The sequence below is a fragment of the Cupressus sempervirens genome, chromosome 9 (assembly GCF_028749045.1).
Source record: "Cupressus sempervirens isolate cs-2001-9-10 chromosome 9, ASM2874904v1, whole genome shotgun sequence".
NCBI classification, from domain to species: domain Eukaryota; kingdom Viridiplantae; phylum Streptophyta; class Pinopsida; order Cupressales; family Cupressaceae; genus Cupressus; species Cupressus sempervirens.
Genome location: NC_143126.1, coordinates 766,892,350 through 767,036,528, shown reverse-complemented (window position 1 = coordinate 767,036,528; position 144,179 = coordinate 766,892,350). Strand labels below are relative to the sequence as shown.

The following is a 144,179-nucleotide window of genomic DNA, read 5'->3' as shown; positions in this document are numbered from 1 at the left end:
AGAATCAAGAAATTGCTTGATCCTACATATTTTGTCAGAGGCATTAATTCCTCTAAAATTCCAAGAGTTAATCTTCTTTGCTGAAAAGTAGAACATTTTGTTCTCCTTGTCACACACTTGGTAACAACAAACCTATCATCCAAAGTAGTTTGAATACCTGTTTTTATTTCAATTTTAGTCTTGGAACCTTTAGGTCTACCTCAGGATTTGGGTGTTTTAGGGACCTACTGACATGAGAAGGAGACTAGGCAATTGAAAGGATTTGATGGTGATCAAAGAGGCTTGAAGAAGAAAATTTCTTAGATTCAATAGAAGAATGAGCATTATTAAGCTCAATTTCACTAGAAATAACATCCAAGCATTGGAAATATGAATTAATTATCACATTTTGAAACTACTGATAAATACAATCATCTAGCCCCAAAGAATCCTCACTAATGAAAGAGGCAGCTGTTGACTTATCTCCTTGTGAAATGTCATGGGCGACTTCCACAATCTTTGTAATTTGACAAGTATTCAAGTTTTTTAGTTGATTATTTCAAAAATGGAACTCTTTTAGCAAGCCATCAAGTGTATTGGGTTGTTGGTGATCATATACAAGTCCTTCTTCCACTACTATTTCAAAAATAATAGAAGATAAAATCTCTAAGAGAATTTGATAACTAGTCTGATGAGCCTCCCAATCTATGAATTGAGAGTTAATGAGAAAGCCCCACAAAAAATGAAAGGATGGAAGAGAACCCAAGTTTATAGACTTCTACCTTGGGGGCTTTGAGAGCGGCAAGGAAGAAGAAAATGAAGATGAAAGTTGAGGTTCACAACCTTTCATGCCAATAAGACAATTATGAATGATCAACATGATTGAATTTAGTATTAAGGAGAAAATTAGATTTGACAACCAACTAGAATTCAAAAGCTAAGGATCTCCCACAGAAGTGTCAAGATGTAGGACAACATTATGATTAGTGGGAAAATCTAAAGCTCATTTAAGAGCACATAAAGTTGGGTTAGAGTTGTGATCTGGACATACTTCTCTAGAGCCTTGTACCAAATCTTGGTATTGGAAATTAAAATTGCCCAATCTATATTGAAATTTTTGCATTCTTCCCTCATCTTGGATCTTGATGGATTGATTCCATAAACCCCATTGAGAATTGATGGCAAACTGAGCTAGAAAAGTTGTCCACATATCCAATAAAAGGAGAACTCTAACATCCAAATGTGGACAATCAAAAGGGATAAGATCATGCTTTAGGAAAATCTCTATTTTATTACCAAAAAAATCTTTAATTTGTGGGTCTCTATATTCAAGTGGTAGAAAAGGAAATGAAACCCAACAGGGGAAGAAATGAATATTAGTAGGTTGGGGCTTAAAATTTGGGACCCAAATCATGGTGAAAATTCCTAACCCTTTGACAAAACCAACCTTTTTTCTTGTGGATGGAATCCCTGAACTCTTTAGATTTAAAAATGGAAACAAAATATTGGGAATCCATATCAATGCAAAAGATATCTTTTAACCCTACCCATTAAGAGAGAGCCCAATCCTTAATGGCAAAGAATGATAGAGAGGAGAAAGAAAACTTACCAATGAGTGCAGATTGATGAAGAAGACCAATTGAATGCAACAACAAATGACATGGAAGTGCGATTGTCAACCAATCTATAACATGGTCATTTGACACCTATGAAGGTGCACCTTGAATCTATTTCCTTTGCCAAACTTGATGAGTTTTTTTTGTTTTGAAAGGGGCCCTAGGTGGGATAGGAATCATAGCTTCAGGTGCAAGATCAATGGCCACTTACTTATATTTAGATCCATTAGATGCAATGCTCAACTCTAGAAGTTGTAGTTAGATTCTTTGGAGGAAAAGAAACTGGGTGTCTAGGATGGGTACCCTCACAAATATCAGAGATAGGCTACTTGTGTGAACATCATCAATTTCCCTTCAATCCATACTTCCTATATCTATGAGATCAGAAAGCACCCATATTCCTCTTGTTGGCTCCTGATTTAACAATTTTGGAAATAACCAAGAAACAAGACCAATACATCTAAGGTTAGCAAATTCCTATAATGGATGCACTTAACTACAGTCTTGGGCCAACTATAAGGATAAATCCTTCTTCTTCTTCAGGGTTTGTAAGACCTAGGTGGGTGAACCTTAGATTCCTTATATGGTACCAGTGTAAAGGCATACTACTAAATCTGGAAAACAGATAAAATCCCTTATTCTTCTATGTTTATTCAAGCATTCATGGGTGAAATAGCTAATGAAAAAGCACATGAACTTGATAAACCAAGTGAGGGAAAACTCTTTTAGCTCTTAAATATATAGGGAAAGATATTCATTTAAAGATTTGATATCTTAGCATAACCCAGGTATGCAACAATAGAGAATATGTATCCTTCAAGCTGACCAATCCCTTATCCATTAGGCATCAACTGAACCTTAACATACAGATGGATACTTGAAGTATACTCATATATTTAGACATATGATCTATCTATTTGACTTGCAAATAGACATCAATCTTCATGACAACTCTTATACTTATGGTGAAATCCTCCTGGTGTAACCTGCAACCCTGTCAATGTAAACAAGCAGTTACATGGATCTTTGTTCCAATAGCAAATTTTTCCTAACATACAACCTTAAGGGATTACGACTGGGTTCAAGCTCTTCGTTCACAAACACAAAACATTACAGATAACGGAAGAAGGAGATGAGAATCAGAATGAAACTAAGAAGGTTAAACTCTTGCATTAATTTCCTTGAAAGCAATACATCATCTTTATGCCAAAATTCAGTAAATACAAAATGAATGACTATATAATATGAAATGCCTCACAAGAAATACACTACTACTGCTCATAATAGAAGAACACTTAGAAAACTGGTATCACAGTAATGGGGAAGGATTTTAAACAAACTAGAACCACAAAGTAGTTACACTGTAATGAAAAGTATCCAAAAACTAGATCCCCTGCAAACAGCCAAGAGGGAAGATATATAGGAGAGAAGATATTTTAGGAATTGCCATCTGAAACTGACATCTGTCCCCTAGAAATGATCTTCAATCTGAAGTTGTTGAAAACTGAACTTCCAACAACTGCCTTCAACTAAAACCATCAATGATGCCAAAATATCTGATATATCCCCTTTTAATCTACAAAATATCTCATGGAGAAAATATCAAGAATTCATCACAAATTGTACTGAAGCTTCAAAATCTGATCTTTGCTTGTCACTTCTACTTTTGCCAGGAAATTCACTTGTGTTGTTGCCAAAAAACATAATTTGCAACCATCTGCATTTAAAACCATCAGAACATCCTCAAAGTTGCTGGAGAAGTCATACATAAATTATGTCTATATCTAATTGCAATTTCATTTACGACATTAAATTTGCATTTTTCACTAAGAAGCCCCCAAAATTAGAAAACCTCTTGTAACCACTTCCTATTAATACCTGCACAAAATCCGATAGAAAAATGGAAAATTCACTCTATTCCAGTTCCATCAGTATATTACACTATACATTTTGGACAAAAATCGCCCCCTTGAGACCATTTCAAAAATCTGGCTACCGGACTGAACAAAGCATTAAAAATTGAAAAATAAGAAAGTTCATATAGTTGAACTATATAAAACTTCAAAATTCAAATCTTTCAACATGTCAATGCATTTGAAATCATTGGATTTTGATGATTTTTATAATCATTTTATTCACAATCCCCTACCGAGTGTCAATTTCTCATTTGTCGACTATACCCGAGTGGGCCCCACATGCATCTTCCTCATTTGAAATACATATTGAAATAGTTGAAAATTACAATTTTTATGCACCTACGATATTACGATGAAATCATAACATCGTAGCATTTGAAATTTACTCTTCTGACCACACGACACAGAATGTGTTTGAAATATTTGAAATTTGACATTTGAAAACATTTCTCACATTAATATATGATTAATATATTAATTCTCTAAACTCCCCTAAGTCAGATGTCATAACATCGCAAGCCATCAAACCAAGCCCCCTGATCCTCTGATGATCTCGTAGCATCGCCAACCTTTGGTCTTCACGTCTTGATCACATGATAAAAATATCAGAAGACATCAAAATTTATGCCCTGGTCCTATGACAATTATAGGATCAGAGCCCTTCACCTTTTGATCTATGACTTTATGACTTCATCAAACCATCACGTAACAACTAGGCTAGTCCCCCCAATCAAATGATTGGTCAAAACTTCATTGACCATGTGGTAGGTTGGGCCCCTCCACACAAGCAGCGGCTTCATAAGCAACGTAAAACTTAAAACTAACTTCCTACATCGTCAAAGCTCGTGAATGGACCCACCTGACTAGCTGGATGTGACCAAGGCCATATTTGGACCAAATGCATATGATTTACAAGGTACTATGTGGCATTCTCCAAGTGCCCATCGTATGGTCAAAAGAGTTGGGATAAAGGCTTACAATCTCACAAGGATCGTGATACCGAGACATGGAAAATGGAAGCCTATGATGCTACGACCATCATAGGATCATACGGATCAAAATAAGGATGTAAGATGTTATGACGAGAAATTTTTAAAATTAATGTAGTTAAAATTAATGCGATCACATTGTCATATAGGTAAGAAATAAGGTAGAAGATTGTGATATGAATATCAAGATTTAACTGTGTGATTTTGAGTCAAACTTGATGACCCATGTTTCATGATTAGTGATTCAACATGAATCTATCTCTCATGAGAATAAATGGAATACTTAGAACTCATTGGATCTAGGTGATGCTCATAGGGGTGAAGCACCAGGACTTCCCGGGAGGTCACCCATCCCAGTACTACTCCAGCCTGAGCGCACTTAACTATGGAGTTTCCTCCATAGTTAAACCCAAATCTTGCAACCCCATTTGCAAAACCTTCACCAAGTGTTGTGCCTTATGAACCATTCATTAGAAAGCCCCTTAAGCTAATCAATTGATAAGTAGGAGATAATTTCCACAGCTAGTCAAATTGTGATATGAATATTAGGATTTAACTGTGTGATTTTGAGTCAAACTCGATGACCCATGTTTCATGAGTAGTGATTCAACATGAATCCATCTCTCATGAGAACAAATGGAACACTTAGCACTCATTGGATCTAGGTGATGCTCATAGGGGTGAAGCACCGGGACTTCCTAGGAGGTCACCCATCCCAGTACTACTCCAGCTTGAGTGCGCTTAACTACAGAGTTTCCTCCACAGTTAAACCCAAAGCTTGCAACCCCAAAGGTAGAAGATGTTATGACTACTATGCTCATTATGTGATCAAAGAGAGAAAGTATTATAAAGACAACTTCCTCTATGTGCGTGGGAATTTAAAATATTATGAAAACCAAATCTCAATCAATGTGGGATAACACTTGTTGCATTTTCTTTGCACTACCCTTGCTGTGTTTTCTTTGCATGCATGGACTGTGGGTTTTATTGAATTCTCTAGTGGAGCTTCCCCATTTGTAGTGGCCCTCTGTTCTGACAAGGTGAGTTTTCTTCACATTATGCCACTCTGCCAAAACGTAGACTACCCCTCCTCATTTTGGCGTGATCCTTTCTGCTAAAGTTGTCACCTTCTAATACGTAGGCCTCCAGGCTATTGATGCTAAGCATTACTTCAAAAAAATTGGACTACCTTTCTAAAACATGGAGACCTTGTTCATCTAATGTGTGAGCTTCCTATTCATGTGCAGAATGCTCTTGGAGAAGTTGTGGGCCAGATTATGTTGCGCCTTTGAGCACTTATAGCCTCCTGTTCACAAAAACATGGATATTCTTCTACTGATGTTGCATGAGGCCTCTTGCAATATGAAATTTCAAATTTCTCAAACCCACATGGCACTCCTTCTGAACATGAGGGCATTATGCCAAAATGTGGGTGCTTGGTTCCTCCTTTTACATTATAAAACTTAATGCCCCTTCCTCTATGTTGTCCTTTGCTCTTAAATTAGCTTCCCTATTTTATTGTGGGTTGCACACTTCATAATGCCACTAAGGGAGCCCTGGCCTCATTTACATGGTGGATGTGGACTACTACAAAATGTGGGTTGCCTCTGCCATGACTTTGCTTGTAAATGTTGATGTTGTAGTGGTCTCCATTTGCTGCCTTAAATTGTTGTGATTCCACATTGGAATTAATTATCCAGTGCCATAAGCTGCCCCTACCACTTCATCTCCCACTGTGGAGCTCTATATCTTAATGTTGTGTGGAGCTTCCCCTGCTGCTCACATGATTAGTAAATCACAAAGCATCCCCACGTGGTGCTACAATTTTTTATGTTCTTCAAATTGGTTATCATGGCCTTGTTCAAACTTTTCCATTCTTCAATCATTGTAGAATGTTATCCCTTGCATAGGGATTCATGTCTTCTCAAACTATCATTGTACCTTCCTCTTTACTCTTAATGTGGGTGGATTGCAAATTTTGCCCTTTTCTAAACAATCTTTCATGTTGCATTATTTATAATGGGATTTTTTTCTGTGACTATTGTGAAGCTCCATCTTTTTTAGCCTCCTACCTTGCCGCAGATCTACACTCCATTTCATGATTATATTTCATTCACAATTTGTTGTGATGGTCTACTCCATGCCTTAAAAACTCTTACTCATAATGAGATGCATCCTATCATTCAAAATCCAATAAAATTTACCAAGGACATCTCGCCTTCCTTAAGTCATATTCTCCTTCATGATGTCATATCCCTTTTTCCTATTTAAAATCAAATGATGATGTGGAGTATTGAACTTTAATAAACCAACCATATTCAAGTTTCACCCATTTTGAAAACTACATCATTTAGTACACCCTTCACCTAGTGGACTTCCTCATCATTCACAAAGTGTCCAATTCTACACATTTATCGAACTCAAATGATGACAATGCACCCGATGAAACTTTGTAACAATTACAATTAATACCATGTCTCCTTTCAAAGACTTCAATTTGCACAGAACCTCAATCAGTTATGATGGAATCCATTGATCCATCGACATTCTCAAACTGACTGGAATCCAATTTGACTGCTGAATCATCATTAAAAACTTATTTTATCACTATTCTTTAAACTTTGATTCACTGACAGGAAGGCCTAATAACTGGCTTTAAAAACTGACACAAACACCTGGCTAAGCTCTGAAACTCTGGATATCTGCTCTCTCTAATACATTCAACAAGCCTACCAAATCTCATCATGATTACATAAGAGTCAAAAGATATTGACCTCCAAATTTGCTTACTTAATTTCACCTGCAAATAAACATGTCAGAAAACTAGAAAATGTGTTTGGTTTTGGCTTTGAAAACTAGGCAAACAAGTGCTTGAGGTTCTGGAAACTGGGGCAATTGTTCTTTGTTATGAGGAGAATATAATTCTATGATTTAGGCTCATGAAAAATAATGGGGAAAGTTTGGTGAGCATCTGAATTTAGCTATCTGAATTTGTAGGACTGGAGACATTGATAAGATAACGATTTTTACAAATGGAATGACCCTGGTAAAGTGTGCAGACAGATTCATCAAGACTTGAAAACTGGCATACTTGTAGTATTTTTAGAGTAGAATGTAGGAAAAAAAAACCATTTGGATCGGGCAATCATGGACTCAAAGATATGGCATCCTGAACAAGGCTCCCAATCAATCTGCATTTTTGATTACTAGTGAAACTTTAAAAAATTGCAAATAGAATCGCATTTTAAAACTGATCAAACAGATTTGTTATAAGCTCAAATCTGGAGCATATAAAATCTCTAACCCATAGAATATGATGTAATAGGAATTTTCTCATTTGGTTCAACTGGTCAAAAGTCATAACTTGTCAAACAAGGCTAGTTGGAAATATGAACAATATGCACATGTATGAAAACAGTAAATCGCCAACTTTGAGGGTTTGAAACCTAGTCAAACGGATTCAAAATGACTTGAAAATTGGAACATAGGTTTTATATTATGCATAATAAACATTCTCAAAGTGGCCAATCATGAATCTTAACCGGGTAAAAGATATTCAAAAGCAAACTGGGCCCTCTGTTGTTGTTTGACACTTACGCAAAAATTGCAGAACTGAAGACTGCTCAAAATGGGACTTTGCAGAATGGATCGGAATGTTAGTTTGCCATCATAGAACACATGAAAATTCTGAATGAAGGGTGTTATAAACATTAAACACCACTTAAGCATTAATACACTAGTCAGGTACACCAGCAAGAAAAAGTGTGCATAGCGGCTTAAAGTAACTCAAAATTTGGAATGGGCACTCAAGACAAGAATGCAATTTTGAGTGCCATCACCTCTAATCTAGTAGATAAGGGGGATGAGAAAGATGGTTTGAATTATTAGCTTCCCCCAAAAACAATTTTGAAGATTTTGAAAATGCAGAGGACAAAGTAAAGCTTGATCTGATGATTCCCCAGTTTCAAATGTAGAAAAACCTAGTGCAGGCCTAGTTTTATTTGTAGTCCCCTACGAAGAGGTCAAGTTAATGTTTAAATGGACTAACCTAGAATCTAGTAGGTTCCTTGACTATGAACCTAGATTTTGGTGAACATGAAATAGAGGGTTTACAAAGAAGGGTTTGGCCAATTGGACAATTGCTTTTCCTCAAAATATCAACTTCACACCGTTAAAGTCAAAATGGCCACTATTCTTTTCATGAAAAGGGCATCATTGAAAACCAAGATCAGGGCAAGACTTTGTGGTAGGTTGCACAATGGGTGTAGAAGAAAAAATGCCAGTAAGACCTTGATGCCCTAGAGGGTACTTTTGTGGCTGAACACCATCATTGTTATTTCTAGAACCCGTAAAAACTACATTTGGAAGAAGGCATAGGTGTACACCAACTCCAAATGTTCATATGTGTTATTGTTAAGAAGGGGAAAATAATCTTAAACAATGACAAAACCAATGGCAATGAAAATGGTAAGGAAAAAGGTAAACCTTGGAACAAAAATAAGTATGTTGTTAATGATGGGGTAGTGGATGTAGTGGATGTTCCCAAAACCAAGGAAGTTATCTTCAACCTAGCTTCCAATAAGCCTAAATTGACATGAACACCTAAGTCTAAGTGTACTATTACTCCTTTGGTTAATTCGTATGAGGAGATCTTTAAAAAAATACTTGATAAAAAACTCATTATTCTGTCAAAAAACTCTAGTCCTTATGATCTTGCTATTAAGCCTCCTTGGTGGAGAGAAGATCACTTTTGCAACTATCATAGGAACAGAGGTCATGACACTAATCATTGTGTTAAGCTTAAGGATGTTATACAAGATCTTATTAATGAAGGAAGGGTTGGTATTGTTGGGCTAGTTAAAAACTGCGATCATAAGTGTTTCAAGGAGCCTCTCCCTAATTATAAGCAAGGGGAGACATCAAATGCAAACAAGAAAAATGATGACACTAAGATTAATTACACATATACCAATGCTACCAACATTATACACATGCTCAAACCCATTGATGAGATTGTTTACATGATGGGACCTAAGTATGATGAGGAGCCTGACTATGAAACAGATGAAGAAAGGCCTAAGGTTATCTTAAGAGTCACCGGTCCCACCTCTTACTGTTATGTTGAAAGAATAAATTTCATTACTAGGAGTCAACCCAAAATTATTCTCAAAGTTACAAATACTTCCATGCAAACTCATGCTAAACAAGTAAGGCCTTCCTCCTCTAAGAAAAAAACTACCATTGTAAGTCCACTTATAACCATGTGAACTAATTACAACATACCCCTATAAAAATTGCTATCTTTGAGTCGCTAGAGTTATTCCCTTTGCACAAGGAGATCTTAGAAAAATCATTATGAATAGCTAGTTTCCCTACTAACATTTATGCAGCTAAGTTCCAAGCTATGGTCAACCACATCTCCACTCCACATTACCTAATATTTTCCAAAGAAGATGACAAAGCTCTTAGCCATCCACACAAACTTGTACTCCATATTGAAGTTCAAATCTATCATACCTGAGTCAGGTGTGTGTTAATAGACAATTGTACGAGGTTAAATATCATTTCTTTCAATGTGTTCAACAATTGGGTCTCTCCAAAATTGGCATTGAACCTCGAAGAAAGATCACTATAAAATTTTATGATAAAGTTGAGCATTCTTCTAAAGGTCTAATTGTGCTACCTATTTGAGTGGGCTCTATAGAGAAAGATGTGTTCTTCCAAGTTCTTGATATTCCACTTGCATATAACATCTTGTGATATTGCTATCAAGATTTAACTGTGTAATTTTCTAGTCAAACTCATTGACTTATGTTCTATGAGTAGTGTTTCACACATGAATCCATATCCCATGAGAATAAATGGAGCACTTAGTTCTCATTGGGTCTAGGTAATTCTCACAAAGGTGAAGCACCAGGACTTCTTGGGAGATCACCCATCCTAGTACTACTCCAGCTTAAGCACACTTAACTACAAAGTTTCCTCCATGGTTAAACTCACCCTGCTTCCAACCCTATTTTTAAGGAAGACCTTGGATACATATATCTCCTACTTATCATATAACATCTTGTTATTAAGACCTTGAATACATGAGATGAAAGTTGTCCCATCTACCTATCATCAATGTATCAAGTTCCCCTTCAATGGCAGTAAAGTTTCTATTCTTGGGGATAAATCTATGTCAACAAACACACTTACTATTGTTGAGCCCTTAGTTCCAAATAATTAAGTTTCTAAAGAAGTTAAAACCACACTTTATAATTGTGAGAAGAGGCTCAAAATGATAAACATTGCTATGGAGGAATATAAACATGACTCCATTGTTGTGCTTCCAATTTCCCTCATTCTTTTAGGAATCTATTTGAAAATATCAAGCCTTCATCTTCTGCTATGAAAATATATGGCACTATTGTTCAAGCTTTAGATCCCTTAAAATATGAAAAGGAAGATCAAGTTGTTAGAGACTAGATTTATATGGAGGAAGAGACATCTGATAGTCATGCTCATTACTCCTATTTCTCCTAAGCGATATGGAAAAGGCTAAGAGTTCCTTACAAATATGGGATATTTAGGTTATGAATCTTTGATTGATAGTAAATATTCTCTCACCAAACACATGAGTCACACAAAGGGACATAAAAGCAAAGATACTACTAGTTTGGATTATGATGTTAATAAAAAACTGCTTATCTATAATGAAGAATCCCCCACTACTAGTGACTTAGAAGTTGAGATTCAACCTATTACTACCACCACTCTTGAAAATGAGGATTTTGTACCTTCTACTTCCATTCTTTGGACTAAGGATGAACAATGATCATAGTATTGAAGCTTCCACTTCTAGATAGCTTGAGTCTGATGATTCTAATGTAGAGGATCCAAATAGAGACAAAATAAGAAGGAACATCTCTCACCTTATAGCATATGACAAAAGTACTAATTATAATGAATATAAGTGGGATTTTCTTTCAATTACATCTCATGAGTTGTGGATAGATGTCATACATGCATATGCTAATCAAATTTACATAGTTGACAAGTTGTTTGTAGGATTTGATGAGTTAGATTCTCAACTTGTTCTAGTGAACTACATTGGTTCTCCTAGGCCTTACCCCAATCTGGATAACTTTAAAGCATTCCCTATAGATTTTAATTCTCTTGTCACATCCTTCATATCAATAACCTAGAATCCCCCACCTTTCTATCACTTATGTACCTTGATCTCATTGATTGGTCTATACAAAGATAATCACTAGAGCTACTATCCTTTCAAAATGACTATGAGACTGCTTAATACCTTAACTCTATTGAGCCTGTAGTTTCTTCCACTAGCGAACCCACTATCAACATGAATAAAATAGATATCAAGTACATTGGTTATTAAATCAAAATAATAATGAAAAAAAAGTGCCTTGATGGCGAAAACCACCTTGTGGTAGTGTCAGAGCCTAAAAATAAAAAAAATTAAGACGCATCCAAGGGTGAAAACCTCTTTGAGGAGCTTGAGGATGAGGTACTCAGTAGTTTTTCTAGCTACTTTCAAGATAGATCATCGGTGTTGATTGAGCCCACATATCCTATCAATTTTGGTGTAGAGGAGTCTCTAGAAATTATACATCTAGCTCAATATTTGTCAAATAAGGAAAAGGAACAATTCATTCAATTCTTTTGTGAGAAGAAAATTAAATTTTCTTTGACATATGTAAACATGCCTAGCCTTGATAATAACCTTATCATGCATCATCTTTCTATAGCTCCTAGTGTCAAACCAATCAAGAAAAAAATGAGAAAAATGCATCTGCATGTTGCCCTTTTGGTGAAGACAAAATTTAAAAAGCTCCTAAATGCTCGATTCATAAGAGATATAAACTACATAGATTGGATCTCAAATGTTGTACCTATTTCAAACTGTGAAAAATCCATTTGAGTGCGCATTGATTTTTTTATCTAAATAAAGCTTGCTCTAAGGATGATTTTCCACTCTCTAATATTGATATGATAGTGCACATGATTGTGGGCTATTGAATCTACTCCTTAATGGATGGGTTCTCAAAATATAATCAAATAAAAATAGCTCCTAAAGATAGAGAAAATGCCACTTTCACTTGTGCATGGGGTACCTTTTGTTGGAATGATGTGTCATTCAAGTTTTAAAATGATAATGCTACCTATTAAAGGGCTATGACAACCATTTTCCATGATATGATGAATAAAAACATGGAGAACTATGTAGATGACACATTGTACAAATCTAAGAGAAGAAAAACTCACTTGGATGACTTGAGTTTGATATTGGACCATACAAAACAATTTCAACTTAGGCTCAATCGTAAGAAATGTACCTTTGGTGTCAATTATGGTAAATTACTAAGCTACATTGTATCTACTAAGGGCATTGAATTTGATCCTTAAAAAGTACAAGAAATCATGGAAATTTCACCTCCTCATAATATTATTCAATTAAGAAGTATTCAAGGACATCTTTAATCTATAAGGATGCTTCTTTCTCAGCTAGTTGATATATTACAACCCTTCAATAAGATCTTGCATAAAGGGTCTACATGTGTGTGGAATGAAGAAAATGACAAAAGCCTTAATCAAATCAAGGATTATTTAGCCAAGCCTCCTATTATTATGCCTACTATTCCAAGATAGCCTTTAATTTGAATATCTCATCTATAGCTACTTCCCTAGGGGTGTTACTAGCACACCATGATGAGAATGTAAAGAATTGATCCATCTATTATATCAGTAGAACTCTAGTTTCTTATGAGATCAATTACAATAATATTAAGAAGGCTTGCCTTTTTGTATGTTCACATCCCAAAATCTCTGACACTATATCCTAGCTCATCCTATGCACTTGGTTTCCAAAATTGATAATCTCAAGTACCTCCTAAGTAAGGGTGCATTCACCAATTGACTTGTTGAATGGATGATGATTCTTTTTGCATTCAACATTCAATATGTTGAACATAAAACCATAAAAGGACAAGCTAACCAACTTGTTGATTTTCCCGTTCAAGACAATATTGTTATGCAAATAGATTTCCTAGATTCATCTATCATGTATATCACCAAAAAAGACTTGGAAAATGTTCTTTGAGGGATCCATACCCAGAATGGTTCTAGTGCTAGTATTTTTTTCATTACACCTCATGTCTAAACTATTCCTAAGTCCTACAAGATATTGCTCCCTTGCACAAATAACATAGCAAAATATGAGACTCTCACAAATAGTATCAAGCTCACTATTGAATGGAGAATTATTGAGCTACACATCTATGGAGACTCACAACTTGTCATAAACTAAATTAACAATGACTAAAAAGCTAAGGATGACAAGTTATTTCCCTACAAGAAGTTCATTGATGCCTTAAGGAATTACTTCACCTTTGTTACCTTTTAACAAATTCCTTAGACTAAAAATATGGTTGTTGATTCTATGGCTACCTTGTCATCCATCTTACAGTTGCAATTTCATGAATCTTAGTTGGAATTATTGGTGGAAGAGCTATGTTACCTTTCTTATGATTCCCTTGATAACTAAGTCATTTACACTATTGTTGGTAATGAATTCTCTCTTTATGCCACTATCTATTCTTACCTAGGTGACCAAGTCATTTCCAAAAATCTAACATGTAATGAAAAATGCCATCTCATTTGCAATGCCTCTCACTATACCCTCATCTATGGTGACTTGTATAGGAAAGGTCTAGACAAAACACTTTCTAGGTTCTTAGAGAAATCCACAATGATATATGTGGGTCTCACTTTAATGCCATTGCACTTGCTCAAAAACTACTTAAGGATGGTTACTATTGGCCTGCTATGAAAGCTAATGGCATGCATTATGATAAATCCTACAAAAATGGTTAACTTCATGGTAACCTAATTCATGCCCATGGACATGATTTGATTCCCTCTATTACACATTATTTGTTTCAACAGTGGGCCTTTGACTTGGTTGGCAAAATACATCCTAGTTCTTCCAATGGAAACAAGTTTATCATTACAACTACTAAGTATTTCACTAAATGGGTTGAAGTTGTACCTCTCTCCACTACTACAGAGAAACATGTTGTTTTGTTCATACTGAACCACATCATTTTTCGCTATGGCATTCCCTCTTATATCATCATTGATAATGGGAAACAATTCAAGAATAAGGACCTTAGACAACTTTGCAAAAAAATCAAGATTAAACAACATTGGTCCTCTATTTATATCCCTAAGGGAATGGTCAAGTTGAAGCTTCAAATGGGAATATCTCAAAATCTTGCGTAGAACTGTACATAAGTTTGGGAGAGATTCGGATCTATAGATTAATCATGCGTTATGGGCTTATATGAATAGCATACACACACCTACTAGGGCTACACCTTTTGCTCTAGTTTATGGTTCTAAGGCAAATTTACCATTAGCAGTTGAGATTCATTCCTTGTGAGTCTCCTTTATAGGGCTAATTATTAACGAGGGTTATAGAGCTATGAGGATACAAGAGCTTTAAGTCCTAGATGAACACCACAAGGTTGCTTTTGATCAAATGAGAGCATATCAAAAATAGATGTCTACTAGCTACAAAAAGAAAGTTCATTCTAGGGAGTTTGAAGTTGGCAATCTTGTCCTTAGAGAGAATCTAAAGAATCAACAAAATAGAGAACAAAAGGGCAAGTTTGAACCTAATTGGCTAGGTCCTTATATAGTCACCACTGCATTTGGCTCAGGTGCTTATCAAATTTCTACACCTAACAGAGAATGACTCCCTGAGCCCATCAATATATTGCATTTGAATAAGTTTTATGCTTAGTTCTCTTGCTACTCAATACTTTTGCATACTTTATATTCCTGAAAAATCCAGAAAAATCATTAGTCTTGAAAAAAATCCTGCTAAGTAGTAAAAACCTAGAAATAGGCACTACTTGAGATCCTTGAATCTATTTTTAACAATATTTGACTTTGTGCTCATGAACTTTTCACTCATATTGATTTGCCTTGCCTAGTTTGGAACTAACTCTTGTCTACATCTAGGGAGCATAGACTGTTTACACTATCTAGGTCTCTTAGTTGCATTAGGTTTCTTTGACAACTCACAAATAGTATTTTTCAACACTTTCCCCTTGACATGAAATGTGTCTCAACACTTATAAGATGTTTTTTCCTCTAATTTCTATTTGCAAGTATACATTGTTAGATCTTAGGTGTATTGAGCATCTTTCTTGACCCACTAGACATTTAGGATCTTAAAACTTACATATTTTCATAATTGCATGCTTATGGTCATCTCAACATTTTGTGTCTCAATGTGAGCATAATCTTGCTACATTAAACCTAGGGAATCTAACTGCAGTGTCATCTTGACCTTTACATCTTTGATGCATAGGTTGGGTTCCCACATTCCTATCTAGTATAGATCATATTCATATCCTCATAGTTTTTATGGTGATAATTCTATGATCTTTCGATGTTCCTAATAAGGATCAATTATAAAAACTAGGACCTACTTATATAACCTTTGCAATTGCACCTTGTACTAGCTTACATTCTAGGGTAATTCTAGCTTAACTTTGCATTAGAGTGTCCAGAGAGTCTTCTTTATCTTCCCTGGATGTGTCAATCAATTGTGTTCATCTTCTTGATTCTTCTTGATCAAGTCTTCATCTTCTTTTGATCTTTTGATCTCATCTTCTTTTCCTTTCTTGTCATCAAAAGGGTTGATCTTATTATCACATCTATCTACCCTCTTGGGCCCTTTATATACCCTTTGATCTAATTTTTGAATTCTCAAATTTGTGCAAAAATTATACCCTTACCTAATTTTGATGTCTTCGATCCATTTTTGGGATTGAAATCAAAATACAAGTTCATCTTGTTAGTCAAAATTGCATTTTCAATTTCTCCCTTCTTCTATGGAGTTAGCCGATTTTCTTAGGCTTAATCTTTGAATCTGAGGCTTTCTTCATTTCTTCATTCCTTCATCATTTCTACTTTCTTCCTCTCTTCTATTTTCATTTCATTTCACCTTTCTTTCTAGTAAAACTGAGTCAAATAGAGGCATATCTTCATTGCTTTGTGGTCATTATTTGGCCTTAATATTTTATCAATCATCATGGACTTTGGCTTGATCAAATCTATCTCATTTATGTATCTCCTTTACCTCATTTTGATTTTGATCCTAAGGGGCCATGAATACTCCATCATTGCTTTCCATCAATGCAAATTGATTTTTTTTATAACTAGTTTTCAAGAGCATATTCTTGACCTTTTCCATTTTCTCTTGATCTATTTATCTCTAGAGCTTATTCCTGACCTTTCTATTTTATATAGGTCTATTTCTCTTCTATTATTTAGTTTTGCAACTAACTAAGTATACATTTAGGATCTGCTATCTCTTTCTATTTTGTTTTTCAGAGTCATATTTCTTTACCAAATTGTCATCTTCATTCTTTGACTTAACGTGCTCCCAAATCAATCACACATTAGTCAAAGAGGGGAAAATGTAATCACCCACAAATGGTCATCTAGACTACAAGCCCCCTTTCTAACATTTTTTCTTAATTTATCCATCACTTAGTCTTGATCAAATCATTACTTTGTTATTTATTTGATTATAACCTACGGTTTGGCCACTTTATCCTAAGTCTTATATTTAGTTGAAAGAACTTTCCCTCTATTAATTAAATAAAATCATCAAATTCCCACTTATCCTAAGTGTGCACATTAAAAGGCATTTTCTTATTTTAAAAATAAAAGAAATGGCTTTTTGTCTCACATGAGGTACATGGAAATTTTAATCTCCTCCACACATCTTTTGCCTCTTAAAAACTATTGTTGGTCTTTCTTAGGTGAGATTCTTGTGCACATGGATCACTCAAGGCTCATTCTCCACCATTGATTAAGTCTTTAATCTCCATCACCCATTTTTCTTTAAAAGGAGGCTCTCTCCTCACTCTCTCATCTTTTGGTCACTTATGCTAATGTTATGCTACACAATTTATTAGTGATTTTGGAGCTTTTGGAGCACTCATATTGCTTTCACTTTGCACCCACTTTCTATTCATTTGGCTTACTTGCATTATAACTTGATGTTTCTTATCTTAGTTTTATTTATGCTCTAGATTAGATCACATAGCTTAACTAGGAAGCTTTTTGATACTCTCATTCTTCTTAGTTTATCTTGAATTTACATTTCATCTCATCTTTGATTCTTAGATACTAGCATACTTGCTCTTGTCTTTGAATCTCCTATTCTATGGTACACCTTGCAAGGGTTGCATACTACGTTCATTTGAGACCCACACTCTCATAACTCTTGCACCTCATAGATATGGATCTCTAAGCCGCCATTCAAGGTTCCTAATCTATTAGATCCTTGGGATAGAATGTCATAGAGAAGTGTACTAATTTTTGGTATACACCCAAAAACTCACATGTTAAGAACTATTCCGATGTGCTTAGCTTCTTGAATGTTAGATCTTCCAAGTAAAAGTATGTCATCTGCAAAAAGGGAATGGGTTGTTGAAGTGGAAGTTCCAATAATATAAACCTAAGACCAAGAACCTTTATCATGATACAATTTGATAGTTATACTCAAAGCTTCAACTATGGCAATAAATAGAAAGGGTGAGAGATGGTCCCCTTGATGAACTCCTTGGGTGGAGGCAAATAAACCAACTGGAGAACCATTGACTAAAACTAAGGATCTAACTCCTGATATATATACACAAAGTCACTTACACAATTTAGTAGAGAAAGCAAACAACTCAAGAACTTTAAGGAAAAAATACCACTTCAACCTATCATATGCCTTCATCATGTCAAGTTTAATAACAAGGGTTGAAATCTAATGTGACTTAATTGAATGAAGAGCCTCGTGTGCTACAAGATGTCCCTCCATTATTTCCCTATGAGGAACAAATCCCCCTTGTTCAACTGGAATGAGATTTGGGATTAAATGTCACAGTCTAAAATAAATAACTTTTGTGATGATTTTGTAAATAGTATTGCAAAGGGAAATAAGACAAAAAATGGAAAAAGACTAAGGATCATATTTTTGGGGGATGATAGCAATAGTAATAACATTTTATTTTTTAGCATAGAAGAACTTATATGGGATTCCTCAATAACATTCAAAAGTTCTAAGTAAATAAAATCCCAATTCTTCTTGAAAAACATGACAGTAAGGTCATCTAGACTAGGGGCCTTATCCAACTGCATAGACTAATTATTACACCTTATTTTGGTGCAAGTGCTTGTTGAAGTAAAATTTTTCCACAATTGGAAATAATTGCATGAACTTACTCTATGCCTTTTCCATAATTAAAATGGAATGATTTATATATATTTATCTAATAAGTTATTTAGTTGGAGGATGGTCGTCAAGATTCAAGATTGGATGTCGACAAAATAATCTGAACCAAAAAGATGAAAAATGATGACATCAATTCAAAGTGATTCCAACCCCATATCTTCTACCTTATGAGCACCAACCTGGAACAACAATAAATGAGTTTTAAAGGATGTGGTGACTGACATGTCATTACGTTTCATATGCTTGTGTTTATCCATCTATGACATTGGTTTTAATGGCGGTGCTATTTATTTCTTAGAGCCTGAGATTCTACTAAATCTAGATATGATTTCCCTTTGCATCTTCAGTTTCACATCCATCCCATGTGCATTGTTTTTTATCTTTGAACTTTTTTTTAACTATGTTAAAGGATCCATTAAGCAAAAGAAGTTGTCAACAATAGGTGTTGACAACTTTCACAACCCTTTATTCCATCAATTTTAGTGTGTTCATGATGTTGTTGAGAAAAAAATATTTCAAATGTAAGCCTTTGAGAAATGCTACATCTATGCCATATAAATTGGTTTAAAGGAAAAATAGTTATTTAGTTCAATCACAACAAAGATTAATGCTTATCCTTTTAATGGCTAATAAATTAATTACGAGTCACATTTTGTGAGAAGCAGTCAAAGGAGGAAACAAGGTAAGAAGTAAGCTTTGGAGAGGTAGGCAATGTGGCCTAACAAGGCACCTATTCCATTCAATGGAGTAAACAACAATTACCAAACATGCCAAACACTTTCCAAACTCTTGTTCTCATCTTTTACTTCTCCCCGTTCACCAATAGATATTTTACAAAGAAAAGAAATCCAGACCAAGAAAGGAGCCTAATCCAATTTATTGCTCTAGCATGTAGTCCCTCCTCTACTAGTTTTTCAATTCCCCCACTATAATTCAATTGATTCATACCATAAAAAATTCTCACTCAAACAAGCAACCCTTCTAGGCTTCCTATATGTTAAATAGGAAGCTATTAAAATACTCTCTACCAATTTTTCAATTTCCCCCCCTCTAATTCAATTGACTCATACCCTAAAAAAATTCTCACTCAAATGAGCAACCCTTTTAGGCTTCCTATCTGTTAAATGGGAAGTTACTTACATATTAAATGGAAAGTTACTTGTGTAGTTGTTTTCTAGGAAGAAGCAATTGAGTGGATGAATCACTTTGATAATGACATGGAAATCTTGCAGAGTGCAAAAGAAATTTTAAGTAATCTAAAGTTTGAGAGTAGATTTAGTGGAATTGTGTCATTCATCTGAAGTTTGAAAATTATAATTTCTTCATTCAATCTTTTTGTAGTTATTTCATTTAATCACTTTAGATCACTGACTTAAAACACGAGTGGACAAGCATTGCAGTGTTCCATTTTTAGCTCAATATTAAAGTTATTTGTTCTAATTTTTAAAATTTTCAAAAATAGTTATGTAAAAGTATACTATTTTTCTTTTATGCTTTTCTTCTATTTTTTGATAACATTTTTCATATATATATTTTTCATCTTTTTTAAATAGTATTTTTACTTCTCATTTTACATTTTTTTTTGTTCAAATATAAATTCCTAATACTGTGTGTGTGTGTGTGTGTGTGTGTGTGTACAATTTTAATATTTTGCTTATTTTGTGGTTGTAAATGTTTTATTTTACTATAACGTGAGTTATTTCATTTTATTTTTCATTACAAGTAATTTATTTTATTGAAGAGGTGATTAGATGAAAATATTAATTAGCATTGATGAGTGTTGACAAGAACCCATCCTTCATGATTAATGGAATGATTCAGAAGGTCTCAAGATTAAGTTTCCCATTACACATTATTACAATGAGACATTCTCTTTTAATTCATCTAACCTATATAGTCATAACATATTTAATTTATTCATATTATTAAATTATTTTTTATTTTTATTTTATATAAATATCTATATTTAACATTTGGTTTAGTAATTTCTTGTATATCTATATAAGTAGCAATAAAAAGGAGGAGAAGAAGAAGAAGGGGAAAATAAAGAAAAAGAAGCACAAGGAAAATAAGGAGAACGAGAAGCAATAAAAGAAAGAGAAGACAATAAAAAGGACAAAATGAAGGAGAAGCAAAAAAAGATAAATAATAGGAGGAAAAGTGTTGATAACAATTATTGAATTGTATATTGCCATTGATGCTACACAAATGTTATACCCTAACCGAGCACTACTAGTTGGAACCAAGCTCAAAAGACTCTTGTATCAGCCAAGCAGAAGACAAGTTCAGTGATCTAGTTGAAGCTAAGCTAGGTCATTCACCAAAGGAGTTCAAATATGATTGAGTTAGAAGTTTAGTATAAATCGAATCAAGTCAGTTACCAAGGAACTCAATGGTAACCAAGTGACTCAATTTTAGTTCAAGCTTACCTACATTAAAATAATTATATTTATTTATTTTTCTTATTCAAGCTAACTCAATGGATGTTAATTATTTATTTATAAGGATATTCAAGTTGACTTGACATTGTATTTCATATATATGAAAGGTCAAGTTGTGGATTGAATAGTATGCAAAGTGTGAAAGAAGATAATATGCGAATTAAAAAGGATATCTGATTAAGGTCAGAATATCTAAGGAGTTGCAAAAAATATTTTGATTAGGAAGGATCTAGAAGTTAGGCCAGAATAGTGATCTGAATCTGCAATTTAGTTTCTTTGTCAATCAGATCAATCATTCTCACTCTCTAACAATTATAGCAGTGAAGAAATCTCTTAACAGAGTTGATTTAACAGTCATTTTGTAAATCCTCTAACTAGGTGACATTTCTAGATTGAAGTGTCTTAATACCTCTAACAAGGCCACTCCTAATAGGGTGATTTAAATCCTTTAACAAGGTCACACCTAACAATGTGTTTTGTAACCTTTAACATGGTTGGCTTCTAACAGGGCTCACTTCATAAGAGTAAAAAGTTGTAACTAGTTGCATTGGTGGTTTTCCCAAATTGGGTTTCCACATTAAATATTGGTGTCTCATGTGTTCATGTTATTTTCTTATTGCTTTATGTTTCTATAACTAAGTTACTAAAGGTTGATATACATTAATATATCAGATTGCTTAGTTAGCTGAGTTACAATGATTATCTAGTTCTAACTAAGCTGTGAGTTTCAAGCAAGTTTTTTAATTGACATCTAAGGGATTTGGAATTTTTTTAGTGGCAATTGATTCACCCCTCCCCTCTTAGTTGCTCCTCTTATATTTCCAACAATTGGTATCAAATTTTTTGGTGCTTGTAGAAAAGGTTTCAAGGACCTAAGCTAAAGATCAAGATGTTTTATAGAAGAGATATTCCTAAGTTGAACAAAGATAACTTCAAAGCATGATAAGATCTCATTAAGCTGCATTTGGGAACCATTGGAGACATATGCCTAAAATTCATAAACACAAAATATGTATCACCTCTTGATCCTTTGACTATGGATCAAATGGTAGAAATGAAGAATCACAACACAATTATGATTGGCATTGCCTCTGCTATCAATTATGTTGAATTTGATGAAGTCAAAGATTATCGTACTACTCATGAAATGTGGAACAAGTTGCAAAAGATCTATGGAGGAGATGACAATGTGAGGAGAGCCAAAGAAAAAAGTTAAAGAGGTCAATTTGATTTGATGAAGATGAGAGAAGATGAAAACATTGCAAAATATAGTGAAAGAATTAAAGCAAGTGTGAGTGCAACTAGAGCCTCAAGAGGAAAAATAGAAGATGAAATTGTAGTCAGCGATGTATTAAGAACTCTTCTTCCTATTTATGCAATTAGAGTTTAGTTGTTCAAGAGATGAAATGTGATCCAAAAAATGATATAACTTTGGATGCACTAGTGGGAAGGTTAACAACATTTGAGTCGGATAACTTTGATAAATATCATCCTAGATCTCACAACACGGAATTAGCTTTCAAAGCCAAACTAACCCTTGGTAGAAAGGGAGGAAACTCAAAAGGAAAATAGTCTGATAGTGAAGAAGAAGATGAAGAATCTGATGATGATCTTGAAGGTATTGAAGCCTTACTTGCAAGAAAGTTACCAAAAGGCAAAGGTAAATATAAAGGCAAAATTCCATTGATTTGTTTCACTTGTGAAGAAGTTGGTCACATTGTTGCAAGATGTCCAAATAAGGAAAGTAAAGATGACAAAAAATTCAACAAGTTCAAAGCCAGGAAAGATTTCAAAAGATACAAAGACTACAAAGACAAAGGTAAGAAATCTTGTTATATTGTTAAATATACTGATAGTGATAATGAAGATGAAATGGTATATGTTGCTATTAAAGATGAATCTGATGATGAGGATAATGAAAAAGATGGAACTTATTTCTCATGTAAGTAGGAATGACACATGGGTAATAGATAGTGGTTGTTCTCATAACATGACTGGTGATAAAATAAAGTTTGAACATGGAGCACTATGATGGTGGAAGTGTCAAATTTGGAAACAATGAACCATGTTATGTGAAGGGAAAAGGTTGCATTGCATTGACTGATGGAACTAGTTGTGATAATGCCTACTAGGTTGAATGACTGAGACACAATCTTCTAAGTGTGGCACAACTAAACAACATTGGATTCAAGGTAGAATTCATGAATGGGAAGGATAGGCTTCTGGATGGTAAAGGAAACCTGGTTGGAACTAGCAATTAGACAAAAGGTAATCTATTCTATATTGATCTCTCTAATTGTTCATGCTTCTTGGCACATGTAGAGAAAAGTTGGTTATCGACATAAGAGAATGTGTCATGTAAACTTTGATAGTTTGGTTACTATAAGAAAAAATAGAACAATAAGAGGTATTTCAAATATGAAGAAACCTAAAATGGCCATATGTAAACAATGTCAAATTGGAAAGACGTGTAAAATTAGCTTCAAAAGTAAGAATTGCAATATTGAAGAAGTCTTGGAACTAGTTCGTATAGATCTATGTGGACCAATAGGTACAAAGAGCTACATTGGAGACAAATTTTTCATTTTGTTTGTTGATGATTATTCTAGGATGATCATAGTAATGTACTTAAAGGATAAATCTAAAGATTTTTAAAAATTCAAGTGGTATTTGATTAAAGTTGAGAAAGAAATATGTACAAAGTTAAAATGCTTAAGATCAGATAGAGGAGGAGAATTGATCTCTAATGAATTCAATGAATTATGTAATGAAAGAGAAATCAAAAGATAGGTATCTGCACCTGGTACACCTTAGCAGAATGGCATAACAGAAAGGAGAAACAAATCCATCATGCACTGTGCAAGAACACTGATGATAGAGAAAAGTGTTGCAACCAAATATTGGAAGGAAGCAATCAACACAACAATTGATACCTTAAACCGAGTTCAACTAAAGAAAAGTATAGATCAAACACCTTATCAATTATGGTATGGCTATAAACCTAATGTCTATTATTTCAAAGTATTTGGAAGCAAATTTTATATCCTGAAAGAGTCAAGGAAAGGAAATTTTGATGTGAAAAGTGATGAAGGCATTTTTTTAAGATACTCCAATAAGAGAAAGGCATAAAAATGTTTGAATCTTGCCACTCACAAGGTTATAGAAAGTGCACATGTAAAAACTGACGAGTTTGCAGAAAAGAATGAAGATAAAAGAAACAAAGAACTTGAAGATTACAAAAACTTTGTTTACTTTGAACTTGATACATTACCCAATATTCAACAAATTACCCCACCCGAGTCACCTGAGTCTAGAGTGTCGATTGAGTTGTAGTTAGTGCAACTCGAGTTGGAAACAATTTGAACCGAGTGTTAGACATAGGAACTTGAGTCACAATTTGTGGGAACCAAGTCTCAAATAGACCAAAATTTGGAAATTCATAGAACCTTTAAGCATGGTGAACCAAGTGAATCCAGTCTAGAATCTAGAAGTAAGCTACCTATACTTGCTAGATATGTTTTTGATAAGATAAACAGGTTTTAAAGGGACCCTAAAACACAAAAGTAGCTACAAACTAGGGCTGATAATAAGCAAAAAAGCCCAGCCAAAAAAAATGAGTCTAAAGGTTGATAATAAGCACAAGGCCTAGCCAACAACAAAGGCCAACAAAAAGGCTAGAACAAATTGTCTTTAACGAAACTAAGCAAAAGCCAAAACAAAAAGCCACTAGAGTAAAAAAAAAACACTAAAGATAGAACCAAAGGGCTACTCTTCATTCTTCTTCTCGAAATCCTACATGGTTTGGGTAGCCTGATACATCTTCTGATGATCCTCGGCCTTCTGCTCGTGGACTTTCTCCATTTCCTTGTCCAAACTAGTGAAGGTGATGTCAGTAGCCATATCATCATCAGACCTGGCTCTTTCTCTATCCTTTCCATCCTCACCTACTAGTAGGCCTCTATCTTTGATCACACCGGTTAAAGAGAGCATATTGTCATTGATTGAATTGAGGAGAGAGATCATCTGACTAGCCAAATTGTGATTGTACTTTTCAAGATTCTTAATTTTCCTCTCAACCAGATTGGCTCTATCGCTCTAATCCTCCTGGTTCTCATTTTCAGTCTTCCTGTTGTTGCCCTCCAACTGACACACCTTCTCTCTGACCTCTTCCATCTTATGGTATAGCCACTTGATTGATCTAAAATTATCAATCATGCTATTACGAGCATTGTTCAGAAGGATCATTCCCATCTCCCTTGATTTATTAGAGATGGCCACAATAGTTGGATCAATGAGCTCTTCAAGTTGGGGCTCTTCCTAATTATCCACTAGAATTTGAGGATTCGTAGCTTCTCTATAAATTCCCAATCTTGTAGTCCTAACATTGAAATTCCTCCAAGCTTTTCTCCTATTTTCGACAAGCACTTCCCCCTCTTTAGCACCAGCATTATCCTTTTCCTTCTACTCGGAGTGAGATTGAGGATGGGGATGAATAGGGGAAAGGGGGAGAATTGAAACATCCAGTTCCTGATTTGAAACCCTCTCTTTATCCGCATTATCCCTCTTCTATTTTTTCCCAGCATAGTCCTCTTTAATCTCCTCTTCCATCTCCTTGTCTTCATCCTCAGAATCCATGTCCTCTTATCCTCATTATAATCCATATCCTCTTTGCTAGAGGTTTGGTCATGGTCCCTAGGGCTCTTTCTCCTAGGGGTTAAATCAGAGGACTGCTTCTTAACATGACCCTTAATTTTCTTTCCAGAAGAAACATTCCCCTCCTCTTCCGAGCTTATGTTCTAAATTTCATTAAAGTCAGAAGAGTAGCTGGAGTTGCCATTGTCCTCATTTGCATCTAGCAAAGGATTGTTGCTAATCGTCTGAGCTTTGAAGTACTTGTGGATTAGTAGCAACAATCCCTCATGTAGAGCAGGGTTGACAATGGGTTTCTTCTTAAAGCTAGTGATAGCCTTACTCATGGAATTAAGTAAGTAGTAAGGGAAAGAAATTTTCTTGTCATGGTGGAAATGATTAAGAAGAACAAAATGATGGGTTCTTACTCAATCAAACCTAGGGTCCAAAGTAATATATTCAATGATAGCACGCAACACATACCTCTAGAGCTTCTTGATGGATTTCGTCACATAAAATGTCTCACTCTTAATCAGTTCATTCATTTCTTTGGTGCTTTTCACAAAATCCTTCACAACATTGGTAGAGAGTTTTTTTATCCCTGTAAAACTTGAAACCCTCCATAGGAATCTCTATGACCATAGCGAAAACCTCCTTAGTGATAAAAAAAGAGACACCATTCACTTTCACCTTGTCGTCTTTCCATGAATTCACCATACTGTTGGTGACCTTAGGATTGAAACCATGAAGTTTGGCAATGTAACTAGCAAACCCTCCCTTTTTCAACTTTTTCCAAACTTTTCCCCTTTTCCTCCATTTCTCTAGATCCCCCACCGGCTCCTTTCTGCAATGTTCTCCCACCATCTCTTCAGTATTTGCTCCAACAATTCTCATAAATTTTGGGCTCTACAAATCCTTCTCAGACAAAATTTTGGTACTATTTCTTTGATATGCACCAAGATAATTTACCTTACTAAAGCACAAGTAGTAAATGATATTTTCGACCCACAAAAAATATCGAAAAGAAAATGAAAGCCTCAACTGCTTGCGTAAACCAAAAAGGCCTTTATGACTTGTACTCAAATCCCATATTCCTTTAATATTCATTATTACCATTAGATCTCCACTGTACACCCCTGGATTTTTTCTAGGTCAATAAGGGTCTTGGCTTCCACCAGAATATCTATTCTCGATTTCCATGTAATCAACTTGTTAGATCCCACACCTTTATTGGAAAACCAATCTACTACTGGATTTGCTTCTCTAAACACATGTGTGATGTGGACAGTCTCAAATTTAGCAAGGGTGTCACGTGTCTCTTCAATTAGATTGGAAATCGACCAAGAAGGATGAGATTTTCCATTAATACAATTAATCATGTTATTGGAATCCCCTTCTAACCAAAGCTTAGTTATTCTGACTTCAAAAGCCAAATTAACCACATGGCACGCTGCTCTAGCTTCTGCAAAATGATTAGTTTGGATTCCCAATGGAAGAGAAAAAGCCACGACTCCCTCACCAAAATTATTTCTTATTATTCCACCACTTCTTGAGGGACTTGGATTTCCTTTTGAGGCACTGTCGAAATTGGCTTTGTGTCATCCCTCTGGGGGAAGAAGCCATCTAGCTTCCTATCTTTTTAGCTTCTTATCTTTTTCCTCATCTATCTTACTAACACCAACTTCAAAATTTCCCCCCTTCTTGACTTGATAGTTTTCCTTAATGTTTTTATTAATCTCCCTCCCAAGAACAATAGTTGGCTCCTCTCTATTCCTAAAAATTCTATTGTTCCTTTCCTTCTAGATGCTCTAGCAAAAGTGAGGCAAAATCCAGGAGCTTAATTCCTGCAAAATAGAAGATTTAAACAAACTTTTCCATTGACTGAAGAAATCCAAAAGATTATCCAGCATGCACCAGCTAATCTCAAAATCTTGGGTTAGGAACTCCCAAACCTCCCTAGAGTAAACACAATGAATGAAAAGATGGTTTCCTGACTCGAACTAGTTTTTACAAAGAGGACATCTATTAGGCATTACATGTCCTCTCTTTTTAAGATTATCTTGATTAAGGATTTTATTCTGAAGGGCCAGCCAATAAAAGATGTTGATCTTGGGAATGAGGCTAGGAAGCCATGCATTCGCCCAAGGGGGTTTCTCCCTCATACACCAAAGAGAGTTATAGCCTGAAGCAATAGAATAACTACCATTACAATTATCCCCCCAAATCATTTCATCTCTCTTATTATTGAGAACCATAGAGTTTAATATAATCATTATCGGATTCAGATCTTTAGATATGAGGGAAAGATCTGAAATGTCCCTTTTTTGATTTTATATGATATTTCAAGCCTCTAATCAGATCTTTAAGATCAAACAACCAATCTTTCAAAGATCCACCAATTTCTCAATAAACCCCAAATCGGGTATGCCGGAAATAGTGCCAAAAACTTCACAGCTTCACATATTATTAGTAAATCTGAAAGTGGACATTTTTATAGAAATTTCAGCAGCATAAAAGCCTAAAAAATGACATTTTCACATCTGTATAACATTTACACAACAGCTCCCAAATGGAGGATAAAAATAATGCTCATCGGGCTCCCGAAAACAACATAGAATAGCTCGAAAACACCACAAAAACACTAATAATGTATCACAGAAGTATAATCATGATCAAATACATATATTCAGCTCTATTTTAACATCTAAAAGTCTGAAATATAGCATCAAACCAAACTGATATGAAATACTCAACAGGAAACACCAAACTCTTACAAAAAAACACACCCGAAAAACCACAAATCTGCACTGTTCAGCACAAAGGAAAACTCTGCATGAGCATGCACATGGAATGGCTTCAAACTCCCATCCTTAGCCTTCATAGAAACCTAAAAACTCCCGTTCTTGGGTCTCCTTCTCCACAGGTTTGGCAGCCTCTAAAGAATAACAAAGAAATGAGCAAAAATCAAGTTCTGGAAATGAGCCCAAAATGCCTCCAAACCCCTTAAAAGAGGGCATAACCCTAACTCACGTCCAAGAGGGGTTAATAATTTTCATTTATTAGTCCATTAGCTTCCAAATATTGTCCCCTTTTTTCAAAACTTCACCTTTTTGGGCCTGCCTGCCTTAGTAAAGATTATTATTTTTAATTATTTGAAAAGGGGACATGACAAGTCCTCCCCTTCCAAATATTGCTTATCCTCAAGAAATGGTTGAACAATAAACCAATCAATCCACCTAGATCCCAAATGTAATCATGAACTATACTACTGCTAATTAAAATAGGCTCCTGCAATATCCTCTACAATATGACCAAGAGGAATCCATAATCAAACTGATAATTACAACTAAACCAAACTCCAAAATCACCATTGCCACAGTAAGAAACCCACGAGACACAAACTCTTAGAACATCAGAACCCAAGTAAAGTGGACAAATCAAACTGCCAACACAATAAATACCATCAACATATCCCACTGGCCTATATGGAATGTACAATCCAACTCTGCAACAATGGTGAACACTCTCAAATGAAACTATACCAAGTATGGAGAATCCACACACTGTACAACTCCTACAATCAACACAACTCTGCAAATCAGTGGCCACTGTCTCATAACCATAACTCCCATGCACTGATGATGGTGAAAAGACATTACAAGATAAAGAGCAAGAAATGGAACCCAAACCAAATTTGCCATGAACAAGTGATATAGCCCACTGTGACTGACCACCAGCTAAGTCAAGAGATGTCATAGCCAAAGGAGTAGAATCAATAACAACAACTGCTAAAGCATCACTCCCAAACTCCTGCTCTAAGTCATGTATTATCAAGCTATCAACTGTAGAACCTATTGCCATGTCATGCCCATCACAACTCTCATCTCGAGGCATCAAACCATCCCATAACTGATGAAAAACACTAGGAAACAAAGTACATCTCTGTATCATCATCTCATTAACATGGTCATCAAAGGTAAATTCATGAGCATACCTCACAATGTAATGTCGATAGAATGCGCCAATCTCAGTCAGTGGCTTAGACTACAATCTAGATGTAACTAACTGCAATCGATCACTAATCAAGTTGGAACCGACTACTACCTCTGAAGACATCGCCAAGGGAGTAGTATTACTAGCAGGAACCATGCCAACTGTCGGCTCACTAACATCACACATGGTCTTTGATACAACATCCCTAGTCTTCGTGCCATTAGTACTAGAGGTCACCACCATGTCAGGCATACCACAACAATCTGCTGCAGCACCCAACTCAACTGATCCTGACTCTAGTGAGGATGAACCTGATATGCCAATGTTAGTATCAAGGATGGATGCATTACCATCTCCACTATCTTTGACAATCTCGACCATGGACATCCTCAGATCACCAGACACCCTAGCTTGTGACTGTACAAAATCTGGTAAAGATTGTAGTTGCTCTAACTCCATGGTCACCTTAGCCAAATGAAATTATGACTCCTTAAAAGCCAACTGTGTACTCTCAAGAATCTCAGAAGTCACCTCAAGTTGCTGAGTAAGCTCACTCACCTCATCTTCCTTAGCCAATAATGCGTCATATGCTGTACTCCCCCACTCCATAAGATAATCTCTGTCGGCTACCAACTGCATATAATTTTGTCTCAAAATTCGAATAGCCTTCCATAAAGAGTGGATCTCTGTCAAGGAAAGATAACTGCCTTTCTACTCATCACTAGTAGGAGAACCCCATCCATAAACTGCTAACAACTGACGAGCAGCATCGAAATGCTGGCAAGTGATGGCAATATCTTAGTCACTAACTCTCAACTGATTAGACACATAATGGCACTGGCTTGACTATCTCCTACAAACCTCCTCTGATGCACTGTCTAAAGGAGTATCCTCAAAGTTACTAGTCTCTAGAGTATTACCATCCATATCCTGTGAATCAACTCTAAAGCTCATATCAACATATGGAGTATCAAAAACTGTAGCACTGTTGTCCAACTCCTCTGTACCCAAGGAAACTAAGTCTTCAAAACTACCCACTGCATCCTCCTAGATATCATCAATGCCAATATGATCCTGGGACTCATCTGTACACACTGCCAAATATGAAAGATCATCAACACATTCCAGCAAGTATGGTCGAATGGATATATGGACAAAGCCCAACACCAGTGTATAAAAACTAATACCAACATCGAACAAGCTACTAGCACAAGAAAAGACAACACCGTGCAATCTGCTAATCAAATCCATGATAGCACCCAAACAAATACTGCTACCAAAAAGTGTTAAAGATCTCCAGTCAACTGAATCCCAAATGCCAATATAACAATCTCGAGTCCATATCTGTAAACTAGAATCAGCTGGTAACTCAAGCAAAATCCTCACTTGAGTAATATGACCAATACCAACTAACTCCACATACCTGTCATGATGAGATAATGAAGTCACAATAGTTTCTTTATTCACTTTCAGCTGGCTGAACAAATCATGTGAAGTACTACCAGCCTCAACCTCATGTGACGAAGCATCTAACTGTGCCTGGTACTCTTTCTCAACAAAGTCATGAATGCTCAATGTTTGCTCATCTCTACCAGGTATCTCACCATCATGCACAACAACATCCTCATAATCATCATCTGAACCCACTACGTTGTAGTCACTACCTATTGTAACTATACCATCCTGAATACCTGTGATATCACCCTTTAACGACCTGTATACAATTGTCTTAATTTGATTATCAAGTTGACCATTACTATCAATTTGCATAATATCCTTTCTCACTACCTCCTGTGGCAGAGTAGAATTTGAGACCTCTGCCTAGCTATAAGCTAGTTTCTCAAACTCCTCATGTAAGTTCTTGGTAATTGTATCACCTGCCCTGTGAGAAAATCTGCCAAATAGAAATCTGGTCAACTTATCCACCTTATCTGGGTCGGACAACATGTCATTCATCATACGGTGGTGCTCAATCAACTATTCAGACATGTCATGGCTTATTTTCCTAAGTTTATCTTGAATGTCTAAATAACCATCCTTTCTACTGTTCTGACTCTGGATATCAATTGTCCAAGATCATGTCCTCTGAGACTCTGTACTATACCTGTCCATTTTGGATAAAGTAGAGTGTAACCCCAATAGGTTATAACTTCTTCAAACACCAAGAAGTAACATGAAATTGATAAGAAGTATCATGCAACCATAGATTTTGACATGTGGCTGATTAGAAGCAACATGCAACCACCAAATTCACCAAGAACTAACATGCAAATGATTAGAAGTAGCATGCAACCATAGATTTTGACATGCAACTGATTAGAAGCAACATGAAACCACCAAATTCACCAAGAACTAACATGCAAATGATTGGAAGTAGCATGCAACCATAAATTTTGACATGCAAGATTTGGGTAGTTGTCAAAACTGACATGCAAACTTCTACAAACCCTTAGGCTGGCAAGATCATAGCTCTGATACCACTGAAATGTCCCTTTTCTGATTTTATATGATATTTCAAGCCTCTAATCAGATCTTTAAGATCAAACAACCAATCTTTCAAAGATCCACCAATTTCTCAATAAACCCCAAATCGGGTATGCCGGAAATAGTGCCAAAAACTTCACAGCTTCACATATTATTAGTAAATCTGAAAGTGGACATTTTTATAGAAATTTCAGCAGAATAACATCCTACAAAATGATATTTCCAGATCTATATAACATTTACACAACAGCTCCCAAATGGAGGATAAAGACAATGCTCATCGGGCTCCCGAAAACAACATAGAATAGCCCGAAAACACCACAAAAACACTAATAATCTATCACAGAAGTATAATCATGATCAAATACATATATTCAGCTCTATTTTAATGTCTAAAAGTCTGAAATACAGAAGCAACCCAAATTGATATGAAATACTCAACAGGAAACACCAAACTCTTACAAAAAAACACACCCGAAAAACCACAAATCTGCACTGTTCAGCACAAAGGCAAACTCTGCATGAGCATAAACATGGAATGGCTTCAAAATCCCATCCTTAACCTTCCTAGAAACTTGCAAACTCCCGTTCTTGGGTCTCCTTCTCCACAGGTTTGGCAGCCTTTGAAGAATGACAAAGAAATGAGCAAAAACCAAGTTCTGAAAATGAGCCCAAAATGCCTCCAAACCCCTGAAAAGAGGGCATAACCCTAACTCACGTCCAAGAGGGGTTAATAATTTTCATTTATTAGTCCATTAGCTTCCAAATATTATCCCCTTTTTCTGAAACTTCACCTTTTTGGGCCTACCTACCTTAGTAAAGATTATTATTTTTAATAATTTGAAAAGGGGACATGACAAGATCTCTCCATCCCTAGGCAATCCTGTAATTACTAACTTTAAACCCAAATTGTCTTGTACATTCATTCACCCAAACTTAATAGGTAGGATTTTTAATGAAGGGACCTTGAAATAGCTGACTATCAGACCAGAACTGAATATCATCTCCATTACCCAGTTTCCAAGAAACCTTGGCCCTTGCTAAGTCCCTAGCCTTCAAGATACCATTCCAGATAACTGACCCTTTTGGAATATCTTCATTGTTTAAAATAAAATGAAGAGAAGGCCTTCTGATATATTTATTAACCAGGATATCCCTCCATTCACCAGTGCTATTGAAGATATGCCATATTTTCTTCACCAATAGAGCCTTATTGAGATGGGTTAACTTTGTTATGCCAAGGTCGCCATACCTCTTTGGAAGACACACATTCTCCCAAGCGACCAGAGGATACCTTTTTCTCCCTTCAAGGCCAGTCCATAGAAAGTCTCTCTAAATTTTTTCCATCTTCTCTGCAAATCTCCCAGGAATTCCATACAAGCTCAATGCATACATAGGCAAGTTTTGTAGAGTTGATTTGACTGACTGACATTTTCCTGCCTGGCTAAGCGAAGCACCTTTCCACCCAACCAACTTTCTACTGAATCTATCCAAAATCCCATTCCAAAAGGAGTCTGGGGGTGAATATCCCAAGGGGAGCCCAAGATAGGTAGATGGAAGCTTTCCCACTTCGTAGCCAAGGATCCTAGCAATTTTTCTTTGTTTGACTTTAGGGGTATTAACAAAGAAAATTGAGCTCTTTTCCCAATTGATCAGCTGACCAAACCCTCTAGTGTATATATCAAGGATCTCCTTTATAGCCTTAGCCTCCCTAACAGAGGCATCCCCCCCCCATTATTGTGTCATCCGCAAATTGTTGGTGGGAGACAGGCTCACATTTTGATGAAGGCTTGATCCCCTTGAGACTTCCATCTTTATTTTTGCGCTCAATAAGCCTACCAATGCATTTAGCCAAAATAATGAAAAGAATAGGTGAAAGGGGGTCTCCCTATCTAAGACCTCTAAAAGGTTTAAAGAAATCTGAGGGAACTCCATTGACCAAAACAACAAGAGAGGAAGTAGAAACAAGCTGAGAGATAATCTTACAGACTTTTTGATCAAATCCAAAGGCTTGAAGGACTAACCCAAGAAAAGACCAATCAACCTGATCATAGGCTTTAGAGAGATTTGGTTTTAGCAACATACCTTCACATTTACTAGCTTCCATAGAATGAATAACTTTGTGAACCATCATAATTGAATCTAAAATCTGTCTTCCAGGGAAAAAGCTAGTTTGTTGATGAGAAATAATCAGAGAGAGCATTTTGAGCATTCTAGAAGTAAGCACCTTCGAGATGATCTTATAAAAAGAGTTGCATAAACTGATAGGTCTAAACTTGTCCAAAGAGTTAGCCCCCAGAGATTTAGGAATGAGGACCAAGAAAGTGGAATTAATCTCCTTGAGAATACTTCTTGCTCCAAAGAACTCCTAAATAGCCTTCACCACATCTTCCATAACCACTTGCCAATACATTTGAAAAAAGAAGGTAGGGAACCCATCCGAAATTGGAGATTTATCAGTAGGCAAGGAAAAAAGAGCTTCTTTAACTTCCAACACATTAGGAATAGCCTGAAACATTTTGTTGTGGTGGGGTTGGATTATCTGAGGGATAGAAGAAATAATATCCTCCTTATCCACCCTTGATAACAAGGGGTCCCAAGAAAGAAGAGGAGAGAAGAAAGACACCGCCTCAACAAAGATGTCATTTTCTTTGGTCAACAAAACTCACCCCCTCTTAATTCTAGAGATTCTATTGTTAGCTCTATGCTTAAGAGTGGAGAGGTGAAAAACCTTCGTGTTTTGATCTCCATCCTTGAGCCAGTTTATCCTTGATCTTTGTCTCCAAAAAATTTCCTCTTTATTGATGATATTGTGCAAGTCTGAAAGAATAGTCAGCTCAACCTCCATATTAATCTCATTGTAGCCTTCCTGCTAGATATTGTCTTGAATTGAGGTAAGTTTATCTGATAGATCCTCCTTATCATGAAAGATGTGACCAAAGTCCATCTTGTTCAAAACTTTAATCATCCTCTTCACATTGCTCAATTTCCTAGTAACTCTAAACATAGCAGTTCCTTCCACCTCAATCCCCCACCATAATTTCAATTTTTCTAGAAGCTTTAGATGGGAAGTCCACATTTTTTCAAACCTAAAAGGGAAGTTCCTTCTTGGTTCAATAGGAACAAGCAAAAGGCAAATAGGAGAGTGATCAAAGCCAACTCTAGGAAGAAGAGATAGCTTACATGAGAAAGATTGCAACCAATCAGGAGATATTAAGGCTTTGTCCAATCTAACTTGAATACACTCCTGACCAACTCTTTTGTTAGACCAAGTAAAAACACCTCCCGAGAGATCCAAATCCAAAAAAGCCAAGCCATTGATAAAACTGGAGAGGTCCTACTTACTCTCCCAATCCGGTGCCAAGCCTCCCATCTTCTCCTCATCCACAAGCGGAGTATTGAAATCTCCCATTATTATGCCCTTCCTTAAATTATTGGACTACACCAGCTCTCCAATTTTAGACCAATAAATCTTTCTTTCTCTTTTATTGTTAGGAGCATAAAGATTCAACAAAAACTAGCTTTCATTAGAATGCATATGATAGACTCTACAAAAGAGAATGTTACCTTCATTATATTTTGGTTCAAATTTAAAATGCTTGTTATTGTATAAAATCAGTAGGCCCCCCCGACACACCCTCTGAGTCAGAAACAACACTACTCATGATGTTGCTAAATTTAATGTTCTTGAAACTTTCCTTTCTCATTTTTGTTTCCTGAACTAAGAAGACATTTGGCCTTTGGTACTTGATCATATTCCTTACAATCTCCTGTTTGTGGCTACCATTGAGTCCACAGATGTTCCAAGATAGGATCTTCATGCTTTGACTAATGAACAAGATTCCTGGATGGTACGCTACATTCCATCCATTACATTTCTGCTCATTTCCTCCTTTCTTAGTTGGTTCTTGCTTTTCCTACCTGACTGATTGGAGATAAGGCCAAGATCAACTTTTACTCTGCTCCTTGTTGTAGCTAGAGAAGCAGGAGAAGCTTCATGATTGTTCTTCTTCTTTCTATATCTGACCACAGACCAGTGAGCTTCATCAACATCCCTGCAATTGTCAAACAAAGCCTCTAGTCTGGCTAGATGTCTCAGTGAGGTGGCTGAGAGTCGCTCAATGATTCTGTTCACAGTCTTTGGGGTTACCCTATTGACCGAGCTTGTGTTAGATTCTTGGGACAAAGGAGGATTAGCAACCGTAGGTTCCTCCTGAGAATCTGGGACAAAGGATAACTCAGGTTCTGAATCGATAGAAATCATGACCTCATGTATCTTTTGAGGCCCTTGGGTCACCCCCTTACCTTCCTCTTTTGATATGACAATAGTTGCCTTCTTGTGAGGGAGGCAATCCATGTCAATAGGTTTTTCCTTTGTATTTTTATCTAAGTCTACACCCACCTCTTGGGGGGCTAAGACCTCGGCTTGAGGATCTGTTACCAAATTAGTATTAGCTTTCCCCAATAACTCCCCTGCTTTCTTGTCTAAACTATCTTTCTTCTTCCATTCCTTTTTGGGAGCATTGGCAGTATTCTTGCCAACTTTGTTTTGGCCCTTCCCCTCCTTACCTTTTCCTTTAAATAATGGGTAGGTGCCGACTTTGTGGCCTACTTTTTTGTAGTGGAAACACGCAAAAGGGACACTTTCATAGTCAATCTATTGGAATCTACTTCCCAAACGAGATTGAAGTTCGATGACTTGGGGCATGTCTTGGCCTTCTGTCATGCCAACACAAATCCTAGCATAAGTAAGCCTCTTCTTAGTTGTTGTGATAGGATCAATGGAAAGGAGTTCTCCAAATGATCATGCAATACTATCGAAAATATCCTTGTGCCAATATTCAAGAGGAAGTTCAGGCAATCTGATCCAGACCAGGGCCTGGAAAAGGAAATCATTGTTCAGATCTAGATTGGAGGTCCATTTCTGTAGGATCAGAGTAGATCTCCCTAGAGACCAGTTTCCTGCACACAAGATTTTAGCATAGTCCTCCAAGCAAGAGAACTCAAATGACATGAACCCTTTGGCCATAACAGTCACCTCAACATGCCCCTTCAACTCCCATTTGTTCCTTGTGAAGACCCTCACTAGGTCAATGTTGGGTCGTGGATCGATGAATTTGTCCACCAGAGTAGACGCCATACTGAGGATATTATGATCTATGATTTCTCTGGGGACTTCTAGAGTGAAAATGCCCTTCTCCTTATAAGATTTATCAATAATTTTAGGAAAGGTCGACTTACTTGTTGGTTTGACCCCGAAAAGATTTGACCACCTACCCCTGGCCCTAAAAGACCCTCTAGCTAGAGGGGGAGGAAGAATCTTCTCGCCTAGATGTGGCTGCACTGCCCATGGGTCGTTGTCCTTGGATGCATCGACATCTTGCCCCCCCTTTTCTTGCTCTGCACCAGCAGGATGGTCCTCGATGCCCGTGTTCTCTAGGTTCTTGCCTAAAGCCCCATTAAAATTACCACTTCTCCCTGCTCTTCTTCTCCCTACTCCGCTCCCCATTTTACAGAGGGTATGTTGAGCTCAATAATGAAGGATCAATGTTACTTGGGCTACATGAGATGAGTAATATACTTGCTAGATATGTTAGAAGGCATCATGCACTTAAGAAAATAATTGGAGATTAGACAAAAGGCACAATGATAAGGAAAAAACAAAAAGGTACATATTTGCTTATTGAATTTAAACCTAGAATCATTTATGATTCATTGAAAAAATGAAAGTTGGATAGAGGAAATGAATGAAGATATTGAGCGAATTAAAAGAAACAATACTTGGACTCTTGTTCCCAGACCCAAGGATAAAAATGTAATTGGTACAAATTGGGTATTCAAAAATAAATTGAATGAAAATGAAAAAGTCTCAAGGAATAAAACAAGGCTAGTCTGCAAGGGATGTGCTCCAAAAGAAGGCATAGACTATGGAGGAACTTTTGCTTATGTTGCTAGACTTGAAGGTGTAAGACCACTACTTGCATATGTTACATTTAAAGGATTAAAAGTGTATCAAATAGATGTAAAATTAGCTTTCTTGAATGGAATTCTAGAAGAAATTTACATTGATCAACCTGAATGTTTCATTGATCCAAATAAAAGAGACATGGTCTATAAGTTACACAAAGCTTTATATGGTTTGAAGCAAGCTCCTAGAGCATGGTCTGAGAGACTTTATGGATATCTGGTAAAGATTGGTTTTCAAAGAAACAATGATAATAATAGTCCATATATTAAAGAGGGACCACAAAACACAATTTTGCTAGCAAAGATATTTGTGGATGACATCCTATTTATAGGTCATGATGACTTATGTAAGTCATTCTTTAAAGAAATGAGGAAAGAATTTGAAATGTCAATGTTTGGAGAAATAATATTATTTGTTGGTTTACAAGTTCATCAAATGAAGGATGACATTTACATTACTTAATCAAAATATATCAAGGAGATATTGAAGATCTTTGGAATGGAAGATTCCAAATAAGTTGGAATGCCTATGTTGGAACACCTATGTCTACTGGACACAAGTTGTCTAAGGATGATGATTCAAAAGAGGTAAATTAGACTACCTATAGATCTATGATTGGAAAAATTTAGTATGTTGTTCACACAAGACCTTATATTGCATTTGTAATTGGTATAGTTGCAAGGTTCTCTACAAATCCCAGAGAAAATCATATGATGGTAATCAAAAGAATTATGAGATATCTAAAAGGTACTAAAGGCTATAGTCTATGGTCCAAGAAAGGAGGGAAATTAGAGTTGAAATCCTTTACTGATGTTGATTGGGTTGGAAGCATTGATGATAGGAAGGGCACCCGTGGAGGAGCATTCTTTCTTAGAAAGAGGTTAGTATCTTGGACAAGTAAGAAGCAAAATTATATCTCTCAGTCTACAACAGAGGCTGAATATGCTGTAGAAACAGTTAATTGTTCCAACATAATGTAGCTTAAGAAACTGTTACTAGGAATGAAGGAAGAAACCAAGGATCCAGTGGTTATCTATTATGTTAACACAAGTGCAATCAACATAGCCAAAAATCCAATGATGCACACCAAGACAAAACACATTGCAATCAAGTGTTATTTTCTAGGAGAATTAGTTCAAGATAAAGATGTTAGATTGGAATATGTTAACACAAAGGAGCAGGTTGCTAACATATTTACCAAACCATTACCTAAGGATGCATTTTTGTATCTAAGAGGAAAGCTAGGGGTCATTCACCTATCTGATGCTCACTAGAGTATAGATTAGTGATGCATCGACTGAGCTTCATTGAAGAACTATCACATTGATGTAGAGAAGTCAGAGCTCATTGCATATGAATTAGGTAATCAGGTACATTGTAAAAGCACTATGTCAATCTTTGGCATTTGATGTCAAAGAGGGAGAGATTGAATCATGTCATATACTTATTTAAGGGAAAGATTGATGTATTCAGAGAAGAATCAGAGAAAGTGATCTGCATACCAGAAAGAGGAACTTGATCTGATGGAGTTTGAAGATAAGATGGCAGAGGGAGAATCTCAGAGGGAGTTCTAATGGATGGATAGAGAATCAGAATGAAACTAAGGATATTATAAAATCTTACAAATCATTTGAATTCTCTAAGTTTTATTTGCATAATGACATGTTGTGTTGCCATCAATGCCAAAGAGCGAGATTGTTGATAATAATTATTCAATTGTATATTGTCATTGATGTTACACAAATGTTATACTCTAACTGAGCATCGCTAGTTGAATTGAGCTCATAAGACTCTTGTATCAACCAAGTAGAAGATACATTCAATGATCCAGTTGAAGCCAAGCTAGGGCAGTCACCAAAGGAGGTTAGTTATGACCCAGTTAAAAATTTAGTGTAAAATGAGTCAGGTTGATTACCAAGGAACTTAGTTGTAACCAAGTGACTCAATTTTAGTTTAAGCCAACCTATATCAGAATATTTTTTTATTTTTTTAATATAAACTAACTTAGTGGATGTTAATTTTTTTATTTGTAAGGATATTCAAGTCGGCTTGACATTGTATTTCATATATGTGAAAAGTCAAGTTGTGGATTGAATAATATGCAAAGTGTGAAAGAAGATAAGATGCGAATTAAGAAGGATATCTGATTAGGGCAAAATATCCAAGGAGCTACAAAGAATATTTTGATTAGGAAGGATCCATAGGCCAAGCCAAAACAATGATCTGAATCTACATTCCAGTTGCTTCACCAATTAGGTCAATAATTGTTTCTAACAATTGTAGCAGTGAATAAATCTCTTAACAAAGTTGACTTAACAATCATTTTGTAAATCCTCTAGCTAGGTGACATTACTAGATTGAAGTGTCTTAAGACCTCTAACAAGATCACTCCTAACAAGGTGATTTAGATCCTTTAACAGGGTCACACCTAGCAGTGTGTTTTGTAACCTTTAACAAGGTTGGCTCCTAACAGGGCTCACTTCAGAAGAGTGAAAAGTTGTAACTAGTTGCATTGGTGGTTTTCCCAAATTGGGTTTCCATGTTAAATCTTAGTGTCTCATGTGTTCATGTTATTTGCTTATTGCTTTATCTTTATGCAACTAAGTTACTAAAGGTTAATACACATTAATATATCAGATTGCTTTGTTAACTGAGTTATAGTGAATATCTAGTTCTAACCGAGCTGTGAGTTTCAGTGAAGTTTTTGTATTGACATCTAAGGGATTTGGAATTGTTTTAGTGGTAACTGATTCACCCCTCCCCTCTCAGTTACTCCTCTTATATTTCCAACAAAAAGAAGGGGAAGGTGAAAACACTTTGGTTTTCGACCCTTCAACCCCCAAACTTTAACCAAGTTATACCAATTTGATTCCAAATTTCCTCTACTCTCAAAAATATTACACAAAGCATATCTTGTTAGGTTATGATTATCCAAAGGACAAAATTTTAGGGTTTTGGTATATATTTAAATGTTGTATTTAAGGTTCAATTAGGAAATATAATAAAATTTAAAAACATCATAATATCAAATGATTTGAGATTATTTGGTCCAAAAATTCAAAAATAAAATGACCAATGTAAGATAAAGTTTGGGGTTAAGAATTACAATTGAGTGTAAGTCACAATTAGAACCTATTCAAATCAATTTAGAATTCCTTAGATATAACTTTGGAGTTCCTTAGTATAAAGATTTGGGTAATATTAGCATTATAATAAGAATTAATATTATAACTAAAGCTAATATATATTATTTTAAGATTTAAATATATTTAATTTTAACTATGGTCATAATCATCACTTAAGAAGATTTAAGATATCCTATATAATATATTATTCACCATATATTGACCTCTTATTTGAAGTGCTAGTTTTAAGGGGCAGGTATGTAACATTTCCTTTGCCTCAGGAAAAATGGATAACTGAAAAATTCAAAATCATGTGGAAAATATAAATCTGGATGCTCGCAAGTCATTCCGCTGGAAGAAGAATTGGAAGCTCATTTGCCAGGGTAAAAGAAGAAGAGCTGTGCAATGGAGGTAACAATGTTACTGTATCTTTAACTTATTGCCTATATAGTGCACTGTAACGAGAGAAGGACAAACGAATAAATGAATAATATATATGCTTATCTGAAAATGAAGAAGGTTACTAGAATTCTCCGCGGAAATGAAACCAATTCTTTGGCGCATACAAATGCAGATAAATGTGCACATTTTAGAGGAACATATCAAAGAAATGAGGAGATGAAGTCTACGAAATGCCAAGAACTATATTTAAGAAAACCTATTTCAAGATCAATCATCTGGTTAAATCTTAATTCCGATGTTAAGGTTGACAGCGAGAAGCAGGCAGGCCGTAGATTTCATCCCTTAAGAATCTTTAGATAACACATTGTTATTTTGCATTTTGAACGCTATATTTTCTTCTTTCATTAAAACAAAAGCCTAATTCCGATGTTGAGAGTGACTGCAAGAAGTAGGCAGGTTGTATATTGCATGTCTCCAGAATCGTTCATCCCACATTGTAAATTCCTTCATTCCCGCAAAGGCATGTCGATGTTATGACTGCCAAGTGAGCATCTTTGTTTCACATTAATATTACTACCAATCATTCTGACGTAGAGTTTCTGATTTATTGCATGTCTCCAGAATCGTTCATCCCACATTGTAAATTCCTTCATTCCCGCAAAGGCATGTCGATGTTATGACTGCCAAGTGAGCATCTTTGTTTTACATTAGTATTACTACCAATCATTCTGACGTTTCATTAGAGTTTCTGATTTTAGCCTTAACCTGCTCATACTGCAGCCCTGAGCACATTTGGAACTCTCGATTCCTCCATTCTATTCCATAATTTGTCATGTGGTACTGTGTCAAAGGCTTTTCTGATGTCTACAAAACAGCAAAAAGTTTTGTTCCCTTGAATATTTCATAATTTTTCAACCCAGAATCTAAGGGTAACACTGTGGTCAATTGTGGAAGGGGAATGTTTTGGCCTAAAACCAGTCTGTCCCTTGGCTCCTTTTCCCTCTATTTCTGCCCAACTACTAATCCTACATTCAAACATGCTTCCAAAAAAGCTTCCGAATGAGGGAGTTGACCATAACAGCACAGTAATTTGTTGGATTGTTTATATCACGACTTTTGTGAAGAGGAATCACAGCGCTGTTTGTCCAATTTGAGGGAAACCTCTTGAGTGACATCATTGAAGATACAGTTGATATAAGGTGCAAGGAACTGAATGCCCCATCAATACAAATGCATGAGTGTGCAGTGAATGAAAATGCAAAAATTGCAATCTATTAATACAAAAGAGTCTTATTTAATTCTGGTCTGGAATTGTCTCTTACTGTTCTCTTGTTTAGGGGATTGGATTAAAAGCATAGTAACACAGGGACGCCCCCCCCCCCCCCACCCCTTTTGCCCCATGTCCCGGAGACGAGGATGCATCAGGGACTTGGGGACTCCGTTCCTCCGTCCCCAGTGGCACCACCAGATTCTGCCACCTCCACCGAGGATGGGAGGTCTTCCCAGTGTTGACTATTTGCTGATTTGGCTATTTATGTTCAATGTTCAATGTTCCGATTCAATGCAATGTTCAAGTATTTATTCTTTTACATCTTTATATCTTATATTGATTTACATCTTTTCATAACTAGCATTTTAAGTATCATATTTATAGTATATACAATCCCTCCCATCCCCTGCCATCGCCCCCCACTGCCCCCTCCACCATCCCCAAGTTAAGGCGCCTTTGTTTCCCCCATCCCGAAAAGTTGTCCCCCTGTTCCGCTGTCCCCCTGTCCCCCCATGGTGGTGTAACTATGATTAAAAGTTTTAGGCCCCTGCAGTATGAAATAGCTACATATAGGTGAGTATCATTTTTATTATTATTCTATTATGCTTTGTCTCTGTCATTTTGGGGGTTTCTTTGCTCTTGTTGAGTGCAATGTGGCAAGTCTTAGCTAGATCTTTGGAATTTTAAAGCTGCATTACATCAGATGATGTACGGGAATTTTTTAACATTAAAGGGTTTCAAATATGTTATGGTCATTGATTGCAAATTGTAATGTTTGAACTAAGTGGTTGTATGAAGGGACTAAGCTTTATTAGCAGCCTATATTTACTTTCATCCATTTTGTTTGTGGCAGTGATGTAGTGCTATCCAGAAGTTTACATAGATAAACTCCTTTGAGCCAGTTGGAGAACACCATTTCTTCTAAAGGATTCCTGCAGATATTATAATTTTTCTCTTTATTTCATGGGAATGTGCTTCCTCTTCATGCTCTCTCTGTAGTGCAGATTTTGGATTGAATGTTTCTATCTCCTTTTCAATGAGGGGATCTGAACTCATGCAAGAGTCTTCAGGTTGATATTTAAGTCTAAACCATCAGGACGACAGCCAGTAGTGATTTGCCACAGAAATCCATATCCTGTAACAATGTCTTTGTATTCAAGTAAATTGTCCATTTGTTCTCTAGGAGCTTTTCGTTCTTCCATATCAAATGGAAGTGCCATTGGTAATGAATTACAATTAGGTGGAGTAGTTTTCCCAAGCCAATTTATGCCAATAAGGCGAGGAATTAGAGATAGGCAATCAAATAAGCTGTTTTCTAGTAAGGCAACAGAGTCCTACACTGCCAACAGGAAGAAACCCTGTGCATTTTCGGTAGGCAAGAGATTTGAGCTTGAAGATGTCATTGAAGCTCAACAATTCAATAGGGAGATTTTAGGTGCAATTTTTGAGGTGGCGGAACAAATGGAACAGATTGAGAAAGATCCAACTGGAGGACAAATTTTGCGAGGTTACTTGATGGCGACTTTGTTTTATGAGCCCTCAACAAGAACTAGACTTTCGTTTGAGTCTGCTATGAAACGGCTTGGTGGAGAAGTTTTGACAACTGAAAATGCTCGAGAATTTTCTTCTGTGGCAAAAGGGGAGACTTTAGAAGGTATTGATTCTGTATATGTGGATTAAATATCAAGTTATATCAGCTTCATACCTTTTTTTTGTGGGATTTGCTTATTTTCCCTTTTTGCAGATACAATAAGAACTGTTGAAGGATACTCAGACATTATAGTTATGCGGCATTTTGAAAGTGGAGCTGCAAGGCAAGCTGCAACTGCTGCCCGAATTCCTATTATTAATGCAGGGGATGGACCTGGTCAGCATCCAACACAGGTATTTTTCTCCCTGTATGCTTGGAAAAGTGTTATGTCTTCCTCGCATTGGAAATGAGGTTCTTCATCCCTTTCTAATTTCAGTCAGATTGATCCTAAGCTCAATTTTTTGCCTTCACACTGGTTTCTAAGGACAATACTTAGTTTCATTATCTGCTGTTTGAAATCATTGATTTCTTCTAACAGTTGCCACTGAGATTAACTATGTTATTGAGGTTAGTGTGAAAGTAAGAAGATCCTTATGGAAAACACTTGTTGCTGATGAAAAATGTAATTTTAATTTGGATATTTGAGATTTTTATTATAGTAATAGATCATTTCTAGGATTTTTCTTATTTGTCATACACAAAATTTTAATTACTGAACTAAATTTAGATGTATTATCTTATAAACACCCATTCTTTCAATAAATTTTTCATGATGATGGATTCTCAATTTTATTATTGAGTGTTGGGTATTCTTGTCTGTGGATGCAGGCATTACTAGATGTATATACAATTCAAAGAGAAATTGGACGTCTAGATGACATAAAGGTTGGTCTTGTTGGGGATCTTGCAAATGGTCGAACTGTTAGATCACTTGCATATTTGCTTGCCAAGTACAACAAAGTGAAGATCTATTTTGTAGCTCCAGATATAGTGAAAATGAAGGTATGTTCTCTAGGTATGTTTTGCAGGATGTTTTCACTAGTTCAAGTTTAATTGAAAACTGCTCAGAGTTTCTAGCTTCTGTGTCACACTATCTCTAAACTGCATGTCCCTAATTGAATTTCTAAGAAATAGTTTTCATTTCATTGTTGGGGTTCGAATTTTTTTTTTCATTAATTCAGAAATTTATGTGCACCATCTTCGAACGGCAAGATTCTCATTTAAATTCTTAGTTTTATGCTTCCTTTCATTTTTCGGGTTTATACTTCATATTTCCTTAATTCAGAGAAATCTATAGATTGAGTACAGTGTTTGTATTTTCTTGAGCTCAGTTGGATGACATCAAGGGCTTCAAAAATGTTACTGTAGATTTGCTTGACATTTTGTAACACTTACAGATACTTGAACATAGATACCCATAATATGAACTTCAATGCCACAGTTTCATAGAGAAGTTTCTTAAGGCCGTAAGCATCGACAGTCAAATCAATACAATTAGATAATAGAACTCGAAATAAACAAGTTTAATATTTCTCAAATAATTCATACACAGTCGAAGCTTTAGCTAATATCTTATCATCTGCAGCCAATTTAACAATATTTACAATAGAAGCTTAAAGCCACCATTGAGACAGTATATAATACTATAGCCTATAAAAAATTCTGCAACATTCACTAAGCCAAATGAGAAATATATTCTTAATGATTTGCACCTTTATAGAGACTGTATTTTTATGTTTTTAGTAGCTGTGAGTGAGATCAGTCATACCTGTGATGATCTGCGGTTTCAGTATGTGATATGAGTTAGTGACTCCTGGTGGAATTGTGTAACATGTGTTATTGGCATCAAGCTTTTATTAAATTCTCTTACTTACTGTGAGTTATCTGGGCATCAGTTATGGTCTGCATTGGCATTAGAAGGTGTCTTCAGTTTCGACTGGAAATGGATCTTGTATTTGTTCAACTCCTATTCTTCTCACCTTTGCCGCTGCTGAATTACATGATGACTTGGCACAATCACCACATGAACTGGAATCACCATGGGTAGCTGATTATATTCATTGCTTGAAGTCGACCATTCTTATTGGGAGGCCATTGTGTGTTTTTGTCTAAGTTTGCAACTGCTGACTTGAGCAATTATGCAGGAGTTCCTTTACATTTTGGTAATGCTTCTTTGGGATAGTGATGTTTCAGTCACGTTCATTGGACTCCTCGTCTACCGTAAATGAATAGGGCTTTCATAGAGTCAATGATATACTATTGAAAGCTGAGATTGAGTGTTAGCTTGGTATGTGAGCAGCAAAGGAGATACTGAGATTGTAGCAGTAAAATATCATTCTGTAACAGTGAGGTTTTTGTATTGTGTATTATCAAAGGTTCTGATTGTGAGTGATAAATTTGTGTTTTATAAATTGTCTCTCCGATCACTAGTTATTGTGAGATGCTCTGGTCTTTTGTTGTATGCAATCAAAGTGTCAATCAATGAAGGAGATATATGTTGATGTCTGTTTTATGACCCACCAAACAGTAGAACAAAATACCGAAATATCCTATCCTCTCTTGAATAAAGTCTCGTGTATGCTAAGATTTCCGGAAGATCATGCGACGACTTCAAGATTCCTTTAATGCTAGGTCTTGATTGTGGATAAGATCGGTGGTTGATGTGATTTGCTGATGATCACAAGGGGCCTTACGTGTTTATTCAGATTCATTTCGAGCCATACTGGATGTGGGCGCTATCTTAAGGTTTTGCAATGAATTACTTTTTGGAGTTTTCACAAAATATGCAGAAATTAAATAGGATAGGGTTCAGGAATTGTATTCTAATCCTAAGGGTAGCAATGACAATAAATAGTACTCTAGTGGACAAATTCCTCAAATTACCAAGCTCCGCTTCGCCAAGTTATACTACAACTAGGCGTGAATTGGTATTCCTCAAATTACCAAGCTCTGCTTCGCCAAGTTATACTGCAACTAGGCGTGAACTGGTGCAATCTTCAAAGGTTATGCCAAAGATTTTCAAACCACCGCATACACCATTATAAAGAACAATGTATACGAATGATAGAAGTTAAGCATATGCATGAAAGGGGTTCAGGCTAACTTTGCACGAGTTAGAATTACTAAAACATTAGAAGTATGAACCAGAGGAATTCATCAATACACCATCATCAGGGTTACCGGAAACACAACCCTCCAAACTCTGATACGCATATTGTCGTCTCTGATACGGATACGTAGACGAAACGGGGCAAATACGAGGGAAAATCGTATCCGCCCGTTTTTGGAAAGATGCTATTTCTATACCCGTGTCGGAAATGGTGAAATTTTTTTTCCAAAAAACTGGAGCCGAATTTCTTATAGAATGTTGTTTTTTCCATGTCGATTTAAAGAAATTTTCTCCAGAATGCCGTAATCGTTGGGAAAAATAAAAAAAATGCCATAATCAATGGGGAAAATAAAAAACTCTGTAGTTATAAATAAATCCCTCCGGCTAGCAATTGATATATCAAACGTTTTTGTTTTGGGTCTGCTAACGTTTTGCATCTACTCCATTTCTCCTGCGCTTGGTCTGCATCCTCCATAATGTTTTGCATCTCGTTTGCTCCATTTCTCTGCGCATGGTCTAAATTGCAATCGTAGAAGCCCTAAAAAGTTCGATTTTGAATCGCAATCGCAGAAGCCCTGAATGTCTTAAGTTCGATTTTTTTAATGTTTGTTGTTTATATTGTTTTTTGTTTGATTCTTTTAATGTTTGTTTATATGTTATAATGTTAATGATTTTCGTTTATACAGTTCAAATGATTTTTTTAAATACAGTTCAAAATAAATTTACAAATTAGATATCGCACAGTCTATTGCATGGTATGTATATATTTATATTTTTATATATATATATAATTGACTTTGACAAATGCGGTTATGCATTGAATTTCTTGCATGATTAAGTTGTGTGAATCTAAGTTTTATTTTACAGCTATGGAGAAAATTGAATAAATAAATATAAAATTTAATAGTTTAATTTTAATAAATTAATATTATTTAGTTTTTAAAATAAAATCAAATTAAAATTAAAATTACAATTATAATTATTAAAATTTAAACTAATATTAAATAGTATTATTAATTATAGTGATAATATTTAATAATTCATAAAGTCTAATAATTGTTTTAGACTGTAGAGTTACTATTAGAATATTAAATTTTTATTTCAATGAAATTAATTAATATTATGAGTATATTTAATTTATTTTTAATTATTAAGTAATTTAGGTATAAGTTTCAAAGTTATATTCTTGTAAAATTAAATTTGAAATAAAAATTATTTCACATATATTTAATTTAATCATTTTATAAATTATTATATTCATTTTAAATTTGTGCTTTATAGCTTAATGTAAATTTGTTTTGATTTCATAATTTTACTAATTTTTTTTTTTTTAGGAAGCTAATCATGGCGTCATCATCAGCAGATGTTAGAGCATCAGAAAATGACAAGTGGATCAAACCAAATGCTAAATATCCATTATGGAAACATGTAACCATCATCGAGAAATTTCAAGGCGGTGGAGGTTTTAAATGGAGGTGTTATGAGTGTCTGCTTGATTATAACGGTTCTTATACCAGGGTTCGTGGACACCTCTGTCACATAAAAGGTACAGGATGTGAAGTGTGCCCTGGTCCAAAGGTTGATAGCCAACTAGGGAAGGGATTGTCACGTGAGAAAATTGCAAAGTACCAAAAAGAAGAGGATGAAGCAGTCAAGTTCTAAAGTCAACACAAAGGTCAAGTCTCAATAGACCTCCTTTGCATCCAACTTTAGGAACATTTGCTGGTGACAAGAGGCGTAATTTAGGACCTCTTGAAAAGGCATTTAATTTGCAAAGTCAAGAGGATACAGATCAGAGTATTGCACGTTGTCTATATGCGAATGGAATTTCATTTAATGTGGTTCGCTCGCCATATTGGCAAGAGATGGTTAGGTCTTTCAATGAAGCTCCAAAAGGATACAAAAGCCTAGGGTATGAGAAGCTTCGTACTACTCTTTTGAATAAAGAAAAAGAGATTATTGATAGACAGTTGCAAGTGATTCGAGATTCATGGAAAATTTTAGGAGTTTCCATCATCTGTGATGGATGGAAGGATGCTAGAAATAGGCCACTAATCAATGTGGTTGCAATGAGCCCAAAGGGGGCAATGTTTTTGAGAGCAATGGAATGCAATGCTGAAGAGAAAGATACACAGTTTATTGCCAACATTCTAACTGAAGCAATTGAATCTATGGGGCCAGAAAGTGTTGATCAAGTGATCATAGATAATGCAAAAGTATACAGGGTAGTTGGGTTGGTCGTGGAGGCAAGATATCCAAAAATTTGGTGGACTTCTTGTGTAGTTCATTCTTTGAATTTGATGTTACAAAAAATTGGCGAAATTCAATGGATACAAAAGATTTATGGAGAAGCCAAAGAGATTCAAATGTTTATTTGTAATCATCACATGTCGTAGGCCATTTATAGACAATTCGCTAAGCTAGAGTTGTTAAGGGTAAATGTCTTGTCTCAAAAATATTCAATTTGTTTTTTATTGAAATGTATTTAAGATTTATATGGTTTTAAAATGTTTTTATTTTTATTTTTTATTGAAGGTGGTTGAGACACGCTTTGCCACACACTACATTGTTCTCAAAAGGCTTGTTGATGTCAAACAAGCTTTGAAAAGTATGGTGATTAGTGACATTTGGGCAGTATGGAGACAATCACAAACAGATAGAGCAAATAATGTCAGGAGGTTAATTGTTGATGAGGATTGGTGGGCTCAAATAGATTATTTATTGTCTTTCACTGAGCCAATTTACACCTTGATCCGTCGGTGTGATACTGATAAGCCAATATTAAGTGACATCTATGATTGCATAGATACAAATGGTGGAGCAAGTTAGAGATATTATTATAGAAAAAGAGCAAGATCCCTCTGAATTTTTTTATAAGCAAATATATGATATAATAAAAAAAAGATGGGATAAAATGACAACTCCATTGCAACTTTTGGCATATGCTTTAAACCCTAAGTACTACCATGTTGATATGTTAGCATTGCCAAATAGGACAGCACCAAATAAGGATGTTGAGGTTGTTGAAGGATATAAAAAAGCTTTCAAGAAAATGTTTACAGATCCTAGAGTTGTTGCAGAGATTCGAGATGAGTTTGGGACATTTGCTTCCTTTGATGGAACTTATGTAGATGTTGATGCAATGGCAGATAAAAAAGAATGGATCGTATAAAGTGGTGGAACTTCCATGGTGCCATGACTACACATTTGCAAAAGCTAGCAATCAAGCTTCTATCACAGGTTTGATTTTATACTGATTATTTTAATAAGAATTATTTCTTATGTCAAATGTTTTTGATTGTTTGTGTCTTTGTAATTGTAACTAATAAATTATAATATAAAACTCTTTTATTGCAGGTTTCTAGTTCTTCTGCATCTGAGAGGAATTGGAGTACATATGGCTTTATCCATTCTGTGAAACGAAATAGGTTGGCAGCCAGCAAAGCAGAGGACCTTGTCTATGTGCACTCTAATCTTCGTCTATTGTCACATTCCTCCACATACTACATCAAAGGACCTAATAGACTTTGGGATGTACAACTTGAGATAAGTGACATTGATGTATCCATAAATGCATTGACACATCTCAACCTCAATGTTGAGAATTCTGACATGGTCAGAGGACCCTTTGCTGAATCGTCAATGCGTTCTGAGAGTCTAGGTGGTGGTCGTACTCAATCCAGCTATCCTAATTCTTTAGAGAATCTTGATGATCTAGATCTTGAGTTTCAAGAGAACAATGATGATATTTTTGATAGCATGTGATTCTACCAAACTATTTCTGTATTTGAATTTCGTTTTAATAATAAAACAGTTTTATTATTAGTATTTTGGAATATGTCACAATTATGAGTTCATATTGCTTTCATCATAATGAAAAACCTTTTAATGACTCTAAAAATTTGTTTTTATATATATAATTATATATATAATGTTGCATTTGCTGTTCCCAAATAAGAGGTCTCAAAAACTAGCCGTACCCGTACCCGTATCCGATACTGTACCCGTGTCCATGCAACTCTGACCATCATATTTTTCATTGTAATCACCACACATTAACTAGGCTAAACTTAATCTAATTGAAGGAATTTAAGAGAATAAGAAAGCACTAAGACACATCAAGTATTGACCAAGCTTCAATGAAAACTTTATTATCTTAGTAGCTCATAGCAACAATCTCATAAAAAATCTCCCCTTACAAACGAGAAATGAGGTCTATATATAGGTCCTCGATTACAACGGACAATCCAGATGATTACAATAATTGATGGCCAAGATCGTGCCACATCAGCCCTAATTAGGGTGAGGGTGAAGAAAAGGAATCTACATTAATGCAATAAGGAATCCACTATTGTAGTGGGTAATAAATGCCCACTATGCATGCTAGTTTAGGGAGGGAGTGAGGTGTAATAAATGACCACGATGCATTAAATGCGTCTATCCTTGATTACCCTGCTTGAAGGTATGAACTCAATCCAACACTGTTTCCAACTCCTCTGTACTGATGCTTGGTGCAGATTCTTGCTTGAATTCTAGAACTGCAATTGCTCTTTTTGCTTTTCCCAAGCTTTCATCCCAATCTGGTAGCAAGTCCTGAGTAGTGTGCATTGTATTCGAGAAGATAGAAAAGTTCTCAAAATCATCTCTTTCATAGACATTTAGTGGAAATAATTCCTCTAACTTAACTTTCAGATTATCAGTTGTCATTTCTTCGTCCACCTATCTTTGCGATAACAAGGATGCAACTACGTTGGATATTCCCTGCTTGATATTGTCAACAATTTTCTTCCATCAAGTGGATTCCTTGTTGAAGCTCTCAAAAATTTCCTTAGCTATGATCACTGCACTGTACCATTGAAGAAAATCATAGACATCCCCCTTGTTGATAACTTGACCATCGATCAATTCTTGCTTTGGGGTCTCCATCAGATTCTAAATGTCGGCAATCACCTCATCTTGGTAAATATGTTCATCCACCCATGATTCCTCCATGTACCAGATCCTGGAGAGTGCAACTAATGCCCTACTATGCACTTGAACTAATTCTTCTGCATGTTTGAAGACTTCCCCCTGAATTCCTTCAACCCAAACCTTTGCACCTTGAGCAATCCGCTTGATCCTGTCAATGTCACCTACCACTTAAGTGGGAACACCTATTGGAGGGACAAATGATGGACCTTCTTCTCTTATTGAATAAGGCAAGTCATTGATGTCTTGACATAAGGCCCTAATTTCTCTTTTCTATTTTTCGTACCCTTCCAACTTCTTTAGCCTATCCTTCAAAGCCTGTGTAGAGTCATTAAATTCTTCTAATATTTACTCTTGGGAGGCTTGACCAAGATTTATTTCCATAACATGGTATTCATTTGGAGCAATCTAATTTTTGCTCTTGTCGACCGTGGGAGTCGCAGTCTACAAGATTTTGGACCCCGATTCTCTTTTGATGAATTTAGTATATCTTCTTGCTTTTCCTTGCTCTTCCGATTGGTTTGCTCAGTCCAAAATTTCTTGTAATTCAATTGTTGGATCAACCTCCTTTAGTTGACTCAATTGAATTCGTTGCCTCAACTATTCTGGAATTGGTATACTTTGGTCCCCTAGAATCACCAATTGCTCTTTCCTTTGGACTGCTCGAGTGTCAATCTCCTCTTCACCTCTTGGACTATCCACCGTTACTTCAGGATCTGTGGCTTCAACATTTGGGAGATGTATTGCTACTACTGGAGCCTCTTCCTCTTGTGGACCATCTACATCGTTCATCATTTCTCACTCTAAGATTGTAGCGAGACTTCCCTCTGTAGCGATATCTTGATCTCTCCCTCTTTCTTGCACGAATTTTTCATAGGCATTTATACTTAGTCTATCATGAATTGGCCTATCCAAATTTTCTACTCGCTCAAATCTCCTTATGCTTGTCCCTACCTCTTGCCTTCAAATGTTTCTATCTCTTTAACACTTGGAGTGCGACTCAGAGAAGAGGGACCATTTCCATGTTTCTACTTCTTATTTTGAGGTTCTTGGATGGCTTCCTCAATCCTAGGATGCTTCTCTTGAGATACCTCTTTCCCTTTTTGATGTACCTACATCCTCTGTTGGAGTTCCTCTTTCCTCAATAGTCCCTTTAGATATTTGTCCTGATCTTTCATCCCTAAGTGGTCTGTGACCAATCAACCTATATGTGAATCCATTAGCTGGTGCAACTAATTTTTCAAGCTTATGCTTGTTGTGACCGGCAGTCACCATCGCCCATGCCTGGGACCCCTGCTTTTCAAACTATGCCAGCTTTTTTTTCATATTTTGTGGAGCACAGGTTAGCGGAACCAAAGGAATGGTCAACTAGTGAAAATCCCCAATGATTTTAAAATTGCGATGTCAACATTCAATGAAGTGTGGAAGATTGTTTGAAAAGGATAAAATCCTCTAGTATGGAAAAAGCCCAACCTCGCAAATTGCGGAGCGCAATTTTAACATAGCGAAGGATACTGTGGAGAGGATAAAATCCTTCATTCCGCAAAAAGCCCGCTCCAGCAAGTTTCGAGCGCAAAATCAGGGATTGTAAACTTTATTTCCCATCCAAACACAGATATGGACAAGAACACAGCTATAGAGAAATATCTAAAGGGACTAGATAACACCTTTGGAGGAAGGGCCTGTGCAGAATGGTTCGGAACAAAGGAGCTGAAGATGGTAATTGTTTTGTGACGATCAGTGTTTGAAGCAAGTCCAACTACGCAGGCTGCAAGAGATGAAAAAAGGGAGTGAATTGTTGATAAGTTTGCCGGATTCTCTTGGAGATTTGTTCTCCTTGACTGATATATCAATTGGTGGCTGTCCAAAACTGAAATCTTTACCATTCTCTTCGATGCGTCTTAATCGGTTGGAGAATTTAACAATATGCACATGCCCAATCAACAAAGTAGATTTTGGAGTCGCAATGACCAACCTGAAGCAGACCAAATTTTGAAAATCGAAGGTTTAAAATATTGCACAAGAATCGAAACATTGAGTCTGAGAACCAACTGGGAGATGCTAGTGATTGAAAGTTTGGAGCAGATGGAGAAATTGAGGATGGTGGTATTGAGAGCAAACAAGGGATCTGTTATTGAGAGTTGCATTCAAACAATACAGAAATAGCCAAATGAAATAATAATATGTACACGGGAGGTCTCTGTTGCGTCCTCACTTATGCACTCCTTGGCACACTCTCTGAATCTCTTTATTGTCGACTCCATCTCTAACAAGGATATTCTAGGCCAATCATTGAACTTCCTCCGGAACCATTCCTCCAATGGCAATAGCATTATGCTCTGCCTTGCTATAAATTATGTTTTTTCCTCACAAACGATAAATTTCTTTAGAACAACCTTATCTAGATTTCAAGACCTCTCAAACAATAAGTTCAATGGAGATAGATGCGGATAGATAGGCATTGGTGGCTGTCTTTACACAGTGTTCCGAATGGCTCAATACAAATGTTGGATTCTAGATCACTACATATTCCCTAGAAGAAGAGGGAGGAAAAGTACAGGTAGAAAGACGTTTGGCTATGATCCAGCTACATATGCTCAGGTTATGGATAGATATGAAGCAAGGGAAAATATTTGAAAGAGTAGCAGTTGAAAAGTTGGATTAAGAGAAAAACGATTTTCCTTCAAATTTTTTTTTTTTTGGATTTACATAAAAATTAAATATTGGTAAAACTAATATTTAATTTGATTTTTTGAATAATAATCCAAAAAAATAAATATTGGAGAAAAGTTGCAAAAAAGTTTGATTTTTCATTAAAACGTGGAAATTAATTAAATATTGATTTTAATTGATATTTAATTAATAAAAATAAAATAAAATCAAAATGGGATAAAGACATACTTAGCTTCATCATGAAGCCAAGAGCATCAAAATAGCAACTATTTTGAAACAAACAGCAAAAAGTGACAAATGGCGCAAAAGATGGAAACCTTGATGGCTAAGTAAAGCAACTGCCTAATTTTAGTCTACAGCTTTAAAGGCATCTTTTTTGAAAAATGATTTATCTAAGAAATCCTCATTCATTCAGGCTCACACAGAAATTTGAATAGCAAATTGAGAATAGGAGTGAGAGTCAAGGAGTTCAAGGAAGCGGATTTTTGGGAAATTTTTTGAAATTGTTGAGGAGTTTTCTGGGAATTCATGACAAAGGATTTTGAATCCTATCAGAAAGGAATTCTTTTTGCAGTGAGTTGTGAAAATTGCATATTTCTCGCGGAAGTATTGAAAAGTGAATCTTGAAAGGAGTATGGAAAGTTTGGCGCAAATCCAAAATCTTTGTCTTATGGACAAGTTGTATCTGTTTGTTTTTAATACTTTCCTTGCATAGTCTTATGTGGACACATTTTCTATTTTGCAGGAAAGGAGAATGGCAGAGCCCAGGGGAACAGGAGAAACGCGAGGACAACTGATAAAGAATGAAAGGAGAGGATTCTATCCTGAATCCAAAATTGTGTCAAAGTGGGCAGAAATCGGAGATACAAGTCTTGGTGGCCTTGATTTGAAAGATTTTAACCGGAGAGTGCTTGGATATAATGACTATCACCCGACACACCTAGCCACAAGAATTGTGAGAAGTGGAATTTTTGCTGCAGCTAGTTTCCTTCCTTCTTTTCAACATCCAGAGTTGATTGTGGAATGTACCAAACACTACAGTCCTAGAGATAGAACCATCAGGGATTCTGAACAAAATGTTTTGGCAGATTTTTCTCCGACATCCATTTCTGAAGCGTTTGGAATTCCTTCTCACCCAAGGATGGTAACAAAGACACGAGATCAAGCACTGAGAATCTACACATCTGGAATCAATTTCTGTGAAGAAATAATCAACAAAAGATGGTTGAAAAAGAATAGATCACATTATTCCAAGATTCCTAAGGAAATAGTATGGCTTGACTTGCAGAGGGAATATAGTGACATGGTCATGATGTTGAGTTGCATATTTGGCATGCCTTATTCTTATAGGTTTGAATCTTGGATGTGGTATTTTGTTGAGCAAGTAATGGAGGAAGGAGACAGAATAGATTGGGCTAGGCTCATAAGTGATAATCTAAATGAACAGTTGATGAATCTAGAGCATACAAGGAAATTTTACATGAGCTCCTATGTTATCTACATGCTAGCACGGAGGACAAATTATGATGGACTACGATGCAAAGGACCGATTGGAAGCGGAAGCCAACACCTCAAAGTCCATGAATGTTACCCGCAGTTGCATTTGTATTCAAAGGATGATTACATGAGAGTTAATGATATTATTTGCCATGCGTATAGTGAGAACACTACAAAAGAGGCCACATATAAGAATTTCAATAGGTGTGATGAAGTTGGTCGAGGAATATGGCGCCTGGTTCATTCAGTTTCCTACCTTTTCATACATTTGAGTTCAAGGATTCTCCACGGAGCCATACAAACTTCCTAGTTATCCAACGGACAAGATGGTCTTGTTAAAGCTTACTCGAAAACTTACAGCCTATGACAAGATTCAGAAAGGGAAGAAGAAGTTGGGATTGCAGTTTCCAATTTCCATAGGAGAAGGGAAACTGAGGTATGCCCATGTCTAAAAGTTGCAGAGAGATCATCAGATGAGCTCCACTTCTTCCGCCTTCCGCTCTATCCAAAAAGGAATGATTTTGATCCTTACAGCAAGATTTCATCAGTAGGAGGATCAAAGTACCAATACAAGGTTCACCTTGAAGACTTTTGGGCAAATGCAACATATGAGAACGAGATTAGAAAAAGGTTGCATTCAAGACTACCATTGAACATTATTAGAACATGCAACATATTCAAGGTTCTTGATCAAATGGAGGAGGACCGAAACGTGATGCGAAAGGGATTCAATCCATAAATGACAGCTCAACCATATGATTGGAAGAAGAAAGAAATTACAGATCTTGAAGCTCTTTCAAAACCAATCTTAGATTTTACAAAGTGGTGGATCGAGCGTAAGCTTGAAAAATTAGTTGCACTAGCTAATGGATCCACATATAGGTTGCTTGGCCATAGACCACTTAGGGATGAAAGATCAGGACAAATATTTGAAGGGACTGTTGAGGAAAGAGGAACTCCATCCGAAGATGTAGGAACCAAGAAAGGGAAGGAGGTGCCTCGAGAAAAGCGTCGGAGGATTGAAGAAGTCATCCAGGAACCTCAAAATAAGAAGCAGAAACATGGAGATGCTCCCTCTTCTCCGAGTCGAACTCCAAGTGTCCAAGAGATAGAAACATTTGAAAGGCAGGATGTAGGGACAAGTATAAGGAGATTTGAGCAAGAAGAGAATTTGGATAGGCCAATTCATGATAGGTTGAGTATAAATGCCTATGAAAAGTCCATGCAAGAAAGAGGGAGAGATCAAGATATTGCTACAGAGGAAATTCTTGCTATGATCTTAGAGTGAGAAATGATTAATGATGGAGATGGTCCACTAGAGGAAGAAACTCCAGGACTAGCAATACATCTTCCAAGTGCCGAAGCCGTAGTTCTTGAGGTTACAATGGATAGTCCAGGAGGTGAAGAGGAGATTGACATTCGAGCGGTCCAAAGGAAAGAACAATTGGTAATTCTGGGGGACCAGAGTATACCCATTTCGAAATGGTTGAGGCAATGAATTCAATTGCGTCAACAAAGGGAGGTTGATCTAGCAATTGAATTACAAGAAATTTTGGACTGATCAAACCGATCAGAAGAACAAGGGAAAGCAAGAAGATATACTAAATTCATCAGAGGAGAATCAGGATCCAGAATCTTGCAGATTGCGACTCCCACAGTTTACAAAGGAAAAAATCAAATTGCTCTAGATGAATATCATGTTACGGAAGTAAATCTTGGTCGGGCCTCCCGAGAGCAAATATTAGAAGAATTTGATGACTCCACACAGGCTTTGAAGGATAGGCTGAAGAAAGTAGAAGAAGGGTATGAAAATCAAAAAAGAGATTTTCGGGCCTTATGTCAATAAATCAATAATTTGCCTCATCCAGTAAGAGAGGAAGGTCCATCATTTGTCCCTCCAACAGGTGTTTCCAGTGAAGTGGTAGGTGATATTGACAGAATCAAGCGGATTGCTCAGGGTGCAAAGATTTGGATCGAAGGAATTTAGGAGGTAGCCTTCAAACATGCAGAAGAATTAGTGCAACTGCACAATGGGGCATTGGCTGCAATCTCTAGGATCCAGTGCATGGAGGAATCATGGGTGGATGAGCATATTTATGAAGAAGAGGTGATTGCTGACATTCAGAATCTGATGGAGACCCCAAAGCAAGAATTGATTGATGGTTGAGTTATCAGCGAGGGGGATGTCTATGATTTTATTTGATGGTACAGTGCAATGATCATAGCTAAGGAAATGTTTGAGAGCTTTACCAAGGAATCCAGTCGATGGAAGAAGATTGTTGATAACATCAAGCAAGGAATATCAAATGTAGTTGCATCCTTGTTATCACAGAGATTGGTGGAAGAAGAAATGACAACTAATAATCTGAAAGTCAAGTTAGAGGAATTCTTTCAACTAAATGTATATGGAAGAGATGATTTTGAGAACTTCTCCATCTTCTCAAATACAATGCACACTACTAAGGACTTACTACCAAATTGGGATGAAAGCTTGGGAAATGCAGAAAGAGCAATTACAGTTCTAGAATTCAAGCAAGAATCTGCACCAAGCATCAGTACAGAGGAGTTGGAAACAGTGTTAGATCGATTTCGATCCTTCAGGTGAAAAAATCAAGGATAGATCATCAAATGCATAGCAGGTGTTCTTAGGGATCATTTATTACACCCCACTCCTTCCTAAATGAGCATGCATAGTGGGCATTTATTAACCACTATAGTAGTGGTTTCCTTGTTGCATTAATGTAGATTCCTTTCTTGTGCCCTAACCTTAATTAGGGCTGATGTGGCACAATCTTGGCCATCAGTTATTGTGATCATCCGAGCCACTCGTTGTAATCGAGGACCTATATAAAGGCCTCATTTCTCATTTGTAAAGGGAGATTTTTTATGAGATTGTTGCTATGAGCTACTGAGATAATAAAGTTTTCATTGGAGTTTGGTGAATACTTGATGTGTCTTAGTGCTTGCTTGTTCTCCTAAATTTCTTCAATTAGATTAAGTTTGGCATAGTCAATGTGTGGTGATTACAATGAAGAATATGAAGGTGTATTGATGAGTTCCTTTGGTTCATACTTTTGACGTTTTAGTGATTCTAACTTGTTGTGTAAAGTTAGCCTGAACCCCTTTCATGCATATGCTCAACTTCTATCCTTCGTATACATTGTTCTTTATGATGGTGTATGCAATGATATGAAAATCTTTGGCATAACCTTTGAAGATTGCACCGGTTCACGCGTAGTTGTAGTATAACTTGGTGAAACGGAATTCGGTAAATTGAGGAATTTGTCCACTAGAGTACTATTTGTTGTTATCACTACCTTTAGGATTAGAATAGAGTTCCTGAACCCTATCTTATTGAATTTCTGCATATTTTGTGAAAACTCCAAAAAAAGCACTTCATTGCAAAACCTTAAGATAGCTCCCACATCCAGTATGGCTTGAAATGAATCTAACTAAACACGTAAGGCCCCTTGTGATCATCAGCAAATCACATCAACCATTGATCTTATCCATAGTTAAGACCTGGCATTAAAGGAACCTTGAAGTCATTGTATGATCTTTTAGCAATCTTAGCATACACAAGACTTTATTCAAGAGAGGATAAGATATTTCGGTATTTTGTTCTACTGTTTGGTGAGTCATAAAACACACATCAACAATGCTCAATCCACCACTTTGTTAAATTTAAGACTGGCTTTGAATGGGCTTCCAAATCTGTAACCTCTTTCCTCTTCCAATCATATGGTTGAGCTATCATTTATGGATTGAATCCCTTTCGCATCACGTTTGGATCCTCCTCCATTTGATAAGGAACCCTGAATATGTTGCATGTTATGATAATGTTCATCGGTAATCTTGAACGTGTCTTCTTTCTAATTTCATTCTCATCTGCCACATTTGCCCAAAAGTCTTCAAGGTGAACTTTGTGTTGGTACTTTGATCTTGCTATTGATGAGATCTTGTTGTAAGGATCATAATCATTCCTTTTCAGATAAAGCGGAAGACAAAAGAAGTGGAGCTCATCTGATGATCTCTCTGCAACCTTTAGACATGGGCATACCTCAGTTTTTCCTTCTATGGAAATTGGGAACTGTAATCCCAACTTCTTCTTCCCTTTCTGAATCTTGTCATAGGCTGTAATTTGTCGAGTAAGCTCTAACAAGACCATCTTGTCCATTGGGTACCTCGGAAGTTTGTATGGTTCCATGGAGAATCCTTGAACTCGGATGTATGAAAATGTGGGAAATTGAATGAACCAGTCGCCATAATCTTCGACCAACTTCATTGCACCCATTGACAATCTCATATGTAGCCTCTTTTGTAGTGTTCTTACTATGCGCATGGCAAATGTATCATTAACCCTCATGTAATTATCCTTTGAATATAAATGCAACTGCGGGTAGCATTTATGAACTTTGAGGATTTGGGTTCCGCTTCCAATTGGTTTTTTGCATTGTAGTCCATCATAATTCATTCTCTGTGCTAGAATGTAGATGACATAAGAGCTCATGTAAAATTACCTTGTATGCTCTAGATTCATCAACTGTTCATTCAGATTGTCACTTATGAGCCCAACCCAATCTATTTTGTTGCCTTCCTCTATCACCTGCTCAATAAAATACCACAGCCAAGATTCAAATCTATAAAAATGAGTGATGAAGGGGATAAAGGATCAGGATTTTTTTTTAACATCATTAGAGCCAAGCACAAAAGAGAACTTATTAGTGATATACTAGTTGGGGATAGAATTTCAAATGATCCCAATGCCTTTTATAGTTTCTACAGTAACTTATTTTCTTGAGAGATGACTCCAGATAGCAGAATAGTGATGGAAGATTGCTTTCAACTTATTCCTCTTAAAATTTCGAAAGAAGAACAGATTAATCTTAGTAAGGACATCTTTGTGGGAGAAATTGAAGCTGCTATTGATTCCTTTCCTAATGGAAAGTCTCTTGGCCTGGATGGCTTCCCGGCTGAGTTTTATAAGATCAACAAGAATTGGATTTGTTCTGAGTTGCTGGGTGTGTATGAAGAAGCATTCAAGAAGGGGTCATTAGGGGGCTCCATTAATAAAGGAGTTATTAAGCTTTTGCCCAAGGCGGGGGATAAGTCTTTGATTAGAAATTGGAGACCCATAACTTTACTTAATTTGTCCTATAAAATTCTTGCCAAAGTGCTTGCTAGAAGAATTGCTTTATTACTCAAAAGTTTGTGTCACAGACACAAATTGGTTTTATACAAGGGAGGTATATCTTGGAGAATCTGATCACTAGTTGGGAGGCTATGAATTGGGCTAAGAATGATGGGCAAGAGGTAGCCATGATTCTGTTAGATTTTGAGAAAGCATATGATAGGATTGAGTGGGAATTTGTAACAGGTATGCTTAAAGCATTTGAATTTCCAGAATACTACTGCAAATGGATTAATGTTCTCTTTAAGGATGCTAGTACTGTTATAGATGTTAATGGGTGCTTGTCAGAACCTATTGTGCTGGAGAGGTTGATTAGGCAAGGCTGCTCGATTGCCCCTTTGTTGTTTGTGATTGCAGCAGATGCTTTGTTTTATATTCTAAGGGCGAAGGAGTTGGGCCCTCCATTAAAAGGCATCTCTTTGCCTAATGGGGAGTCGTTGCTTAATGGTTAGTTTGCAGATGACACTTCTTTGTTCCTAGGGCTTGCTGAGGAGAATTTTGAGAATGCCTTTAAAAGGATCAATTTCTTTTGTATGGCCTCTGGGTCTAAGATTTCACCTTCTAAATCCAATGTGTTGGGTTGGTCTGTTGATCCTCCAGATTGGTTGGCTTGTAAGGGTTGGCAATGGTCTGGACCTAATCAGATTGTTAGGTATTTGGGTATCCCCTTCTCAGTTGAGCCTAATCTTAATAAGATGTGGGATTGGGTCCATGAAAAAATTAATAAAAAGCACCTGAAATGGCAGACCCATTCCTTGTCTTTTGCGGGTAGATTGCAAGTGGTGCAGAAAGTTCTTTCCTCTCATCATATCTTTTTTGCTTCGACCTGGTTGTTTCTTAATTCTCATGTGAGCATGCTAGAAAGAATTTTGCAAGATTTTCTTTGGTCAGATGGTAAAGGGAACAAGAAGAGGCATTGTGTTAAATGGGAATGGTGTTGTCAAGTTAGAAGGCAGGGGGGTTTAGGGTTGAAGGATATTAAAGCCCAAGGTTTGGTTCTTGCATCCAAATGGGTGTTGAAAGCATTGTGGGGAGAGGAACCAGAGAAAATTCTTATTAGGAACAATCTTTTGAAATCTGTCATTAGGAAAGGTAAGAATTGGAAGGATGTTCCTGTGATTGACATTGTTTTAGGGAAATTTAAGATGAGATTGTTTGGATCAAAAGTTTTTCAAACTTTCTGGAAGGCTTGGATTCAGGTGAGGAAGTTCATACAGGGTAGAGAAGCTGCAGGGGGACCTCCTTATTTCTTGGTGAAGGATAGATCCATTTGGTGGGGGCTTTCATATAATAATAAAGCCTTGGCCCTTACTCAGAGCTGTTTTGCCAAAGCTCGGAATTTGAAGGGGATTTCATTGATCCAAGATATCTTGATAGGGGGGAGTTTAGGGGTGTGGGGGGAGATTAAAGGCAGATTTAACATTCTTGATTCATAGAAAAAGACTTTCACTTTGATTAAGAAAGCGATCAAATTTGACAACCCTTGTGATATTATTGATTCAATGGTCTCTCTTGATAACACTAAGTGGGTTGATGGTGTTTTGTTGAAAGACACAACTTCTAAAGGGCTATATCTGTGTATGAAGAGTGATTCTTCTCTCATTGCTAGAGTGATCCAGTGCTAAGGGCAAATTAATCCATTCTCTGATTGGTCTTTTTTCTTTGATTTTTTTTGAAAAGGCAAAGCCGAGCCTAAAAAGCTTTGTTTTAAATGGTTGTTGTTGTTAAAAAAGTTAGCTATGGGTCAAACTCTTTCTTCTATTGGTTTATCCCCAGCGTCTTGCAAATTATGTAATGTGACTGAATTTTTTGAGCATTTATTATTTGATTGTGTGTATGCTCACAAGTTGTGGTCTATTTTTCTTGGTACCTCTAGTGTTTGGAATTGTGCTGGTAGTGTCTCTTGGAGTGAAATTTTGGCCGGATATGTAGAAAAATTTGATTCTAATCTTAAGACCTTTTGGTTTGCTCTTTCTACTGAGATTTTATAGACTCTTTGGAAGGACAGGAACAAAGAAATCTTTCATGAAGAGAGAAGGGTGCTTACTGAGTTTAACTTTAAACTCACCCATTTTCATATCATGTCTCAGGTTGCTTTGGTGCTTCACATTTCTAGGAGCGATTTCATGCTACTTATGAGGGAAGGCAGCTGATTAACTAAGATAATGTGCATGCAGCAAACTGCATTGCTGAATACCAGAGTTTTCTAGCCCCTTCAGAGGCAACAGAGTTGAACAATATAAGTAATGTGTTGCAGTGACTCAATTTAACCAGTCAAGAGGAGGCTATTGCTGAAGTGAATCAGAATCCTTATGAAGTTCCAAGGGCTCAACCAGATCCTGACAGCCAGAATGATGGCTGAAACTAGTTTGTTCTATCAGTTTGTTTTTTGTTTTGGCTAAAATATATAAAGAAAAGTTGTAATTAAAATATGTAAAGGCTAAAGGTGACAGTATGCCGATGTTTTAAGGTTTGTTTTCACCCCCCAAAATTTTTGTAATTGTATATGTAATTGGGGGTGTGATGCGTTCTGTACTTTTTTCTTAGACTCTCGATTATACTTGTAAATGCTTAAACTATCTTAATAGAAAAATCTATAAGAATGAGGCATGCCAAATATGCGACTCAACATCATGATCATGTCACTATATTCCCTATGCAAGTTGAGCCATACTATTTCCTTGGGAATCTTGGAATGATGCAATCTATTCTTTTTCAACCATCTTTTGTGGATTATTTCTTCACAAAAATGGACTCTAGAGGTGTAGATTCTAAGTGCTTGCTTCTGTGTTTTCATGACCATCCTTGGGTGAGAAGGAATCCCAAACGTTTCAGAAATGGATGTGGAAGAAAAATTTGCCAGAATATTTCTTTTAGAATCCCTGATGGTTCTGTCCCTAGGACTGTAGTGTTTGGTACATTCCACAATTAACTCTGGAAAAGGAGAGAAAGCAGCCGCAACAACAATTCCACTTCGCACAATTCTTGTGGCTAGGTGCATTGGATGATGGTCATTGTATCCAAGCATTCTCCGATTAAAATCTTTCAAATCAAGGCCACTGAGGCTTGTATCTCCAATTTCTACCCACTTTGACATAATTTTGGATTCAGGATAGAATCTTCTCCTTTCATTCTTTATCAATTGTTTGCGCGTTTCTCTTGTTCCCTGGGTTCTGCCATTCTTCTTTCTTGCAAAATAGAAAATGTCCACACGTAAGAATATGTAGAGAAAGCATAAAAAGCAGATACAATTTGTCCAAAAGGCAAAGATTTTGGATTTTGGCCAAAATTTCCATATGAATCTCTTGGGATTCACTTTTCAGTATTTCCACAAGAAACATGCAATTTTCCACAACTCACTGAAAAGGTTCCTGTCTGATAAAATTCAAAATTCTCTATCGCGAATTCCTAGAAAACTCCTCAACAATTTCATAAATTTTCCCAAAAATATTCTTTCGGAACTCTTTGAATATCACTTCTATTCTCAATTTGCTCTTCAAATTTTTGTGTGAGAAGGAATGAATGAAAGGGTTTCTTATACAAATCATCCCTAAAAAAAAAATGCCTTTAAAGCTGTAGGCTAAAATTAGGTAGTTGCTTTACTTAGCCACTAAGATTTCCATCATTTTGTGCCACTTGTCACTTTTTCTGTTTGTTTCAAAAAGTTGCCATTATTGATGCTTTTAGCTTTAGGATGAAGCTAAGTCTTCATTTTTCCCATTTTTATTTTTTTAATTTTTTATTAATGAAATATCAATTAAAATCAATATTTAATTAATTTCCATGTTTTAATGAAAAATCAAATTTCTTTCCAACTTTTCTCCAATATTTATTTTTTGGATTATTTTTTTAAAACAACCAAATTAAATATCAATAAAATTAATATTTAATTTTCCATGTAAATCTAAAAAATCTCCCTAAAAGAAAATCGTTTTTGTTTTTTTTTTTTTGAATCCAACTGTTTCATTTATGAAGAATTTTCCATTCTTTTGCTTTTTGATTTCGATTGATTTTCTTTTTTATTTTCTAATTTGGGATTTTTCTCAAATTTCCCAAATATTTCAACTTTTCATGATTTTTCACACTTTTGGGATTTTTCGCGAGATTTTGGATTTTCATCCTCGAGAATTTTTTTGAGTTTTAAACTTTTCCCAAACTTTTATCATTTGGATTCCAAATTTCTTTTTCCTTCCCTTTGGAATTTTTAGGACATCTTGGATTTATCACGTTTTCCAAATTTCACGATTTTTTCACACTTTTTGGAAACTTGGGTGATTTTTGGAATTTTAAAAATTTTTTACTTGACAAGTTGGAAACAATTGGATATTTCACATTAATTATCATGAAAAATCCATTAAGTGCATTGGTATGCGTGCAAGGAAGAAAAGGATGTCTTGGAAAGAGTGTCTTGGATTCCTTTGATTTGGACAAAATCCCTCATGTCAAGAAAAATGTGCTCCGGACAATGAGGAGAGTGCATCTTGAAATGTGCTGAGGATTTTATCCATGAGAAGCAAATTCCTCCACTACTCCAAAAATGCGCTCCAAGAACTTGGGAGAGCGGGGTTTCAAGGCAATCGATAAAAAAAAAAAGGTTTGACCATCCTTGCCATGCGTTGAATTGATCTCCAGACAATGAGGACTACACTACACGCTTGCCATAAAAAAAGCAGAAACATCGGGACTATTTACGACAGATTTATCATTGAGATTTGTCAATGTTGCGAACAGGGGTCCCATACATGGGCGGTGGGTGACATTTGGTCATAACAATATATAGGGCTTATTGATTGACTGATGAGTGTCTTCAATCATAAGTGAGAATTAATTGTCAGTGTTTTAGTGTTTTGAGAACTTAATAAAGGGATCATCATTTTGTGGGCTAGGTTTTTCTCCCTCGAGTAGGAGGGTTCTCCAAGGGTAACTCTGTGTCTAGTTTTCTTATGTTTTCTTGATAAAGGTTCTTATTATTGCATTGATTATATTCTAGTTCAAAGCTGTAACATGGTATTAGAGCGGGTCTAGTAAAGATCCGAATCAAAATACAAAAAGTGGGAATTTAAGAGATGTAAGATATGAAGGTTTAGTGTCTCATTGATGCTTTGGCTTCAACAGGGGTATAACTTTGTTTGGTGGCATAGGGCTGACTAGTTGGTGATTGTATTCCATTTAATTAGGTTTGTGTCTGATCTTCAAGCCAATAGTCAATTCAGAAGTGATTTGAGTACTCATCGCTGCATTTCAAGTGGCTGATCTCTATGAGGGAGAAGTTTGAGGTGCAATCCCTTGTCAATGAGTTCTTTGTGAGAGAGAAGTTTGAGGTGTAATCTCTTGTTGATGAGTTCTTCTTTGTGAGGGAGAAGTTCGAGGTGCAATCTCTTGTTTATGCATTTTTCTCTGCGAAAGAAGTTTGAGGTGAAAGCCCTTGTTCCACCTTTTGGACTAGCCATGGTGGATGTTATGTGAGAGAATCGATGACTTACTGTCATGTCCCCATTTTAATATAAGATTTTAATAATAATTATTAAATAAACAATAATAAATAAAAACTAATAATAATATTAAATTAATGAATAATTAAAATTCAAATAAAGAACAAATATATATTAATAATGAAAATATATTATTATAATGAAATATATATCATTAAAGTAATAATACATTTAATCAATTGATAAAAAAATAAAAAATGTACATATGAAAAAAATAATACATTTAATCAATATGATAATAGAATGAATGTTAATATGCATAGAGTATTATATCTAACTAACCTATTTTAAATAGAATAATATACGTATATAATAATTATTTTTATATTATAATTAAAAATATAAGTATATATTGGTTTGTATATGATTACAATCCAAATATAATCTTCTATTACCAAAGTGACTTGATGAAAAGTCTTTTCATCCACACACATATTATAAGGAAACAATAATATCATGAGGGATCATCAGACATTCTTTGGTTCTTGATTAGAAGGACTGGAATCAGGTCATCAGACTCAATTTGTTCTTTCACACTTTGGGAGTAGATATGGTGAATGTCATGCTGAGACGATAATACAATGTTAAGAAAATCTATGATGATATATTTGTTATTGACATTTTTTTGGTTGCAGCTCCATTGTGCTTGTTAGGTTCAAAGGTGTTACCCATGTTTTAGCCTGAACCTTTTATGCCTTTACTTGTGTTTCTCATAAAGTCCTTTGTCACAGTTTGAACCTTGAACTTGAACTGCAAGGTTCAAGGTTCAGAGGTTCAAATTCGTCTCGCCCATGTTGGCATGTCTTGGTCATGTTTAGCCTTGCGTTGATCCTAACCTTAAACTTGAACCTTGAACTTGAACTCTTGAACCAATTGGTTCGAAGTTTCATAGTTCAAGAGTTTAGCCCATATGTTTATGAAATCCCGACGGGGCTTATGGTATCTATCAGATTTCAATGCTCTCCTTTGAAGTTGAACTTTGAACCATTTGTGGTTCAAGTTCAAAGTTTAGTATGAGAAAGTCTTTCTATTATATTGAGTCAGTCTATGAGAAAGTCTTTCTATTATATTGAGTCAGTCTATGAGCATCTTATCCCAATATTTCTAAAACTGTTGAATTCAAATCTTGAATCATTATCCATGGTTCAAGAGTCTGAAAGTTGTCCTATTGGTGACACGTGATGGCATGGCTGACGGTACAGGGGTTGATAATTCTTTCTCGAAAAGACGGAAAATACACACATGTAATGCCAATTGGTGCAAATGATGCGGAGTAAGATGTGGTATGTGTGAAGTTAGAGGCAACTCAATTCATTACCATTTATGGTAGCTTCTTTTTGCCCAGTTCCCGAAATTCACATATGTAAGAGTTGGCGGATATGAAGGTAAGCCTTTGAAGTTACCCAAATATTGTTTAGATTGCTATGTGCTGATTGAAGTTTGCATGCAGTAGCAAAGGTGGATAAAAGCTGTAAGGCTAGGAAGGATTCTGGTTACACCTTTCCAATTGAACTTTGTCATTATCGGTGTAAGAGCATCTAGGATGCTGTTGGTCTAGAGGCTGAGTTAAAAACAATGATCTTGACATCCTACTCTGCCCAACCTAAATTTGATAGTAAAGGATTTGTACAGTCTCAATTTGAGTTGCACCCCTCCTTTACTCATGTGCCACAGATAGAAGATTCGTAGGCTGATTGTGAAGATGATTATGAAGTGAGAAGGAGATGGTGGTCTAGGTTCACCTTGAAGCAAATCAAAGAGTTCAAGTTGCAAATGGATGTTACTGATATTGAAGAATATGAAAATGAAGAAGTAGTGGATCCATTTTATGCAAAACAGGTTGAGGCTTTTCCCATACCTAAGGCTAGGAAGGGTTCTGGTTACACCTTTCCAATTGAACTTGGTCATTATTGGTGTAAGAGCATCTAGGATGCTGTTGGTCTAGAGGCTGAGTTAAAAACAATGATCTTGACATTCTACTCTGCCCGACCTAAATTTGATAGTAAAGGATTTGTAGAGTCTCAATTTGAGTTGCGCCCCTCCTTTACTCGTGCCACAGATAGAAGATTCCTGGGCTGATTGTGAAGATGAATATGAAGTGAGAAGGAGATGGTGGTCTAGGTTCACCTTGAAGCAAATCAAAGAGTTCAAGTTGCAAATGGATGTTACTGATATTGAAGAATATGAAAACGAAGAAGTGGTGGATCCATTTTATGCAGAACAGGTTGAGGCTTTTCCCATACCTAAGCTAGACTGGGATTTGCCTGAGGAAGATGATTTGCAAACTAGAACTCTTCCTGTTGTTGAGAGAACCAAAAAGTGGCCTGTAGATAAAAATAAGTCAAAGTTGGGGCAAGCTGAATCAGATCTTCAAAAGGGTTCTAATTAGTTGTAGCTCAACATTGCCTGTTTGTAATAAAGTTGTCACATGTTCTTCTGTAGGTGATCTGAATCCTGAACCTGAAATTGAACCTAGTGTTCAGAGTACAGTTCAATTTCCACCTCCAGCTAGGTGGACTTGTTTATGTAGCCAAAGGAGGAATGCACAACAAGCTGCCGCAGTTAACACTAATAAAGAGCCAATTGAGGTTGAAATTGTAGCTGAGTCAACTGCTGAAAGTTCAATTAGAACCATGGATCAAAGAAATCAGCAAACTGTAGATGGAGCTAACACTCTAAGTTCACTAGTTGTTGGAAATTTCGTTGTTTTTCAAAATCCTCCGCCTAAGAGTGGTTCCTCTGTACCAAATTGGTTTGATTCATCAATTAGTAAGAAAAGAAATGCAGTTCTAGTAATTGTTTCCATAGAAGATATGGTCTGCAAAGGCTTAGGTAAAACGCCTAAGAGTAAGTTGCCTAAACTAGAGACTCTGCTAGAGGTGGATGAGAAAACAGGGCATTGGGTAGCAGATGTATACAAGTCTGCAATGGATAAGAATCTTTATGATATTATGCCTCAAGGTTATAATATAGAGAAGACTGTCCTTGGACCCGCATCCAGAGCTACTAACATGAAAATCTTCAATGTCAGCCATGCAAGAGTTGCAAACAAAATTTGGAAAGACTGGAAGAATAAGGAGTTAAAACAGTCTATGTGATTGATGGCTAAATACATTCACATGCTGCAGAGTCCTGATGCCGAAACATTGGTCGATGCCATCTCTGTGGTTGATGTTAAAGAAGTCAAAGTTGGGGCAAGCTGAATCAAATCTTCAAAAGGGTTCTACTAGTTCTAGCTCAACATTGCCTGTTTGCCATGCTACTAAAGTTGTCACATGTTCTTCTGTAGGTGATCCAAATTCTGAACCTGAAATTGAACCTATTGTTCAGAGTACAGTTCAATTTCCACCTCCAGCTAGGTGAACTTTTTTATGTAGCCAAAGGAAGAATGCACAAGCTGCTGCAGTTAACACTGATAAAGAGCCAATTAAGGTTGAAATTGTAGTTGAGTCAACTGCTGAAAGTTCAATTAGAACCATGGATCAAAGAAATCAACAAACTGTAGATGGAGCCAACACTCTGAGTTCACTAGTTGTTGGAAATTCCGTTGTTTTTCAAAATCCTCTGCCTAAGAGTGGTTCCTTTGTACCAAATTGGTTTGATTTATCAATTAGTAAGAAAAGAAGTGCATTTCTAGTGATTGTTTCCATAGAAGATATGGTTTGCAAATGCTTAGGTAAAATGCCTAAGAGTAAGTTGCCTAAAATAAGGACTCTGCTAGTGGTGGATGAGAAAACAGGGCATTGGGTAGCAGATTTGTACAAGTCTGCAACAGATAAGAATCTTTATGATAGTATGCCTCAAGATTATACCATAGAGAAGATTGTCCTTGGACCCGCATCCAGAGCTACTAACATGAAAATCTTCAATGTTGGCCATGCAAGAGTTGCAAACAGAATTTGGAAAGACTGGAAGAATATGAATTTAAAACAGTCCATGTGATTTATGGCTGAATACATTCACATGCTGCAGAGTCCTGATGCCGAAACATTGCCCAATGCCATCTTTGTGGTTGACGTTACCTCTCTAGCTAATCAGAACTTCATCGACTAGGTAAAAAGGGATAGATCAGTCACCCATGCATTTGATGAATGATTTGACTCCATGATCTCTCGCGAAGTTAATTATATCCCTTGTTTCACTGAAACGAAGACGACGGCTGATAAGGTGATCACTAATTTGGAGTTGAAACTAAATGCTTGGGAGGCAGAGAAGGAGAAATGGGATGAATTTATCATCCATATTAGTGAGATTCAGGAGTATGGGGTGGATAAGTTCCTGATTGAAAAACCAAATGTCGACATAGATGCTGACTTTTTGCTTGTATCTAGAGAAAACTTGGAATGGAGGAATGTGGTGATTGAGCAAAGTTTAGATGAATGCTCTGAGCTATTGAAAGAATTGGAATGCCTGAAACAAATTCTGAACAATGACATCAAGTGCATTGATGTCGGTATCATGGAGAATGATGACCGTCCAGATAAGGATTTGAAGGGCATAGGATCAGTTTGCCAGGATAAAATGAAGGCCATGAAAGAGGCCAAGGAGGTCTTAGTTAAAAATTTCATGACTGCAGCCCAGGCGGACTCCATGATGATCATTTGATAACTCAGGATAGGAAACTGGAACATGATCGTAGGATAATAATTATGTGACAGTTGAGGCTGGAGTAGTTGGGTGTACCCCAACAAAAGGAGCTCATTGAGTTCATGATGACGCACAAGGAATGTAAAGAGGTTGGCGGAGGCATCCTTGCGAATTAGGAGTGACAAGTTGATCCCACTAGTACAACTGGCAGTTGGATAGGGATTCAGGGCCGTTGGCCAATAGTTATTTTTTTTTCCTAAGTAGTTGTTTCCAGGATGTTCATTTCAAAATCTAGTAATTGGTAACTCCACATGAAGTTAGTTTTAAAAATTGAATTTGGAAGCCTTGCACGGCTTTATGTACTTGTTTTATTGATGTTTATGGGGTCAACTCTTTGGACATATTTTAGACAGTTTTAAACTCTATCTGAGAATATATCTTTTCGCTGTGCTATTTTGAAGAAATTAATAGACAATGGTGATGAATCTATTAGTTTCTCACATTGTGTTATCATTTATTTGAAATCTTATGGTTTTTAGTGGCTTGGATTGGTTTCATGTGGAATGCAATCTGGGCTGTGATAATTAATTTTCTGTTGATTTGGTGAATGACACATGAGTATATTATGTTCAACAAGTTTGATTAGTTTCTGTGACTGTCCATTTTATAAGTCCTACGACTTATTTGTAGAATTAATCTTTTCATCCAACAACACTTTTACATGTTTATGGAGGAGTGTTTTTTAATGGCTTTGGTTCTTTCTGGTTAAAAGAGCATATTTCTGTTTATTCTTTTAAAATAAAGGAATTTATTGCTCAATTCTTTTAGGATGGAGCTGTGCCTCTAAACATAGAGAGTTGAATTGGAGAACTGAGTTGTTGTGAAATAGTTTTTCTTTCTGTAAAGGTACATATCAGTGAAAGGAAAAACCTTTCACTAACAAGAGGCAACATGCCATATGAATGATTTGTCTTGCTAAGAGGGAGTGTTAATGCTTTTAGTAGCTGTAAGAGAAATCATTCATACTTGTGATGTTTTGTAGTTTTAGTATGTGATATGTTTTTCGTATCTCGTGCTGGTATTGTGTTGTAATGTCCCCAACTCAAAGCAAGACAATTAACAAGAGTTGGTTGTCTTTCCCCTGCATTTTCCAAGAGGAAGAGGATGTGGAGCATCATTGGATAAGAAATGAAGTCCTTGGCTTGTTTTAAATTCTAATTTTAAGTTGAGTGCGTGTCTTTTGATGCAATTTAAGTAAACTTAAGTTATTGTAAGTCGGGCACTTCTTTTTAGGCAACTTAAGTGACGCCTAGCCAAGTGACTTAAGTTATCCTGTCTTTTGTACTTAAGTGACTGAATAAAACATATGACAAGAAGTCATGGGGGCCCCAACTTCAAAAAGTTTAATTGGCACTTTAGGTTTTTATTTTGGAGAGTTGGATTACGAGGTGGAATATCCGGGGTGGAAATTGATTGATACATATGGGCTCTCCCTAGTTAGAAGGGTATGTTTCGGTGGAAGAACTATGATTTGTAAAACCCTAGCACATTGCTAATGTTTAGCGGTGAAATAGAAGCAAACAATAAGATATGTAAATATTGGGCCTCTACTTTACAAATTCAATACAAGAGAATGAGGAGATTTCAAACATAACTCTCAATATAACCCAAGTTAGATTAGAAAAACCCAAAGGTACAAGGGGATGTTAATGCTAAACCCAAATTACATCAAGGAAGTACGCAAACAAGTCCTCTTTCATAAAAATTAAAGGTTGATGAAAGATGTGTAAATGTAAATGTGCAATTGAGCTAATTAATTAAATTTTCATACAATGTATAGTTTGATTAAAGATGTATGAATGTAAATACGCAATTGAGCTAATTGATTAAATGAGAAGAGTAAGATAGATCTAGGTGCAAAATATATGCAATCAACCCAATTAAGATAAAAACAATAGGTTTAGGCGAAAAAAATGAAATGAATGATAAAATACTCACCTCAAAATGTGTAGAGGAATATGCATTTTTGCTTTGAAAATCATGGATCTAGACCTATAATAGAACTTTCGATTGTGAATTCATGATCACAACAGAAAACCCAGAAAATGTTTTTCCTAGGGCCTCAAGAAGACGTTGACCTAGTGATAATGTGTTTGTATGCTTTATGACGAAGTCAATGTTTCCTACGACACAATAGCAAAGTTGGCCCAACTTCTTCAAAGATGTTTTAGGGAGTGTTTCCAAAAATGTGGTCGCAATTCAGCTATCTTGCTCTTGTGGGTAGTAAAAGTTGTTTTTTTGTTTTGGATGGCTGAGGGCTTATTACGAAGTAATTGAAAAATATTTGCTTTTTATTAACAGTGATCAAGAGATCAATTTATACAAGAGACTGAACGATCTTTCCTTAAGAAAAAATTGTAAATATAGAAATTTTCTATTCTAGTAAGAGAAAACTAACAGTTATCTACATTTAACTAAAGAATAGAAACAAAAAACTAAATATTAGAAACATTCTAATATTTATAGAAGATTACAATAGATAACCATTATATACTAAACAAAGATAATAAAAACTATCTATTATTGTAATACCCTCCCTTAATGGTTAATCTATCTAGAGGATGAATCTCTCAAAATGCATAAAAGGCAGATTCTGTCTGTTCAAGGTGCTCCACACTGTTTGCTATGGGCCGCGAACCAGATTGCTTAGATATGGGAGCTAAGCACTTTCGACATTCAACCTTCATGTGCCAAAATTTGTGCAATAGTTGCATTGAATGTTTTTCTTTCGGGAGCCTTCTGGAGAAAAGGATGTCTGCTAAGAAAACTATTGATGGTATTTTGGATGATGCTCCAAAACTTTGCAAATGGGCATTATGTTCCAAAACAAACCACAAAAAGCCATGACTTTTGAGGTGAAAATCGGAAAAATCGAACACAAGTTTTGCTATTGAAGTATAGCATCACTCAAAGTGATATACTCATTACATCGAGTATTTGTGTTCATGATTTATATAAACATTGTTTTATGTCTTATATTATTGATAAGAATAATATATATAATATATATTATATATGTAATATAATATATATTATACATTATATAATAATATATTACATTTATGGGTTAATATATTAATATTATACATATGCTTAAAGGTGAGTTATACATATAGTTAACTAAATATGCTTAACTATAGGAACATGTCTCTTGAAGAAACATGTTTCCTCTTCAAATATTTATATAAGATCTAGATCCGCATTTGGAAAACATCAATCACATTGGCAATGTTACTACATTTGTAGAAACGATCCTAGAAAAACAACATAATATCAGAGCCAAACTGCGAATGTAAGGAAACAATTTGTTTTACAAGAAGAAAAACATTAACATGTTGTACAAGACAAAAGCAGGAGACAAGATATCTCATTGATGAGAAGAACCAATACATATAAAGAATTATTGACTAATATACTCATCTGGATTGAAGGCATAAATCAAGGAAGTCCATGAATACCTAACCCAGACGCAGAGCAATTACAAAACAAATTAAATAATAAGTAATGAAAACAAGTTTTGCAAATTAGAGAGCATCACTCTCTAAGAGAAAATACATTATCACCAAGTGAAAGGAATAACTCAGATTAAGAGAAGGATTCTAAATGAAAATATATGGGAGGACAAGAAAATCACGACAACTAGACCATATAGTCAATGGGAAGGAGTCTGGTCTTATTTGAGGAGAGTAGAAACACGATACCTATTATCTTCCATTCTCTATAAATGTAATTTTTTGAGAATGTGGGATGTTATTTGGAATCACTTAGAATGAAAGTCTTGAGCCACAAAGTATAAAAATAGTTATTGAGATAAAGATCACCATGATCAAATACACACTTGTTAATAAGGGTGCCAAACTAATCATCAAATATATATGAATAGAAAAGTATACACTTGTTAGATCGTTGACAAAATTAAAGATGGTAACATACATATGAAGAATTGTAATATACAAATATATATATTGTGTAGAGGTTATTCAAAAGTTCGCTCAATAATTTCGAAATGTATCTTCGCACGGTTCAATCAAAATTAATGTCTTCCACTGCCAACTTTCCCTGTGGGCCCAACGCACAGCTTCATCTTCATGTCTCAAAGGCGTGCTTCAAGAAAATACTTGGAAGCCTCGAAACTCCAGCATAGATGGATCTTACCTTTAAATGAAGCATTTAAATATATGTTATCGGGAAATCTCAAAAGGAGACTATTGGGAAGAGCAAAAGAATTGTCTTTAGAAGAAATACTAAATTAGAACCACCGACCAAAGACGAGAAATAAAATTGGTAATGTGAAATATATATGGATGATAAGAATCTCATTTGAGGACCATAGTTATTGACTTGTGCATGGTTTATATAAACCGTTGACCTCTTGGCAGAACAAACAAAGTTTTTACTGCCTAAGATAATGTCATCATTGATTTCGAAGGTGCTTGCATAATAACAGGCCCTCCAAAACCACGATGCATAAACTGTTAAAGTCAAGTTTGCTTTGTTTACATAACGTCACATTGGATAAGTGGCCAAAGATCTCAGTCATGACCTTGACGCCTTTACAATATGGTTAGACATACTATACAAAGGGACTCGTGATAAGATGGGCATCAGTAATTAGAAGAGATTCAAATAACATTGTCATTCACTACATTACACATAGATATGAACAAGTGCATTAAGAAGATAAAGGTAATGAGAATAAGGGTATGTTTACTAGTAATATTTAAAAGGTATGTTTTGCTAGTAATATTTATTTATTTCATAATATCTCTTTTCTTGTTAGAGATTTTAGGATATTAATATACATGTCATGATAGAATTATATATAAATGAATATGTTTTTAGAATAGTATTGGTACTCATTCAAATGATATTATTTTAAAAAGGAATAATATAGACATGGTGATTATATATGTATATATAGGGATTAATATAGATTGAAAAATTGGATATATATATATATATTTATATATGCATATATATTTTCAAAGACATTTAAATTATGTATTATCAATATTTAATGGGAATGGTATTATCATTATGTAATTTATTTTTTAAAAATTTCAATTAATACTATAAGAGTTATGTGCCTTGATCTTTTCTTCTGAGAATGTTATTGCAGAAGAAAAAAAGAGGGAGACTGACATTTCAAGCAACCATGAAAGAGAGGGAGCAGAAAGAGGATATGGTTTCATCAACCTTTAGTGATCTTGATCATATTGATTCAGAGGGAGTAAACCAATGTTGTGATGGAATCTTCAGTGATCGATAAATTGTAATAGTCAAGAGGACTGTAATTCTCACAACTATGTGAATGGGCCTACCCATTGTGTACATCATAAGATAGTTGTGACTTTAACTCTCGACGAGTCTCTCTTTGATAAATGAAACTTGACGTATGAGTTGTAGAGTCATTCAAGTGGCACAATCAAGATATTGGCGTATTATGGACGAGTTTGTGTTAGCTTCTACTATTAAGCTTAATGAATGTTTGGAGCTTCAATGGATGAAAAGAGCAAGTTGGAACTTAGAAAGAAGTCGTCAAATTTGATGTGATTGAAAAGTGTTCAATGATATAAGAGTGAAAATTTTACATTGTGGGAGGGAATAATAGGCAATGTTTCATTCCCACTTGAACCATCCTTAGAAAAGGAGATATTCCATGACCCTTATGGGCAGATAACTACTTGTACCTTTTACATCTATCTATTTATTTATTTGTAATTCTATACATACTATAAGGGTTATTTGCTTTGATCTTTTCCTTTATGTGTAAGGATAATCTTACAGTAAAAGAAGGTTGGTACTTTACATATGCTACCAAAATTGTGCAGACTCAATCTAATGATAGTAGTTCCAAAGACCTTGATGATCAAGATGGATAAAATAAGGTTCTTATCTTTGATGATTAAGATTATGAGATTCTTCTACATTAAGAGGGAGTGACTTCTTCGAAGCGAAGGCAACACAGGAGCTTAAAAGATTAATACTTAGAGGGAGTGTAGAAATACATGTGGGTGACTACATGATGTTGATGGGCCTACTCCTACGTATATCATGAGGGAGTGATTAATTCAATAGGCATCCTTGGGTAAAGAGAGTTTTTGAGGAAGTAACTAGAGGACCTGACTTCCTAGGATTGATGTTCAGAGGGAGAAATTTTGAGATACAATCTTTTGTGGATGATATCTTCTCTTTGAGGAGAAGTTCTAAGAGATTCTTTATAATGCGCTCTCCTCTATGAAAGAGAAGTATGAGGTGAAAACTCGTTGTACTACCCTCTAACTAGGTTCATGGTGGTTACTATTTCACATATGATACGTAATGAAAGGTGACAATCTTTCATTGACATATATAAATAGAAGGTAACCATTATAAGATGACTATCTTATAAATGGTAGACCTGTTATTAGGGTTCTTTGGCTCGGATTTTGCCAGACACCATGATACCGAACAGACAAAAGGTAATCTTTGTAAGATGACGATCTTGCAAATGATAGGCCTATTATTATGACAGTTTTTGTTCCGAATACGTCAAAGTCATTGATAACGAAAGCATTATGATTACTCTAGATATTGTTTCGGACAATTAGAGATCATAATATATGTTATGATAGTGTTCATAACATTGTGATTGTAGTTGTTTGACAATTCACCATTTCAGAATGTTAGATAATATGTTGTGCATAGATATCCTTGATACTGATATCTCATAAAATGTTTTTGTCACTTCTCCCTTGTTAAGAGGGAGTGTTGAAGTATAGCATCAGTCGAAGTGATATACTTATTACATTGAGTATTTGTATTCATGATTTACATGAACATTGTTTTATGTCTTATATTATATATATATTAATAATATAATATATATTATATATTATATAATAATATATTACATGTATGGTTAATATATTAGTATTACATATATGCTTAAAGGTGAGTTATACATATAGTTAACTAAAGATGATTAACTATAGGAACATGTCTCTTGAAGAGACATGTCTCCTCTTCTCATATTTATATAATATCCAAATTTGCATTTGGAAAATATCAATCACATTGGCAATGTTACTACATTTGTAGAAACGATCCTAGAAAAACAACAAAATCAATCAAAACCCAACATGATTTTTGTGGTGAAAAATCAACAATCAAAACCCAACATGATTGAGATGAGAAACACTCGAAACCCAACATGATTTTTGAGGTGTAAAATCAATCAAAACCCAACATGATTTTTGAGGTGAAAAAATCAATCAAAACCCAACATGATTTTTGAGATAAAAAATCAATCAAAACTTGACATAATTTTTGAGGTGAAAAATCAGTCAAAACCCAACATGATTTTTGAGGTGAAAAATCAATCAAAATTTGACAATACAAAGCTTCATTTTTTAGGAAAAATGGTAAAACCCAACATATATTTTTTGAGGAAAAATTTAGAAACCCACAAAGGAATATCACACAACTTTGCGAATTACAGAATCATAATTTTTTAAGGGAAAACTTATAGAAAACTGTAAGAAGTTTTTTTTAAGGAAAAATATATGAAAATCCATCAGAATTTTTTCGAGGAAAAAAATTATGAAAACCCACTAGAATTTTTAAGGGAGACAAAATACGAGACTTTGCATTGTAAAGAAACACATGCAAACAACATGCAAGTACATGCAACCCTAAAAAAGTAGAGACCCAGAAAATTTGAATGGTGACCTAGAAGAGAGCTCGGAAAACATAGAAAGAATAAGTTGTCAGTTTCTAGATTGGCTAGCTCGAAAATAGAGGCAGAAAAAATCGATGCACCCAAAAAAATTTGACAACCTAGTTGAGCTCTCGAAAAACCCAAGAAGAATTTGGAATATAAATAAAATTCTGAACCTGGAAATCAGGGTTTTGAACAAAAACGGCCGTGCTGCAAGAAAACCAAAGAAATGGCAGAAATGAACAGAAAAAACAAACAGATCTGGATAGAAATAGGCTGCAGAACCAAACCAAAAGTCGGCGGATTCATATCTCTCAGAACGGAAACCCTAGTCGGATTATAGAGAGAGTTGGAAACAAATATGCATGTAAATAATTTCGAAAAGAAAAGATAGATAATTTCAATGAAGAAATTATAATTGTTTTCAAAATTTTTTAGAGTATTGGCTTTGATACCATATTACGAAGTAATTTGAAAATATTTGCTTGTTATTAATAGTAATCAAGAGATCAATTTATACAAGAGACTAAACGATGTTTTCTTAAGAAACAATAATAAAGAATAGAAACTTTCTATTCTAGCTAAGAGAAAATTAATAGTTATCTATAACTAACTAAAGAATAGAAACATTCTATTCTAGAAATAGAAAACTAAATATTAGAAACATTCTAATATTTATAAAAGATTACAATAGATAACCATTATATACTAAATAGAGATGATGGAAATTATCTATTATCGTAATAGGGCTTGCCTTGTTAACGCCCTAGATTGAGGAATCAACCTTGAAATTGAAATGTAAATATGTAAAGGAAAGCAAGACAAATGTAAGTGTTCACCTTGCTTGTAGAAACTATCGTTAGTAAGGATTTGTAATGCTTGTGTGTTGTAGATGTTGAATTTGCAATGAAGGATGTAGGAAATCTCCACAAATGCAATGGATCCACCAAAACCACATCATGGAGCCATGGATGTAAATATGCATCAATGAAGAAGATGATGATTGCCTCAATGCAAATCTCCTCCCTTGATGGCCAACAAAATCCTAGATCTTGAAGAGGAAATGCTCAGAAAGGATCCTTGAATCTTAGAATGCCTTGAATGCTTGAATGTATGCCTTGTAATCACTTGGATGTCTCTTGATATTCATGGATGTCTTGTCATTTGAAAATGAGGTGTCTAAGCTTCCTTTTATACTACTTTTTGGTTGCACAATTTACAACCTGAAGATAAGACTAGCCCCAGGATTTAAAGTGCTTGGGAAGTAGGTTGACTTGGGTCGACCTATTCCAGAAGTGGTTGGCCCACAAGGAGCCAATCTCGAGGTCTCGAAAACTTCATTGGTGGAAAGGGAAGATATGATGCAGAATAGGAAAAAGAATGATTGAGCATTAATCCATCTATGGTCCATAAGGTCACTAAAGGATGCATGCTAAAAGGTCTTAAATAATGGGGGCTTCCATTTTAAGATGATACAACTAATTCTGGGCTGCAAGTGTTCTTCAGGTTTAGAGGCCAAATTAATGACAATATTAGTGCTAGTCTCAGATCTAGGAACATTCACTACTGCTAATCATCTCTTTCTGAGTTTTTAGTGGACGACTGTTAAAGAGCACCAATTTCAGACTTAATGTTGGTTAATTTGGGAGTGTATCTCCACTTTTGCAATATTTTGGTATGTTTCTGTATCAGATTGTTTGATGGAAATGTACAATTCATGTTTTTAAAAATTCTGGGCAGAAGTAAGGGTTTTGGTTGAATTCTCCTAAGTTCAGGAATAATCTAAAATCCATATTTTGTTTAGCTGCAAAAATCAGATTTGAAATATTGACCTGAATTCTGGGTTTGTCATGACAATATTTATATGCAAATAAATATCCAGATTTACATCTTAGTTTGTAATAGTTTTTGTTATCAGATTTCCCGTAGTTTGCATAAAGTATTGTTTACTTTTTAGTATCCCATTTGGGTATATTACAGCGAAATCAGAGTTGCAAGACTTGGCAGCCTACAGGGTTTTGTTGCATGCGAGAAAAAAGTGGTCACAATCTAGAGAATTTTAAAGGAACAATGGAAGGTTTAGATCAGCCTTTTTATCATCAAGTGAAGAAGAAGCAAAACGGATGTTATCAGACATGATAAGACTGCTGAATGATAACAATCTGTATTTGAGTCAATTGGCTCATAACACAGCGAGTGGTAGGACATTGGTGCATAGAGGAGGAGGAGAAGAAAGCAAAATTGCAGACAGTAAGACACATTCTACAGGCAGATCCTCACAGTCCAGACCATTTATGCCCACTTTTATACAAGAAGATGACACAAGTAGAATTGGTTGAGGAAAATGAGGACGCTGAAATATTAGCTAATTGTCACGCCCTGGTACCAGATTTCCAGTCAGCCACCTCTTTTTAAGGATTACTTGGAAGTCACCAAATGCACAAGGCCAAGACAAATTCAGAATAATCAAGGAAAACAAAATTATGGGTTGCAGAAAAAGTTGGGAAGTTTGTCTATACCTAGTTTTGATGGATCAACTAGATGTACATCGAGAGCTTGGGTTCAAAAATTGGACACCTACTTTGCCTTGGACGAAATGAAGGGGAGTGATGCCATAAGATTCACTACACTCCACCTTGAATGGTGGTATCATGTAATGTCCCCTTCTCTACGCTAGGTCTTTCTGGTGCCTTGTTGGTCTATCTTTCCATCCAAATAGGCTAATGACATTAATCTAGAAGATGCCAGCCAGTCATAAGAATTTATTCAGTTCGTTGGGGAAATATCAAAGTTTGAGGAGCTTTTCTATAGTAAAGTCACTTTATTTTATAAAGTCAGTTTATAAAGTTACTTTATGACTTAAAGTCATTTTTATAACAAAAATAACTGAAGTGACTAAAAGACAAAAATAGTTTTTATCGCACTTTGCCTAGTTGTTTGTGCTCTCCCTCATATCGAGTTTATAAAAGCAATGAGCTTTCTTGGGATTGAGACCATGAAATATATCAATATATTGAATCGATAAAGTTAGTTACTTAATGTGACTGATTTTGTTAAGGACGAAACCCCGTAAGAAGCATTGAGAGGCTGGACATAGTTCCTGTATCTCACTTTATGATATTCAGGTCTGACTTGGAGGCAACACGCTGGAATCAATAGGAATCCCTCTTAAGGTTACGACAGATAGGAAAGGAGTTGTCGGTGACCGAGTGGAAGGTACGTTGGGCATGAAGTTCAGCGGTAGTAGACACGAGGGTAAGAAACTTGACCGACAACTTCTAGCCATCAAATGTGAAGGACAGTTTGGACGTAGACCAACTCAACAATGGTAAACATATACAGTTTCATTTGATGCATAATGGATGTCCTCCTAAGCTTCGACCAAACAACAGAGACACTCGCGTGAGGTTGGTGAACACAAACTCGGGACATTTCAGATAGTATAACGGTGCGGAGATAGTGTGTGGGCTACTGGAACCCAAGGTGGAGTAGCAAGGTGAGAGTTGTAGGACAGATGTCGAGCTTGGACAGACAGGGCGAGCATGGAGAATACACTCAACCGCGACACACCCCTATAATCGAAAATTTGGGTCTGCGAACACTACTTCTAGGTCTTCTCTATCACATTTCTTCTTGCATGATAGGATGTCACCGTAAGGAAGTTAGGAGTTAATTGTTTTGAATGTGCTATTCAAGAAATAATCCATTTCCAGTCTATTACGTCTTCTATTCAGTTGGAACCTTCTGTTAGCAGTTGTAATAGACATTAAATATCAATGAAAAATAATGTTCTTCTTGGGCCATCATTGGTATAAAGAATTCTTTGGGAGACAATGAATAATATATTTTGAGCAGCCACACAACAATTTTGATAGCAATCCCAGTAGGGACACTATAATGGTATTAGAGCCACAAGACTTGCCAACCTTGTGGGAAATTGCATAATTACAGGTTGGATAAAATAGGAAAATGTCGGACTAGGCATGAATAGGGAACCTTATAATTTTAGACACATCCGACTTGAAGAGACAGGATCTTCAGACCAAATTGAAATTGAGAATAGTTATACAGTTGATGAGGAGCTAATCCTTGAGCCAAGAATACAAGCTAAACAGTTACATGTCACTCAAATGACTCAAGATGCTAATGATCAGGAACGAGAAGTGAGGGAAACCTTGTATGCTATTAGAGATGGACAAAATAATATCGCTAAGACACTTCAACAGCGTATTGGTACTCTGCAGCAACTAGCCCCAATACACAAGAGAGCACTGAGTCATCACAGTGGAGGTGGTAGTGTGGCAAGATCACCTCAGGCTGCTAGGGTCCTCACAGGGAACACTGACAGACCATTGATGCCCATTTTTGCTGAGATTAATGCCGAGGAAGAGGTAGCCCAACTTGCAGCAATAGGCTTACTTCCAGATAATGTTATGGCTATGTATGATGAGTAAGATTTGTTGCTTGAACCGGTTGAAGAGAATCTGACCTTTATTCAATACATGAATCAGAAAAGGGAGTCAGAGAGAACACAACATGACATGAGGCCTAGAACAAAAAATAAAGACTTGAAGCACGTCATGAACAAGTTATCCCTCTCCATTTTTGATGGCAGCAGTAAGATGTCTGCTAGAGCTTGGATTCACAAGCTAGACACCTACCTGACACTTAAACCCATGTCGGAAGCAGAAGCTATTAATTCTACCACAATGCATTTAGAGAGAGCAAGATATGACTGGTGGCATCATGGGCTAGTCACCTAGGATCATGGTCTCATTACGTCGTACAAGACTTTTAGCTCTAAGCTGATCACTCATTTTGACAAGGACATTGAGGTGTACTATAGGGATTTAGCACAGTTGCTGCAGGGTGGATCTTTAGATGACTTCATTGATGAGTTTCAACAGATCTTTGTTATGGTTTCGGATATGACAAAAAAGCATAAGGTAAATTTCGTTCACAGAGGGTTTACAGGACAGATTTAGGGGTTTGGTCAAGTTCCTTAAACCAGACACTTTTGATGATGCTATTGAGATTGCACATGATTTGGACTCACCTTCTTTGATACTACAACCTCCTAAGAAACATTATAAGGGGTCCACTTCGATCCAGAAGAACACGAATCAGAATAAGACTCTCCCTCGAAGGTTGGACTTTGAGACACAAAATGAATTGAGGAAGAAGAAGCTATGCTTCACTTTTAGGGAGCCATGGACATTGGATCACAGAGGCCTTGGCAAGGGTAAAATACATTATGGCAAGGTTCTTTCGGAAGAGGAGGATGAACACTAGGGAAGCAACGATGAGGAAGGAAGTGAGGAGCAACCTCTTAAAGAGAGGAAGAAGGAATCCACTCTTGGAAAATCCCCTATTATAACTTCCCTTTTTGGCGATCCCACTAGTCACCCCTTTCGTTTAAGGGGTGTAGTTAGGGGGCAGCGTAGTGTGTGCCTCTTAGATACAGGTGCATTATATAATTTCATAAGCACACGTTGGGTATTGAAGAGAAGGTTACAGGTTGATGATATACCAGAGTTCGAAGGTTAAGGTAACAGGGGGTGATAGATTAAGGTGCATAGGTAAAGTGTCAGGGCTTTCGATTCACTTTGATGACTATCTTCTGGAGGCAGATTTTTATGTTGTTGATTTGGATGGGTTAGATGCCATGTTGGGTAGGCAGTGGTTACAGACTATCGACAGGTATACAGTTGATCATGGTAAGATTTAGCTAGAATTCTTACAGGAGGGTTAGCAGGTGATTTTCAAGGCTATGCGAGAGGGTGAACCCAGAGTGATTTCAACTCATAGGATGGAGGTGATAATGAGGCATGATGACATCGAGTGGGTGGCACATTGTTTCATCTCCTCTAAGGCTACATTAGGCTCAGGGGAGCAATTTCACTGTGACATTCAGCCGGTGCTTGATAAGCACAAGAGGGTTTTTGAAGACATACCCCCGGGTATTCCCCCAGATCGAGGGTTTGAGCATATCATCAAGTTAGAGGAGGGCGCCAAGCCCGTCATTACCACTCCTTATCGTCATCCTAGGCACTATAAAGAGGAAATAGAAAGGACGATTAAGGAACTCTTAGACATGGGACACATCAGACCCAACTCCAGCCCTTTTGCTTCTTTGGTAGTTTTGGTGAAGAAGAAGGATGGTACTTTTCGCATGTGTATTGATTACTGTGCTCTCAACAAGAGGACTATTAAGAATAGGTACCCTATTCCTTGAACCAATGAGTTATTAGATGAACTACATGGGGCGGTCTATTTTTCAAAGGTAGATTTTCAATCTAGATACCATCAAATACATGTTTGTGAGGAGGACGTACATAAGACAGCTTTCAGATGCCACTACGAGCACTATGAGTTTTTGGTAATGCCATTTGGGCTCGCTAATGCGCCTGCCACATTTCAGTCATGCATGAACCATATTTTTAAAAATCAGTTGCGCAAGAGTGTGTTGCTATTCTTTGATGATAGCTTGGATTTTAGCAGGACTTGGGAAGAGCATTTGCAACACCTAGATGAGGTACTTAGCATTATGGAGGAGCATTCATTGTTTGCGAAGGAATTGAAGTGTGAGTTCGGATTGACTGAGATTCTTTACCTTGGGCACGTGATTGGTGCAAATGGGGTTAAGGTAAACCAGGAAAAGATATAAGCAATCCTAGATTGACAGCAATCCTAGATTGACTACCTCTGAGGAATGTATCGGATTTGAGAGGCTTCCTTAGTCTTTGCTCTTATTACAGGAGGTTTGCTAGAGCCTTCTCTCACACAACAGCTCCCCTCATCGACCTCACACGGAAAGGGGCATTTAGGTGGACGAATGATGCGGAGGTAGTCTTTGATAGGCTCAAGAAAGTGATGAGCACATGCCCGATTTTGGCACTTCCTGACTTTTCTCGCCCCTTTGTTTTAGAGTGTGATGCTTCAGGAAACAAAATTTGCACATTTTTGATGCAGGACAGGCATTCGATAGCTTATGAGAGCCAGAAGCTCAAGGACAGTGAGAGATTGTACTCCACCTATGACAAGGAGATGCTAGCCATCATGCATGCCTTAACCAAGTTTAGACAATACTTGGTGGGTGGCAAATTCATGGTTAAGACGGAGCACAACAGCTTGCGATATTTCCTAGAACAGAAGGATCTGAATAAAAGACAACGAAAGTGGGTCAGCATGATTCAGGCCTATGATTTTGATATCAAGTATGTCAAGGGTAACAACAATATAGTTGTTGATGCTCTTTCTAGGAGACCTCCAGTAGTAGAGTGTTGTACCATTTAAGAAATAAAAGCAGATTGGAAGTCCCAATGATTGCTTGAGTATTCTAAGAATGCTCAAGCTTGTTAGATCATGGATCGACAACTCTAGGACAACAGGTACAAGGTAATCGATGATGTGATTTTTCATAAGGATAGGATCTACTTTGTGCCCAAGTCTAAGCTCAAGGTAAAAATTATGAATGCCCTTCATGATGCGCCATCAGCCGGACACCTAGGTTTTTTCAAAACCTATAGACAGGTCAAAGAATGATCTTCATGGAAGGGTCTCAAGGACGATGTTCTCGAGCATGTTAGAGAATGCCAGCCTTGTTAATAGAACAGATCAGAGCACGAGTTTCCAGCCGAATTATTACAGCCTCTTCCTATTCCAGCACAGAAATGGGAGGGTATCTCCATGGACTTTACTACAAGATTGCCAAGAGTTTAGGGCAAAGATTCCATTTTTGTGGTTGTGGAGAGATTGACTAAGTTTGCTCATTTCTATGCTCTAGTAGCAGACTGGTCGGCCTCTCAGATAGCCAAGTTGTTTTTTCGAGAGGTTTTTCATCTACATGGCTACCTTGGACCATTGTGAGCGACAGGTATAGCAAATTTCTTAGCACTTTTTAGCAGGAATTATACAGATTGACAATTACAGAATTGACACCCAACACGAGTTACCACCCGCAAATGGATGGGCAAACTGGGATAGTAAATAAATGGGTGGAGTGTTAATTCCGGAACTATGTAGCGGGGCAGCAAAGATCCTATGCTGAATGGTTGTATTTAGGGGAGTTCTGTTACAACTCCTACCCACATGCCAATCTGAATGATACCATTTCAAGCTCTCTATGGCAGTGAGCCACTATCAATCATAGATCTGGCCTTATAGGACAGTAGAGCACCGCTAGCTGGGGATCCGATATAGGACTAGCAGGACATTCTCAGATCTCTTTGGGAGAACATCCTACAGGCTTAGAATCAGTAGAAGATGTATGCTGATCGCCACCAGACAGAGCGGAGTTTTGAGTTAGGTGACATGGTTTATCTTCGCCTCCAACCTTACAGGCAGAGCTCCTTGAAGAAGAGTGGACCCAAAAAGCTTCGGCCTAGATTTTATGGTCCTTATCGCATTACCAGGAGGGTTGGTCAGGTTGCATATGAGTTGGAATTGCCAAGTGACATCAGGATCCATAATGTTTTTCACGTGTCTTGCTTTAAGAAGGTGATTGGTCAGCATATAGTGCCTTCTGTTGGATTGCCCCCACCTAGTGTCGAAGGGAAGCTGGTTTTGGTTCTAGCCGAGGTGATTGTGATCAAAAAGAGGAAGTTGCGTAATAGATCCATTAGGGAGTATTTAGTTTGTTGGAAAGATTTGCCATATGAGGATGCCACCTGGGAGGGTGAATCAATCCCGTAGCATTCAGCATTGAGATTGCTTGAGGAAAAGATATCTAGGGAAGGGAGGATTGTAATGTCCCCTTCTCCATGCTAGGTCTTTTTGGCGCCTTGTTAGTCTATCTTTCCATTTAGATAGGCTAATGACATTAATCTAGAGTATGCCAGCAAGTCATAGGAATTTATTCGGTTTCGTTTGGGGAAATATTAAAGTTTGAGGAGCTTTTCTATAGTTAAGTGACTTTATTTTATAAAAGGGGTTTATAAAGTTACTTTATGACTTAAAGTCATTTTTATAACAAAAGTAACTTAAGTAACTAAAAGACGAAACTGGTTTTTATCCCACATTGCCTAGTTGTTTGTGCTCTCCCTCATATCGAAGCTATAAAAGCAATGAGCTTTCTTGGGATTGAGACCATGAAATATATCAATATATTGAATCAATGAAGTTAGTTGCTTAATGTGACTGGTTTTCTTAAGGATGAAACCCCTTAAGAAGCACTGAGAGGCTGGACATAGTCCTAGTTCTCACTTTATGGTATTTAGGTCTAAATCGAAGGCATCACGTTGGAATCAATACCAATCCCTCTTAAGGTTACGACAGATAGGAAAGGAGTTGCAGGTGACCGAGTGGAAGGTACGTTGGGCATGAATTTTAGTGGTAGCAGACACGGGGGTAAGCAACTTGGCCAATAGCTTCTAGCCATCAAATGTGAAGGACAATTTGGACATAGACCAACTCAACAATGGTAGACATACACGGTTTCATCTAATGCATAGTGGATGTCCTCCTAAGCTTTGACCAAACAAAAAAGACACCCATATGAGGTTGGTGAACACAAACTCAGGACATTTCAGGTAGTATGATGGGGCAGAGATAGTGTGCAGCTATAGGGACCAAAGGCAGAGTAGTAAGGTGAGAGTTGTAGGACAAATGTCAGGCTTGAACAGATAGGGTGGGCGTGGATACAACACTCAATTGTGGCACACCTGTATCACTGAAAATCAGGGTTTGCGAACACCACTTCCAGGTCTCCTCTATCACATTTTTTCTTGCATGATAGGACGTTGCCGTAAGAGAGTTAGGAGTTAATTGTTTTGAATCTTCTATTTAAGAAATAATCCTTTTCCAGTTTGTTATGTCTTCTTCTCAGTTGGAACCTTATGTTAGCAATTGTAATAAACATTAAATATCAATGAAAAATAATGTTCTTCTTGGGCCATCATTGGTATAAAGAATTCTTTTGGAGACAATGAATTAATATATTTTGAGCAGCCACACAACAATTTTTATAGCGGTCCCAGTAGGGTTACTACATATTAGTAACACAAGGACATGGTGCCATAGTCTATTATGACCAGTTTTACACCACATGGATGGAGAGATTTGCCCAAAAGGATTTGGAGACACATTCTAGAAAGTTGTTTCAATTGAAACAAGTTGGCACACTTGAGGTATATATTCTAGAATTTCAGTGATATCAGTTATGGTAACTAACGTGTCTGAAAAGAGATTGGTTTTTTGGTTCATGGAAGGTTTGGCTGAGCCTCTTAAAGGTTGGTTCAAAGCTTTGGACCCACCATCCTTGCAAGATGCTATTATCTGTGCAAGGAATATGGAGTTATCCATACCATAGGCTAGGTTTCCCAATAAGTTTCCACACGTATCCTCAACATAAAATTGGCCACAGAAAAAGGACAAGAAACCTCAAATACCAAACTAGTAGGAGAGATATCTAAACAAACCGATGGGACAACTCATTATACAAGGGATGAGTCGAGAAAGAAGAGGCTTTGATTTGATTCTCATGAGCCTTGGACACCTAAACATAGGTGTAAGAGTGCGGGCAAAGCCCATTGGATTGAGGTCTTTGAGGAGCCTAGTGATAATAAGTTGGAGGAGACACAATTTTGGAATGTGTGACAAGAGAAACTAGATGACTATTCAGATACTGATGAGCATCAAGATAATTTGACATAGATGAAGGGTGCAATAGCAACTCTCTCTACCACTCCTCATTATTTTGCTTCTAGAGTTAAGGGTTTTGTTTAGGGACAATGAGTTGCTGTATTGATTGATAGTGGGGCTACCCACAACTCCATTGATGCATCCTATATAAAGAAGCAGGGTTTGAAAGTTCAGCAGCATGAAGGTTTCCATGTGAGGACAACAAATGGCACATTGTGTTGTGCAACTCTTTTTCCACAGTTGAGCATGGCATTGGCTAATTGCACCCTTGTGACTGACTTTTATGTGATTGACATTGAGGAGACCAATGTTCCCTTAGGCACTTAGCAGTTGTATACTATAAGTCCATATTTGGCAGACTTTAAGACTAGCAATTGAGTTTTACAATGCATGGTAAAAGGGTGGTATTAAGGGGCTTATCTTTATATACACCTAGAGTTATTTCAGCTAGGAGAATGGAGAGAATTTTACGACATTCAGAGGATGAGTGGGCAGTGCAATGTTTTATTGCAGGTAAATCCACCGAAATGGGACAACGATATATTAGGAAGAGAGATATTATCAATATGTCATCACATGACAAGAACACGTAGCTGCAACCAAAGAAAACATGTCAATAACAAAATCTCATCATAGTATTGTCATCTAAACATGACATTCACCATGGCTACTCCTAGAGGATGAAAGAATCGAAAACTAAGTTATGAAATCTCACTCATGACTTCCACCATGACTACTCCTAGAGGGTGAATCCACCATAACTACTCCCAGACTGTTGAAAGAGGGCTGTCACCTCAAGCTTCTCTCATAGAGAAGAATGCATAACAAGGGATTGCACCTCGAACTTCTTCCTCACAGAGAAGAACTCATTAACAAGGGGTTGCACCTTGAATTTCTCCCTCACAGAGAAGAACTCATTAACATGTAAAAGAATTATTGAAGATGAAACTCTCAACAAGAGCATCATTTCTTACAATACCAAGCTTATCTCTGAAGTAACATAACTTCACTCTAGGCAGTGGCAATGTTTGCTGTGTGCTCCTTTGTGCAAATGTACTTGAGCTCAACAACATTCCTTTGGACCAGATTTCTCAAGTAATGATGTTTAATTTCCACATGCTTGGTTCTATCATTAGAAAAATGATTAACCAAAAGCTTCATAGAACTTTGGTTATCATAGAGAACCACTGTAGGTACCAAAGGCTAACCAAACAATCCTACAAGTAGTTTGTGGAGCCACACTGCTACTCTTGTAGCCACAGAAACCGCAACAAATTCCTCTTCAACAATACTCTGAGCAACACAAGATTGTTTCCTAGTGCAACTGAAAATCATAGCTAAACCCAGGCTGAAACAACATTTTAAAGTAATCTTCCTGTCAGGCACACACCTTGCCCAATTTGAATTAGGGAACCCCTGCAAGTTTAGCTCTTCACAAGAAAAATATTTAAGACCATATCCCACTATACCATGTATATATATCAACATGTGTTTAGTTGCAACAAGATGAATATGTCTTTGTTCACACATGAACTAACTTAGAGTGTTAACATCATAACATATATCAGGCCTAGTATTTACGAGATACATTAATGAACCAATTAACCACCTTTACATAGTAGGATCAACTAAATTTGAAGTGGCGACAACCTCATGTAACTTTTTCAGATTTTCTTCCATAGGTGTAACCATGTACTTATAGTCTAACATACCAAGACCTTTTTAGAATATCCATGTCATTTCCCTCGATTCAAAATGATCTCATATGGTCTTTGACATGCCTAAGTCCAAGGAAGTGGTGCATAAGACCGAGATCTTTCATCTCAAATTCAGAAGCTAACTCCTTACATTTAAAAATGAGATCATCTTCACCAATGAGAAAAAAATCGCCAACATAAAGTACTAAGCTTATGGCTTTAGCCTCAATTACCTCAAAAATAATTTCGGATCAGCACCATTCTTTAGGGAGTCCAAGCTCAATAAGTAATGATCAATTCTCTCATACCAAGTTCATGGAGCTTGCTTAAGGCCATATAAAACCTTTTTCAATCTGCACTCATGTAATTCCTTTTCATGAATCACAAAACCCTCTGGCTGTTCCATGAAAAATTCTTTGTAAAAACCCTTATTAGTCAGGCATCAACTTCTTTCACATTTAAATGTTTTGACATTTTGTCAAACACTAGGCAAGCAATCCAATTACCACTGAATATATGATGTCTTAAATTTTCAAACACAATATCAGGATGTACAGGAAACTGATCACAAATTTATTTAATTTTGGCCTTATAAGTTTTGCATAAATAAATACCAAACACCAATAAACAATTCTGAAATGATTCACACTAGCCTTTGAATTCATTCATCAACAAACCATATAACAATATAATGAAAAGGGGATTTAATTGTTGGCTGATTGTAAATCAGAATTTGAAGCTAGCCTGTTTACTTTCAAACTATGTAATATGAATTGAATTTTACAAATTAAGAACCTGGTCTTTGCTGTAAAATGTAATTGCAAAGTCAAACTGAAAGCTGCCTGGTCCATTTTCAATTTGGTGTTCACAGTCTACCCTTACAAATGCTGCCCAAAACAAACTCCAATCTGCAAACTAAACCCTCGTCTAGCAACAAAGAAATTATAATATTCAATTGTATAAATGCTCCTTAGCCACTGTTAATACAAAAAGAGGAGACGATAATAAAACTCAAAAGTCCACAATACCTCAGTTGCGGATTTTCAGAATTAAATCTACAATAATTCAGCTGTAGATCCCAAACCTTTATACTTCAGCAAGGGCACAAACTTCAGACTCAGAAATGTCACAACGACAATAAGAGCAAAATAAGATAATCAAATAATTGGATGCTTTTCTCATCAAATGTCCTCATATTTATAATCTCCCAATGGCACCAGTTTCCCAAAAGAAATCCACTTAAGAAGCTTTCTCTACACAACATTAAAATATAATAAAGTGCAATTAATATAATTTATTAATTGCTTTTGACTCCAAAAATGACCTTTTCCACCATAATATTCTGACATGCAAGGCTACTGTTTCTTCTCCCATGATTTAAAACTTTTCGTCCCAGTTCCAAAGAGCTGTGATACTGAGGTGACCAACCAACAACACTAACAAAAATAGCAACCTCAGCGTATTTAGATGAATAATAATAATAATTCACTTGTCTTGCGAAAATAACTGAAGAAGCATCATAATCGAAATTGAACAACACCAAAGTGATCTTAATGATGAAAGACGATGAATGAACCTGACAGGGTGACTATAAATAGATGCTCCTTCCAAGATTCTTGGAGCCCAAACCGGAAGCCCGAAATAAAAACTAAGAGCATCCTCCAACTCCTCTGACTCAACTGAGCTCATTAGAACCAATAGATTGACTTACTATACATGGTAAGTCCCTCAAACGGAGCCAAAACACACCATAGATTGCTGGAAAGCCTATAACCACACAACTAAGATCCTCAAATCCTACTGTCAGCTCACGAGGGTCACGATGGTGAATTGACTTGGCCAATTGCAGGAACTCGCTAAAAATGGGGACATTACATTCTTCATCAATTATCCCATTCAAGAAGGCTGTCTTCACATCCATTTGATGAAGTTTACAATCCTTAACTTTTGCAACAACTATAATAGTCCTGATAGAAGTGTAACGTGCTACAAGTGCAAATGTCTTTTCGTAATCTATACCTTCCTTTTGAGAAAACTCCCGAGATATAGATCTGAGATTATATTTCTTTATACTCCCCTCAATTGCATGCTTTAGTTTGAACAACCACTTAGAAGAAACAACATATTTACCTTTGGGCCTAGAAACAATGTCTTAGACATCATTCTTGATGATGGATTCATAATTTTCAGCCTCTTGCATAGTATGCCTAAACATTACTTGGATCAGCAAAAGTATCTATAGGATCAACTAAATCATAGGATCAACAAAATATTCCAACTCTATAGTCTCCCTCTAAATCACGGAAGGGAAATCCAAAACAGTCATATCTATATCTTGAGAAGGCTCAAAATCTTCTCTTATAATTTCCATATTAGAATCTTTAGATCTTTTGGAAGCTACATATTCCTCAAAGGAAACATCTCTTTCAATTTCAGTCTGCTTTGACTTCGAATGTAAATTGTATATGCTTTAGGATTCACTATAACCAACAAAATACGTTGCTTTCCTGAAGGTTCTAACTTATTCCTTTTGCCTTTTGGAACATGAATGTACGCAAGACCATAGTTTGAAAACTCGCCAAACGCAAAAACTTGCCAAGCCCCCCAAAAGTTTAATCGGGAAAAACTCGGAGATTTTAAAAAAATACTCGGGAAAACTCGGGAACCTAAAAAAACTGCTGAAATTTAATTAAAAATACATTTTTTCTTCAAAATTTAATGAGAAGATGCATCTAAGAAGTTAATTAAAGAGAACACAAAAGAAACAAGCAGAGTTTAGATATATATAAATGCATAGTGGGTACAAAATTGCGTTCTCATGCAAAATGCTCATGGCGGGAAGCAAAATAGTAAATAGTTTCAATCTGTCAAACTAGAAGTAAATACTAAAAGTCTAAATACATCAATACAATCACATCTTCCTCTTTCCAGTTGCACTAGCAAGAAAGGGAGGGGGTCTAGCCCTCGAAGAAGTGCCCTGTACTGGGATAGGGTGTGACTTGCGTGACTGTGAAGTCTGTGGCTGTGCCTCCTCGCTCGTCATCCCTATTGATTTGCTTAGCGTCTTGGAAGAGGATGTATCTCCTCCTATATGTGGTATTGGTAATGCCTCGTCCTCTGAGCTTGAATCGTCATCATCCTCATCCTCAATGTCATCCATTGTGAAATGAAAATCTGTTTTAGCATCCCCCTCCATGGCCTACCTCTCCAAATCAGCGATCTCGTCCGGTGAAAACAATGGACCTGGCTCTTGTGTTGTCCAATCAGAATAAGGATCTATCTCTTCCAGATCAAGTGGACCAGGTAGTGTTGAACTCTGTGCCTTTTTTATGTGCAACTTAAGATTATAGTGCACATAAACAAGGTCATTAAGTCATTCTATTTCTTTTCTTTGTGTGGATGGACTCAAATAAGCTCCAATTACGCTCACAATGGGATGCTCTACAAGGTTGGCATAGGACTTAGCAAAATTCTTTAAATTGAGGGTATTGCCACCCCAACTTGCCCACCAACCATATGCAAAACAAAATATAAAAATTTATAAAGCAATGACAAAAGATAATCAGAAAACACAACTTATCAATTTGCGAAAGTTTTGAAGTTTGAAGCTTTACCTGGTGCTTGAGTAGATCTTGCTCTCTTTGCTATCATAGAAGAGAATAAATTACCTCTCGATTCCACATAGACTTGTTGTTTGGTCACAACAAGGTCTCTCTCCGCTTCATTGGATATCATTCTCTCAATGCATTTAGAGAGACCTTACATGACCTCTTTGTTAGGACCTAAGTAGGAATAAATCAGCCCTAAAACAAATAAAAAATGATATCAAGTCTTACTACACAACTTTAAAATGTTAAGTAAAATACAGTCTTAGTAAAATCTCAACTTCAAGGACTATCATAGTACCTAAATTTGGTGTTGAGGAAGTAGCCTGTTGCATGAATGGATTGGACGACCATATTGTTCCACCTCCTATCAATTATTTCCCAAATGGGGTCAAATCTGAGTCTATTTGCATGATAGTAATTTCTAACAGCCTCTTTGGCCTTATCCATGGCCTCATAAAGACCTCCCATTGGGGATTGTTGCCCATCACATATGCGCAAGACTCTAACCAAGGGAATAGACATCTACATTTGAAATTTGAAAAATACAAATTAGTTAATAACATAGTAAGTTATGAATTAATAATGAAACCTGAATCAACTAAAAATATAATGTTTTGATTCTTGAAGTTACCTCCACAATCTCATTAGCCTTTGCAAAAAAGCTATCATCAAAGACTATCCGTGCCATAGCCTCTCCTTCGAGCTTCTTTGAGTAAGATGAAGCAACCCAATCAACACACATAAACATTTGTTTCAGAGCCAGTGTGTGGTCCAAAATACTTTGCAATGTCAAGAACACTGATGCAAACCTTGTCATAGCGGGTCTCACCAAATCTTTGCTTCTAGTGGTCTTTCACATCAAACTGAGAACCCATGGGTGATTATAGATATATTTGGTGACTCACCTAGCATCTTCCACAATTGTACTCACCTAATCAAGTTTTCCTATGTCCTCCAAAAAAAGGTCGAGGACATGTGTTGTACAAGGTGACCAAAAAAGTGTTGGATGCCTCTCTTGGAGGATTCTACCTAAAAGATTAGTAAAAGATCAATAATTAGTTACAAACTTTCCATATTTACATCAAATCTAAATTGAATAATACCATAGCATTACATTCATTATTCATATTGAACATAAAAAATTAAATTTACTTGTTGCCACATATGCTGCTGCATTATTTGTGATGATTTGCACCACATTCTCTACTCCCACCTCCATGACAACATTCTCCAACATTAAAGCCAATGTGTATGCATTTTTCACTTTGTTGGAGGCGTCAATAGATTTCCAAAACACCACATCATCTTTGCAAGCAACCAAGAAATTAATAATAGTTCTACTTCTTCCATCTGTCCACCCATCAGATAAAATGGTGCAGCCATACTTCTTCCTTTCTTTCTTTTGGTCTTCTATCAATACTCTTGCCCTACTAACCGCATGGTCAAGCAACCTACAAAATTTAGGTGTAATAAAGTGTTAGTAAAAAATAGGAAATAACAATTAAGATTTAAAATATAACAATGAATTGAAGTCAATCACAATTATTTACAATTACTAAATAGTAAAATACTAACCTTCCACTCATATCCTTGCGAGTAAGTGGCTTGTACCCTTTGCCCGATATTAAAATTGCATTCATCAAATTCAGCCAATAGGGACTATCAACCACATATATTGAGATATTGTTGAAAGACCAAAAATCAGCTGCTGTAATATCAGTTTGCTCATGCACCTCCTTGAACCATCCAATGCTCTCTAATGATGGCTGTGGTTCAGCTGTGTTCCTAGGAAAAAAATGACTCTCTATCCCTGATGCGGGTGGTGATAAAGAACTAGGAAATGTAGAAGAAGTGGTTTCAGCAAAAGAGGCATTTTGTTTGTGGATCCGTGGGCCAAGAGATCCTAGTATGTTCTCAAGTGCTTCTTCTTCTTCTTGCATATCAAAAGAAGCTCCTTGAGATTCAGCTATGGCTGCCCTTATAGCTAATTTCGTCCTCTTATTCAATTTTTTCTCTTTAGCAGCTGCAAGTGGGGCATTGATGAACCTTTTTTCTTCTTTAGTTACCTTGAGACAAGGATTTGAATCATGTTTCTTTATGCCTGCAAGGTGATATTTGAAGTTCTTTATGCCTCCATAAATAAGTTTTTCGCATGAAATGCATATATCCTTGTTAACATCATTTGGAGCTTCATAGGCATACCGCCATGCCTTATCTCTTGCATTTCAAGGCCGAGTGCCTATATATCCAGATGGGCATGGTGTTTGTGGCCACTCTTATTGCGGATTTGTCATGCTTTTTTAATGCTTAATAGCTGCCCTACACATAAATTTATAGAAAAATGAATAAACAAAGTTAGAACAACTAGGGTTTGTTTTTAGAAAATCTTACATATTCTTCAAATGATTCAAACGAATATAGACTTAAAATGGTTTTAAATGATTTGAATTCATTTACAAGCAATAACAAAAAACAATAAAACATTTTTTAAAATTATAAAAAGTTTTCCAACTATGATAAAAAAAAGTATATCTGGAAAGAGATTTATCTTCTAAAACCGGTTAGAATCTTCTACAAATCCACTCAGATCCACCTTGAATCACTTGCAATCAGCTAAGAATACCTCCAAACCTTCTTCTCTCCACAGCTCGAGCCTCTAGAGTGCACAAATGAAACAAATGTAGGAATTTTGTTTTTTTTTACCTTATATTGCTGTCACAGCGTGTGGGTTTTCTAATTCTAATAGTCACCGTGAGTTTTAATGAAAAACTCGGCCTTTAATCAGCGAGTTTTTTGCCTAGGCCGAGTTTGTCAGTCGATTGGATGGTCCCGACGGTGTTTCTGTAGCCGACGGATTGACTATCGTCGGTGTTTTGTATTTTGTAGCCGACGGGTAAATAGTTTGTAGCGGACATAATGATTGTGGCCAACGGACTCCTTCGGAAAGGTTCAGCGGATAGTATTTATATCCCGTCTGAGATCATTGTAAAGCATCATCTTCTATCATTCATCTTATGAAGCATAATGTATGTCTGGCATATGCGAATATAATTTTGCTATTTTGTTCCATTGTCTGTATGCATTGATTTCTTTACCAGTACGGTAAGCATTTGGCACCGTTGCCGTATGAATCTGGAAGGTGGGAGGAATGAAGATTAATGCCAAATCAGCTTAACAAGGATCGGAATAAGGTCAAGGGAAAAGATGGAATCCGTACTACGCAAGAGAATTTAATTCTGGCACAGCAAGCTGAACGCCGACGGAGATTTCAGAAGATTGTCGACGGAAATCAGAGTGCCGAAGAATTGTTGGAGGAGACTCGGCAGCGGGTGGAATTGGTGGAAGAAGCACGGGAGAAGTTCTTGAATTTGTGTTCGCCGACGGAAGGAAATTCAGATGGAAGACAATCAACTCACACGGCTCGCAGTGCTGAGGGAGCACGAGCGTGGAGTGACCTCTTCGTCTGGGATAGACTTCCGCAGGAAACAACTTCAGAAGATCCTTCTTCACCAAGGTTCGTAGCTCTCGACACCTCCGGTGTGGGAGTGGAGACCTCTGGTGTGGGAGTAAACAGCGCCAGTGTTGCAGGACCCAGTAACGCCTCTCTACCAAATTCAGTTGTGATGGCGAGACCCAAAGAAAAGCTGCTGAAGTTTGAGGGCGATGGTACAACCGACTTCATCCGACATTGTAAGACATGTGAGACGATCTGGTGGGCAAATGGAATCACAGATGCCAACGAATGGGTCAGGCAATTTCCGGCAACCCTACGGGGTGTGGCGATTGATTGGTTTTCGGATACGGATCCACAAAAGCTAAATAGCTGGGATAACATTAAAAAGGAGTTCTTGGCGGAATTTAAACTCTTGCGGGATGATAATGAAATCGTAGCAGAGATTTTCAATACCAAACAAGGGAAGCACGAAACTGTCCGCGTCTACGCTAGGAGATTAAAAGACTTAATAAACAAAATGGAAAGCAAGCCAGCAGACGGATTGCAGAAAAGATGGTTCGTGGACGGCCTATGCTCGAAGTTGCAGAGGAAAATGAAAATTGTGCCACCGTCGTCATATGTGGACGCGTATAACAGAACGCTGGACCTTGAAAGTGAGTAGAAGACAAAGAAGAAGAAAAATAGCTCCTTTGATTCTGATGACGACGAACCTGCCGGAGATGATAGCAACGACGATGAAGGCAGCAGCAAGAAGGTTCGTGCCCTACAGAAGGATATGGTTCGCATGATGGAGTTTAAAAACATGCACAAGGAACCAAAAGGCAGTGAACTGTGGTGCACGGAGTGTAAGAGCGACGGTCATACTAAAGGATCGTGTCCAAAGAACCAATTTTGTGACATTTGTCAGATTATGGGCCATTCGACAAAAGAGTACCACTTTAACATGAAGACAAGAGGATCTCCGCAGGTGCTTCTCACATAGGAGGCTTCTCTGTCGGATAGTAGCGAAAACACGAATACCGCCGGTGCTACATCCGGAGGATACAAGAATAATCGGCGTGGACAGAACAATAACAACAACAATAACAATAGCAATACGAGCAGAAGCCGGATCCAATATGATGCAAATGGACGGTCGATTATTCAGTGCCGCGCATGTAACTTGTGGGGGCATTTTGCGCGGGAGTGTCCAACAATGAATACAGCTCAACTATTGTGCCGATGGTGTGGACCCGACGATCACGACGATTCAAAGTGTCCAAAATCCGGAGTGAACTTGATCACTGTTGGGGCGGATGAGGAAGAAGTTCTGGCAATTACGCGACAACAAGCAAAAGAATACTCGGACCTCGCCGAAGAAAAGAGGAAATTTGCGGAAGCACGGGCGGAGGTTGGAAAAGTATCCCAAGCAGCAACACCTCCGGACACCGCCGACACTTCAGCGAGGAATTCCGTAGAACAAAACATAGTACGGCAAATTTTTCAAACGGAGGTGCGAGTAAAGGTAAATGATTTGCTCCTCACCACGCCTCAACTTCGATTTGCTCTTTCAAATATTGCAGGAGAATTAAGTCAAGGGAAGGAAAAGTCACTGGGAGAACCAAGTTGAGGGAAGGAAAAGGAAATTGCTGTAGGGGGAGAAGATCAGATGTTGCTGGCGCTGACATCTGGACGGCACCCTGCAGTCGTCGAGATGGGATCCTTGGACATGTTCTCACAGACACAATAGTTGACAGAGGGTCCGATGTAAATGTATTGCCAGAAGAAACCTGGAGGAAACTTGGACAGCCGACATTGTGGCCTCCGAGATTTCAGCTGCTGACTGCTGATCAACATGGCATTAAACCATTGGGTATTCTCATGGCACAGCCGGTAACCATTGGCACTCAGCCGTTCCTGATGGATTTCATGGTGATTCCGTTGAAGAGGAAAGGCTATGATGCCATCCTAGGCCGCGAGTGGCTTATCGAAGCAAGAGCCCGACACGACTGGAAGAATAACATCTTATCATTGGAAAGTAAAGGCTGCCGATTCGTCATTGATCTGCATACCCAAATGGTAGGGGAAAAGGCCCTGTCGTCAGATTCTGAGGGAGAGGAGGATGAAGGTAGACAACGGATGGAACCGGATCAGGAGGGCGTCCTTCGATTGGACGGGGGATCAACGGATGATGACTTGGATTCCGTCAATGGTCTCTACCACTGGCAAATGGAGGACTATGAATTATTTCACAACTGCAATATTCTGTCGATTGAGAATGAATATCCGAAGGAGTTTAGTGAAGTAAAGGAGGGGGAGGCACTGTTGGATGTTACACCCGCCCATGCATTCAATGAAGGGGAGACAATCAAGTATAATGAAGCTACGCTGCAAACGATGAATTTGGGGGACGAGGCAGAGCCGAAGAACATACTGGTCGGAGATAATTGGGATCCAGTACTCAAGGCCGCGACATTTAAGATATTTCTGGAGTACAAGGATGTGTTTGCATGGACATACAAGGACCTCAAGGGAGTACTGCCAGAATTGTGTGTGCATCGCATCCCGCTGGTGGAGGGAGCTGTACCTGTACGAAAGCGACCCTACAGGATGAACAAGAACTATGCGGCACGGCTTATGGAGGAAATCAACCGGATGCTGGAAGCTGGCATTATCTTCAAGGTACAGACTAGCGAATGGGTGTCGTTGATAGTCATCACATTGAAGAAGGATACTACTCAGATCCGGATATGCGTCGATTTTAGATGCCTGAATGCAGTAACGATCAAGGACCCTTTTCCGATTCCATTCACAGATAGCATTCTGGAGGAGGTCGCGAGACATGAAATCTACTCCTTTATGGACGGGTTCTCCGGATACAATCAAATTTCTATAGCGGAGGAGGATAAGTTGAAGACAATGTTTGTTGTCGAAGATGGGGTCTACGCGTACAACCGGATGCCTTTTGGGTTGTGTAACGCACCAGCCACATTCCAACGGATTATATTGCATATCTTTGACAAGATGTCCGTGGGAAACTTCAAAACCTTCCTAGATGATTGGTCAATATATAGCACGGAGGATGGACACCTGGCAGCACTTGGTGAATGCATGGAGAGATGTCGCAGAGCCCGGCTAGCGTTGAATCCCAAGAAGTGCAGATTCATGGTTCCGCACAGAAGACTGCTCGGACACATTGTCTGTAAGGAAGGGTTAAAGACGGATCTCAACAAGGTGAGTCATTCTTGAAATGTAGCCATCTACTAATGTGACGGAGGTAAAATCTTTTGTCGGGCATATAGGTTATTACAGGAGATTTGTTAAAATTTTTGCCAAGGTGTCCCACCCGTTGGATAAGTTAACCTGCAAGGAAGAATCATTTAGATGGGATAAAGAGCAGGACGACGCATTTGAAGGGCTAAAGGTACGACTGGCTACAGCACCCATCCTGGCATATCCGGACTGGAATAAAGAGTTTCATGTTCATGTGGATGCCTCCAACTATGTGATCAACGCAACCTTGGCACAGACTGGTAATCACGGACTGGATCACCCAATATACTTTGCCAGCCAGTTGTTATCAAAGGCCAAGTAGAACTACAACACGACTGAAAGAGAAGCATTGGAAATGGTCTATGCTGTGCAAAAATTTCGCCATTATTTGCTTGCTACACCGTTTGTGTTCTATGTTGATCACTAGGCCCTGTTGTACATGATTAATAAACTTGTCATCCAAGGGAGGATCAACAATGGCTACTCCTGTTGCAGGAATTCACTTTCAAAATCATTGTCCGGCCAGGAAAGAAACATGTCAGTGCCAACCACCTGTCGTGGATCAAAACAGGGGAACCAGCGGAGGGTGTGAATGACGACTTCCCTGACGCGCAGCTGTTTCAGATTGGGGTACTATTGGAATGGTACAGGAGTATTGGCAAGTATCTGTCAACAGGACAGTTTCCCACTAGGATGTCACCAAATGATAGGCGCAAGTTAATAATCAGGAGTCGCACATTTCAATTGATCAATGGATTGCTCTACAAAATGGGGTTGGATCATATTCTTTGGCGGTGCGTGCTGGAAGAGGAGATACCACACGTGTTAAAAGAAGCACATGAGGGTCCCGCGGGAGGACACATGGGGCTCGACACCACTGCAAGGAAGATATTGCTCGCAGGTCTCTGGTGGCCGACGGTGTACAATGACGCGTGGGAATGGGTCGTCGGATGTGACACTTGCCAATGGGCTGGGAAGCCGCTGAAGAGAAATTTCATGCCACTTCACCCCTCACATGCGCAGGAACTTTTTGAGAGATGGGGATTAGATTTCATTGGACTACTGAGGGTGGGCAAGACTCGACGGTGCCGGTACATCATTGTTGCAACGGAGTACCTAACCAAGTGGGTGGAGGCACATACATTACCAGATAACTCAGCCGTTAGCACTGCGGAATTTATTTATGAATAGATCATTACCAGGTATGGAATCCCGTTACAATTAGCAAGTGATAGGGGAGGTCATTTTGTTAATCATGTTATTCGACTGCTCACCACTCAGTTTAAGATTTATCATTCACTGTCGAGTCCGTACTATCCAAGAGCAAACGGACAAGCGGAGGCCACCAATAAAATCCTAGTATCCATCATCTACAAATCCTGCGCGGTTGAAGGTGCTGATTGGGAGGAAAACTTACCCGCTGCCCTGTGGGCTTATCGCACGACGTACAAGGTGACGACAGGGCACACACCATTCCAGTTAATGTTTGGACAGAAGTAGTAGCCCCAGTGGAATTCATGATCCCGAGTTTGCGAATAGCGTTGGAAAACAAGCTGGATGATGACGGAAGCTTACAAGAGCAGTTAAACAATTTGAATAAGTTGGAGGAGAAGCGATTGTTGGCACAGTGGGTGATGGAAGTGGCACAGAACTGACGCAAGGTCTGGCACGATAAGCATCTGAAACATAGCAGATTCCAGCCGAGACAGTATTGAAGTATGCTGGTCGCAATGAAATCAAGCCGGGAAAATTCAAGGTGCGGTGGGTTGGACCATACTAGATCTGGGAGGTTGGCGACAATGGAGCAATCGAACTATCGACGTTGGACGGACAGGAGGTGCCTCAGTCAGTTAACGGATCTAAATTGAAAATATACTGCGCAAGAAGGGTGTCGTCGCACAATACTCCCATGAATCCTCCGTCTTCGTCATTAAAGGACTGTGAGGCGGCGATGCCAACTGGAGGTACCTCTGTAATTTAATTTATTAAAAAATCAAAAAAAAATAAAAAATAAAAAATTCGGGAGGGTCACTGGCGGTGTATCATGGACGTCATCAAGAGCAGGTCGACAGGTGCCACTCGAGCTTCAGATATAGCATTGCCGCAGGTTGTGTTTATGAATGGTATCATGCAGGGAGTGGTATATGACTGGGCCTCAGTCCTGGCTGACAGGATGGAGGAATTTATGACCCTTCAGCAGCGAACATTTTTTATGCCGCACCATGCCGTCGAGCTGTTTTTGGAGGCTGCAGCTAGCCAGATTCCACTGGATGATTTTGAGGCTCCTCCAAGGGGCAAGTTGGCAGACGGGGAGCCTCCCATATTCTATTGGCGACACTTGGATACAGGAGGATCAGAAATAGGCCACAAGAAAGTACTCTGCGGATTGGATGCTTTCGGAGAGACAGATAGCGAACGGGAGGGCACTTCGGTGAGTGACGGGGCTGAGTCCGTGGAAGAAGAGGAGAGCACTTCGGCGGAAGTTGGCGGTGAGGCAGCGAGTAGTGGGCCCACATTCTTTACCCCTCCTCAATTGTCAACTTCGGCGCACTTGACTACCTTTCCGACAGTTATTCCGCCGTTTGGCCAGCGCCATGCCCCGGTCCTCATGTCTCCTCCAGCGGAGGCTGATGTCCCATGGACAATGACGGAGATGGTCCCACAGATAGCGACAAATGTTGCCCCGCGGACAGTCGCCGAGATATTGCCGACGGCTATAGCGGAGGTGATTCCAGTTGTACCAGTAGATGTCACCGTCGCAATCTCATAGAGAGCACAGTTGCCACCATCGGAGCCTGAGCCACAGGTTCGGTTGGATGTCATTGATTGTGATGTAGTTGTCACTGTTTCGTCATCTTTTTTAGCAGAGGCCAAGTCAGCCTAGCCAGTACCGGAGGAGAACATGGAGCTCGCGCAGTCAGACCAACCAGAGGTGATGGATAGAGCTAGTGTGTTTCTGAGGCAGCAGTTTCGACTCACTCCTGCCAAGCGGGGTCCGTCCATTCAGTCTCTTAGGCATTCAGGAACATCACCAGCAGTACCAGAGCCTCAGCTTCAGGAGGAGGGAATGCTACATGCCGTGGTTGCGCCAATAGCAGAGGAGGCGGCATCAGATGTGGGCATGGCTCTCGCTGATGAGGAGGAGAAGAGTGATGCGGAATGGTCATTGGAGGACTTCGCCAAGGAGGATTACGGGTCGGATGAGGACAGGTGCCGGGATTACCTCAGGACTATGAAGTCTGTGTTGAAGAAGGGACACGATGTGGCAATTCAGGCCCTGACTCGGCAGAGGGAGTGGCATTTGATCAGAGCATATATTCGTGGGATCTGTGCTCGATGATTTCAGACTTGTTTTGTAGACAGAGGTTGGCCGGCGGTGGAGACAGCTGAGATGTTGGCAGATTGGGCTACTGAGCTGGAGTTGGGACCCAGTGACACCCCTCTGATGAAGCTGGCACATGAGATTGTGGGATTGTACAAGGATGTTTACTATGGTCGTCGGCGTGCGGAGGCAGACAGGGTTGCAGTAGAGAGATCATTGGCAGTTGAGAGTGAGGCTAGAAAGAAGCTAGCCGCTGACTTGGCCGACTAGCAGGCAACATGGGCCGCAGAGCGAGCGGCACTACTGGCAAATATGGCAGTAGTGGTGCAGGAGAGGGACGTGGCTAGGCAAAGTACAGAGGCGGCGGTCCGAGATAAGGATGCGGCTGAGCACAAGATGCAGTTAGCTAGGAGGCAGGCTATGGATGCGATGCTTCTTCTAAAGGACGCTGTCGAGGTTAATTCTCAGATTCAGACAGATCTCCACATCAGGACAGAGCAGGTTTATGAGTTACATCGCCAGCAGCACACTTCTGGGACGCCCCCTTCTCTCTAGTATTTCTTCCGTTGTCTGTAAGTTGTCTCCTAATTTTGTTAGTCGTTAGGAGACGACTGTTCTTTTTGGGGGGGATGGTGTCAGCCGACCGGATGGTCCCGACGGTGTTTCTGTAGCCGACGGATTGACTATCGTCGGTGTTTTGTATTTTGTAGCCGACGGGTGAATAGTTTGTAGCCGACATAATGATTGTGGCCGACGGACTCCTTCAGGAAGGTTCGGCGGATAGTATTTATATCCTGTCTGGGATCATTGTAAAGCATCATCTTCTATCATTCATCTTATGAAGCATAATGTATGTCTGGCATATGCGAATATAATTTTGCTATTCTGTTCCATTGTCTGTATGCGTTGATTTCTTTACCAGTACGGTAAACAGAGTTTTTCATTCCCGCGAGTTGTTTTGGGAAAAACTTGCTGAGCTTAAAAACTCGGCGAGTGTTTGAAACTCGCCGAGTACTCGGCGAGTATGCCAACTATGCACACGACATTAAATTTTTTTTAGATGACTAATATCTGGTTTAGAACCTGCAGATGCTTCTTTTTGAACCATGTTCTCAAGGATAGAATGTGGACCATGATTTTGAACATATACCGGTATCTTGCAAGATTCCTATAAGAATGTTTGAAGAACTTGATCATGAATCACGTCCTTTGCTGCATCATCAATAGACCCATTGTGTCTTTCAGAAACACTACTTTGTTTTGGATTATAGGGGACACAAAACTCCCTCTAATCCCAGATTTAATACAAAATTGTTGAAATATACTAGAAGTACATTATCCTCCATTATCAGACCTTAAGACCTCTATCTTATTATTTGACAAGTTTTCACCAAGAGCTTTAAATTCTTTAAATTTAGACAACACTTCATCAGACTCTCTAGATGTTAGAAATCAATGGAAGTAACATAAGCCACTTAAAGAAGCAACTAACGTAGGGCCACAGTCACACAAATCAGAATGAACCAGCTCTAGAATATTTCTTCCTCCACTTTCACTACTATGAAATGGATTTTTAATGTTCTTACCTAGAGCACACTCTATGCAGATGCCCTCATGATCTTAATTCAGCTTTGGAAGACCAACGACCACCTTCACCATTGGAGACAATGTTCTGAAATTTAGATGAGCAAACCTTTTGTGCCACAACTCACTTGAACTTATTTAATCATGTGCAAGGACTTGAATAGAATGATCTGAAAGTCTATAAAGGCTGTCATGATGAACACCAGTCTCTCGTGCTGTCTTAGTGCTTGTGTTCTTCCATGCAAGGACTTTTCTATCAACAATTGCAACAAGATAACCTTTATCTTCCAATACAGATAGAAATCAGATTTATCTTAGTTACAAAAACAAATAGAACATCACTCAGATGAAGAGGAACTTCTGAATCTAGCTGAAATTAAGTAGAACCAATACCCTTCACAGAGTAGTAAGCATCATCACCAATGATAACTTGTAGGTGAGTATTTTTCTTCAAGGTTAGAGAGATGCTCACGATAACCTGTAAATGACAAGAGGCTCCACTATCAATAAGCCATGTATCATTGTCAGTAAGAACATTACTAGAAAGAGCACAATATAAAAGAATCCTTTTGAGTTTTCACTTAACTCTCTAGGGGGAGAAGCATTTTCAACATTAGTGGTAGCAACTTGATGCTTGGGTCCAGAGATAAGTCTCTAGCGAAATGACCATATTTGTCACATTTGAAACACTGAATCCTAGATATATCTCTCTTCTTTTTCTTGGATTCAAGAGTTGAATCAAAATTCTTATCTTTGAACCTCTTGATGTTACCTTTCTTCCCTTTCCATTTAGAAGTATGGGCAGAAAGTACATGGTCATCATGTAGATGAGTTTTACGTCTATTACCTCTAGCTTCTAACTTGCATTCCTCCTGAATGCAACCAACTCTTAATCGATCAAACTTAGGAAGTTCAACTCTTTCACTGACACCTTGAATGAAGGATTCCGATGAGTGAGGAAGGCCATTCATGTCCAACATAACAAGATCTTTGTCCTCAAGAGAATTTGCAATAGCATTGAGTTGATCCTTTGATTCTGAAATCTTCATAAACTAGGACACAATAGACTCTCCTTTAGCCATCTTAATATCTAACAATTGATGTCTCAATGCTAGAGCTCTGTTAGTGTTGTCTAATTCATACAAATTTTGAAGACATTCAAACATCTCCTAGGCTGAATTGATAAATGACCGGAATGAAATGTTATTTAACAAAATCATTCAGGATCTTTCTTGGCATGATGTTGTTCTTGGTCCATTGGGCTTTCTTAGAGTCATCAGTAGGCTTAGCTACATTGGACTTTATATAATTGAGAAAGATCTTTTTCTTTGAGTGCAATTATGATCTTGACTTTCCATGAAGTAGAGTTGGATACCCCATCCGACCTATTTTCAACTTTTAGACCGTTCACCATAGTGAAGAGATAAGAACAAATAGAATTAAAAAAACAAAGAGTAAAATATACCTGGCAATTCTGGTTCTGGATCCTCTGCTTAGATCTGCTTTGATACCATGTTCAAATTATGAAACAAAATATAACACTTTCAATTTAAAATGCAACACACAGAAGGAAGAAATTCAGAAGAAGTATCTTGAAAAAACCCTCCTTTTGAGGGTGAAAAACACAGCCCACAAAATGAAGATTCCTTTATTTACAAAATAATTACAATGACTTCTCACATATGATTCAAATTCATCAATCAAATTCCTTATTGCGAAATAACAAGGTGCACAAAAGACTTTATGATCTCAGAGATACACTAGGACACAATAGACACTCCTCTAGCCATCTTAATATCTAACAATTGACATTTCAATGCTAGAGCTCTGCTAGTGTTGTTGAATTCATACAAATTTTGAAGACATTCAAACAAATCCTTGGCTGAATTCATTTGCGGAACGAAATTATCCTTAACAAAATCATTCAGGATCTTTCTTGGCATGATGTTGTTCTTGGTCTATTGGGCTTTCTTAAAGTCATCAGTAGGCTCAGCTACATCAGGCATTATATAATTGAGAAAGATCTTTTTCTTTGAGTGTAATTATGATCTTGACTTTCCATGAAGTAGAGTTGGATGCTTCATCCAACCTATTTTCAACTTTTAGACCGTTCACCATAGTGAAGAGATAAAACAAATTGAATTGAAAGAACAAAGAGTAAAATATACTTGGCACTCTGGTTCTGGATCGTCTCCTTAGACCTGCTTTGATACCATGTTAAAAGTTATGAACCAAAATATAACACTTTCAGTTTAAACTGCAACATACAGAAAGAAGAAACTCAGAAGACTTATCTCGAGAAAACCCTCCTTCTGAGGGTGAAAAACCCAGCCCACAAAATGATGATTCCTTTATTTAAAAAATAATTACAATGACTTCTCACATATGATTCAAATTCATCAACCAAATTCCTTATTGCTAAATGACAAGGTGCACAAATAATATGTAAGAGAGGACTTGTGATACCACATACATTCCCATGTCTCTCTTCTATCACAATCTAATGCATGAGATCCTCAACCAATTTGGAAGAATCATCCATCCTTGTCAACACTTGGACAAGCTTGTCCTCTTTGACCAAAAGCATATCCAATAATTCAAGGAGTGATAATGGTTTTTGACCATCTCCTTCGAAGACAAGTGGGCTGTTCTCCATAGAATTTTTTGATTTTTTATCACCTAGGGAGACAACATTTTCAGATATGTCCTCTAACTCAACGTGTGCTAGATCATCTATCCTGCCAAAATTGTGGTCCATTTGCTCCTCCTCAAAATTTGACATAATTTCCAGCCTCATATCACCATAAAATTCATCCAAATTAATTTCTATGTCACCAAATAAGATGCTGGTGTTTTCCATGTCTAAATAAGATGGGGAGTTGCCAACGTTAGCGGTTTGGTCAACTCTTCTACATTGGCCATCAACATGCTCCTTAGAAGGACTAGCGTAAACAACTCCATAAGAAACTTTTGTCTCCCAATTACCTATTAGTATACTTGTGCCATTATTAGAGTTTTGCCTATTATCATGCGAAGGTTGCTCTTCTTTTTTAATACTACTATCAAGTTGAGTGATACCTTCCCTATGCAAATTTCTGTAACTGTCCTCTGTAAGGAGATCTCGAGCCAAATCATAGCATTTGTTTCTTATCATATCTATCTTGTTTTGCAGCTTTAGCTGAAAGTCCACCTAATCAATGAAAGGAAATTCTTTTTGAAGCTTTGGCGGGAATTTGTTATAATCAACGAACAGTCTCCTTACTTCAGTTTTAATATCGAGTTGGAAGTCTCGAGCTAGTTGGTGCTACCTGTTTGTGTCTTTCAAGACATATTTTGGTTTCTCTGGGACTGCATCTTTGGGTGCTTTGTCAACATTCTTTGGACAATCCTTTGCAATATGTCCCTCTTCTCCACATTTTTTACATATCAAAAATTGCACACCTATTCGATTATCCATCTCTTGCTGCCTTCTTCGCTCTAATTTCATATTTTTGATGATCTCTTCCCTCTTCGTGTGTAATTCTGCAGCTTCATCTTCCAAATGCCTTTGTTTGCTTGATATTGACTTAACATCATCATCTAGTTTTCCAATAAGCTCTTCACATGCTGTCCTTTTATTACTAAGTTCATTAACTTATCTCATGTCCACAATAGAAGAAAAAAGTCTTGATCCTTTAATTGTATTGACACTTGCTGAACTATGGCCTCCATGTCGAGAAAGTGACCAGCGATAGTGATTTTGAGGAGTCCATAGGTCCATCACTCCTAATTTGTTTGCATCATCAACTCTCTGGTTGGTCTCTTCTGAACCAATGAATGAGTTGATCTAATGCAGCCTGATTTATTAAAACTTTCTTAACAGTAGATGGGGCCTCAAATACTTCGTCAAGCCTTGATGTAATTCCCAGATCCCGCATCGCATTCGTTACTGGTTGAGGTTGATTCCGCACTTGTTGATTTCGAGTGTAGTTGAGAATGGGACTATCAAAAGATTTCTAGTTCTTCACAAGCAAATCTCGATCATCTGAATCTTGAGTTATGAATGAATGTAATATTACAATGTCATCCCAGCTTTATATCGTTTCAGATACCACTGTGTATGTCGTGCGTATGAGTTCGGACCTCCTCTCACCTGCGTTTTCTTGAGGTCGATGTTCTTGTAGCTACGCCTTGACTTCGAACGTTCATGTTTGCCTTGGAGATGTATTCACAACTTGCTATTAACGGTCACTTTGTTTGTTATACCTGTCACTGTCTACTTCACGTGGTAACCTTAAACTCATCTCCCCTCACTGTATTTTGCAATTGTAACCGACTTAATGGTGTGACGTTGGGAGGTGTTTGACTACAGTGCTATAACCTGTCAGCAATGTCGGAGCTTTCACTGGCTACCCTTTGCAATGTTCTCGTTTGCCGCTTGACTTATAGAGAGAGTCGGCAACCTGTGAGTGATGGAAATGGTCAACGCTGTGACCAACCTATTGTTGCCGTGAGACCTTGTCAATGACGGAAGTCCAACCTGTCGTGGCCACCTTGCCGGATGGGAGTTTAGACGCTTGAAGCTGGTGAAGTCTGCTACTTGTGACCCCTCCTGTGGTATCGTGGCTTCCAAACTAAGGCCTGTCCCTGACCCGAGGGAGTATTTCTTATTGTCAGGGTTCCAATACTACCAAAATGTTACAATATATAGGTGAGAGCAACACTAATGGTTCAGTTGGTGTTTGGAGTGCCATCTCTCTCTCCCCCTGTAGACGTCCTCTAGCTGCTATGATGGTGTTCACGTACCAAGAGGAAAAACTTATTCACTATTATCACCCAATCTCGCCTCCTTTACGGCCAGGATGACTGTTCTTTCAAATGTAAATTAGATAATGTACTCAACCTTACACTGCTAGGTCATTCGACTTACCTATTTCTTCAATCGAGGGTACCTGGAACATAATCTATTGACCATCCAACGTTTATGCTGCAAGATTTTCCAACGCTATGCTACTGTAACCAATAGTTCTAATCTCAACTTAATACGCAGCTACTGTCATCAGCTAAAGACCATGTCTAAAATGTACAACAGTCTTGATATGGTGTCCTCAAGAAGTATTCTTGCTTTTATCCCGTCCCAACTTGCCTGTAAGAGATTCTCTCATGTGTGGGCGTGGATATCTGCTAACCCGACTACTATTTCCAAACTTCAATCTGCTATGGTTTACTTGTGATAATCTTAGTTATAAAGCTGACTGTACTGAAGGGCAATGCCTCTCATGAATCATTACTTCACTGCATGTACATGAATCTCTTCACACTTTATTTGTTCCAAAAGCCTTATATTCTTCCAGGAATATATTGAGAACTTAAAGCACAATGGAAGAAAATCAATATTTCCTCTGTGAAAAATACTTACTGATTCTCAATATTAGATCAAACTTCAATACTCTCAGAACTGAAATTCAAATTCTCATGAGTGGTCAAATGTGGATATTTTACTAAAAAACCCTTGATATAATTTTTGTAGATTAAAAGCGAACAGAAAACCAATATTTGATATAAATTCCAGAACTTTAATCAATTTGTAACCACCAGATTTGTACACAATAAAACTCTGAAAAGTTTGTTTATTTCCTCCAATATTCAAAAGTACATATATAAACTAGGAGTTAACATAAATAACTGCCAAATACGTTATAATATTATATAACAGCAATACAATAACATGCAACAATCCAAATAATCCAACCTTATAAATAGAAATAATAGTCAGATTGGCAAATGCAGATTAAACCTGTAAGAAGGCTAGGTTTGCGTCCAACATCCAAAGGCTTCTTCAAGGGTTTGCATCCTCAAAGAGATAACGAGTCATTGTTTCCAGCTCCTAGATTAATATTTGTTTATAAATATTATCCTTTTCATATCTCCCCATGTGGAGTCTGTTGTACCTTTATCCCTTTTTCTAATGTGATGCATGCCCTTTTAGGCAATGTGGGATAAAACACCTTTTTTGTCCTTTAGTCACTTAAGTGAACATAATACCTTTTTAAAATAAAGTGACAAGTTAAATGAACTTTTAAAGTCAGTCAGTAAACCATATAATCATTAGGCATCAAAACAACTGACCAAATGAACTCGGATAATCATGTGCAATAGCTCATTGGAAAGCTCTTGGCGAGACACTTTCAAACCAACATTGAGATACCAAGAATTCTGAGCTCTGTTTACTTACTAAAAATAGTAAGCATCCGGACAACCTGCCAAAATTGCTCTGATGGGTCTGAAACTAGAAATGTCTAGGCCAAATCTCGAACTAAACTCCATAAAGAACTTTTTCGCCTTCAAAGCCTAGGCAAAGTGAGCCAGCAACACAAAATTATAATGTCCCACAAAAAGGAGACATTACAAGGTCTCACTCTCACCAAGGTTCATGGTAGATGCTACTCTATGGACGCCAAGCAGGTCGCATTGCTTGGACAAATCAAAGATGCTTAGGTAGCCCTGGCTATTCATCCAGAGAAGAAACTGTTGTTGACTATCTTTGTTGCTGATATCCCTACTAGCTATGGGTTATTGCTGAGTAGAAGTTTTTGCAGAGATTTAGGTGGAGAAATAAAGTTAGATTGGTCTCAGGCCATAATTCCGGTGGGTAGTAAGAAAGTTAAGCTAGAGCTTGAAGAGAAGGCTAAATTTACCATTCTAAAATCAGATGATCCCAATGCTTAGATCCTATATCAAGAATTAAAATTTGGCAACTACATGTTATTCACTGATGATAGTGTTGATGAACAAAAAGACGAAGAAGAAGAAAATCAGACCTCCGTTGAAAAAGAAACACCACAAATTTGGATGCTAGAATTTGATTAAAGTTGCTCCTCATCTGGTTCGGGTGCAGGAATTGTATTGATACCACTAGAAGGTGAACCCAAACCAATGGCATTCAAACTAGAATTCAGGAACATAAACAACATAGCCGAATACGAAGCTTTCCTAGGAATAATTGCTGTGAAAGAAAAGGGAGAGAAAATCCTGAAGGTTCGAGGGGATGCTGAATTGATTGTCCGCCAGGTAAAAGGTTGGTATTCTGTAAAAAATCATAAATTGAAAAACTATTGCAACTCATTAGTAGTATCTGCATCCCTACTACTGCCTCACCCAAAATTTAAAGATAAAAGGTATCATGTGGAAGTTATGTACAGACCATCTATGCCTAATAATGCAGAAGACTGGCAGGTATTCAAAGATGATAAGAGCCTGCAACTATTTCTAGAGAATGCTGGGAGTTTTAATGAAAATGATCCTAGTGGTTGTCAAGGAGGTCACCCCGGAAAGCGAAAGAAAGAGGAATATGGTGTCATACAGTTACAAGGTAATACTATTCCCCCCTACTTTGTATCATTGGACAAATTATTCAATTGCCATGATACTTATATCAAGAAGAAAAGAGCGGAGAAAGGACCTATCATCGGTGAATACGAAGGTGTGAACATCGGATGTGAACAAAGCCCTGAAATAATTAATGTCAGAAAATGCTGCACACCGGAATAAAGGGAAGAAGCTGAATAAATTTTCCTCGAATACCAAGATGTGTTTGCATGGGGTTATGAAGATTTAAAAAGTTTCATGATCAAAAACTTCAAGCATGAAATTCCTTTAAAACCAGATGTTGCTCCTTTTCGACAGAAAGAGAGAAGCTACAATCCAAAGGTTACTGATGCCATATTGAGAGAAGTGGATAAAATGCTTAAGGCAAGAATCATATACCTGATCTATCATTCCACTTGGATAGCTAATATAGTGCCAGTTAGAAAGAAAAATGGAGAGATAAGGATATGCGTAGATTTCCGTAACCTGAATCGGGCATCACTAAAAGATAATTACACACTTGCTAATATGGATCACCTGTTACAGATGGTGATAGGTGCGGAAATGATGTCTATGCTTGATGGCTTCTCGGGCTACAATCAGTTCGAAGTAGAAAAGATAGATCAGCATAAAACCGCTTTCACCACCCCATGGGGAACTTTCGCATATCATAGAATGCCCTTCGGCCTCATCAATGCTGGTGCTACTTTCTAACAAGGTATGGAACTCTCTTTTGCAGATTTTAAAAATAAGATTATTGTCATATATTTAGATGACTTGACAGTGTTTTCAAAGAAGAGAAAGGATCATATAGGAGATCTGAGGAAAGTACTGCAACAATGTTGAGAGCATGGGATTTCCTTAAATCCTAAAAAATCAGTTTTTTGTGTGACCAAAGGGAAGCTACTAGGTCACAGTGTCCCAAGAGGGTATAAGGATCGATCCAGAACGGGTCGAAGCTATTCAAAGACTGAGCTTCCCATCTAATAGGACTGGGGTCAAATCTTTCTTCGGTCAAGTAAACTTTCTCGGGAGATTTGTTCTAGACTTCTCCAAGATCACCAAATATATCGTGGATATGATGAAAAGAAATTCAACTTTCAAATGGAGTGATCTTGGAAAACAGGCTTTCAAAAATATTAAAGAAGCTATAGCTACCGGTCCTGTTTTGTGCCACCCAAATTATAAGGACTTCATGATCTATTGTTATGGTTCTGAACATACCTTTTCAGCCATCCTTATGCAGGAAAACAGTGAAGGGGTCCAAGCTCCTATCGCATTCATGAGTATACCCCTAAAAGATCACAAGTTGAGGTATTCCCAAGCGGAAAAACATATCTTCGCTGTGGTAAAGACCCTAAATAATTTTAGATTCTATGTCTTGCATTCTTATTTTGTAGTGTATGTTCCTGATATAGCAATGAAAAGCGTATTTACCGAGCAAGATGTAGGATGTAACAATAAAGGGACATGGATAGAGAAAAATCAGGAATACGACATAGAGATCAAGCCCACAAAGTTGGTAAGTGGGAATGCATTATGTAGAGCTATGACGGAAACTCAAGTGGATAAAGAACTCGAGTCAAATTAGTTAGTCTTGACAGTGAGTCTGTAGGATCCATGGTTTGAAAATATCACATGCTTCTTAACTTATGGAGAATATCCTGAAGGGCTAACAATGAAACAAAGGAGAGATCTGAAGCTGAAGGAAGCCAAATACATTATCTGGGAGGATAGATTACACAAAAAGTCCATAGATGGAAGCTTTCTCAAATGTGTAGATAAGCAACAACAAGAGAGGTTGTTGAAGACATTCCATGATGAAGCCTGCGGTGGACACTTCTCTTCTTCAGTCACTGCTTTCAAGATACTTAGGCAATGTTTTTATTGGCCTGGAATGTTCAAAGATGCCTACCATTGGGTATCCAAATGTGAGAAGTGCAAAATGTTCACAAGTAGACCTCAATTGGCGGCATTACCTCTCGGACCAGTAGTAATCGACGGTCCATTTCAACAGTGGGGTCTTGATTTCATAGGTTCTATAAACCTTGCGTCCGGTGCTGGTCATACCTACATAATCACCGCTACAGATTACTTCACGAAGTGGGTGGAAGATAAGGCAACAAAAAGAACTACTTCTGAGGTAGTGTGCGAGTTTATAAAAGAGAACATCATGGTAAGATTCAGGGTGCCTACAAAAATAATGATGGATAATGCAGCTTATTTTTCTCAATTGAAATTACTGAATTTTGTTTCAAATATAGCATAACAATTGGCCACTCGTTTGACTATTTTCTGCAAGGAAATGGTCAAGCCAAATCTAGCAACAAAATTTTGATCAACATTGTGAAGAAGCTTGTGTCAGATAACCACAAAACTTGGCACAAGAAAATTTTATGAAGCACTCTGGGCTGATAGAGTGACTCCGAAGAGGACGATTGGCATTTCTCCTTTTGAACTTGTTTATGGAGTTGAGGCAAGCCTCCCCTTACCATTAGAATTGGTTAACAAGAAGTTGAGAATGGGAATAGAAGATGCCATTTACAGAGATGGCCTTGAGAAATAGATCCTATACCTGAGCAAACTTGAGGAAGAAAGAGAGAGAATGGTTGATCACATTACACAGCACCAGATGAAGGTAAAGAACTTGTTTGATAAGAAAACTAGGCCTCAGATGTTCATGGTAGGAGATGTGGTGTTGCTATGGGATAAGAGAAGAGCGCCTGAAGGTATGCATGGAAAATTTGAGACACTCTGGAAGGGTCCATTTGCCATTCATCAAGCTTTTGAGAGAAGCTATTTCAAGTTGGTGTATCCAGACAGTAAAGTACTGCCCTTGACCTATAATGGTCAAGATTTGATGTTATACCAAGTTTCTAATTGAAAACAAGTAACCCCTGTATTGTATTATAGTTACGTTTAGTTCCTGTTTTTTTTTTCTAGTTTGTTTTCTTTGCTTTCTTCTCCTTTCCTTGTTTTCCTTTTTCCTTGTTTTGTTTGGTTGTGTTGCTGCCTTTTGTTCATTCTTTTGTGAAACCAAAGACCTAGGATTCCTTGTTGAGACATAGAAATGTCAAAGTTCCTAGACAGAGCCAACTGTTGCCCCCACTTTTGTTCTCCACATGCTAAAGCAAATGAACCTTAGAAGTGGTATTCTTCTAATTATCTTATGACGAGTCTAGGTCTAGTTTTCCTTAGGCTAGGAGTTCTTTATCGGGTTTCCCTCATCTGCCTTCCCTTCTGGTGAACCGGGCGGGTTATCCTAAATTCATGCCTCTTAATGGGTAAGTTTAGTACCTAACCTGATAAAGATCATATTTTACTCACCCATAACATAATGCATTTCTTCGAGGATGAATTTCAAATTCCTAGTCTTTATATTGCAACTCCTACAGGAATTTCCAATCTGCCTTTTGCTCGGTGGGTTTTGGCCCATGAAGGTAGATTTTCCGATCAAATATAGAAGAGGTAACAAAAGCTTTCAGAAATGCTCAATCTGCTCAATAACGATGAATACTCTTGTCAAAGGTGGCGAGAATGAAGGTCAAAATTAAATTAACAATGCAAATATATTGGAATACCCACATCACATGTTGAAAAGTCAATTGCCTTAGAAATGGATTCATAACTATCAAATGAAGATTAGTGTCGCATGATCGTGACTCACTTCGGGCTTCAATAAATTTAAGTTGCGATGGTGCGAGAGATAGCGACAAATTAAATCAAATAGTTATCGCATGATCGCAGACAGTTAAAGCTAACCTAGGGTTAATGTTGTGAAGCAGCGAAAGTTATTCATAACGCTTATCACATGTTTGCTGATGATTAAAGGTAACCCGAAGTTATCATTGTGAAGCAGTGAAAACCAGAGATCGCACCGCCACAGGTGGTTAAAGATGACCTGAGATTTCGAGTTGCGATTTGGTGAAAGCGATAACGATTAAACATTAAACAATGATTGCAACATCGCATGTAGTTAGCTAAATTGTCATATTAAGTTGCGAAGAGGCGAAAGTATTTAAATCACATCGCCCCACCATGTTAATGTTGAACCTCAAAGAAGGATGCAAAGTTGTGAGAGACAACAGTGTTTAACTCAAACGGTCATCGCAATATCGTAGAAGATAAAGGTGTTAATTGATTAACAGTTACGAAGCCGCGAATGTCAAAGATCGCATGACTGCAATCCAATTTTAGTCTAAAGGAATTTAGGTAGCAATAACAATTAACGAAATAAGTTTTCACACCGTTGCATGGTTAAGCCATAACAGAGGTTGTGAGTTGCGAAACTGCGAAGGGTACTACATGAAAGTTAGTATAAACAGTAATTGCAACATTGCAAATGCTAATGCAGTTAAAGGATTCTAAGTAGTGAAGCGGTGAAAAGTAACCCAGGGCATTCAAATATTGAACAGTTGCATGTTCGCAAGTGGTTAAAGGGAATCCGAAGTTAAGGTTGCAAAAGAGCGACAATATGTATTCGCATGTTTGCAGGTGGTTAAATGCAACCTTGAGTCAACATAGCAAAGCAGCGAGAGCCAACCATCGCATCATTGCATCGAGTAAAGGCATTGTAAGAATGATAGTTGTGAAAAAGTGACAAGGGAAAAATAAAGAGGATTATTATGTTTTAATCATGATCATTGATTCGAAATCGACGACGAGGATTCAAACCTGCAGTGATCGTTGAGATATGAAATATAGGTTTTGGCGCCAAGATGACTGTTACAGATCAGAGAGGAATATGGACCATTTTGAAGGTTCCTAATCATTTCTGCTTTCTTTCTCTGATGCATTGAATTGTAATCGATGACTGTTGGATTTTTTAATGGTTAAAGTGCCCCGAAATGTAATAATGAACTGTAATGGCCAGCACCAGAGAAAGAAGGGAACGTAGCAGGTATCTAAAGGCCTCTAAATGTAACTTACATAGTCAATGCAAAAGTTGGCAAATTTTGCTGTGAAATACTCTTTGTTGCAGAGAGAAGAATAAAAGTGTTTGATACCATTAATTTACTATTCCATGCATATATTAGTCTGTGTATTTCTTTCGAGTTAGATTAGGAATCTGAAAACAAACGGAGTTTTGTTTTTCTTTTCAATTTAATGAAATGACAAGTAATCAGAGAATTGGTAAAGTTAAAAGAAATACTTCTGTTGTGATGTGCAAATTATAGTCTTGCATCTTAGCTTCATATCATTTCACCTTGCATTTCATTCATAGCACAAGTTTTCACAATTGCATTATCAATTACGTAGATTCATAAGATGTGTGAATTTCTGGAATTGATCTCATCCCAAGACCAATCCGTTGCCTAAGTTACTTGGTTTACCTCTTCTATTCTCTAGTCAAGAACATACCCTAGTAGAATTAGAAATAAACAAATTCTTTGAAAATCATAGGCAAGGGAGCTGTACCTGTAATCAGAGGGAAATTAGTTATCAAAATAATATTTTCCCAACTGTTGTATTCAATTGTTCTTTATACATTAGGGCGCTTTGAGAATTATTATAGAAAGAACAATCTGTTTACCAATACAATTGCATAGTGTTGAACTCATAGAATTGAAGAGCCATATATGACTCATTATAGAGCATATGTCTATGAATGCTGCCCAAAACTGTAATAACCCCAACTGATCTATCCTCAAATTGTTTGCAATTTTCTTCTCTAAGATATTTTTATCAAATAGTTGGCTCTCTTTGTCATTTCATTTTAACAGTCAGTCAGCTGATTGGTTTGAAAACCTTAATCTCCATTTGCTTTGTTAAGAATTAAGAAGAATATGTCAATGGTGTACATAGAATTATCATGCTTAAAAGATATTGAAGAGTTCATTGGAATCATTGTCTGTTTTAGTTCTTGTTAAAGTGATTGTGTTTGTACACAAGCGTGCTTAAATTTTAACATATTTCAAAGATACTATCCAAATAATGCAGATATACATACTAATGTTTGCCGTACAAGGTAAAAGGATACTTAACACATGTAGTATAGAAAGATATAGTACAAAACAAATACTTTATTCATATATGCAATATGCACTTGATGCTTACAATTGGATTACAATGATTCTCATGATGATGATTCAAAGTCCCTTCTAGACGGTGTACATATACTTTTCCTGAAGGGGTAACTCAACTGTCATGCGTCTGTTCGGATACGACTCTACCTGTTGGCTACCGTATAGAATTTACCGACAACATCAGCTCTCCCAAAAAGTAAAGTCGTCTCAACCGTCATGTGCTCGTTCAAATACAACTCTACTCTTTGGCTACAACATAGAATTTACCGACAACATCAGCCCCCACAAAAAGTGAAGTCGTCTCTGGACGACAATTACAAAATATCTAAGACAAATTAACAAAATAGAATACACTAACTATGACTAACTATAACAGGATAGATCTTTTTCCATCACACCACTTTCACATTCGTCTTGTGCCTGCACCAAATTGATCTCCAAAAACACATTGCATCTGTAGCCTCTGCTAACACAATACTGTCTCCCTAGCCAAGCTAACCTTGATAGCCACCTATGCTGCCTTCTCTACTTCCAACGCTTGGGTGCACTGAGCCAAGTGTCGCTCTACTGCCTCCAACTGGATGATCGGCTCTTCTGAGCTCTCTATGCATCCACCAAGACAAACTCACGTCCAACACCTATTTTGAGTGCCTCAAAGCATAGCACCCCTCTCAAAAGGCTTGCTCCAGTGCTCTCTCCACCTCTGGCATACAAACACTTGTAGCAGCTCCAAGCCTCATCAATTAGTCACATTTCCCACGACTGATAATTGAATTGATTGAGGATCTAGGGGGCATCGCCCCTAGCAGGGTCGAGGGACAATGCCCTTGTCGCCAAGACCAAATTAGCACTCCCAAACCCACCTAAAAGTCCATGGAAACACCATTTTTGTGATTTTCTTCCGATTCCATACTCTTTTAGCCAACCGCTTATGTTTTACTACCTATTTATGTCTTTCCCTTCAGTATCATATGTTATGCATTATGAACTGTTTTGATTTGTTGTCCTTTTTTTTAGAACCCTATCACCCTTCTTCTGTATCCACACCATACACTGCCTCTGCATAGTATTCCATACGGTCATTAGAATATGCACTAACAATGGTTGTACGGTCTCCTTATGGTGTCTTGTCTTATTTTGTCTCCTATTGCATTTCATACGTCCGTACGACCCTAAAGTTTGTCACCCCGTTTCCATTTCCTCCTTCCACACGGTGTTCATCTAAGTACTTGTGTATGGCGGTTGTGTTCCCGTGGGGCTGTACGGTCAAGTCCCTTTCCTCAACGTCCGTACGGTTCCTTCAACATGTGTTGTATGGTCAAGGTCCTTCCCATCCATCATCCTTACGGTCTTCTTTCCATATGTGGCCATATGGTGGATCACTCTGTTTCCTGATCTTCAGTCGTACGCTGTACAGTAATGCCTTTGCTGTATGTCGTGCAACATTTTTTTGAGCTCTCTGCTTGTCTAGAGGCCGTATGACTGTATGATGCAATTTTCAGACGATATCTTGCCTTTGTAGTTGCTTGCCATACAGTCATACGGTATTTGTTGCTCCCCAAGTCCATACGTCCATAAGGTGGCTCAAATCCTTCAATTGATGTCCGTACCTTTTTATCTGCTTGCTTACTGTGCGATACAATTTGCTTATTGATTGCTATTCGTACGACGATGCTTCAATTGGATTTCACTTGAATTTGTTGAAGCTTTTGTCTGCGCTCTGCCTGTTGCGCTAAAATTAAAACTTCTTGTGCTGTGCGTATTTCATCCTTACCTTTTATCTTATTTCTATCCTTATTGAGCAAATTAGGCATTAATCTTCATCACACTTCCTTCGTTCTAGGTTCGACTGGCAACAGCGCCAAATATTTACCGTACAGGGTAAAAGGATACTTAACGCATATAGTATAGCAAGATATAACACAGAATAGATACTTTATTCATATATGCAATATGCACTTGATGCTTACAATTGGATTACAATGATTCTCATGATGATGGTTCAAGGTCCCTTCCGGACGGTGTACATATACTTTCTCTGAAGGGGTGACTAAACCTGTTTACCGTATGGGTAAATGAAAGCAACGCATATAGACAATAGAAACACGGATAGCAAACTTCGTAGATTATTACCTGCATATGCTAGAATATTACATACAGGGCATAAGATATGATAGGATAAGATAATTTACAATGATCCCATACGAGGTATAAATACTTTCCGTTGAACCTTCCCGAAGGAGTCCGTCAGCCACATAACAATACCAATCTACCCGTCAATTACAAAATCTTTACCGACGACATCGGCTACAAAGTACAAAATCACCGACGACAATCAAGTCGGGTGACATCATCCCCCTCAAAAAGAAAAGTCGTCTCCTAACGACTAACAAAATTAGGAGACAACCCACATACAACAAAGGAAATACTAGAGAGGGGGAGGAGGTATCCTAGAGGAGTGCTGCTGGCAACGCAACTCATACACCTGATCTGTCCGGATGTGCAGATCCTTCTGAATCTGTGAATTAATCTCTACGACCTCCTTCAGAAGAAGCGCGGCATCCATAGCTTGTCTCCTGGCTAACTACAACTCGTGCTCAGCCGCATCCTTATCCCGCACAGCTGCTGCCATATCCCTCAACAATGCTGCCCGCTCAGCTGCCCACATTGCCTGCTAGCTGGCCAAGTCGGCTGCTATCTTCTCTCTCGCCTCTCTAGCCTCTCTCTTAGCTGCGAGAGATCTCTTGGCTGCAACCCTGTTGGCTGCCCTGTCTGCCTCCGCGCGCCTGCAAGCATAATAAACCTCCTTATACAGTGCCACGATCTCATGTGCCAGCTTCATCAGCAGAGTGTCGCTCGGACCCAACTCTGGCTTGGTGGCCCAATCTGCCCACATCTCTTGTGTCTCAACCGCTGACCAACCTCTGTCCACGAAACAGGCCTGAAATCGCCAAGGAAAAACCCCACGAATATACACCCAGATCAAATGCCACTCCCTCCGCTGAGTCATAGCCTCAGTCGCTAGCTTGGTTCCCTTCAGAATAGTAGCCTTCATAGTCTTGAGGTAGTCTCTGCACCCGTCCTCATCCGACCCATAGTCCTCCTTTGCAAAGCCCTCCAATGACCATTCTGCATCACTAACCTCCTCATCTGCGGGGACCATGCCCACATCCGGTGCCACCCGCTCTGCTCTCGACGCAACCTCGGCTTGTGGCATCCCCACCTCCTGAGGCTCTGGTACTATAGCTGATGCTCCTAAATGCCTGGGAGACTGAATGGACGGACCAAACTCGGCAAGGATGAGTTGGAACTGCTGTCTCAAGAGAGCACTGGCTCTATCCGTCACCTGCGGTCGCTCTGACTGTGTGGGCTCCATGCTCTCCTCCTATTGTACTTGGTTGGGCTGACTATCCTGGCTTGGTGTCTGCTAACAGGGATGACGAAATAGTAACAACTGCATCACAGTCAATCACATCCAAACTAACCTGAGGCTCAGGCTCCGACATTGGCAACTCCACTCTGCGAAATTGCGACTATAACAACATCTGCTTGTGAAACTAGCTCTGCTGGTGCAACTGAAATAACAATTGCTACAGCCGTCGGCAATGCATCTATTGCTGTCCGCGGGACAACATTCGTCACTGCCTGCAGGATCACTATGGCCTCTGCTTGTGGGACAACTTCCACCACCGTTCGTGGGACCATCTCTGTCATTGCCTGTGGGACAACCTCTGCCACCATCGGAGGAGTCATCACGATCGGGGCATGGCGTTGGCCAAACGGAGGAATGACTGACGTGGAGATGGTGAAGTGCGCCGAAGTTGATACCTAAGGAGGGGTAAAGAATGTGGACCCACTACTCACTGTCTCACTGCCAACTTCCGCAGAAGTGCTCTCCTCCTCTTCCATGGACTCATCCTTGTCACTCTCTGAAGTGTCCTCCCGTTCGCTATTAGTATCTCCGAAAGTGTCCAATACTCTAAATACTCTCTTCTGGCCCACTGTTGTTCCACCCGTGTCCAAGTGGAGCCAGTAGAATATGGGAGGCTAATCATCTGCCAACTTTCCCCTCGGAGGAGCCTCAAAATCATCAAGTGGGATTTGGCTAGCTGTTGCCTCTAGAAACAGGCCAATGGCATGGTGCGGCATTAAAAATGTGCGGTGTCGAAGCGTCATAAATTCCTCCATCCTGTCGGCAAGGACTGAAGCCCAATCATACACTGTACCCTGCATGATGCCATTCATGAATACAACTTGTGGCAATGCTATATTTGAAGCCCGAGTCGCACTCGTCAACCTGCTCTTGATCACATCCATAATGCACCTCCAATGGCCCTCCTGAATGAAATCTCTGCGAAGCCCTCTGCATTTAGATCCCTTAACCACTGAATCCATCTCCTTGGGTGTAAGATTGCGGCCCACTAGGCGTATCTATTGCTCCTTCCGTTCCTGTGAGAGTTTGTGGTTCTTAATCTCCACCTTCTTACCACCGGGGCCAGGGATGCTGAAAACCCTAGTGAAATCCCTAGGTTTAAAGGACACCATCATTTGATGCTTTTTGTACATAAATGTACTTGTTCTGCTGTGCCGACTATATGCCTTTATCATAGTTCGCAGAACTAATTCAAATAACTGGATGGAGAAGATTGGAAGCTGAATGGCCCAATGTACTTGTGCCTATACCAAAATCTGCTTAATCTGGTCTGCCTCTGGGGTCTCCTGCCACCATTTGCAGCATTCACTACTATTAAGACCCTCAAACTGGATGGTGAGGTGGGTGAGTTCCTCTCCGACTTTCTGTTTCTTGCTACTGGAACCCGATGGCCCTGCAACTTGGATCCCAGATGCCAAAACCCTTGCATTCTTTTCCATATTTGCCTTCAGCTAACTCTTCCATTGTTGCCGTTTGCCTGCCGATTCCATGCAATAATAGCTTATCTCTCCTTATATAATATATGTTTCTTCCTTATGCATGTAGGCCAAACAATGAGTGGTAGCTAAATGACCATCCGCGGGAGAATTAAAAATACTCCGCACGATACCTTCCGTGGGAGTGAAGAAAAACTAGCCGCAGGATATCCTCAATCCGAGGGAGATAGACGACCTTCTTGGAGATGAAGGTAAAGCCGCGCAATGGGAGAAGAGAACACTGCGAAGAAAAAGTTAAAGCCGCAGGAACAGGCGTCTGGTTGTAATCATAACAGTGATGCATGCATAAGCTTTAAAAATCCTGCAAGAGCTGCCTCAAGAACCAACATGTGTAATCTGTCTCAGAAGAAATTCCCCAATTCCATCCCTCGGATATGAACCTAGGGCGACTACTACTTGGATACCTCCATATGAAGTCCAGCACAAGCGATGGACGATCCTTATTACCTTGATCAGTGGCCCTTAATCGGTAGCGAATTGAAATCATAACCTGTGGAACGTAGTGCAGACTGCTGGAAGGAAAATTACTCCGCGGGAACAAGACAACGTGGGAGAAAACATATCCCGCAGAACACAACCTAGTCAGACTAACCCAAGCCTGAGGGATCCTTTCTTGTGAATCGAACCCTAAATCAGATGATGAACATAGTGAACCGCTTGTTTGATGAGTTAGCAATGGCAATGTGTATGTTACGCCATCGCGGGACAAGGAATTGGCCAACGAGATCAGGGGTTCGAGTCTTGAGGACTCACAGTAGCAGCATCGGTTGAATCATTTTCAAGGCTGGAGCATTATTAACATCATCACTGGTCATGCCACAGACATGCTTCATCTCCTGAAGGCGCTTCACTATCTCATATTTGTGTTCTGGAAATACTCCTGCAAACCCATCAGCTTCCCTAATCCATTCGTCAGACGCGATCCTTAGAAATAGTCATAATCGTGCCATCGTTCAAAATAGCAATGATCGGAACCATGAAAGATGCCCGCTCGTGAAAAGGTACTTCGTGGGAAAATGAAAAAAAAAGTCCACGAGGAAATGAAAAAAACTCCGCGGAAAGATGCGGGGGAGGAAGAGGGGTACTCGCGAAGGGGGTCCGCGGGATGTGTCCGCAGGCCTTTTTTCTCTCTTTGTTTTTTTGCCAAAAAAATACAATACCTCAATTTCGCCTCGAGGCATTGCTGTTCCCTAACAACGACGAGGGAGTCATTTAGTCATTCTGCGATGGCGACGGCGACGAGGTCTTCCTGGCACGGTATGTTTTCAATTTGGATCTATTGACTGCCTGAGGCACCTCTTGTCCGTCCAATGTCCACAACTTCATTGCACCATTGTTGCCGACCTCCCGGATCTGGTATGGTCCAACCCATTTGACCTTAAACTTCTCTGGTTTAATTTCATTCCGACTGTCATACTTGAGTACCCACTGCCCCTGGCTGAAACCTGTGGAGTTTGAGATGCTTGTTATGCCACGCCTTACGTTTGTTCTGTCACCTTTGTGGCCCACTGTGCCAATAATCGCTTCTCTTCCAGCTTATTCAGGTTATGCAACTGCTCTCTTAAGCTCTCCATATCTCCTAGCTTATTCTCCAGTGCTATTCGTAGGCTCGGAACCATAAATTCCGTTGGTACTACTGCCTCCTGTCCAAACATTAATTGGAATGGTGTGTGCCCTGGCGTCACCTTGTACGCCGTGCGATAAGCCCAAAGGGTCGAGGGTAGTTTGTCCTCCCAATCTTCTCCTACAACCACAGAAGATTTGTAAATAATTGATACAAAAATTTTATTTGTAGCCTCAGCCTATCTGTTCGCTTGCGGGTAACATGGACTCGATAATGAATGACAAATCTTAAATTCGGTGGTAAGTAGTCAGATGATATGATTAACAAAATGTCCACCCTTATCACTTGTTAACTGTAACGAAATTCCATACCTAGTAATGATCTGCTCATAAATAAACTTTGCTGTGCTAACGACCGAGTTATCCGGTAATGCACGTGCCTCCGCCCACTTGGTCAGGTACTCCGTTGCGACAATGATGTACTGGCACCGTCTAGTCTTGCTCACCTTTAGGGGTCCAATGAAATCCAATCCCCACCGCTCAAAGAGTTCTTGCGCATGGGAGGGGTTAAGTGGTATGAAGTCTCTTTAGCAGCTTTTCGGCCCGATGGCAAGTGTCACACCCGATGACCCATTCCCGTGCGTTGTTGTACACGGTCGGCCACCAGAATCGTGTGAGCAATATCTTCTGCGCAGTGGTGTTAGGTCCCATGTGTCCGCCTGCTAGACCCTCATGTGCTTCTTTTTACACTCGCGGTATCTCTTCTTCTAACACACACCGTTGAAGAATATGATCCGGCCCATTTTGCCGTGGATCAATTGGAAGGTACGGCTCCTGATTATCAACTTGCGTCTTTCATTTGTTGGTATTTCACTGAGAAACTGTCCTATTGACAGGTATTCTCCAATACTCGTGTACCATTCCGACAGTACTGCAATCTGAAACAGTTGTGCGTCAAGAAAGTCATCATTTACACCCTCTGCTGGTTCCCCTGTTTTGATCCTGGACAGGTGGTCAGCACTGACATGTTTCTTTCCCGGTCATACAATGATTTTGAAGGTAAACTCCTGCAACAGAAGTAGCCATCTGCTGATCCTCCCTTGAATGACAGGTTAATTGATCATGTACAATAGGGCCTGATGATCCACATAAAAGACGAACGGTGTGGCTAGCAAGTAATGACGGAATTTTTGCACGGCGTAGACCATTCTCAATGCTTCTCGTTCAGTCGTACTGTAGTTCTGCTCCACTTTTGATAACAAACGGTTGGCAAAGTATATTGGGTGATCCAACCCGTGGCTACCTGTTTGCACCAGGGTTGCTCCGATCGCATAGTTGGAGGCATCGACATGAACATGAAACTCCTTATTCCAATTTGGATACTCCAAGATGGGTGTCGTAGCCAGTCGTACTTCAGCCCTTCAACGCCTCATCCTGCTCTTTGTCCCATTTTAATGATTCTCCTTTGCAGGTTAACCTGTCTAGCGAGTATGACACCTTGGCAAAATTTTTGATAAATCTTCTGTAATAGCCTATATGTCCGAGGAAAGACTTTACCTCCGTCACATTAGTGGATGGCTGCATTTTCAGGATGACTCTCACTTTGTCCGGGTCAGTCTTCAATCCTTACAGAAAATGTGTCCGAGCTGTCTTCCCTGCGGAACCATGAATTTGCACTTCTTGGGGTTCAATGCTAGCCGCGCCCTGCGACATCTCTCCATACATTCACCAAGTGCTGCGAGGTGTTTGTCCTCTACGCTGAATACAGACCAATCGTCGAGGAATGCTTTGAAGTTTCCCATGGACATCTTGTCAAAGATGTGCAGTATAATCCGCTGGAAGGTTGTTGGCGCGTTGCACAAATCGAATGGCATTCGATTGTATGCATAGACCCCATCTTCGATGACAAACGTGGTCTTCAATTTGTCCTCCTCCGCTATAGAGATCTGGTTGTATCTAGAGAACCTGTCCATAAAAGAGTAAATTTCATGTCCGACGACCTCTAGGATGCTGTTTGTGAATGGAATTGGGAAGGGATCCTTGATCGTGATTGCATTAAGGCATCGAAAATCCACGCATATCCGGATTTGGGTGGTGTCTTTCTTCAGTGAGATAACTATAGGCGACACCCATTCACTTGTCTGCACCTTGAAAATAATTTTGGCCTCGAGCATCCTGTTGATTTCCTCCGTAACCCGTGCCGTGTAGTTGTTCATCCTATAGGGTCACTTCCGTACAGGTAGTGCTCCTTCGATCAATGGGATGCGATGCACACACAACTTTGGCGATACGCTCTTCAGGTCCTTGTATGTCCATTTGAATACATATTTGTATTCCAAAAATATCTTGAATGTTGCCGCTTTGAGTATCGGATCCCAATTATCTCCTACCAGAATGGTCTTCGGTTTTGCTTCATCGCCCAAATTCATTGTTTGCAGTGTGGCTTCATTATACTTGATTGTCTCCCCTTTACTGAATGTATGAGTAGTTGTAACATCCAACAGTGCATCCCCTTCCTTCATCTTGGTGAATGCCTTTGGGAATGCATCTCCCCTCGGACCTTCCTCAATTGACAGTACATTGCAGGTGTGAAACAGTTCGTAGTCCTTCATCTGCCAGTGGAAGAGGCCATTCACTGAGTCTAGATCGTCATTTGTTGAGCCTCTGTCCAACCATAGGACTCCTTCCTGATCTGGTTCCATGCGTTGTCTGCCTTCATCCTCCTCTTCTTCGAAATCTGATGACAGGGCCTCTTCCCCAACCATTTGGGTGTGCAGATCAATGACAAATCGTCGGCCTTTGCTTTCCAGTGATAAGGTGTTCTTCCAGTCGTGTTTGACTCTGGCTTGAATAAGCCATCCGCGGCCAAGGATGGTGTCGTATCCTTTTCTCTTCAATGGGATCACGACAAAGTCCAGTAGGAACGGTTGTGTGCCAATCGTTACCGGCTCTGCCATCAGAACGCCTAGAGGTTTAATGCCGTGCTGGTCCGCTGTGAGCAACTAAAATGTAGGGTGCCACAATGTCGGCTGCCCCAACTTCTTCCAAGTCTCCTTGGGTAAGACATTTACGCTGGACCCTCCGTCGACTATTGTGTCTGTGAGAACATGTCCGAGGATCCCCATCTCGACAACCGCCCGATGTCGGTCAAATGTGAGGGCTTGCAACATTTGGTCTTCTCCGCCTGCAACACTTTCCTTCCCTCTACCTTGTTCTCCTGGTATCCTCGGAGTTGGTGCAATATTTGTGAGAGCAGATCAGAGCTGGGGTATCATAAGAAACAAATCATTTATCTTGACAGGTATCTCCATTTGCAAAATTTGCCGTACAATGTTTTGTTCTGCGAAGTTTCTTGCAGAAGTGTCAGTGGTGTCCTTCAACTGAGATGTTTCCACCTGTGATGCCTTTTCAATCTTCGCCCGCACTTCTCCAAATTTCCTCTTTTCCTCCGTTGGGTCCGAGTACTCTTTTGCTTGCCTCCGCGTAATCGCCAAAACCTCTTCATCCGTCCCGTTAGTGATAGAGTTTACTCCAGATTTTGAACATTTGGCATCGTCATGGTCACCAGGTCTGCACCATCTGCATAATAGTTTGGGTGTATTTGCAGTTGGACATTCTCAGGCAAAGTGCCCCCACAAGTTACATGCACGACATTGTACGATCGGCCATCTGTTCGCATCATATTGGATTCAGCTTTTGCTGGTATTGTTATTGTTATTGTTATTCTGCCCACGTCTATTATTCCTGTGTCCTCCCGACGTAGCACCAACATTATTGGTATTTCCGCTACTCCCTGACGGTGAAGCCTCTTGTGTAAGAAGTACTTGCAGAGATCCTTTGGTCTTCATGTTAAAGGGACATTCCTTTGTCGAATGGCCCATGATTTGACAAATGTCGCAAAATTGGTTCTTTGGATAGGATCCTTTAGTATGACCGTCAGTCTTACACTCCGTGCACCACAGCTCATTGCCCTTTGTCTCCTTCTGCATATTTTTAAACTCCTTCATCATGCGGATCATGTCCTTTTGTAGGGCGCGAACCTTCCTGCTACTATTTTCATCATCACTAGTATCCTCTCCCAAGGACTTGTCGTCATCGGAGTCAGAGGACCTATTCTTCTTCTTCTTTTTCATCTTCTGCTTGCTTTCCAAGTTCAGTGCTCTATTGTATGCTTTTGTGTATGACGACGGCGACACAATTTTCATTTTCTTCCGCAACTTCGGGGGTAAGCCTTCCACGAACCATCTTTTCTGAAGTCCGTCTGCTGGCTTATTTTCTATTTTATTTATCAAATCTTTTAATTTCCTGGCGTAGACACGAACAGTTTCATTCTTCCCCTGCTTGGTATTGAAGATCTCACCAACAATTTCATTATCATTGTGCAACAGTTGAAATTCTGCGAGAAACTCCTTTTTAATGTTATTCCAACTGTTTAGCTTTTGCGGATCTATACAAGTAAACCAGTCAATTGCCACACCTTGTAGGGTTGCCAGAAATTGCCTCATCCAGTTGTCTTCATCAGTTATGCCATTTGCCCTCTAGATCATTTCACATGTTTTACAGTGTTGAATGGGATCGGCCGTACCATCGCCATCGAACTTTGGCAGCTTTTCTTTTGGTCCTGCCATCACAACTGGATTATGAAAACAGGCGTTGTTCGGACCTGTAACATCGGAGCTGTTCACTCCCACACTGTGGCTTTGCACTCCCACACCGGCGGTCTGCACTTCTGCATCGACGATCTGCACTCCCACATCGGTAGTCTGCTCTCCCACACCGGCGCCTTCTCTCCCACACTGGCGGTCTTAACAGCTGCGAACCTTGGTGAAGAAGGATCTTCGGAAGTTGTCCCCGGCAGAAGTGTATCCTAGATGAAGAGTTCACTCCATGCTCTTGCTCCCTCGACACTCTGAGCTATGCGAGTCGCTTCTCTTTCGTCTGGATTCTCTTCCCTTGGCGAACACAAATTCAAAAACTCCTCCTGTGCTTCTTCCACCAACTCCACTTGCTGTTGAGTCTCCTCTAACAATTCCTCCGCGCTCCTGTTTCCGTCGGCAATCTTCTGGAATCTCCTTCGTTGCTTTGTCTGCTATGCCAGAATTAAATTACCTTGAGCTGTACAAATTTCATCTTTGTCCTTCACCTTGTTCTTATTTTTATTCAGTTGATTCGGCATTAGTCTTCATTCCAGCCTTTGTTCTAGGTCCATCGGGCAACGGTGCCTAATGTTTATTGTACGGGTAAATTAAAGTAATGCATACAGACAATAGAAACATGGACAACAAACTTCGTAGATTATTACTTGCATATGCTAGAATATTACATATAGAGCATAAGATATGATAGGATAAGATGATTTACAATGATCCCAGACAGGGTATAAATACTTTCCGCCGAACCTTTCCGAAGGAGTTTGTTAGCCACATAACAATACCAATCTACCTGTTGGCTACAAAATCTTTATCGATGACGTTGGCTACAAAGTACAAAATCACCGACAACAATCAAGCCAGCTGACACAACCGTCATGCGCCCGTTCGAATACGACTCTACCCGTTGGCTACAATATAGAATTTATCGACAACAACTAACAATTCTAACTTGGATATCGTCGAGCAGAGAATGAGCATATTGTCCTCTAGGTTTCTCTTGAAATTTCAAAGCAAACTTGATGTGATTCAACCAAACTAACCGGACCAGATCTCATGCTTCCAGGAAGAGATGCCGCTACAGGAGGCAGTTTCCAGCCATAGTCTTGAATTATGACTAAAACAATCTGGAAAAAATTGGTTGAACCCCTATGCTTAGCAATATTTTGGAGATCAGCAAGAAAATACATGGTAACTTCAAGAGTTCACAAATTATTGTGGCTAGTATGGCAAGTCTTACGCCAAACTTCCTAAGTCCAAACCCAATGCAAGCATCTCTCGCTAAGTCCAAATCCAATGCAAGTATTTCACGGTGAAGTAACAGCTAGAGACGACATAAGAAGCTCCATGCTAACATGAATATTCAATGCTAAGCTACCATATTCGTCCCTGCAACCCCAAATTTGGGAGTCGATTCGCACCAAATTTGAATTCGGCTCGAATTCGTTGCAAATTCACCTATACTCTGCTAAATTCGATTGTTATATGTTGGAAAGGACCATGGGTGACTTTATGGCAATTCTTCAGTGAAGAAGGACAAAAAACATCGAGCCCAAACGGAATTCGTGTGAATGACCAGCAAGTTTGGTTGCTGTTGACTTTTCAAAATAATTTATCTTATCCCTGCTGTATTTCTTTTCTGATTCTTTATTATCCCCGCTACGTTTCTTTTCTAATTTTGTCTTATAACCTGCAGAATGATCCTTGTCAATTGTAGAAGTAGCATAGAATGATATGGAAATTAGACTGGTGATGGTTGAGGGCCTCAGTTTTAAGAGAGAGAGACCCAATCTATTCAATAGATATAAAGCCAAAAAGGGATAAAACCATGGCATTGCAAGTTATATGCGGCTTTGATATCGTTTATCCCTGCTGTATTTCTTTGTTTGACGTGATTCCCTCCTGTTCAACCCCTATTTGGTACACCTAGATGCACCCAATGCCATATTTTATTGATATGGATGAATATATATAACTTAATCTTCAAACTGGATGCATTACACCCGAACAGTCATAGTCTTTGCTTGACTAGTTTAGTTGGCGATATGTGACAGTTAATATTATATACAGGATATATAATATATATAAGTATTGTATTGTAGTTATATTTATCTTAATAAATAGCATGGTATATTATGAGTATTTCCATATGTATGATTTGAAATAAAGTAGGGGTGAAAATTTATTCAAGCTGAAAGAGAAACAAGTACAAACAGAGAAAGGGCATCAGACAGCCCTGTCAAGATCAACCAAGTGATCAAGTTGATGGGACAAGCCCATCGGAAGTTGAGTCTTATCAACAATGTTCCAATTACACATATGGTTAGAAGCCCACTTTGCCAAACAATCAGCAATACTATTCCATTCCCTGGGAATGAGTGAAAGTAACAAAGTCCAAAGAAGTACACAAATTATGAATCTGGTTTTATTATAATGTTATATTAATTTTATTAATATTTACGAATGTATAATTAAAATATTATATTATATATATATGTATTTTTAATGATTATTAATCCTATTTTAGAAAGTGGATATTATGTAATATAATATTATACGATAGTTCATAATTGCAACTCATAGTATCATAAATGGATTTGTGTTATGACACTTGTTTGGTGTTTGTAATTTGCATTCTATGGATTACTAGAGCAGAGAGAAATAAATAGAATATGTGAATTATGCTCAAAATGCAGTTAGCCTACATAATTTTTTTTTTTTATAAAAAAAAATTCTTGTACAGACGAACCCAAAACAAACTGGAACCCAGCCCAATTTTTTTTTTTGAGTGAATTTCGAACCCGAATGTCAAACCTGCATATGAACCGGAACCCAGCCCAATTTTTTTTTGAGTGAATGTCGAACCTGAATCTTGAACCTGCATATGAACTGGAATCCGAACCAGTAACTTAGGTGCAAGTAAGAGTCCTGATATATGTCTCAAATCAAACCCAGAGCAAGATTTATTAATCACTTCCTTGAGCAAACAAAGTCTGTGTCGTCTATGCTTTGCTGCCAGAACTATCACCCACGCCTTGGCTAAGGTTAGAACCCAAATAAGCAGAGAGTTCATGTCTCGACATGCTTTGCATTAAATACAAGAGATGGAAATAAAATAATATTGTCTTTATTCCAAAGAAGTTTAAATCAATATCTAGCGCTAAACATTAATCATCAAATATTATTCTTGGCAACTATTCATGGCAATAAATAATTGCCTGATTTTGTGTGGACCCTTTCTGTTTAAGTATATGAATTTTTTCAGTCCCGGATGCCTTTGGAAGATAACAAATACTCTCTATATACCTTGCCTTGAGATGTGGGGTTGCGTTTGTAACATTTCGTGTCTCTTCGAATTCATCATCCCTAACAAATCCTCAAATTTATTTTAATAATATCTTCTTTATTAATTTAAATCTCCAGTTTTGTTCTATTTGCATCTATTATAATCTTGATTATAATATTATTCATAGTTATATTATTTATTTAATATTATTGTTCATAATAATATCATATATAATATTTTCAATAATATATTCTTCTTTTATATAATTATAATTTAAATAGATATTATATTAAATGATTGTTTATTTAATCAATATTGTTTAATTGTATATATAATTTTATTATTTAATTCTTATTATCATTGATATCTTGCTCTAGAAAGGGGACATCACAAATTCAACGCCTAAGGTTTATTCACAAGATTAATCAGAGCCACTTCAGAAAAACGGTGAATAGAAACAACTGAATCATGACAACACCACTCTAACGTGAACAAGAACCTTGACAAAACTACTTGAACTCAATACATGCATTGCGAGAAAATAATACAACACAAACACAACTTGAGTCTAGCATAATCTCAGATGGAGCCAATAACAAAAGATTAAATCTAATGCAGAATAAGCAACATATGATCTCAGTAGAGAACAAGGAGCACAAGAGAACAAAAGAGGTATAGAAGATCTCAATTGCAGCTACTTATTTCAACAAAATTTATTAGACAACAATCTAGCGACTGTTAGCAATTTATAGGAAAGTGGAATATATTAGAAGTGGAAACCATTTTGAAGTTATCCAGGACTTCATTGTGATTGAGCTAAGGCGTTTTGTAGGGTTAGTTCAATATTTAAGAAAGCTTATCAAATCATATTCTGCAGTTGCAATGCTTTATATTCCATAATGACAATTGGCAAGTCCTTAATATGGGGTATAATTCAATCAAATACATTTGTTTGGTTGAAGTAAAAGATCAACAAGACATTGATTTTGGCAACTAGTATTGTAGGTGGAGACCAATATAAGTGATAAAATTAAATAAATTAATTATAATTTAAAAGTCACACACACACACACACATATTAAAAATTGGATATATTATATATTATGATTTCTGGCCTGTTTCCCCCGGCCCCTTTTTTTTGTGAAAATGTAACTTTATTGTATTTTTTTAAATATAAAGAAGGGACTATTCATCAAAAAATTAAAAAAAAACATATACATTATAAATTTGCAGTGTTCCCTGGGGATGCGTCCCTCCCAAAAAAGCCAGTGTTTTGAGGACAGGGAAGTCCCCGTCCCGGGACTTCACTGGGGACTTGCAGCCGTCCCCAATTTTAAACACAAAAAAAAAAAAAAAAAAACAAAAATGTCACTTTTGCTGTCCCTGTTTGCCGTTCCTCGTCCCCAAAGTCAGCAAATTTTTTGCTGTCCTAGAAACCCATCCTGCTGTCCCCTGGCATCCCCATCCCGAAAACTCAGGGGAGCATTTGACATTATTTTTATTTTATAATTTATTCCATAACTATTTGTAGATAAGTAGTTAATAATTTAAATTTTGAAACTACTTTATAATATTAATTATAAACTTTAGGGGTTCGCTGCTTCCCCTTTCCAGGACCACTTATATAGTGCATAATAATATTAATTATATATTAAACCGCATGGAAAGAGTACAGGTCATTTTGAAATCGCAATTTAGAATGAATTCATTAGCTGTTTTGACATTATCTGGAATACCCCTTGCAATTTGGAAGGATTGAGACCCTCTCAAATTTCGTTGATGACTGCCATTGGTCCTCTCGCTCCTTTGTTTAGGGTTTTCTGAAGGTTGGAGAGAAAATTGAAGAGACAAACTTACATATTATTTCTATGCTGTTTCCGCATTGACATTGCTTCTGTTCTGGAATCAACCATATTTCTGAGTTTTTTGTCAATTTCGTGAGTTTTCTGTAAGATTTTGTAGGCTTTTGCAGGGATGTTTTACGTTTCTTTGCCATTTTTTAGGGGCTTTAATTTGATTTTAATGTGATTTAAATGCAAAAATGTCATTGGAAATAATGTGAAAGATTAGTCAACAATTTTTTTATGAATTTGGATTGTTCGGGGGGAAATTTGGCTGGCTCTAGGTTCAGGATTAATTGGGTTTTATTTTTCAGATATCTGTTTCTATGAATTTTAAACTACTCTGGAAGTCTTGTATGTCATTAGTTTCATTGTTAAGTGATTCAAGTAGAATGATAAAAAAATTAAAGGAGATTATTACTATGATCTTTTAAAGGTATGGAAAAACCGTCTTTTTTGTATTCCAGTTGCATTTTATTTACATTCTTTCTTCTTTGTTGTTGCTGCTTACATTTTCACATGTTCCAATATTTCCAGGATGATATAAAGGACTATCTCACTTCAAAGGGAATTGACTGGGAAGAATCTAGAGATCTGATGGAGGTGGCTTCCAAGTGCGATGTTGTCTATCAGACTAGGATTCAGCGTGAACGTTTTGGTGAGAGAACAGATTTGTATAATGAGGCTCGTGGGAAGTATATCATTGATAAGAATGTAATGAATGCATTACAGAAGCATGCTGTCATCATGCATCCTCTTCCAAGGCTTGATGAGGTGACTGATTTTAGCACTTTATCTTCAAAAGCATTGATTATGTCACAAAGATGGCCAGGATGTCTTGTAAATGTGACCTCTCTAGTTGATGATTCATGGTAGATGTTGTACATATTATCTTTTTTAGTTTTTTTGTATTATACTAACACTATTTTGTCTGCAGATAACTGTTGATGTGGATTCTGATCCAAGAGCAGCATATTTTCGCCAAGCAAAGAATGGACTATATATTCGAATGGCTCTATTAAAGCTTTTGCTACTTGGCTGGTGATATAGTTTAATTGTTTTGTTCTAACATTATTAATGTCACAAACTATAGCTTGTTATCCACTGGGTGGCTTCGGATCGAAGGAGTTAATTACTGGTTTGGTGTTGTTCAGCATTTGTAGTCAACATTCCAGTCTTTATCTGTTTATTACAATCTCTGCTACATCTTAAGTATGGGGTAATGAGGTGTAAAATTTTGTAATGTTATTTTTTAAAGGAGCACGGAATTGGCATGCAAAATAAAGCTGTCAGTAATGAGAGACGGTCATTTGGTTGTTCTAGTTGCATATTTTAACTGATTCTTTTCCCTTTTCAACAAGTTCTGTCAAAAGCTGTACTGCAGCCTACTCAAATGCTCAGCTATTTTTAGGATAGGATGGAGATGTGTTTCATTCATTTATTGTTGTAAATTATTGCAGGGTTCCTCCTTTTCTTTAACACTGAGAGTGTCTGGCATCACTCCTACCTATGCTGAATTGTTGCTGAGAAGATTTGCTTTCACAAACAATTGTGAAATTTTAATTTTCACAGTTTACATGCTTTCAGGCTTACTTGAAATAGGTGAATGCTAAGATAAATGGGATTGTTCTGAACTCAGCATGATAAAGGCTTTTGTCCACCATACCAAATATTACATAAAAAAAATGGTCAAGTAAGCTTTTGCATTTCAAATCATGAGTGACCCTGGGTTGAGAAGAAATTTGGAACTGCATGCATATTGTGTGAAAATAATTATAAGTCATGTAAGGATAGATACATGTTTGCTTCATTCATAGAGCCCATTTAATGACCAAATGTTTTGAGTACTTCAGGGAGACCATGCCCATCTCTGTAAACTTTAGGGAGAGCATGCCCATGTCTTCACAGATTTTGGGAGAAGACTAGGAAAGGGATGTCATTCTAAACAGAGCGACACAGAAATTCAACCCTACTCATAATTTTGGTTCTCTATTTTGAAAACTCTTTGACTGCAGCAAAACCAAAAAATTCAGACACTATTTCCAAAAGGTCTTCCAAGAGAAGCTACAGACCACCATTGATTATGATCTAGGTCATCAACCAACAATATTTGCAGCTAGATCAATTGTGAATTCTGCATATGAATAGCCCCCATTCTATTTCAGTCTACTTAAATCTCTCAAGACTACTTTGTTTCCTTTCTGCGTAAATTATTTTATAGATCACAAGGTTGAAAATGATTGTGCATTCATCATAATATATGGAGCAAAATGATCCCTTCATGGACTCTCCAAAATTGTTCCCTTGGATGCTCATAGATATTGTTGTCATTTCAATCAGAGTGATACAGAAACTCAACTCCACTTGTCATTTTGGTTCTCTATTATGATAACACTTCGAGTGCAACAAAACCAAAAAATTCAGGCCCTATTTCCAAAAGATCTTCTAAAAGAATCTACAGGCCACCATTGATTATGATCTAGGCTCATTGACCAACAATATTTGCAGCTAGATCAATTGTGGAGTGTGCACATGAATAGCCACCATCCTTTTTCAGTCTACCTAAATATCCCAAGACTAATTTGTTTCCTTTCTGCATAAATTAATTTATAGATCACAACACGTATGAAATTGACTGTACATTCATCACAGTATGTGGAGCAAAATGACCCCAATATGATCTCCCCAAAATTGTTCCCTTAGATATTATTTTCTTTCTTTAACATCAAAGTTGACTTCTATAAATGAAGCCTATGATGGAGAAGTCAGGTTTGGTGAAATCCTAAGCACAAATGTGTGTGTTTTTTTAAAAGATATATTTTGCATATCTTCCACGTCTAAAAAAATCATACAGGAATAGTGATTCATCTATGAAGGAAGGTTGCCATAAGAAAAATAGTTGATACCAACATTGTTTCCCAACTGCAGAATATTGAAGTCTACATAAGTGATCTTAAAACATGTCTAATGTAAGAATAGTGCCTGCAACTAAAGGAATATTTATTGGCTCACAACCACATTAAATCTACTTAAAACAACCTTAATATATGCACTTGGTGTCAACAAAGCTTTTTGTTTCATCTATGATTTCCATTGCAAGTATGCACGGTTGCTCCCAAATGCTTCATTTGTAAAGCATTTGAAAGTTAAGCTTTAAGCTTCCTAACCACTCCTTTTTTCTTAGAGAAAAATAACATATCATCCACTTTGAGGTAGAGATTAGTATCTAATTATCAATAAATCTAACAAATAAACTTGATTATCTTCCTTACTTCTAATGAAGACCGATTTTACCACAAATGAATAAAACTTTTTCTAGCACATATAGGCTGATTGTTTCAAACCACAGAAAGCCTTTCTAACTTGCATACTAGATGATCCTTTCCTTTTACTTCAAATCCCTTTGATTAGTGGATAAATATTTCCCTATAGTGATAATCATGTAAGAATGTAGTTGACATTCATTTACTTCACCTCAAAATCATGCACTACACCAATGAATAGGAGAAATCTAATTGAAGACAACTTAGCAATAGGCGAGATGTTAAGGTTTTCTCCTGGTAGTGGATCTAGAGTTCTTGAGGGTGGTTTGCCTTCAACTAGGGTTTTGCCTCATGTTGGGGTGCCTTTGTTTGCTAGGGTTCTATCTTCTAATAGGGCTTTGCTTCCTAATGGGTTTTGACTTCTTCCGCTTTTAGGGCTTCACTTGGATCTGAATTGGATTATGGATTTGGTCTTGTTGTGGGTGGTCTGCTAGTGCTGCTCTATCTACTGGGTTTTCCCTATTTGTTGGTGTTGACTCTAGATGTCTTCCTAGTGGTTCGTCGTTTACTAGGGTGTTACTGCTTGTTGGGTCTTGTCATTTGTTGGGGTCTCTCTCGTTGTGGGGGTTGTTTTGATTTGTACTCCTATTGCCCTTAAGATTTCCTTTGAGGCTGAGAAGGAGGTTATAAACAACACTTCTGCTTTTGTTTCTCATGTTATTTGTAGATTTAGAGGTTTGCGGCCAAGTCTTCCTCAGTTGCACGAATGTATTTCCCAAAATTGGGAATCAATCTTTTTACATATGATTCACATCTTCCCAATGATGAAAGGCTACTTCATTGCAAAATTTGAGGTTGTGGAAGATAGAACTAAGATATTGCGAGATCACTTCTGTAGTTGGGATGATAAACACATGTTGTGATTAAACCTTGTCATCTTGATTTCAATCCTTCGCCAGAACTATTAAGATTGCTATATGGGCAAGGCTTCCCAACCTTTCCCTTCATCTATGGGTGGATTCAGTCCTAAGCAAGTTGATGAGGCTCTTGTGGACTTTCTAATGATCGATGATGAATCTTTCGATATTAAGCACTCTATTTTTGCTCGCATTTTGGTTGATTTGGATGTTTCTAAAGGCCTCCTTGCTGACATAAGAATGGATTCTTCTTTGGGGTCTTGGATTCAATCACTTGACTATAAGGGCATCCTTTTCAGATGTTGTAGATGTTTTAAGATAGCAAGATGGAAAACAAGAAGAAATATATTTCTTGATGGAAAGGTGTCTCTTATGAGCATTACACATTTGGAAGAAATCCTTTTCTCAGGTGTTTGCCCAGAGTGTGCCATGTGCTCATGCTATTGATTATGGTGTTGCATTGGTGGTTGGCAACTCTCATGACACTTATATTGTTACTGCTTAGAGTTTTCTATGCATTGCTGTTAACGACTGCCCTTCATAGGGTATTTCTATTTTTGATACTCTTGTCTCTGCTTTTGTTCCTAGTGCTACTGCCTCTATTGTAGCTGCTCCTAGTGGGAGTGTTCCTAATTGAGCAGAATCTGTGTCTTTTCTGTCTACTGGTTTTGTTGTTCACATACCCTCTTAGACTCTTGCTAGCCTAGATACTTCTGCTAGCCTTGCTAGACCTTTTGTGTTTGTGTTGCCTTCTAGATGTCTGTGGTCCCTAGTGCTATCGATCCTTCCTTGGCCTATTTGACATGACCCTTTGTTCTTGTAAGGGAAAGTTGACAAGGATATTAATGTTGTTTCCTTGGCTTGGGTTGCATGTAAATGTTTGAGAATGTAGCAAAATGATGAATGAAGGATGTAGAATTCCTATCTTGTTTAATTCTGCATCTGCTTGGTTAGTAATATATCATACATGTTAGAATAACTCTTTCCATGAGTATCAGGCCTTCATCCTCATGGAAAGATCTTCATTTCCTTTAAAACCTACTACAACAAATAAATAATTAAGAGAAATCTACTGGTTCTGCAACAAGCGTAACAACAAACCTATAATAACAGGAAAGTTATCAACAAAGTACTTGGAATGATGAAGGAAACCTTATTAATGCATTTGTAGAGCCAACCAATCAGTTTGCGGACCACAATATGCAATTTGAATTGCAAAATATCTAAGTTTTAATATTGCTGTTCATGAGTCTGTACATACCAGTCTTCCAATATTTTCTCTCTTTTTATATCAGAGACTTTCCAATTTATAAGACACCATATAATAACTTACTCCAACCAACTATCATTGTTGAGTTGGGTATTTTAAAATTATTACAAACTAAGCTTCCCTCTAAACCAGCCGTTACCTTTTTTTATTTAATGTTTGAACTTGAAAAGCCATACAATGGTTTTATTAAACATTAAACTCTTTCCTATACCTAAACCTATCTTGAAGACCTAATATTATTTTAGCATCATTATAGGTTCCAAGACTGCCCAATTGATTTGATGACCTTGTTTATATATTCCTTCCTTTTGATTTGTTTTGAGGATCTTTGCAGTTTTTATAATCTTCAACTATTGCTTGAATATTTGAGGTGCTCCTGCACCATACTCCCCACCATTAAAGGAACTCTTGCCCCAAGAGTTGACCTGTGATCCATTGTTCTTTGCTCCCACCTACTGCTGTCGAGGGGTGAAATTATTCCCCAAAGTGATCTGCCAAATCCTAGATCTTCTTCCCAGACCTTTTGCTGTGCTTTGATACCAATATGATGCGGAGAATGCAACAAAATGATGAATGAGTCAATCAAAATTCTATGCACTGATATCTCCAAACAAATCTCAAGAAATCAAACATAACTCATTGTATAACCAATTATACTTGACAAAGAAATTCATGATCTCACTGATGAAAATATTAATAAATTTGAAGAATCATTGAACCAACAGCAAATAACAGAGGCTTCTAATACAATACATAACCTTTTTAAATCCGCACAGTCAAGAGATAATCAGATGTAAATACAAAAGTCTATTTTATTCATTCTTTTTGTATTCGATTGATTGCATCGATTTCCCTTTATCCTACATTGTACGCTATCTTACTTCACCACTACCTTCTCGGTTCTCTATTGCAGAGATAAATATCTTGAAGAGAACACAATCCGATAACTAACTTTATAACTGACTCTCTAACAGTTTTCAACATCAATTAGATTAAGTTCTAGTTATAATAAAGAGACCACGAAATGTATCATGACTAATCCAAAACTATTGAAATGGCTCACCAAGCCATGTTACAATATAATAATCTAGAATTTTCAAAATATCTTCACGTGTCGGATGCCCTTGCATCACATGGGGTTGCATGCTCGACTGCACTTAACATGTGGGATGAGGTTGTCAATACTGTTGTATATTTGATCAATAGAGGTCCCTCTACTCCTTTGGGTTGTGGTATTCTGGAGGAAGCATGGACTGGTAAGAAGGTGAGTTATTCTTTTCTCAAAAACTTCGGTTGCGAAGCATTTGCACATATAAATTCTTAAAATAGAATCAAGTTGGAAGTTAAATCAAATAAATGTGTATTTGTTGGATATGATATTAATGAATTTGGTTATAGGCTTTCGAATTTTGGAAATCATAAAATTGTAAGTAGTGATGCCATTCAATGAGAAAGTGTTGTATAAAAATTTGTTGTAGCAACAAGAGAAGAAAAAAATGATTATGTAATTCTAGATTATACTCCAAAAGATGATGCTCCAACAGTACCTCATGCTTCGCAACAACCGCAACAACAAATATCACACACCTCAGTGAATGTT

The 144,179-nt window shown here is 37.7% G+C and overlaps 1 protein-coding gene across 2 annotated transcripts; it reads left to right on the top strand.

The window, feature by feature from the left end:
* The first annotated feature begins 41,677 nt into the window (after positions 1 to 41,677).
* On the top strand, positions 41,678 to 138,451 carry LOC149540939 (aspartate carbamoyltransferase, chloroplastic-like). 2 transcript variants are annotated; one of them, XM_089802008.1, is made up of 6 exons: positions 41,678 to 41,862; positions 43,977 to 44,777; positions 44,868 to 45,007; positions 45,483 to 45,656; positions 137,667 to 137,903; positions 138,067 to 138,451. In XM_089802008.1, the coding sequence occupies exons 2-6, from the start codon at positions 44,267 to 44,269 to the stop codon at positions 138,172 to 138,174; spliced, it is 1,170 nt and encodes a 389-aa protein (XP_089658134.1). In that variant the 5' UTR covers positions 41,678 to 41,862; positions 43,977 to 44,266; the 3' UTR covers positions 138,175 to 138,451. The 2 variants fall into 2 exon arrangements, with proteins under 2 accessions (XP_089658134.1, XP_089658135.1); XM_089802009.1 differs by lacking the exon at positions 41,678 to 41,862 and adding an exon at positions 42,026 to 42,174.
* Positions 138,452 to 144,179: the final 5,728 nt, after the last annotated feature.

Bases quoted from the DNA above. Each gene is read 5' to 3' on its own strand.
- LOC149540939 (XM_089802008.1), top strand. From the start codon at position 44,267: ATGTCTTTGTATTCAAGTAAATTGTCCATTTGTTCTCTAGGAGCTTTT. The intron at 44,778-44,867 runs GTATTGATTCTG...CCCTTTTTGCAG, and splicing joins AAAAGGGGAGACTTTAGAAG to ATACAATAAGAACTGTTGAA. The intron at 137,904-138,066 runs GTGACTGATTTT...TTTTGTCTGCAG, and splicing joins CTCTTCCAAGGCTTGATGAG to ATAACTGTTGATGTGGATTC.